Genomic DNA, 144,179 nt, shown 5'->3' on the forward strand with positions numbered 1-144,179 from the left:
TTTTCAACACCCTCAAGGCGGGATGCTCCTTCCCCGACAGGTGGAAAGAAGCTACCTTTATAGGCATCCCCAAGCCAGGGAAACCTAGGAACCTCCCTACTAGCTACCGCCCCATTAGTTTGCTCAACACCCTTGGCAAGGTGTATGAGAAAGTCATCCTTAACCGACTTAGGTCCGTCGTATAGGAGAAAAACCTCCTCAACGACGAGCAATTTGGCTTTCGAACCAGACACTCATGTGTTCATCAAGTGCACCGCCTCACGGAGCACATCCTTCTCGGTTTCAACAGATTCAAAACGAGAGGCATCCCAACGGGAGCCCTCTTCTTCGATGTAGCCAAAGCCTTCGACAAGGTGTGGCACGCCGGCTTGATCTACAAGCTTTACCATCTAGGCGTGCCCGAAAGGCTCGTACGTTTACTACGAGAATTTCTCACCAATCGAACTTTTCGCTACCGTCTGGATGGGACCCTATCCTCCCCAAGATCTCTCCGAGCAGGAGTCCCTCAGGGCTCCCTGCTCTCGCCTCTTTTGTACGCGCTGTACACCAGCGACATTCCCAGATCCCCCCTCATGTTCATATAGCCCAGTTCGCGGCTTCAAAGCCTTCCACAAGCTCTTTTAGTGACATCCATGTCGTTAGTAAGTTAATTTATTACATAACTAGATAATGCTCGCGACTTCATCGATGTGAATTTAGGTTTTTTTCAATCGTATGGGATTACTTTGATTTTTAGGGATAAAAAGTGTAAGTAAGCGTAAGTAGTAAGAAATCTATGACTGCATACAGATTACATGCAACCAAAAAGAAATGTCAAAACAAAAAATTTTTTTAGACCTACCCACAAGAAAATGATTAAATAAGAAAATCGCAATAAATCATCAGTCACTCGCACCGTGTTCCGTGAATCATGGCACAAATCGTGAGCAACGAAGTAATAGTGGATACCTGGAAAGGGGAAAAAGTAGCATACAGTCTGTGACGTTGTAAATTTTGAACTACTAACTAGCGTTTCGCTTTTAATTAAAATCTATTTTGTTCAAAGTATGTTGGTGCCACCTAGCATCAAGGTGCAGAACTACGCGTGGGTCGATGTTCAGAGTTCATTCGAGCCACAATAGATGGCGTTTGCTTCGTTGTCAATTGTCGTAAAAATAAAACAAAATAATTAAATAAAACCATAATATCATTTGTTTATTGTTAAGTCATTAACAAAACGGTTCTTATAATATATCCTTAGGTTCCGCAAATATTCAAAAATGAATTGGCTTCATGAGCAAACTAACTGAGAGCGGCCACACTCGGGTTGCGTCTGGCAACACCGATTGGTGAGATTTAGAATTTTTCTGGAGTCAACATGTGAAGACGAATTTTTTTTCGTTCCAGGAAAATCTCATTCTTTTTCGCCCATGGCTTCGCCTGGGAAAATACAATAGTTATAAATTTAGTCATCCTAACGTATTTCAATGTTTCATCAATTATGGTGAGTGAAAATCAAGTAATGTGGATTCGACAAAATGGCGGTTTGGTTAGAGAAAATCCTAATTTCATGATTTCCTTTCAGTTCCAGTTATTTTACCTTCCCAAATAAATGAGGATAATGGGTTGTGGGTGGACTCCTGAAAACCATTGGTGGCCAGGAGTTCAATAGGTGAGTTGTGTTTGATCGGGAAAATTCCACGTGTCGAAATTTTCACACAGCACAAATTATAATCTTGTTTTTCTTTGTTGCAGGGTTTCCGTTTTAGTTTCCGTTTACGTTTCCGTTTGCGTTTCCGTTTTTCGCTTTCGTTTTCCGTATTTATTTCTTTTGCACATTCACGTTGGCAACTTAATTTCTATGGATAAGACTTGGTGAAAATCTTTGTAATGAAACATTTCGGTTGTGAAGAATCAAATAAATTGAGTTTTGGATCTTGGCCGATGCCGTCCAGCTACATTGCAGTCTTCGCACCTACAAGTAAGCAAATGTTTGTATCCTGGAACAGTTTAGTGAACCTTCTTAGTGTATGTGTACAGTAAGAACCCTGTCTTTACTACTGAGCTTTTATTTTGAAACAATTTTATGAATTTTACTGTGTCATTGTCTATTCCATGCCAATGGCATCTTAAATTTAAAACATAGATTTTATGTACTATCTACCTAAGGCATTCTAATGTATCTAAATTAAGTCTTGGCATTAAGCTAGAATAACTAAGCATTATTAGCCATCATTATGTATTAAGCGACCCCGGTAAAAGTTACATTAAAAACAATTTTGCCTAACATCTAGCAAATTTCATTTATAACACCTCATATACATTACAAGGGAGTCGACGGCTAGCTTCTATTCTTTACTAGGTAGATAGATCAAGTAAGTAAAATTATTTTTTTTTTTTTCCTCTAATCTTTGTAAGGTGGTAGATTATTCCGTATCCGGGTATATTTCCATTCCGCCCAATTTACCACCCTTACAAATGGCGCCCGAACGTTTTTTTTTATATAGTTATTTCTGTATATTTTGAGAAATTTTGTGAATTTTATGAAATGTACTCCGCTGATTGTACAATTTTCTAAGTAGTGACACATTGCAATGAGCACTAAGCTGTTTTTATGGTTAACTAACTAAATAATAACTAATAGTTAGAAATTTTGTTTGATAGTTTAAGTAATTTTCTGAGTATAGTCCAACATTGGTTTTTTTTTTTCTTATTTAATTAACACATTATAAATGGTGCTTATGCCGTTCAATTATGTTATTTGACTTACCTTGGAGGTGTATAAGTGAATGTTTGCCTTCAGTTTAGTAATAAACATTGCTTAACTGAGTTGTTGTTGGGTATTGCTTTCAATAGTAAGTACATCTTATGTTTGAAAATTCCGGTAACTTAGTATAATTAAAGTTTTGAAACGCTATGTGCCGTTAACTAGTTACACACATACATTTATAAATACTAAGAGTTACAACTTGTGAAACTAAATATATAAACTATATTCAGAGATTACATTAAGTTCAAGTATGAAGTTATGAACAATTTTTTTTTCAGTGACTTGATACTTCATTATTTTGTTGAAATTTTGTTTAGAGCTGTGTTAAGGTTATGATAAAAGCTACTTCACACACAAAACATGTTAAGTTTAATTGAATGCTGGTAGCTTAAAGTGACATTTAGAAACAGATTTTGTTGTATTTTAGGTTATGTGTTAAAAGTGTAAAGTAACAGTCATCAAACCATTGCACAATCTCTTTGCTTTTTTTTTAAAAAGATAACATGCTAGTCAGAGTTCATTGCAACTTTGCTGCCTGTTTACTTTTGTAATTGTAAAGGTTGTAACACACTGTGTACTCATAAAGGTGATACTGCACCTTACAATCATTTATTCAATTTTGGGAAGTTTTATTTTGTTATATTTTGTTTACTATAGTAATAATATGTGCTTGTATTATTAACAATATTTTGGAATAGGAACATAATTGATAAATAGTTAGGATAGACTTAAGAATATTGTTTTTGTTGTGTATTTTGCTTGTGTATATTTAATAGTTTAAATAACTTCTTTTGTGTTTGTGTTTAACCAATTTGTATAAGGCTAAACATAGACAGTTACACAAGCTCGATATTTTGTTAAATGTGTTTTGACTTAACACAATGGAACAGACTTTTGCCCAGTTTCATTCACTTTTGAAGGACGAATTGTGTTATGAGGTATCCATTCGTTCCGAAACTCCAGCACCTACAGTGCTAGGTTTAAAGAAACAGTTAAAACAATTAATTCAGGAAATTCCTTCTGAATCAATTTTAGAGACGGATTTCACTTCTGAAAGTGAGTTAGGGGTTATTACTAAAAAACTTCAAGACTTAGAAGATTTATTAAAAAAGTGTTCTGACACTAAAGATAGACATGCCCTCTGTAGGTCTAAAGCTTTAGCTTCACATTTGTACTTTAGAATTTTGAGAATACAGTGTTCCGAACTCAGCTTAATAAGTAGGAAGAGTGAATTACATACAAAGTTGCAGAGTTTGATTTCCAGATTAGATGCTGACAATGAGTCGTCTCACGACGAATCACTGGATTCCGAGAGTACCGCCGTTGACTGCACTGGTGATAAAAATGTTGCCAAGTGGAAGTTACATTTCAACGGACAGGGTGATCCGCGCAGTTTCATCGAACGCGTTGAGGAATATAAAAGATCTTATGGCGTTTCAGATGGAAAATTATTTGTTTCTGCATTTCATCTTTTTACAGGCCGAGCATTGTTATGGTACAGAGGCAACAAATGTCAAGTTTCGTCTTGGTCAGAATTGAAAACTTTATTTTTAGAGGAATTTGATGCAGTAGATTATGACTACAGGTTGCTAGGTGAAATTCGAGCAAGAACACAAGGCTCTGAAGAACCTGTGTCTATCTATTTCGCTGTAATGTTTGGCATGTTTTCAAGGTTGTCAACACCACTTTCCGAAGAACAAAAGTTACAAATTTTATTACATAATATTCGCCCTTTTTACTCAGAACAATTAGCTCTTGTTGACATTAAGTCTGTCGCAATGTTGAAGGAAAAGTGTCGCAAACTAGAGGCTGCGAGGCAGCGTTCCGCCTTATTTTCTGAGCCTACTAACAGTAAGGCAACTTTAAGTTCAGAGTTTGCTTACAAACAAGTGACAAAACAGATAAACACACTTTCAGTCACACCTGCACCTAAGGTTGATACAAGTAAAGGCACTGATTTTTCGAAAACAAATAAACAACTATGTTACAAGTGCGGCAAGGGTAACCATTCCTTTAAATTTTGCAGGACAGTTCCGAAATTTATTAGATGTTTTTCGTGTGGACGTCAGAACTTTACAGTAAAGACATGTCCAAGTTGTAGTAAAAAGGCGATTAGTAAACCCGCTCCGGACAAAAATTCAAAAAAACTAATTAGTAAGAACTGTGCAGAGACACAAGTAAAGAACTTGGTCATTAACAACAAAACATCCCTTTTACCTGACACAGTTCTGTATTCAGTGGATAAACGAGACTTTAGGCCACATTTAAAGGTTTTTGTTGACGGTTTTGAGATTACAGGTTTACTAGATTCCGGTGCTTGCGCGTCAATTTTGGGTAACCAGGCGCACAAGGTTTTTTTGAGATTCGGTTATAAATTGCATAGCAGTATTGATACCACATTTTCAGTGGCAAATGGAGACAAACTTGATTGCATGGGTTATATGTTTATTCCGATTACTTATAATTCCGTAACTCACATAATAAAATTTTTTGTAGTACCCTCTATAATAGCGGATGTTATTTTTGGTTGTGACTTTTGGAAAACATTTCAGTTAGCCCCTGGAATTTTTGATAATTTAGAATTAATTAAGGCACCTTCTCAATTTTACAATATTTGTGCGATTGATAATGAACAAATTCATACCATCACTTCTTTTGAAAACTTATCATCTCAACAGAAAGAATTAGCCCAATCTGTAGTAAATAAATTTTTAGATATTTCTTCAGAGAAAATTGGATTGGGTAGAACAAAATTAATTGAACATGTTATTGACACCGGTGATGCCTTGCCAATAAAAATAAAACAATATCCACTTTCTCCCGAAAAGAAGGAAGCTTTAAGTAAAGAGTTAGATAGGATGCTGGAAATGGACGTAGTTACTCCGAGTGAAAGCCCTTGGAATAACCCAGCAATTTTAGTGAAAAAGGCAAATGGAGACTGGAGATTTTGCCTAGATTGCAGGAAATTAAATTCAGTGACAAAGGGGGATTCATACTCAATACCGTACATTCCACAAATTCTAGATAGCTTGAAAGAGGCAAGGTTTTTATCATCGATTGATTTAAGTTCAAGTTTCTGGCAAATTCCGTTAGCTGACGACTCTCAGGAAAAAACCAGTTTTACAGTTCCTGGTAGAGGGTTATTCAAATTTAAAGTCATGCCGTTTGGCCTATGCGGTGCACCAGCACGACAGCAGAGGTTAATGGACCAGTTATTTAATCAAAATTTTTGTAGTGATATTGAAAATGGAATAGTATTTTGTTATATAGATGATATTGTTATTTGTTCTGCTGATTTTGAAACCCATTTAATTTTATTAAACAGAGTTCTGGATAAACTAAAAATGGCTCAACTATCCATAAATTTTGATAAATGTAATTTTTTTAGAAACTCTTTGAAATATTTAGGGTATATAGTGGATGAATTTGGTTTACGCACAGATCCTGGAAAAGTTGCCGCAGTTTTGAACTTTCCGACCCCAAAAACTGCACAGGAGGTAAAGATTTTCCTAGGCACTTGTTCTTGGTACAGGCGCTTTATTAGGAATTTTTCAACCATCGCTGCACCACTCAATAGACTAACGAGTAAAGGAAAGAACGCACCTAAATTTGAGTGGAGCGAACAGGCAGAGGTAGCATTTAATACATTGAAGAATGCGTTGGTAACCGCACCTGTTCTTGCGGTACCGAATTTTGAAAAACCATTCAAAATACATTGTGATGCTTCTGCATATGGTGTTGGCGGTATGCTAACGCAAGAAACCGATGGTTGCGATCATCCCATTGCGTATGTCAGTAGGAGCCTAAATAAAAACGAAAGGAATTACAGCGCGACGGAACGCGAGGCTCTAGCTGTGATTTTTGCAGTGGAGAAATTTCAGGCTTATTTTGGTTCCAAGCCAGTCACAATTATCACAGACCATGCATCCCTAAAGTGGTTCTTAAATTTAGAAAATCCCTCAGGACGACTCGCCAGATGGGGTTGTAGATTATCACAGTATAATTTTGTTATCGAACATAGGAAGGGTTGTGATAATGTAGTTCCGGATACCTTGTCGAGACTCATACACGTAGATGTAGTTGGTGATCGTAATGATAACTCTAGTCAACAAGTTTTGGTAGATGACTGGTATGACAAAACATTTAATGGCTGTAAAATCAATCCAGCAAATTTTCCGAATTTTTGTATTTTGAACGATAAACTATATCGTTACAGTAAATGTAAATACCAGCTTCTCAGTGAGTTCGACTGGAAAGAGGTAGTCCACAAGAACGACATCCTTAGAATTATGCAACAAAACCATGCAGATGCAACTGCAGGTCATTTAGGTGTGTTCAAAACTCATCGCAGATTATCCCTCAGATATTTTTGGCGTGGTATGTATAAGGACGTGGTTGAGTACGTTAAGAATTGTGATACTTGCTCTGCGTATAAACACACGACATCAGCCACTCCAGGTCTGCTAGGGAAGCCTAAAGTCTGCGAGAGACCTTTTCAGGTCATTTCGGCTGATTTAGTCGGACCTTTGCCTAGGTCTAAATCAGGATTTACATTTCTTTTTGTGGTGACGTGTTGTTTTTCGAAATATACAATGTTGTTTCCGTTACGGCGTGCCACAGGTGCCGCTGTTGTTAAAGCGATAGAGAATTTTGTATTTTTGAACCATAGTGTTCCAGAGACTGTGATTGTGGACAATGGGTCCCAATTTACAGGATCTGAATTCCGTAATCTCATTAAGCGTTATAATATTCCGAAATTACACTACACACCACTGTACACTCCGCAAGTTAACCTTGTTGAGAGGTACAATAAGGTTGTTATGACTGCTGTAGCCGCTTTTGTGAAAGATAACCACAGGTCCTGGGACGAAAACCTGTACAAGGTCCAGTTCGCCATAAACAGTGCGGTTAATGAATCCACTGGATTCTCCCCGTTCTTCCTTGTCCACGCTAGAGAACCGGTTTTAAATGGTTCCTTCTATAAGGACACGGATAAGGAGTACGAGGCCGGAATTCCAAGGGAGGAATACGCAGGAAAGTTTGGAACTTTGGAGGACATATTTGGTCAGGTTAGGAGAAATTTGTTTCAGGCTCATGCAGAGTATGCAACGCATTACAACTTAAGGCGTAGGTCTGCAAGCTATTCTGTTGGGGATATAGTGTGGAAAAAGACCTATCCACAAAGCGACGCTACAAATTTTTTCACAGCTAAGCTGGCACCTAAGTATGAAAAGTGCAGGGTTGTCAAGGTTTTGTCACCTTTGGTTTACGAACTAGTTAGAGTAGCTGACAACCACCCAATAGGCACTTGGCATATTAAGGATATTAAGAAGTAGATATTTGCCATTACTTAGTTTGGTCTAAACTGTTTGAATATTTAAGTTATCAATATTCAATTAGGAATTTGTATGAGTGTAGTGATGTACTGAGTTAACAGTTACATTACCATGGTTCAGTTGAGGATGAATGTAGTGGATGTATGTAGGGATGAATATGTGATGATTGGAATGCTTGTGGTAGACCAACCGGTTGAGAAAGTAAAAATGCAAATATCGTACTTTGGGGATAACGAAAAGGGGGGGTTTTGTGTTTTGTTTTCGTTTTCCTTCTAGATAATGGATCATTTCTGTTATTTTTCCGATTCTGTTCCGAGATCTATTTTCTAGGAGAGTTATTTCGTTTTTTTTTTTCTCATATTCCGATTTTGATTCGGTTTTATTTTTCCGAATGGGATAGAGAACGGTTGCCATATCAGATGGACCCGTTCACAACCAGATTTTCCGTATTTGTTGAGTAACAAATATTACGATGGTAGTTTAAAAGAGTGAACCACCGTAGGCCTAGACGCATTCTATCAGTCAGCTGAAGAATGATGCCAAGATGTTTCCACTCAAGTGTCTTAGACACCATGAAGTTTTTTTGTATATATTCTTTTTAGAAGTTAGGGTTGTGTAGTTAAGTATAATGTATAAAACCTTACACTGTTTTCAGTATATTTATTTTGTTAGACAATTTTCCTTGTTAGTAGTAGATGTGCGTTCACGCGTAACTTCTGTGTTTTTTTTGTTTGTTTGTTTCAGGCAAATTGTTAGTAGTTGTTGGATGACGCTGAGGGCAGCGTGGTTCAACCTGTTGAACCTTTTCGTAGGAGGGGAAGTATTGTGACGTTGTAAATTTTGAACTACTAACTAGCGTTTCGCTTTTAATTAAAATCTATTTTGTTCAAAGTATGTTGGTGCCACCTAGCATCAAGGTGCAGAACTACGCGTGGGTCGATGTTCAGAGTTCATTCGAGCCACAATAGATGGCGTTTGCTTCGTTGTCAATTGTCGTAAAAATAAAACAAAATAATTAAATAAAACCATAATATCATTTGTTTATTGTTAAGTCATTAACAAAACGGTTCTTATAATATATCCTTAGGTTCCGCAAATATTCAAAAATGAATTGGCTTCATGAGCAAACTAACTGAGAGCGGCCACACTCGGGTTGCGTCTGGCAACACCGATTGGTGAGATTTAGAATTTTTCTGGAGTCAACATGTGAAGACGAATTTTTTTTCGTTCCAGGAAAATCTCATTCTTTTTCGCCCATGGCTTCGCCTGGGAAATACAATAGTTATAAATTTAGTCATCCTAACGTATTTCAATGTTTCATCAATTATGGTGAGTGAAAAATCAAGTAATGTGGATTCGACAAAATGGCGGTTTGGTTAGAGAAAATCCTAATTTCATGATTTCCTTTCAGTTCCAGTTATTTTACCTTCCCAAATAAATGAGGATAATGGGTTGTGGGTGGACTCCTGAAAACCATTGGTGGCCAGGAGTTCAATAGGTGAGTTGTGTTTGATCGGGAAAATTCCACGTGTCGAAATTTTCACACAGCACAAATTATAATCTTGTTTTTCTTTGTTGCAGGGTTTCCGTTTTAGTTTCCGTTTACGTTTCCGTTTGCGTTTCCGTTTTTCGCTTTCGTTTTCCGTATTTATTTCTTTTGCACATTCACGTTGGCAACTTAATTTCTATGGATAAGACTTGGTGAAAATCTTTGTAATGAAACATTTCGGTTGTGAAGAATCAAATAAATTGAGTTTTGGATCTTGGCCGATGCCGTCCAGCTACATTGCAGTCTTCGCACCTACAAGTAAGCAAATGTTTGTATCCTGGAACAGTTTAGTGAACCTTCTTAGTGTATGTGTACAGTAAGAACCCTGTCTTTACTACTGAGCTTTTATTTTGAAACAATTTTATGAATTTTACTGTGTCATTGTCTATTCCATGCCAATGGCATCTTAAATTTAAAACATAGATTTTATGTACTATCTACCTAAGGCATTCTAATGTATCTAAATTAAGTCTTGGCATTAAGCTAGAATAACTAAGCATTATTAGCCATCATTATGTATTAAGCGACCCCGGTAAAAGTTACATTAAAAACAATTTTGCCTAACATCTAGCAAATTTCATTTATAACACCTCATATACATTACAAGGGAGTCGACGGCTAGCTTCTATTCTTTACTAGGTAGATAGATCAAGTAAGTAAAATTATTTTTTTTTTTTTCCTCTAATCTTTGTAAGGTGGTAGATTATTCCGTATCCGGGTATATTTCCATTCCGCCCAATTTACCACCCTTACAAGTCCAGGTGCAAAGGTGGAGGGACCTGCCTCCCAAGCCATACGACTACACCCGCGGGGTACGGAGAGGCGAGGCGAGGCCAGCCCCACGCCTGGGCCTGCCAACCGCGAAGACTGCCTGGAAATAGACCCCCACACAGCGAACGGAGAATACCAGGCGTTCGTCGCGGAGGTAGAGCACGTTACGAAAGGCACTCCGAACCAGTGGTAGATGCATCCGACTATTCAAAAGTACTTGTAAAAGTTTATTTGAATAAAAAAGATTTTTATTCTTATTTTTATTTTACCTCTGTGCCAAAGTAGATGCTGCCTGCAATTTTATCCATGTGGATTTAAGCTTTTAAAAATTCCCTGGGAACATATTGATTATAATTTGAAAATTCCGTCCCCAGGAGGCACGCATGGCCGTATCGAACCCCTAAACCAAGTCATAATTGGATAAACGGATGGGTTATGAAAATATAGCAGACCGATAGACCAACAAACACTCTTTCTTTATAATATTATAAATATGGTCGCTTAAAATCAGTCAATATATATTAAAGGCAAAAGGCATAAATATGGAGTCAACTTACGGATACAACTGGCATAACACAGAAAATGCATATGTATTGTGGTTCACTTGACACTGAGCTTCAGGGGAAAGGTCACGCTGAAGTGGTGATGATGCTTATGGAAGATTACCTAAACGCAGGGCATTCTCTATACATGGAAGATTTTTATAATAGTGTCACATTAGCAGAAAAGTTATTCGCTAAAAGCTCATATCTTACAGGTACACTTAAGAGCCAATAGATCTAGGAATCCGATGATTACTAGGGCTAAGACCGCTAAAGGTACATTGCTTACGAGGTACAATAGACGTGACACCAGCACCAATTTTCCAGCATCACTCATTTTATTCATTCTAGAGATAGACACGGTTAAGTGTCACAGAAACCAAAAGTTATTGTAGAATATGATAAATTTATGAAAGGCGTTGATAGAAAATATCAAATGCTATCATATTATCCGTCTTATACTAAGTCAATCAGGCGGTATAGAAACATTTTATAACTTTGGAATAGTGCCGAAAGAATTCCGAAGTTTAGTTAAAGGTGTTATATCAAACTCAGGCGACCATCGCCTACTCACTAAGACTCTAGGCTAGACTAAGAGAATGTAGGGTTTCATCGGTACCCAGGTCCTTCCCGACGAACGCGTTCTACGCGTAGTCATCCGCGTCCTTCCGAAAGAGCTCAGTACTGAGCTCATTAAGACAGACCTTTCCTAGGAGCTGCCAGTCCTTGAGGTTCACAGGATGTACCATCCCAGAACCACCCACGAGATAGTGCTCGTACCCCCGCGGGTAAAAAAATACTACTTCTACGATTAGAAGAAGGTTTCGAGAGAAGAAAACTGCGGCCCGCGTACCTGCTAGGGGTCCGAAATTAACCGCACAGCATCGCAGGGAAAGGTTGCAATTTGCCCGTGAGCAAGTCAACTAGACCCTCGACCAATGGAGGGCTGGACTCTTCTCGGATGAGACAAGAGTATCTTTATTATTTTGTATGTACGAAAGAGAGTGTACAGAAGACGAGGCGAACGATTTGCTTAGGCTTGCATAGTACCCGTCGAATATGAAGGGGAATCGTGCATGTTCTGGGGTGGCATGTCAATCGACGGAAAAACCGAACTTGTGTGTGTTTCCCGGACTGGAGGAGCTCGTGCACAAGGATCGCTGACTTCTTATCGGGTACACAACGGAGGTTCTGGACGAGCATGTGGTCCCATATGCGGGTTTTATTGGGGATGCATAACAACGCTCGCTGCCACACCGCATATATTGTACGCGATCACCTACAAGAGGAAAAAGGCGGCCATTGCATGACTGGAATCCCACGATTCCAGTCATGCAATGGCCGCCCATAAGTCCAGATCTCTATCCGATAGACCTCGGGGACGAGTTAAAACGTCGACTACGGTTACGTGATCCTGCCCCAACGATCCTCCAAGACCTTCAAGATACTGTCATAGCAGAATGGGCTAGAATTCTTCAAGAATGCGTCGTGCGGCTCATTCGATCCATGACAGACCGAATGAAAACTGTAATTAGGGCAAGAGGGGGTAACACTAAGTTTTGGTTTAATTTAAAAAAGGTATTTTTTCTGTATAACTTATTGTGTGTTTCTGTTTATCATGTTTTCCTTAATAAAAGTTCTTTTAATTTAAAGATAAAAGTTTTTTACGATTAATATTTTCAAACCTTTTGAATAATATCATTACAATACAAAAAGTTTTTACGATTAATATTTTCAAACCTTTTGAATAATATCATTACAGTACAATTACCTTGATTAACCAGGCTTAAAAATGATTTAAATTTATTTTTTCAATAGGTGCGATTTTTGTGACGCCGCCGAGTGTATTTAATGACTACCTATCAGACCGATTCCAATGTGTTGAGTGGATTCTTACACGAGTTACCTGCTGGTTACGCTAAGACAGCATATTTGAACCCATTTTTCTTGTTTATGTTGATTTTCTTTACGCTTGCAGCTAAAAAAGGGTCAAATTATTCCATATGCAGATGATACTGTGTTCAGGACGATCGCCTGTGAAAAGCACTCGAGCAATAACGCAAGAAGTTTACAACACAATTTTTATATAAACAGACTATCTCTTCGTTCTTGTTCTGTTTGTGTGACGTGTGTAAAAAGTTCACTCCTGTTTTTAATTAAATTAATTAGTGTTCAGCCGCAAGTTTATCATTTTTCTATGACCTCTACGAATCCATATATACCTACATTGGTCCTTCGAACCGATTTGTACCAGAAATCCATGGAAATAAGGAAATCAAGAACATTTAATTTCGCTTCGGACAAGGTCGTGGCGGTCATGTGTGGAGGTCATATTTTGTGGACAAAGGACATCATTTAGGAGTGAATCCTGGACAAAGTCTGTATAATTTTTGTGCCATAGCCCGTCTGTGTTAATAGGATATTTCTAAGTTTATTATTTCAAAGAAAATCGTTGCTCAGTTAGGTTATATTTTACCTATGACAATGTGTCTACGTTCAACTAGTTTTTGCTGCAGATTCTTGGCAAGAAGTATTTTAGTCAGCGCAATCAGGTTTTAACGCTGTTACCAAATGGCTACATAACAATATTACCCGAACAAATCTCCCCATCGCCCAGCCGGATGATGCGAATCAAAATCCAAACTAGCAAAGATTGAACCTCTCCAACAATCTATTCAAAAAATTTAAAAATCTAAGAGTTGCTAAGCCTAAACAAAATTCAACTTCCACAGCCAGTTTATTTAATACATATTCGAAACAAGTTGGATTTTTTTTCCTAAAGGTATAAATTGGACCTCTCCAACAATCCATTTGATAAAGTTGAAAATCTAAGAGGTGCGAAGCCTACATAAAATTCAACTTCCATAGTCAGTTGTATTTAATACAAGTTCGGAACAAGTTGGAAAAAAATAGACTAAGGCCAAAAGTTACAATTTGCCTCAGGTGCCACAATTTTTTTTTCTCTATTATGTACTAGTGACCCGCCCCAGCTTCGCACGGGTAGCTTATTACAATTTTTGCAGGGATCGCTTATTCTTTTTGAAAATAAAGTTAGCCTCAGGAGTAACGTAGTTTTCTACTGGTGAAAGAATTTTCAAAATCGGTTCAGTAGTTCCAGATATTACCCCCTACAAACAAACTTTACCTCTTTTATAATATTATTAGTGTAGATTAGACCGAGGGACTAAAGGTAGCTGTTAAATCAGTGGAAACATAACAAACTCTCGTCAAAAAAGGAACTTTCTCTACAACGCCAACAATCAATTAAAACTGGGGGTGAGCCAAAACCACCACCAGAAACTTTGGAGGTCATAGAAATAATACCTCAAGAGTTTGAAATAGACTCAATTTTTTATAAAAATAAGAAGGAGTCCGAATAACAAAATAACGAATTACACTGTCATTCTGAAACACAAATCTACAAGTTAGTTTTGCAAAGGGGACAATCATTTAAAGATGTCGTACCTGAACCTATCACGAAAAACAATGTAAAGATATAAAGTAAATCTCAATATTATGTACTGTAACGGATATAATAAACCAACCGTTAACGCGCCCGTCGAATACTTTCTCACTCGCACACCGACTACTAACTGCACCGTTCTACGATACGTCATCGAGTCGCCGCCTACGCAGGAGCGAGGATCCGACAGGCGGTATCTGGGAGGAATTCCGGTAGTAACGTCCAACGCGTGCAGATGTCGCTTGTAGACGCGGATCCTATCTTACGATAACATCAATAAGGCGCGCGTTCGACATATTAGCCTCCATTTGCGTACAGTGGTGTTCGATCCGAGCGGTTCAGAGAGTGTATTCGACCGAGTGACGTAGTGACGGTGCTCCGGTGTTGGGTTTAGGTTTAAGTTTTATTTTTAGTGTGGTAAAGTTCCGGACTGACTCCACTGACCCCGTGACCCGCCTGTAGTTGCAGGCGGCGTTGCTACCACTGAAGGGGGCCATCGCCCCGAACAGTTAAGGTCATAGCACACTTAAACGACTCTGCTCCCACCCGGCAAAAAGAATAAAATTCAAATATGGGCTTTAAATATTGCTCTTTAGATATATTTTACATTGGCATCATAAATTAGCAGACAGCTCGCTGTCAGCGAGCTTACCGCCGTCAGACTGCTCGGTAGTTGACGCCTCGCAGGCCGCACGTTGTAGGCGAGCGGTCGGCGCGGTGCCCGCGCGCTTACTGCTAGCGGTCGGCGCGGTGCCCGCGCGCTTACCGCTAGCGGTCGCCGCGGGGCGCGGGGCCCGCGCGCTTTGCTAGCGTTCGCCGCGCCCGCCGTCGCGTCGCCCGCGCCGCTCAGTCGGTCAGTATCTACACCGAGTAAACCGCACGTTCGATCTCTTTCCAAGTGTTTTCGCAGATATTGAACGCATTCATTATGAACAAAGAAAAACTTATAGAAGAAGTTCGAAGATATCCCTGTCTGTACGATGCCAGTGACGCAAAATACGCAGATTCTGCCAAAAGGGATCAAACATGGAAATCTATTGCTAGAACGTTGTCTGCAACAGGTATGTATCTATCTACGTACAATCACACTAATATTATAAAGGCGAAAGTTTGTATGTGTGTGTGTGTGTGTGTGTGTGTGTGTGTGTGTGTGCGTGCGTGCGTGCGTGCGTGCGTGCGTGCGTGCGTGCGTGCGTGCGTGCGTGCGTGCGTGCGTGCGTGCGTGCGTGCGTGTGTGTGTGTGTTTGTTACTCCTTCACGCAAAAACTACTGGACGGATTTGGCTGAAATTCGGAATGGAGATAGATAATATCCTGGATTAGCACATAGGCTACTTTTTATCCCGGAAAACCAAAGAGTTCCCACGGGATTTCGAAAAACCTAAATCCACGCGGACGAAGTCGCGGGCATCAGCTAGTCTATACTATATTAAAAACGTATAGGAGGAAAATTGTATTTTTTAATAATTTTTTAGGGTTCCGTAGCCAAATGGCAAAAAACGGAACCCTTATAGATTCGTCATGTCTGTCTGTCTGTCTGTCCGTCCGTATGTCCAGCCACTTTTTTCCGAAACTATAAGAACGATACTGTTGTATGGTAAGTAGATGTATTCTGTGAACCGCATTAAGATTTTCACACAAAAATAGAAAAAAAAACAATAAATTTTGGGGGTCCCCATACATAGAACTGAAACTCAAATTTTTTTTTCATCAAACCCATACGTGTGGCCCCTCCACACGTATGGGTGGTATGGTAAAAACCATGCCTCTCTTTCACACTAATCATCCTTCCTATTTGCATTGTTGAAATAAGGAAAGATGATTAGTGTAAAAGAGAGGCATAGTTTCTTTATCCTTTTGTTTCCTAGAAAAGATGAACTACTTTGCAAGACGGGCGTTCTGGGTAGTTCTGGCACGTGGTGCTAGTGAAGAGTTTCTGTTCTTTTCACAAATTATAAGTGTGACAAGCACAGTGATGTTTCTAGCATTCCAACGTACAAAAAACTAGCAGTTTAACTAGCAGCATGATAATCTTCAAAATTATTTTGAATTAAACTAATCTTTTGCACCTTGATATGAAAAAACGATTATAATACCAGAATTACGAAACAAAGAGTACCTCATTTAAATTGGCATTAAATCAGCAAGTTTTTCTTATACAGGGTCATTTTTCCGTAGTACATTTTTTTTCACAGTGCGCTTTTAAAGTGACACTTAATTTTTGGTAACGCTTTAAAAGTTTTGGAAAAAATTAATTGCTCTTGTAATTTGGTAGCCAGAGCTAAAGTACATGTTGAAATAATAATTTTTGTGGTACCTAGTCTATAAGATATTTATTTTTCATAAAACAAAATATATTTTTAAAATGAAGGGTAAAAGTTGCTCTAAGTTTTTTCCTCGTTATTGAATATTTTGATGCAGCCATGAAACTTGACCTTCAGGAGATTGAAAGTAAGATGAAAACAAGTCTCGAATATTAAAAGCATTTTCGGCACTGTTCATTTCGTTTTCTAGTATTGGTTGCAGGAAACCATTCTCGTTGTGATGTATTGGTTGCTGCATCTCATGTTGATCTAGATACTCTATTTCATAGTTTCGCATAATATTATGTAAAATACATGTCGCTAGTATCAATGTGTCAACGTGTATCGGGTTCACATTAATATTTTTGTTATAAATGCTAAATTTCTGGTACAATATTCCAAATGCATCCTCCACAACTTTGCGTGCTCGTGATAAACGTTCATTGAATATAGTTTGTGCCTCAGATAAGCCACGACAACGAGGGTATGGCCTCATTAAATTTTTCATCAGAGGAAACGCCTCATCTCCTATGAAAACATGTGGTATATTTCTGTTACTTCCAGGTAGTGGTTTATCGTTTGGAATATGTAATGAATTACTTTCAAGACGTCTCGCTAATTTCGAAGATGCAAATATTCCACCGTCACTATTTCTACCAAAAGCGCCTATATCAACTATTATAAATCTATATTTATCATCAACCACAGCCATTAGGACAACAGAAAAGTGCTTTTTATAGTTAAAATACAGCGAACCACTATTAGCAGGTGCTATGATGTTGACATGCTTCCCATCTATAGCGCCGATGCAATTTGGAAAATTCCATCTGTCTTGAAATCCTTGAGCTATACTTTTCCACCGCTCTTCAATTGGCGTTGGAATGAAAATTCCCATTAATTTGTTTATGATTGCATTACATACTTCTTGTATAATTGATCGGATTGTTGATTCGCCTAATCTAAAGCTTGAACTCAACGTCCTTGCTGAACTTCCCGTGATCATGTATCTGAAAAAAACTTCCTCTATTAATATTTCTTAGCAAAAATAAACACACCTTAGCACACAGGACACCTCTTCACTTCGATTTTTTTCTTTTTCAGAATCAGAGTGCAAGAAAACATGGACAAACTTAAGAGAAAGCTATAGAAGGGCAGTTGTTAAGACACGCACAAAAAGTGGTCAGGCTGCTATCTCATCCAAAAAATGGCAATTTGAAGAAGAGATGTCTTTTTTGTTGCCGCATATGAAACAAAGAAAAACTATTTCATCGTTAACGGAAGATGATAGTGAAGTGGACGAAAATTTTGATGTTAACGAATTATTGTCAAATCACGATTCTCTCATGTCATCAAATGACTCAGAACTTAATGTCGCCAACCAACCAGAATCTGCTTCAACAAATACCTCAGCAAACTCTTCTTTGTTTCCAAACATCCCTAAAAGAAAGCGATTCAAAGGGACCCAAGAATGTACCTCGGCATCAGCTCAACTTTTACAATATTTACTCAAAGAAAAAGAGACAAATAAGGATGACGAGATTGACAAGTTTTTTTCGAGCATTGCAACAACAGTAAAAAAATTAAATCGTTACAGCCAATCTGTTCTGAAGTCTAGAATATTCAACATGGTGTCTGAATTTGAATTACAAGAAATTCAGGAACAAACTAATTTCTATGCTGGTTCTTCACGACACAATATTGAAAGTCCTTCGACTTCGGGTTATAACACCCACAATACAGGACCTTCGGGCTATAACACCCACCATGTAGGATCTTCGGATTATGACCTCCATAATGCAGGCCCCTCCGAATTTAATACCCGCAATGCAGAGCTTTCAGGCAATAATCCTCCAGTTTTAGAAGAACCGATATTGAACAGTGAATTGCCTAATGCTATACAGAAAAATGATTCCTAAGATTAACATGTGGTAGAATATGTTTCTTTACTAATTTAAAGTTAACATTGTAAGCTATAAGTAATGGAAATTAGAGACTGATTGTTACTATATATTTTTTTCAAATAAATATGTACAAAATTTACAAAAAAGTTTCTCTTTCACTTACCTCAACGTGACGGCAATTTTTTCTATTGGTGTTATTGCTTGTCTAAATTTCGTATTCTTCTTTGTTATGTCTTTTTCAATAAATGATAATATGTAATCAAATAAATACCGATTCATATGAAAGTAAATGTAGAATTTTTCTTCGTCATCTAATATGTGTCTCTGGATCTGCCAAAATTCTCCTTCTGCATGTCTTGCTTTCAGCATTTTATGCACCCAATATCTTCGTCTGTTATTTCTTGCGCTTCTCTCTTCATCCTCAAGTGCAATAGCAATAATTGCTAGTTCGCGCGTTGTGAATCGGGACATAGTAAAAAATACAAGTTGCTTCAATGGAAACCGATCGTGAACTGCGTCTATCGCGAAAGGCGAGAGCGGTCGGCGGGTGGACAGCTGGCTGTCTGCTAGCTGTCGCCGCGTCGACTGCTAGGGGCCAGCTAGCTGTCGCCGCGTGGACTGCGAGCAGTCGTCTTAGTTTAGGGCGGTGTTGGGTGGGAGCGGTGTTGGAGCAGAGTCGTTTAAATGTGCTATGACCTTTACCCCGGGACCCGCTAGGGTCCGCGTGGACGACCCGACTGTGTACATTACGCACTTCCACTCTACGGCTCGAGGCGAGCGGACTTCCGTCCGCCTAACAAGAAAAAGGTGTTTTACTGTCTCTGATCAACCGATCCACCACAAACCTTATATGTGCTTTCGGATCTCAATATTTAAAAACTCACAGAGAAAAACATTTCGTTAACGTAGTGTCTAGAAAAATGAGAGAGCTTGCAAAATTATTACTAGAATTAAAAAAGATTGATCCATCCATTAATGACTTCTTTTCTGCCTTAAGACCAATTCATTATGATATCATTGTACAAGCAACCAAAATACTGGAAAATTATGACATAGAAAAAGATAGATATGAGACACCTACGTTCGCAATGAATCTGTCCACCACCTTGAAACAATGCTGCAATATTGCAATAATGTGTGCATTAAAAAAGCAAGGGCCTTACACGGAAGTAGATACTGGCAAAATAGAAGCCGACTTAAAAACTTTGATTCAACTTATTGAATCAAATTGGAAATATGATGTGTCTACACAAGCTGCAACAGATTTAAACAAGAAAAAGTGGAATAAGATAACTATTGTGCCTTTAGCAAATGCTTTAAAAATTCTTAAAGAATACCTAAATAAAAAATCCTTGGATGCTGCTATAAAAATTAAAGAAGGCTTACAAACTACTGAAACATATACACAACTTTTAGAGACTGTGTATTGTAGGGTTTTATTATTAAATAGGCGCAGGCCTGGAGAACTTCAAAGAATTACAGTGCACGATTATTTAGAAAGCGACAATAATGATAAAAATAAGTATGAAGAGTTTGATCGTGCGCTTACTGCCTCAGAAAGAATTCTGGTAAAGAAATTTAAACGTGCTGTCATTAGAGGTAAACGCGGCCGCGGAGTACTAGTTCTGTTTAATAAAGAAGTTCAAAAAAAAAAAAAAAGATGATATTAAATTATTACTATCGATTAGGCATTTTTTTTTTGCTTCGACACCAAATCAATTTTTGTTTGGTAATCCCGGGTATAACAATACAATTTATGGCTACAAAGTTTTGGAAAAGCATGCCAAATTATCAAGGGCGAAACAGCCTAAAGCAATATCCTCTACAAGGCTAAGAAAACATTTAGCCACCTTATCACAAATTTTTAGCATGTCTGAAAATGATATGGAGCAGCTGGCTACATTTATGGGCCATACTAATGGAGTACTGGCTACATTTATGGGCCATACTAATGGAGTACATAAAAAGTCTAACAGGTTGCCAGATGACGTATACCAAACTGCTAAGATATCAAAGCTTCTCATTCTTATGGAAGATGGAAAAGCAGACGCTTACAACGCTTACCGCAGGGTGGTCGTTTGTAAAGACGCAAGAAGTCCTTCGCGATTTATTATATATTATATATAAATGCCATGGTACTGAGGCTAGCTTTCGAGCTCATCGAAAGAACCTTGCTTCCATACAAGGCAACTGAACGCTTCGTAGCGAAAAAGGATAGTCAGCCGATGCCTCGATAACATGGATTAAGGCTGGACACCAGCGTAGGGATCCCTCCTGCCTTAAGGTTCGTCGGTCGGTATAAAGTGATGGCCAAAACTGGCTAAATACGCATGTCAACTGATCTTCCTCACTACCAGGTCGTGCTAAACTAGCTGATCTTCGTCCTCAAGGGACACTTTGAGAAGTCGAATGAGTCAAAATAGTAAAATCAATTGGAATAAGTTTCATGAGTAAACTCGCGAAAACCTGGTAGAAGGTCGAGACGTCCATGTGTCCACCCAACGGAATGTGCCTCGCAAATTAAATTTGCCATACGTGAAATGACATATGATTCCAAATGCCAACAGTGTCTCCAAGTTCGGCCTAGCTATTTTGTTAAATTTCCTCCCTATATAGCCGATCACCGTACCAGCACAATAGGAACTGGAAGGATGCATTTGAATGTAATTTACTTGAGAAGTTTTGGTAAAAAAAAGCAATTTCGTACACCAAAAATCGTGCAATCGCCTTGCGCTATCTAATGATGTTCTCTACTACCTATTTATACGAGCAAGGGTTTTCTGCTTTGTTATTAATTGCGAGTAGAAACAAAGCAAGGAATCGATTGAAAGTAGGCGATTTGCGCGTGGCTTTGAGTAATGATACTAGTCCTAGGATTACTGAACTTGTGCTGAAGATGCAAGCTCAAAAATCACATTGATTGAAAAAAAATTTAAATTCTAGTTTTTGAGTAAAGTTTATGTTCGGATTGATTCAGTTTAGTTTTCTTGTACATCGTGGTCCCTGCTAACAATAAAGAGATCGAAGTGGTCCCTGGCCAAGAAAAGGTTGGGAACCACTGGTCTAGTGGAAACAGACAATGGCACCGATTCTAAGCACAACCTAATTTTAGAGTATTCGCACCCTCTTCTTACTATTGTGATATGAAAAGGACAGAAGCAGTTTGACATTTATAAATTTAATTTTTAGATGGTAAAACCCGTGATTTTAGCACGCACTCGCGAACCTACTGTTTAAATTTGTATTGTGCACTAAAATTTAGACTCTTTAAATGTGAAAGTCATGTTCCGTTCCTTTTTTAGCATTAGTAAAATGAAAAGGATGCAGATACTCTAAATTTAGTATAGAGAGAGACTAGAGAATCGGGGCCATTATCTTTATAATTTTTTTTTTATGATTGCGAAATAGAATTGCGCTTGATGGCAAGTTAAAGACACTTAGAAAGAATAAGGAAGTCAGAATACCTAATTCTTCCTAATTCTGTAGTATCTGGATCATAAACATGACTTTTATTTACCACCCTTTTCCCTCCCAACTAGCCGTAGGTTTGTCTAGTGGAAACAGACTATATCTTTATATTTCTTTTTTAATGATTGCGAAAGAGGCTTGTGCTTGATGGCAAGTTAAATACACTTAGAAAGAATAAGGAAGTCAGAATGCCTTATCCTTCCTAATTCTGTAGACCTTTATTTACCACCCTTTTCCCTCCAACTAGCCGTAGGTTTGTCTAGTGGAAACAGAGGAAACAGACTATATCTTTATAATTTTATTGTATGATTGCGAAATAGGCTTGCGCTTGATGGCAAGTTAAATACACTTAGAAAGAATAAGGAAGTCAGAATGCCTTATTCTTCCTAATTCTGTAGTATCTGGATCATAAACATGACCTTTATTTACCACCCTTTTCCCTCCAACTAGCCGTAGGTCTGTCTAGTGCAGGGATGGCGAACCAATGGCACGCGTGCCATTGCTGGCACGCGACGAAATAATTTCGGCACGTCACTGATTACGAGTTTAAAGAAAAAAGTATAAATTATGATTATGATGTAGCATAATACCTATGAATCTTTGAAAAGCAAACGCGCGCGAGCGTTCGGGTCCGGTGCGCGGGGTGGAGGCGGGGCGTAGTTGCTATGCTAGCGCGGGGAATGCGGCGGTGGCGCGGGGCGCGGGAACGCAGCGCGGGGGCTTGACTTGAGTAAATAATAACAAACGAGGCGCAGTGCCCGCGCAAATTGTTTGTTTACGCAAAAAATAGTTGAATTTCATTGTGAAAGTGAACTTTAAAGTTTATTTAAGTTATTATTTGCTGTAATTTAATATGGCTAGTTCAGCAAAGAAACTAAAAGTGCAAAATAGCAAGGATACTAGAGAATTTCAGACTTGGTGGACTGATAAATTCGGCGTGATTAATAAAGGTGACAAAGCAGTGTGTGTTTTATGTTCTGGCACCATGGTATGTAGAACATCTTCCGTTAAACGGCATTTTGAAACAAATCACAAATCCATTTGTCAAAAAAGCGAAGCAGAGCAAAAGGAATTAATTGCGAGTGCTTTGAAAGACAGAAACAAACAGTCAACATCAATAAATAAATTTGTTGGCAAAAATTGTCATACAAGTGCGGCAAGTTACACGGCTGCAAATGTCATTGCTCGGCATAGTAAACCCTTTCAAGAAGGCGAGTTTTTAAAGGAAGCCTGGTTAGCATGCGCGCCTTCTCTTTTTGCTGATTTCGAGAATAAAAATAAGATAATTCAGCGCATCAAAGATACTCCTTTGTCCAGAAACACAATAAAGGAAAGAATCTTAAAATTGGCTGAAAATGTTACAGAGCAACAAAAGCTTGACATTCACTCTGCTTCATTTATATCGCTATGCCTCGACGAAAGCACTGACGTCACAAAATCTGCACGTTTAGCTGTTTTTGCTCGATACTGCGTAGGAAACGTCATTAAGGAGGAATTAATTGCGATAAAATCGTTACCAACAACTACAAAGGGCGCAGATATTTGTACGGCAGTTAAAAATTCGATAGTTGAAAAAGAAATTGATATAAAAAAAGTTGTTTCTGTAACAACTGATGGTGCTCCGAGTATGGTGGGTAAAAAAATTGGTTTCATAAGTTTATTTCAAACTGAAGTAGGACATTCGATTCTTGAATTCCACTGCATCATTCACCAACAAGCCTTATGCGCTAAGAGCGGTTTAACATCTCTTGATAATGTTATGGCAGTAGTTACGAAAATAGTCAACCTCATCTCTGCTCAGGCTTTAAACAAGCGAAAGTTCGACGCTTTGTTGGATGAAGTCAACTCCGTGTATAATGGCTTACTCATGTATAATAATGTTCGGTGGCTGAGTCGTGGGTCTGTACTTGAAAGATTTGTTGAATGCTTGGAAGAAATCAGACTGTTTCTGCAAAATGAGGGAAAAATTGAACAATACCCACAGCTTTTGGACGTCATGTGGCTTTCAAAATTGATGTTTTTTACAGACATATGCCAACACTTAAATACGTTAAATGTGAAGCTTCAAGGCACAAACAAAACAATAATCGTCATGATCGATCTCATTCGCGCCTTTGAGGCTAAACTGCAAGTTTTCAGAAACGATATTATCGCAAAAAACTACAAGTATTTTCCATACTTGAAAAAATATATCAATGAATCTGATATACATGAGACAACAAATGCAGAAAATATTACTGAGGAATTTATCTCTGTGATTGATTCTTCAATTAAGGAATTTTCAACAAGATTTTCTCAGTTCAAAGAATTATCAGAAACGGTCAAGTTTATTATGTACCCAGATGTAACGACCTTTCATACACTGAACTTCTCCCAGTTCGATTGGTTGGAAATTGAAGATTTTGAAATGCAGCTGATTGATTTCCAATCTAGTTCAATTTGGATACAAAAATTCATAGACATGAGAAAAGAATTAGAGTTAATTGAAACAGAAAGATTGACCAGTAATATAAGTAAAGATGGCAATAATAAAATTTTAGAAACCTGGAATGCGTTGCCAGAAACATTTAATTGTTTAAAGAAGCTGGCTCACGCTATTCTAACTGTATTTTCATCAACATATGCCTGCGAGTCATTGTTTTCAGAGATGAATAACATCAAAGACTCTGTTAGAAATAGACTGACTGATGAATCAAGTTCAGCATGCATTCTGCTAAAAGTAACATCGTACAACCCTAATATAAGTCAATTATCGTCCAATCTGCAACAACAGAAGTCGCACTAATTTTTAATTGCTCTTGTAATTGTATTTTTGGTAAATATAGAGCTTTGAGTTGATATTGTTTTTTTACATTATTTTTCCACTGATCACAAAGTCAAGAATATTTGATGGCACGGCTGCGACGTCATTAAATATTATTCCAGAAAATTGGCACGTATACGCATAAAGGTTCGCCATCCCTGGTCTAGTGGAAACAGACTATATCTTTATAATTTTTTTTTATGATTGCAAAATAGGCTTGGGCTTGATGGCAAGTTAAATACACTTAGAAAGAATAAGGAAGTCAGAATGCCTTATTCTTCCTAATTCTGTAGTATCTGGATCATAAACATGACCTTTATTTACCACCCTTTTTCCTCCAACTAGCCGTAGGTCTGTCGAGTGGAAACAGACTATATCTTTATAATTTTTTTTATGATTGATTGCGAAAGAGGCTTGCGCTTGATGGCAAGTTAAAGACACTTAGAAAGAATAAGGAAGTCAGAATGCCTTATTCTTCCTAATTCTGTAGACCTTTATTTACCACCCTTTTCCCTCCAACTAGCCGTAGGTCTGTCGAGTGGAAACAGACTATATCTTTATAATTTTTTTTATGAGTGATTGCGAAAGAGGCTTGCGCTTGATGGCAAGTTAAAGACACTTAGAAAGAATAAGGAAGTCAGAATGCCTTATTCTTCCTAATTCTGTAGACCTTTATTTACCACCCTTTTCCCTCCAACTAGCCGTAGGTCTGTCGAGTGGAAACAGACTATATCTTTATAATTTTTTTTATGATTGCGAAATAGGCTTGCGCTTGATGGCAAGTTAAAGACACAAAGAATAAGGAAGTCAGAATGCCTTATTCTTCCTAATTTTTAATTTTTTTTTTAATATTTTGCATGTGAAACATGATTGTTATAATTATTTTCCCTCCCACTAGGGCTACGTGAGTTAAAAGACATATCCATCCAGATTAAAAAACACCATCAAACAAATCACGAAACCGCTGGACACAAGCCTCACAACTATGTGGAGTGAGGAATTTCCCAGCAGACCTAAATGTCCAACTGTGGACATCTTTTGATATGACAACTGGAAATCACATAGCAGTTGGATACAAGCCTTTCAAAGCCAAAGTTTTTATAGCCATATAATGTGGAATCAATACAAGACATCAATGTCCAGCAGTGGACATCATCAGTTGAGATTATGACAGCTGGCAACCAGATGGCAAGAGTACAAGACTTTCTAGGCAGAAATTTTATAGCCATCTAAAGTGGAATCAATACAAGACATTAATGTCCAGCAGTGGAAATCTATCAGTTGATTATGACAGCTGGCAACCAGATGGCAAGAGTACAAGACTTTCTAGGATGAAAATTTTACAGGCATCTAGTGAAATTCCCCATAAGACACCAATCTCCAGCAGTGGACCATCTATCAGTTGAGATTATGACAACTGGCCATGTAAATGGCAGTCCAGAACAAGCTTTCTAGGCCTGATGTCTAGAAGTTTATGACTATGGGTCAAGACAACTGCTGGTTGCTTGTTTTCTAGGCCTGACTATGATGGACGTCTAGAATTATATGACTATGGGTCAAGACAACAGCTGGTTGCTTAAAGTCTAGGACTATTTAGACTGCAATTTGCTTAGCCTCTTCTCTGTTTTATATTCTGTACGGGAGCTGTTGATATGTGCTTAGCCGTTACAATAGGGAGATCTTTCTCCATAATGTTGTTATATCTGGGGTTCAGTAGTATTTCTTGAGTTGATTTTCTCAGGACTTGTTATATCCAGGAGCCCATATGGTTCAATTGTTATATCTTGGAACTTGTAATAGTGCTTCATAAAGAAACTTTGCTAGCCCAATTAAAGATGTATGGTGCATGAAGACCCTGCAGCATGATGATGACTAGTTAGTGCATTGTACATTACTTCATTGTATAATTGATTTTAGTTCAGTCGTATTTCTTGAGTTGTTTTCTCAGGACTTGTTATATCCAGGGGTCCAGCTGGTGTAATTGTTGTATCTTGGATCTTGTAAATACAGTGCTCCATGAAGAAACTTCATTAGAACATTTGAAGATGTATGGAGATTTAGGACCTTTTAGTTAGTCTTTGGGGACATGAAAAGAGCCTTCCCGCGTAGTTTTATACCGATCACAAGCACCCGGCGTCCCTGGAAGCAGCACTATTCAAACAAAATCAGTAGGCTGATTAATCTTTTCACCACAATTGCCACCTTAAAAAGCCCATATTTAAGGCGACCGTCGACTCGAGAAGAAGAAAGTTATTCTTTTGAGCTATGCAGGTTCATGGATGTCCTGTATTTATTTGACCGTCTCCAATCCATAGTCATGTTATCTGCTTATAACCCTTATCATATATATTATTAGATCTTATCTTATTCAGCTGAGATTATTATCTATGTTTTCATTCATATCCAGCAGTACAAATTACTATCAGCTGACACAACCACTGATCTATCAAGATGAAATGACGACTGGATTGCAAAGCAGCAATTTGGTTAATCTGCACATGACCTGCGTGGTAGACTATGGCCAAAACCCTTCTCACTCTGAGAGGAGACCCGTGCTCTGTAGTGAGCCGGTGATGGGTTGATCATGAGGATGAATTTGGTTAATCTCTTCAGTGTTCTCTCAGTAGGTCGATTCCGAAAAACTTGCATCAATCATTATTACAGTCAATACAAAATTGTTGTGATTAGCTGAATTTATGGTATTCTTGTTGCAACAATGCATTGTAGCCAATAGAGAGCGAGCGTCAACTAATTAGAGATGATAGCGATCGTGACATTGTAGCTTTCATTCTACTGCAATCGAGCTGCTGTGAGTCAATTTCGTAAAACCAGCACAATCATTATTACATTATCATTTGTAGTGATTCAATGACTGCTTCAAGTGTTGTTTGCAGCATCAAATATCAGCTTTTTCAACATCACACTGTGTGTATATTTAGTAGATATTACTGTCAGTTTATCAACAAACACCATTTTTATGGACGTAATCAGCATTTACAAAGGTACCTTGGTTTTGAATTCTGAGATGTGTCCAGTCCAGAAGCTTGCGAGTTTAGAGGAGACTGCAATTCCAACAGTTCTGTAAACAAAAATTTTAAGTAATTATAAAATTTGCCTAGAAAACACTAGTAGGTAAATAGTTATCTACCATCAGTACTCTTATTATAAATGCGAAAGTGCGTTTGTTTCTTGGTTTGTCCGTCAATCACGTCACAACTGTGCAACAGATTGACGTGATTTTTTTGCATAAAGACCTGGAGAGTGACATAGACTACTTTTATCCCGGAAAATCAAAGAGTTCCCACGGGATTTTAAAAACCTCCACTTTTTAAAATTCCACGCGGACAAAGTCACGGGCATCAGCTAGTATTTTATATTTTATTGTGTTTTACCTACACTTCAAGAAAATTTCTCAATAATTCTATCACAGGAGACGCGGCCGGGTTTGATTCCTGCCAATCCGCAAATTTGTGATATGTATTTAAAATTATTTAGTTATCTACCATTCTGTTTCAAAGAAAAACAACCGGCAAAGTGCCAGTCAGACTCACGCATAGGGTTGCCAGATGTCCGGTTTTCGACCGGACAGTCCGTTTTTCTTTATGCTTGTCCAGTCAAGAAAATCTTGGTAAACCGGACAAAAGATTGTCCGGTTTTAGTAAAAATTACGAGTAGTTCATTCACCTGGCGCTTAAACCACTCTCGAACGCTTCGTTCGACGCGCCGCCCGCCACCCCCGACCCGCTCCCACGCACTTGTTTCACTTCAGTCGCTTAATAGTTACAAGTGAAAGTAGTCGCGCCCTAAAGTATTTTTAGCGACGCTTGCAGCGTGTTATTATTGTTATTATATTTTGTTTCCTGTGCTGTGTTTCATCGTTATCTTGTTTGTGTGTGGCTTTGTCAATCAAAATGGAAGACGAGGAAGCATCAACAAGTAAAGAAACTCCACCTAAAAAAGTAAGAAGGGTTTGCCACTATAATGTTGACTGGGAATCTCGATTTTCGTGGTTAAATAAATGTTACGAAGACAACACAAAAGGCTACTGCAAATTGTGTAAAAATAAGTTCACGGTGGCTTATGATGGCTTGAAAGCATTAACGCATCATGCTGCGTCAAAGAAGCACAAAGATTCAGAAAGTGCTGCAGCCATGTCTCAGCGAATGAGTTCTTTCTTTACACGAAAAGGCAGCGCACAAAGTGAAAAAGTTAGTATTGCCGAATTGACTGAAGTTTATCATGGTATCAAGCACCATATTTCGTATCTTGCTCAAGATTGCTCATTTAAAGTTTTAAAAAAAATAATTATAGATTCAGATATCGTAAAGCAAATGACAGGAGGACGCACTAAATGTACTGCTATCGCAAACCAAGTTTTATATCCATATTCGATGGAACTTGTGCAGGAGGATTTAAAGAATGAAGTTCCGTTTTCCATTGCTACCGATGCTTCTAATAAAGGAAACAGAAAGTTCTTTCCAGTTGCGATTCAATATTTCTCACCAAGAAACGGTATTTGTCATAAAATTTTGGACTTTTATGAAGACTCATTCGAAGATTCAAGATCTATTAAGGAACAATTATGTCAAGTCATGAATAATTCACAACTGTCGTGGAGTAGAGTAACAGCATATGGAGCAGATAATGCCTCTGTAAATTTTGGAGTTAATAATTCCGTTTTTCAAAAGCTAAAATCTGAAGAAAATAATGAAATTATAGCTGCTCACTGTAATGACCACATATTTCACAACTGCGCAAAAATCGCTTTGAAAGTAATGCCTGTTGATGTCGAAAATATAGTGATGAAAGTATTTGCAGAGTTTTCTTGTTCCGCGAAGAAACGAGAAGAGTTGAAGGCGTGCTTTGATTTCTTTGAGAGCGAATACAGAGAAGTTATACGACATGTTCCTACAAGATGGCTTAGTTTGTTTAAAGCTCTTGATAGGATGCTTTTGTCGTGGGGACCATTGAAAAGGTACTTCTTAGAACAAGGTTCTGATAATTGTCCTAGGGCTCTTTGGGCTATCTTGTCTGATCAAGTAGACGAAATTGCAAGTGAAACCACTCCTACTTACAATGAATTATATTTATATTTCACTCATAATTTTATGGCTTCTTTTCAAGAAATTTTACTTTTGTTAGAAAACGTACCACAGCAGCATTTCATTTGCACAATATAATGGTGAAATTCCGGGACAGTATTGCAAAGAAAATAAGTGACAAACATTTCGGAATGAAAGTTCATATGGCATTAAGACAAGGCTATCTTTCAGAAAATCAATCAAGAGAATTTACTAAAAACGCTCTAATAGTTTACCAAAGAGCACTAGCATATATAGAACAGTGGTATTCTTTTGAAAATAACAATTATAAGGCATTTAGTTGTTTAGATCTCGAATGCGGAAGATTTCCTACGCTGGATCAATTGATTGAGTTATGGTCATTGTCTCCATGGAAGCAGCAAAATCCCCCTGAAAACATTTATGAAGAACTGGCTGCACTTCAAAGTGTTTTCTCTTCACTTGAAGGAAACTCTATTAATATGTGGTGCAAGTTTTTTACCAACGAAGCAGCGCCTAATTTATTGAAAATAGTGCAGTATGTGTGTAGTATTCCCATATCTAATGCTTTTGTGGAACGAATCTTTAGCGTCATGGGAAATGTATGGACAGACGAAAGAAATCGTCTCGCCGTTAATACTGTGAAGAGTGAATTGTGCGTTTTCTTTAATATATCTGCTAGTTGCACTGAATTCAAAGATGCCATCTCAGACAATACATCTTTATTGAAAGCAGTGGCATCTAATACAAAATATATTAAAAAAGTTTAAGTAGATTTACCTACTGTTATTGGAAATAATGATTTTCTCTTCTCTTTTGATCGTTTTTTTTTCTTATTCAATGTAAATTTAGTTAAGATAGAAAGTTACCTTTTTAGGTAAGTTAATTTTATGTTAATAATATTAAAATTAAAAACTGGTCCGGTTTTTTTTTTTCAACACATCTGGCAACCCTACTCACGCACCGAGGGTTCTGTACTCGGGTATTATTGAGACATTTTGCACAATAAATCAAAAACTGTTATGAATAAAAATAAATAAAAATCTGTTTAGTACCTACAGGTAAAGCCTTTTCATATGTTACTTACTTGGTATTGAAAATTGAAAATACTAATTATTACTTCATGAACACATTTTAATTATTTTTTTGTTAACTATGTAACCACAAATTCGCAGTTTTCGGATTTTTTTCCATCTCCAGTATGTAAACTATGGGATAATGGTCGGTTCACATTATTCCAGTAGCATTCCAGTCCAGCATTCCAGTCCAGTGCTGGAATGCTACTGGAACAATGTGAACCTGCACTGGAATGTACCCATTCCAGTGATCAATCCAGTCCAGTGACTGGAATGACGGTCTATTTTTCATTCCAGCTCGCCCATTCCAGCGCCACTGGAATAGTGTGAACGGCCAATCCAGTGCTTGATTACACGTTTTACAGTGAACACGCATTGTTGTTTTTTGTGGAGTTCTATAGCTAATTCCTAACAATGAAATTAACTGAAAACCAAACTCTTCTGTTTGTTTCTTTGTATAGAGAACATGTGTGTCTGTGGGATATCACTTCAGAATTTTATAAACACAAAGGCATGCGCCAATCCGCCCTGCAAAAAATTTGTGAGGGTATGCAAATAGAAGGTTTTACTGTAGAAGATGTAAAAAATAAAATAAAAAGTATGCGATCTACATACTACCTTGAACTGGACAAGATTAAAAAATCCTCCACTTCTGGTGCTAGTGGTGATGTTTACCAGCCGAAGATAAAATGGTTCGCCGAGTTCAATTCATTTATAAGAAATGCAATGGTGAAAAGAAAAGTACAGGTTTGTTTGTTAAGAAATTAAATTATTCAGAATTTATTAATGAAATTATATAATTCTAAGATTATTTAGAATGAATGATAAATTGAAATGAATTTTCGTCTACAACCAGTGACTATAAAATTTACAGTTACCTACTTTTTAAAAAATCATATTATTTTGCCACGGTACTTTCCCTTCGTTCACAAAATAATTAGTATACTGTGTTCTTTTCTCTCTTGCACTTAACGATGAATGGTTACTGCCTTGCTGTGTGATACTGTTTAAACCGCGTACGTCAGTTCTCCACATACCTTCAATCAAACTGTGGGTATCAATATCATCGCGGTCAACAGAACAAGTAGTTAGATAAGCGCTCGACTTTTTTCGTAACCAGTTGTGTAGAGAACAAGCTGCAAATACAATGTGATCCACAGTATCTATCTTTGTCGAAATAGCCTTTTCGAAAACTCGAAATCGGTTTGCTAATATTCCAAAAGCATTTTCGACAATGCGTCTGGCACGTGATAATCTGTAATTAAATATTTTTTCTTCAAAACTTAAATTGGGCCCAGGATATGGTTTCATCATGTATGTTTTTAATGGAAAGGCAGCATCAGCTACAATTACCCCTCCTTCTGGTATAAAGCCGCTAGTTTCCAATTGATTATAGATAGAACAGTTTTTGAAAATACCACCATCAGATGCACTTCCATTTGCTCCTACGTTGATATAGGTAAAGCAATAATCGTGGTCTACAAGTGCCATTAAAACAATGCTATTATCTTTTTTATAATTAAAATTCACACTTCCATACTCCTTGGAGCCCGTAATTTTAATATGTTTTCCATCAATCGCTCCGTAGCAAAGGGGAAAGTTCCACTTATTCCGAAATCCTTTCTCGATTTGTCCCCATTCGAGTGGCGTACTTGGTACCTGTAATAAAATAATAATTTTATTTTCAGGAAAATACAGAATCTCAATCTAGAGTGCGGGCTGATGACGATCCCTCCGCTTTTGCACCAGAAACTCCTACACCAGAAACTCCTACACCGGAAACTCCTACACCGGAAACTTCTGCACCGGAACCACGAAAGAAGAAGTCTAGATTAACAGAGTTATCTGCAATTGTCAAAAACATGAAGGAGATCAAAAATGACTTCTCCAACTCAGAAAGAGAGGAAGATGAATTTGATATCTTTGGAAAATACATTGCAACGCAATTAAGAAAACTTTCCACAGAACAGGCTATCCTAGGCCAAGAAGAAATACAAAAAGTGGTAACAAAATGTAGACTGAACGATTTGAGATTTAGTAATACGAGTTATTCTCACATACTACAAGCGCCTGGTCCAAGTTCTAATACATTTTCAATGAGTCCAGCATCTACTACAGACACCCAAGCCACTGATGATTCACTTAATTTATTGTGTGAAGATACAGAATACGCCAATATTATTATGAATGCTTTCAATCAAGCTTAAATGTGAAATAGTGTTAAGTATGAGGAAATTATAATAAAGAAAATTAGTTACCTTGATGTGATCTTTTAATGCCCTTTTTATTTCTTGACAAACTTCTGATATGATTTGCGATATAGATGATTTTGGCAACCGAAACAGATGACTGAGGCTTCTGTAACTATTTCCAGTAGATAAAAAGGATAGAGTGACTTCTAGTTTTAATTTTGCAGGTATGGCATCTCTTAATAATGTATCGTTACGTTGAATATTGTTTGAAATTAATGATAACAACTCCTCAAAATTTTCTGCTGTCATTCTCATTGCCAATCTATATTCATAGGCATCTTCTGATTTCAGCTGTTGCAAAAGCATTGTTGAGCCTCCTTTTACATTTCTTTCGCTTATCCAGTTTCTCACCCAAATCCGCTTTTTTCTTTTTAGTTCTTCTTCAACTACATCAGTTACTTCTTCTAACAGTAATAATTGAACAGTTTTAAAACAATTTCTAAACTCCTTTCTTGAAAGCATTGTCACTATAGTGTTACCGATCTAACAGCTTTTGAATGACTGGAATAATGTGGACGATATAATCCAGTCCAGCACTGGACTGGATTAACTCGCTGGATTACTGGACTGGAATAATGTGAACTGACCATAAAGACGCGACACTGACAGAGAGAATAGGTACGCGACAGGTCGTGATGGCAATCGGGATGGGAAGTGAACGCCCTGAACACTCTCAGGCCCCGCGCTAACACGATGCGGGCGAGCGCGAGTAACGTGCGGATGTACGGGGCATCCCCTCACCTCATACCCCGATTGCCATCTCGACTTGTCGCGCACTATACTTAAGTACTTTAAATATCTCCCAGAGTTCCCACGTGATTTCTAAAATCCTAAATCCAGGCGGACGAAGTCGCGTGCATCAGCTAGCTATTAATTATGAGAAAATTTGTTTGCCTGTGTAAATTTTCCACGGCCGGACATCTTAAGTCTAAGCCAGCCAGATCAAGAGAAGACATTTTGATTTTGATCTAAATTAACTAGAACATGAGTGACTCGTTAATCAAAGTTCAGACAGCTCAAACCGCAGTGTCTAGAAACTGCAAATATTGTTTACAACATTCCCAAAAGGTTTTCTACATATAGCAGAAGGCAAAAACCAGAAAGAGCTTCATAAAATTTTCAAGAGCATAATAATTTCTTCAAACTTACCATATTGTTTTAATTTCAGCGTCCACGATAAAATACTTAAAACTCCCAATAATTAATATGATTTTTCCATCTAAATTCTACACTTGCGCTACAATATAAAATTACTTGGGCGCCGCAAGATTCCAAATGCAATAACAAAATGAAAATGGCCGATGCACATGTAGGTACCTACGACGCGGGACGCCAGCGTCGCCAGCCGACGCAGCGGCGCCACCAGAAAAACAAGTTAGCCAACATAAACATCTATTTGCACAAGATTTGCACCAGGAATCATGATTTGCATCAGTGTTACCATGCTTACGATTTTGGTTTCACTCTAGTTTCTGTAGGAATTTGTCCTAAATTACCTTAAAAAAAGGTTGGTTTTAGTTTTAGGGGCATAAAAATATTAGGAACAACATCATTTCACGTTTTTAATACCTATGATTTTCCGTGCCTTAGTCTTGATCTTATTATTAAGAAAATCTTTTTGTACTCATGATTTTATTCCATTTACTAAATATTCTCAATCTCATAATATTATGAAAAACGAATGATTATCATAATTACGATGTATTATTCTACCCTTTGTCAGTCCTTTGATAAATTTAAAAAATACAAGTACCTATACTAGATGATGCCCGCGACTTCATCCGCGCGGATTTAGGTTTTTAAAAATCGTATGGGAACTCTTCAGTTTTTCGGGATAAAAAGAAGCCAATGTCCTTCCCCGGGATGCAAGCTATCTTTGTAACTAATTCCGTCAAAGTCGGTTGAACGGTTGAGTCGTGAAAAGCTAGCAGACAGACTGACACACTTTCGCATTTATAATATTAGTATGGAAGAATGGATTAGGTAGGTATAATACTAAGTGGGGTCACATTTGCACATGAAATTCAATTGTTCCATTTACCGCAAATCAATAAAACATAAAAAGCCCTAAGCCGTACCAAATATTAGTCGTTTAACCCTAGAATAAGGCGAATTCTAAAAAAGTGGACTCACTACACTATGGTTGAAACAGGAAACGGCAGTGCACTGTGCAGCGTAGACTAAGTAAAAAATCTAGACAAAGGAACGTTTCCTTTCTCATTCACACTAAAAAGAGTGCACAGATAAAGTTACTAATGTGATAAACAGAGACGCAGCTAACCTATTTTTGTCCCTTATTGTGTAACTGGTTTTTACAAGGACTACAACTTTAGTTGCAAAACAAATTTTGAGAATTCGTGGCGTCATTGTATTTCACATATTGTTGATCGGTTATTCAAATATTGACTACTAAACAATGGTAATTGTCGTATTATATTCATCGTTACGTCATGCTATCGCTATCTCTGACGTGGTTACACAGTACTTTAGTCTAGCTTTTTTACTCAGTCTACGACTGTGCAGTGATGGTCTATGGTGCAGTGCAAGTATAGAGCACAATGTAGGTACTCTGTGGCATAGAATTTGAATTGGTTTCGTGCATAGAGTATAGTACCTACCTTATACAGTGCGACACAGATATGTCCAGATTTGCAACTAGCGTGGCCCCCTCAGTCCCTCTCGCTCAAGCAGATTTTCTAACTTGTGAAATGTAATTCCTTCTACACTTCACGTTGTTTGTCAAATACTCACGTACAAATACATTTTGACAAACAAAAAAAGTGGCCACGGTGATAAGGACAAAGCATAATCATTTTGTCACGTTCTAACAAGAGCTTAAATGCATTCAGCTATCTCGCTCTAACAGTAAGTGTCACAATAGGGCTACTTCTAACAGTCCTTATTCTGAGCAGTGCGACAAGGCTCTCTTGGCACTAGATTCACTAGAATGACATTGACAGGGGGGCGCTGTTGGAGAACAAAGGCTTAGAATCTATACTAATAAATAAAATAAAATAAAAAATCTTTTTTATTCAAAAAAACTTTTACGAGTACTTTCGAATCGTCGGATGCATCTACCACTGGTTCGGAATGCCTTTCCTACCGAGAAGAACCAGCAAGAAACTCGGAATTGAAGTGTCTGTCTGTAATATCGAAATAACTACCTCATATTAAGCTCATGAACTGGTTACTGGTTTTTTGAACTGTACCATAACTGAATCACACTTTTAAAAATTTTTGTCTGTCTGTCTGTCTGTCTATCTGTTTGAACGGGCTAATCTTTGGAATGGATGGACCTATTTCGACTGGACTTTCACAGACAAGTCAGTTAACCATGGAGTAACATAGGCTACTTTTTCAACTGACTTTCAAAGAAGGAGTTGTGTTTTTTTTTTCTACCTATGTGCACCGAAATCGAATATTACTGAACCGATTTGCGTAGTTTCTTTTTTAATCGATAGAAAAACTTTGCAACATTGTTCCATAAAAAATTGGATTCCAACTCCTCAACCTGATGCTGCAGGGGACCAGTGGCCCTACCGCGGTTGTTTGACAGCTACAATGTCACGATCGCAATCATCTCTGATTGGTTAATGCTCGCTCACTATTGGCCACAATGCATTGTTGCAACAAGAATCGCACAAATTCAGCCAATCAGAACAATTGAGATTGTAATAATGATTGATGCAGGTTTTAGACAATCGCCCTACTGATCACCTAAACTGATGGAATTTAGAAACTGTCGGTTATAAATTGATATTGGAGGTACCTACCAAGTGAAGACTATCGTTGAACTCGAGGACCCAACTCCTCATTCCTGATGCTCTAAGGAACCACATTCTTAAAACACGCTGATGCCACTTAAAGAATTATGCGTTTAAATGTTTTTACGAAATTTAGTACTCAGATATCTTGTATCTCGGGAACGAGCTAACACGGATACGCTACTTTTTGTCCTGGAAAATCAAAAATTCCGACGCGATTTTTAAAATCTTAATCCACGCGGGCGAAGCCGCGGGCATCAGCTAGTATTCAAATAATAACAAAGGGGACACTTGACGGCAACGTTAGTTCCGATTTTCGCCACGCGCCAAGATAGCCTTGTCGCACTGTACACTGTGCAAGTGTGCAAGTATTAATATGTAGGTACTCTGTCTGTGGCATATTATTAAATATTATGTATACTCTTTGGTTTGGTCGTAGATAGAATAATAGGTAGATTTAAGTACTGTGTAACCGCGTATGAGATAGCGATAGCACGACGTAACGATGAATAACACGACAATAATTACCATTGTTTAGTAGTCAATATTTGTATTAACCGATCAACAACATTTGTATTAAACGTTTTTTATGTGAAAACAAGTAAATAACTCATGAGAAATACAATTACGCCACGAATTCTCAAAGTTTGTTTTGCAACTTCTTGTATGTATTCTTGAAAAAAACCAGTTATACGATAAGGGACAAAAAATAGGTTAGCTGCGTCTCTGTTTATCACATTAGTTACTTTATCTGTGCTCTTTTAAGTGTGAATGAGAAAGCAAACGTTCCTGCATCTACCTTTATTACTCTAACTACGGGTTTGGTCGAAAAATGCAAATCATGTAGGCTCAAAAAGGCTAGAACCCAGAGCCGTAAAACCAGTTAAAAAAATGCAAATCATACACACGTAAAATCGGTGCGTAAAATACAACCGTGATAGAGCTAATTGTAGTGATTATAATATTATACTTTTTAGATAGAGAATAGAGATCAAAGTACTCTGTGATAGAGATCTACGCGCAATATGCACCGGTGATATGCACGAGCACGACTGACGACTGACTACACATCACAAAAGTGAGAAGCAGAGAAGACAGAAATCATGGAGGAAACTCAGGGAGGAAATCATGTAATTTTTTGACTTTTGTTTTGTCTTTTGTTATGTTTTGCACCACTGCACCGTTGTTTTGTTTGAATATTGTCGGATTTTCAAAATTAGTGGATTTTTGATGGTAAGTTCACGTGCTAGTTTAGTGCTATAGTTTTTCAAAGAATATTGTCTTGTCGGATTATTCTTGTATCGTTTGAATATTGTCGGATTTTCAAAATTAGTGGATTTTTGGTGGTACGGGTTCACGTGCTAGTAGTTTTCCGAAGTCTGAATTTGTTCTACATTACTCATGCATTTTGTGCTTTTGTATTTCTTTGTGGTTATTGGAAAAGGTAGGTACCTCATTGGGGTTGCTATAGAGTACAATACCATCCATTGGGATAGGGGGCAGTAAAGGGGGTGCTCCTGAAACTCTTAAAAAGTTAAAATTTCAGAGCTCGAAAATCATTTTTTTAAATAAAATTAATCACTTTAATCACAATTAGCATTTTTAGAATAAACTAAACAAACACAATACAAAATCGCAAAATACGATAGATACTGTCATAGGTTACCACCGTTAACACCTGTAATACTTTATTTTTAACTGGTTTTACGGCTCTGGGTTCTAATCTATAATACTCTTGCTGCTGCTGTACAGACCAGTTAAAGTAAACTTTTTTTTTCTAAACGGCTTTAAAGCGAGTCTTCTGGCGTAGCCTGTTTTAAAAAACTTAAGGATTGGGTAGGTTAGGGGGGGGGGGGGTTTATCCCCTTCTAACCTAACCATTCCGAGTCGGAGTGCCCCAAGTCCCGAGCTCGCTTCGCTCGCTCTTGATGGTGGGAGCGGGGGGGAGGAAAGAGACCCCCCACCATAGTGGTGGTCTCTTCTCGTCGACCGGGGCCCGTCGACGGAGCCCCGCTTCGCGGGGCTCCTTTTTTCTGGGTGGTAAAAAAAGAAATAACCCACGAAGGGGATGGCGGGGTCTTACAGACCCCGCCATCCCCTTCTAACCTAACCGTTCCGAGTCGGAGTGCCCCAAGTCCCAAGCTCGCTTCGCTCGCTCTTGATGGTGGGAGCGGGGGGGAGGAAAGAGACCCCCCACCATAGTAAGCGGTCTCTTCCGTCGGCCCGGTCGACATATAAAAGATTTAGTGAATTCTTAAAGTATTTATCAAATAGTTCATTTTATCAAACAATTCATTTTATCAAAAAAAAAAGTGCTATATGTTGTTTTACTAATTAACACGATTAAAGAAATCAATTGTTTGTCAAATGATATTTTATGAAATGACAATTTGTCTGGTAATTTGTTTTATCAAGTGAATTATTTGTAGAAACATAAGTTTTATAACGATCATAAAACGATTCATAATTTTGCCAAAATTTGTTTAGGAAATAAAATTGTGTCATTTGTTTTTTGTCAATTGGTTATTGGTCTTTGGTTCCCAGCAAGATTATTATAGATTAGAACCCAGAGCCGTAAAACCAGTTTAAAAAAAAGTATCTTGCTAAGTTTACTTTATTGGTCTTTGGTTCCCAGCAAGATTATTATAGATTAGAACCCAGAGCCGTAAAACCAGTTAAAAAAAAAAGTATCTTGCTAAGTTTACTTTATTGGTCTTTGGTTCCCAGCAAGATTATTATAGATTAGAACCCAGAGCCGTAAAACCAGTTAAAAAAAAAAGTATTATAGGTTTATGTTATGGTAATCTTTATATGTGTTCGTAGTTTATACCACAGAGTACTTTTAACATATGGAAATAGAGTAGGTACTATCTCGCGAGCTAATAGTGGCAACAGCTTAGTAGCGCCATCTGTATCTGACGAATGGAACTAATATTTATAATATGTACATACCTACCTATATATAGACTGCTTTATAGGTTCATACCTATACATATAATACATACATATAGGACTGCTATGGAAGGTAGGATTGTGTTCAGATTAATTATTTATTAATATTTGACTCCCTTACAATTTAACATATCATGTAAATTTAAAAAAAATCTATAATAATTAATCTGAACACATATTTTTAAATAATAGAAATTTTTGATTCTAATCTTTATTTTTACCAAAATTAATCCTAATCACTCTTCCTTATCCTAAAACAGTTTATAAAGTTGCCTGAGGACTGGGGTCTGGTGCCGAGTAGTTTAGTTTCAAGATATCAATATTATGAATCCAGGTCATAAAACGATCCAAATCTTTTGCACGATTTGGAAATTCATGCAGGACATTTTCTAAACCTGAAAAGTAAAAATATGAGTATCTTAGTATGGTCACAAGTTCATAACATGTTCACTAAATCTGACTCAATTAATCTAATCACATCTAATCTGAGGTTGGGGGTTCAATCTAGGGCATGCACCTCTAACTTTTCGGAGTTGTGTGTTTTAACTAATTAAATATCACTTGCTTTAACGGTGAAGGAAAACATCGTGAGGAAACCTGCATGCCTGAAAGTTCTCCATAATGTTATCAAAGGGTGTGAAGTCTACCAATCCGCACATGGCCAGTGTGGTAGACTATGGCTAAACCCCTTCTCACTCTAAGAAGTGACCCGTGCTCTGTAGTGAGCCAGCGATGTGTTGATCATGATAGGAATTTGGTCTAGAAAAACTAAAGAAATACCTAATTCTTTATTCAAATAAACTTGTAAATAGGTGCTTTCGAATCGTCAAGAGAATCTATCACTGGATCGGAACGCCCAATACTTAAAGAAAAACCTATGCGTGAACCATATTGTCATCAAGTTCAAGGAATTTAATAAAAATTGCATTCAAGGATTAAAGTAGATATGACGGTATTACAATGGCATTTACAAACCTGCAGTGAACCTGAACAGCCTGGAATACAGCCCCTCTTGTAAGAAATGTTCACTAAACTTAACTAGTACCTAACTACAACTATACTGGAGTCCTGTCTCGTAAATAAACACTGGAGTTCTGTCTCAAAACACTGGAGTCCTGTTTCAAACATGGGTACGGAAAACTTAAAATTTCTTTGGTCTCAAAACACTAGAATCTCTGACAGCTTACTTAGCGTGGGTTAGGTTCACTGGTTTGCTAAACGTAGCGTGAAATCAATAAAACTGGCTTTAAATAGTTACAAAAGGTATTGAAAATAGCAAAATCAGAAAACATTACGACCGCCAGCACAGACCAGGTTGTTTGCCCAATTTCTACCATATCAATAGCAAAAAATTGTCTGAATTGATTTTATTTTGAAGAATATTTATTAAATCAATGATACATACCAAAGGTAGAACCAAATAAAATATTGGTAAATAGAAATTAATGGTTAGAGAATATTTTTTTCTTTAAAATGCAAATATGTTAATGTAAACTAAACTACCAATTTGGTAGAAAAATTAAACATGGGATGCCTTGACCACAGAATAATATATCGAATTTGTCCAGTCACAGTAGCGCGGTCTGCTATTGCCTTTTGGTACTAAATGAATTGAAGTACCATGCTATTTGTTCTAAGATTGATGACCCTGGTTTATACCATCATACTTTGCGGTTTTGTGTTTCTAAAAATGCTAGGGACCTAATTAATTTCATTTTATTTACATAAATCTGTATAAAATACGCGATTACGTGTCTTGAAATTAAGAAATTACGTAAAGATCAGTGCAAATTAATATAAAATATCTTTCCAGTGAATATTAACGAAATCTATGTAGTAATCGTGTTTTCTATTTATAATGTTAATCATTTTAAAATTGTATAAATGTCTATAAATACGTGTCTCCGAAACTTGAAATTACAGATATGTAAAGTGCAAATGAACCTCTTTATACTGAATATTACCGCTATACCTATATAGTATAATATTCGTGAATAAATAGTGGTGAACCTTTCTATAGTGGAGCCATTTTTTGACTTTTGTTTTGTCTTTTGTTATGTTTTGCACCACTGCACCGTTGTTTTGTTTGAATATTGTCGGATTTTCAAAATTAGTGGATTTTTGATGGTAAGTTCACGTGCTAGTTTAGTGCCACAGATTAATAGGGATACTACGTATCAGATGGCTCACGGGCAAACAAATTTTGACACCCTTGAAATGCAGCCCGTGATTGGTCGATCATCTGTCAAACTCTATTTTGCTATTTCTCTACTAACCAATAGGATCAGATTATTTGAGCCAATAGCTTGGCAAGATATTTTTTTAAATTGCCTCCTTTGCGCGGCTCTGAATTCTAGTTTTGTATTTTAGAGGATTTTTTTCCTGCAGCTTTAGCTTCTTGTATTTTGAAATTGTTTTATTAGGTACCTAAAGGGTTTTTTACTTAAATAACCTAAATTAATTGATTCTAAAAATAAAAAACACATTTTATTTCAAGACATTTATTTATTTTCTTTTAAATCTTTTAAAACCTTTATTAAATATCGATATGATTTTGACCCCTGATTAAGTAAGGATAAGAAATTTTTTTTTTCATCTTCTGTAAACCTTCTTTGTTTCTTCTTCTTTCCGCACAATCTTAATTGCATTGTGAGTATTTTTTTGGCAATTGGGTTCAATTTTTCCAATTTTTGATACACATTTTCACTGTCCAAGCTTTTTTATGTCTACGAATAAGGTTAAGAGTTTTTTGGGAAATCCTATATTTCTTGTAAAGATGTTTGCATTTTGGTGAAAGAACTTCAATTATTCTTTTAATGATTCTAGGATTCCTTCTCTTTTTAAGTGGCATGGTAGTGGAACCTGGAATTGCAAGAGTATTATATATAATTACAATTGATATATTGGGTACCTATTATAAAAATTACATGTTTGATTTGATTTGCTCTAATAAGTATTTGCACTATGTGCATAATATGTTGTGTGCAATAAAGTGTCAATAAATAAATAAATAAATGTTATGTATGTGCATATTAAAAATATAAATAAATCTTGTTTATAAAGTACTAGATGATGCCCGCGACTTCGTACGCATGGATTTAGATTCTTAAAAATCCTGTGGGAACTCTTTAATTTTCCGGGATAAAAAGTAAGCCTGTGTCCTTCCCCGGGTTGCAACCTACCTCTGTACCAAATTTCGTCAAAATCGGTTGAACGGTTGAGCCGTGAGAAGCTAGCAGACAGACAGACAGACGGGACACACTTTCGCATTTATAAGATAAGTATGGATGGGTAACACACCGCGATTAATTTGTTAATTGTTATACACATTTAAATATCTCATTTAAGCTTAAAAACATAGTCTAGTAATAACTTATTTATGAAAATTTTGACCTGTAGTTAACACTGATCAATGAAAAGAGCAGATATCCTTATTCCTGTGGTTACTATATCAAGGCTATTAATAAATAGATGATTACCTGAGGAAATACTTTGTTGACAATCTGTAATCGAATATTCTTCTAATTTTCTTTTAAAAGTAGTGGGCAATCCTTCTAAAAAATAAGTTTAATGAGTACAAATAGGCAAACATCGATAAAAAAGTTTGATATAGTAAGTTATTTAAAACACTCCAAGGTTCTTTTATCTATCTCTTTTAGCTATCTTTCAAAGTTAGCAAAGAAACGACTTATTAGTAATATTATTATGAATATTGTTTCAAATAATAATAAATTATATTTTCTCACCTAAAAGCTCATTTTCACTTGCTGATTGTGATGTTTGCAGCTGTGTACAATAGTTGTGGTCATTATATATATTTTTGGAAGCATAATAATTATGATCAAGGTCAATCTTCTCTGATCCTGAAAGTAAATTAAATATTAATCATTTTAAAATTAAAGGCCAAAATTAGTGCTACACGGTGGTAAGATGATTCAGGCATAGAAATACATTTTCTTCGGTTTGGTTGTAAAATGTATGCTAAAGAAGGTTGTGATACATTGGACAAAACAACTGGACTGTGATTAGAGGAATGATATGAACAATATACAATACAAAAAGCCATCAAAACTTACTAGTACAAATTTCTTCAGAATCATGCAGTGGAATGGATGGAGTACCACTGAGGATCTCAGATTGCAGGAACAAAGTAGGAAATGCTGTTACTGCAAGACGAGATTTTTGTGTCACAAAACGCTTTTCAAAGTGCTTATGACACAATTGAGACTTATTTTTAAGATCTATTGTACTTTTACTTCGCAAAACATCACAATTTATATACTTAAGCCACTTTTTGAGTCTTTTGTCACACTGTGGAAACTTATGTAATATAGCGTCTTTTCGCGTACTGTTACAATCGGGAACACAGCACTTATAATACATTCCAATAAATTATATTGAAATAATGTACTATAATAACAATTGTTGCGAAGGGAACAGAAATGTACGGAAATAAATCGACGCAACCACCCTGCTCAACGCTTAACAACAATAACAAAATGGCGTCAGGCAGGCAGCAGGCAGTGAACGTGTGTTATTGTATCGTTCTGTGGTCGAATCTGTCAACTTCTATTTTGCTATTCGCATTTGTAAGGGAACGGAATTTGTATGGCCGTGAACCGCCCGTGTTTAGTGCTATAGTTTTTCAAAGAATATTGTCTTGTCGGATTATTCTTGTATCGTTTGAATATTGTCGGATTTTCAAAATTAGTGGATTTTTGGTGGTACGGGTTCACGTGCTAGTAGTTTTCCGAAGTCTGAATTTGTTCTACATTACTCATGCATTTTGTGCTTTTGTATTTCTTTGTGGTTATTGGAAAAGGTAGGTACCTCATTAATTGTAGTGTCAAAAAAATGCACCAAAACCGTTTAAAAAACGCATCAAAACCTATTTGCCTATAGGTACTTTGCCAGAGAAAGAAATCTTAGTAAGTAGGTGTACAAATTGTGCACTAAAAAGTCAATATTCTTTCATTACTGCAAACCAAAAATTGATAATTAATATTGTAATTTGATAATTGGACAATTTAATTTAAATTAATCTTCTGAAAAGGAATACTTCCTGGTTGTTTCTGTTCTGGCTGTCTGGACTGGATTTTCTTGGAATGTCGGTTAGGTACTTAAAGCATTTTGTGGGTTGTATAATCCTGGGACATTGGGTATGTGGATAGCAGGATTTATATCATAACTAGCTGATGCTGGCGACTTTGTCCGTGTGGAATTAGTTTTTAAAAATCCAGTGGGAACTCTTTGATTTTCCGGGATAAAAGTAGCCTGCCACTCTCTGGGTCTTTATCAATTAGCCATGCAAAAAATCATGTCAATCTGTTTCACCGTTGCGACGTACTTTCGCATTTATAATAAGGGTGCTGATTTGCCAACTTTGCTGTTTCTGATGTTAGCATTTGTTTCCCCTCTAATTGAAAAACAAGACTTCATTTCTTTGCTCAGAGAACTTGGAATGAGTTCTCTGAACAATGAAATTATAGCGAATAGTGAATGATTCAGGATCAGGTTTGCCAAATCCTGATCCTGAATCATTCGCTCAGGGTGTCAGCTATGGTAGACTTAATGGTTTCAACCAGAAATTGTTGCAATTTTGCATTGACTTATATATTACTTCGTGTGGACAGGGCCATTGAACAAACAAAATGGCACTGACTCATTGGTGCTTTAGCACTAATGCAACCTCAGTGACGTTTAGATTTCAAACGGGTTGTTCATTAGTATCGAACAGGTGGTACTGATTGATTTGGTACCAAAACCATGAAAAATTTTGCTCGCTTGGACATATCTTGTCTTTTATATTGATGCAATTCTGTCACTATTTTATTTTTATTACTCAGGTTTACTTATGGCTACCTACTTATTCAAAAAAATGTTGCTTACTACCAGTGAAATTCATATTCAACGTAGGGGCTACTTTATTTTATTTTTATTTTGTTAGGAGGATCAACAGCTTACATTAATCTATTATAATCTTAAACTCAAGTAACTACAAGCTAATAAAAGGTTTTCACAATTAGATACTAAATTAAAGGGAAAATGAACACAGTGACAGACTATAACTAGATATAATTATTGCATTAGGAGACCATTCACATGCCATATGTATCAAATTCAACCTCTAAGCATTTCATAGACCAAAGCATTCCCAAATTTGACAGCTATTAGAGACAATGCTGAATGACCGAAGTCTGTTAAGCAGTCCTGTTGAGATCCTCTTGTTTTGTAATCGCAGGTTAATAATTGTATTTCTGACTTATATTTCTTGCAAACCAATAACTTGTTACTGTTTTTGTTATTTTGTTGAGAGAGTAATTGTTCTACTGATTGTGGGTTTGATGTATAACTTAAGTACCTTCCTTCAAGGGAAGAGTAAAGAAAGAACAGGGTATTCTGATCTCTGTATTCTAAGTGTCTCGCATAATTTTGTTGAGATGGTTGTTCTATCTACTGTTTTGTGTGTTTGATAACTCAAAGGAACTTCAAGGGCAGACCCTTGAAGGTACTTAAGTTATCAAACACACAAATCTAAACAAATAGACATCTTTATATGTTTCAAATTACAAAATTAGAAAGAAAAAGGCATTCTGGTTTCCTTTTTCTTTCTAAGTGTCTCGCATAATTTTGTTGAGAGAGTTCCCAAGTAACATTTTGGTACTATAATTTAAGAATTCATCACGAAAAGGATGAGTAAACGTCGTGTAGAGGTTGTAACGATAACCACCCGTTATATAAAAGCATTTGCTATGACTTTTTTGCTCTATAAGCTTATATAGCCAAACTATCCTGTTATCAGGGGATGTAAAGGTTTACAAAACCGTTTTGTAGAGCCGTTATAGGCACGTTCTATAAAAACCTCGAATTTAGACAATATAGCGCTATATTACTGTATAACAGCGTTTGAATTCACTATTATATACCCCATTAGTACTATAAAAGTTTCCTGGTAACCGCTATAAGTATGGCGTTTTAGCAGTGATGAAGGACTCAACAATAGAAGAATTTGACGCTTTTGTGGTCCCGCAAAATACTGCTATAGTACATGGTACATAATTACTCATAACAACACTGTTATAGAGCGGTTTTGCTTTATAAACGATTTTCGGGACGAAATAAACTGTTACTGTTAGATAGTTTTGCCCAGTAATGGCTTATTTCTTATATATTGCCTACAACGAAACTAATTAACGTATAAATTTAGTATACCTATATAAAATGGATTTAAAATCGTGGAAAGTATATAAACGCAGCGGAACGTACAGAAGAGCGGTGCAAAAACAATACAAGCAAATAGTATCACGATCTAAATCAGTTATTAACAATGAAAGTGAAGTGCGTGCCAAATCATTACAATGTTGTTCCGTACAAAATGTAGTTTGTTCTAATGAAGCAACTAATAGAGAATCCAGTGATCCTGATATTAGTGATTGTAGTTCACAATCATCAAGCTGTGATATAGCAGAAGAAAAAAACGCGCAACTGCGTCACGAAATAAAAAAATGGGCCATTGATTATAATATATCTCAACAAGCAACTAAAAGCCTAATACAAATAATTAACAATCGATTGCCAAATATATTGCCTACCGATCCACGGACGCTTCTAAACACACAATCGAGTATTACCACATATCCTGTGGTAACTGGGCAGTATTGGCACAATGGATTGATAGATTCATTAAAAGGTTGTCTTCAAAAAGTCGATTGTGATTTATCGCTTATTTCAATAAATGTAAACATAGACGGATTGCCAGCTTTTAAAAGCTCAAAACTTCAACTATGGCCAATTTTGTGCAACATTTATGAGATACCAAAACTGCAACCCATCGTGGTCGGAATTTATGCAGGCCTTGACAAACCATCTGCGGATTTAAATGGTTTTCTAAACATGTTTATACATGAAATGAAAATATTACTCACAGATGGTTTATCAGTCACGTCTAGCGGAAATGAGAAAAAGATTGGCGTCAAACTTCGGGCTTTTATATGCGACTCTCCAGCTCGTGCAATGATCAAAGGTACGCTTTCTAAACACTCTTATGTATTGTACCTCTAGGTACGTACCTAAGAAAAGGGTCAAATGACTAATTACATTTTTTGTTTTAGGTGTGTGCAATTACAACGGGAAAGATGGTTGCTTAAAATGTACAGTAGAAGGAGAATATTCCTATATTTCCCACACAGTCGTGTTTCCAAGAATTGGATGCCCGAAAAGAAATGACGCCGATTTTCGAGCAAAAAAATATGAGCAGCACCATAAAACCGATTCTCCATTATTAGAACTGCCAATAGACATGATCGAAGACTTTGTTGTGGGTGATGCACTACATTTAATAGACTTAGGAATAATGAAACGTCTTCTTAATGGATGGAAGGATGGGAAATTTAACAAATATACAAAATGGAGTGGACAGGATATCACGATTGTTACATCTTTTTTGGTATCTTGTAAAATGCCACGAGAGATTCATAGATCCGTTAGGGGTCTGGACCACATACATTTTTGGAAAGGCTCAGAATATCGTACCTTTTTATACTACCTTAGCTTCATAATTTTGAAACATACGTTAACTTCAGAGGCCTACCAACATTTTCTATACTTGTTTTGTGCTATAACAATCTGCTCAAATGAAAAATATTTCACTTTTTTGAGCGTTGCGGAGTCATTATTGAACCACTACCTGGAATATTTTAGAGATATATACGGTGAATGTTATATGACCAGTAACGTGCACAATTTATCCCATATCATTGACGAAGTGAAAAAACTTGGAATACTGCAAAGTTTTAGCACGTATCCCTTTGAGAACCGTTTATATTATTTGAAAAGAATGATAAGGCATGGTAACAGACCTCTTGAACAGGTTGCTAAACGTATTAGTGAAAAAATTGAAACAGAACTGGACAATTACACAACAGACACTTTTGAAAAACCATTTGTAACATGTAATGGAAATGTGAATAAATCAATTCTTCACTTAGAAGATTTCATTTTGAGCTTACGTAAAGAAGACAGGTGGTTTTTAGATAGACAAAACAATATTGTGGAAGTACAATCGTTGTTAAATGATGCCAATGGTATAATTATACATGGCAACCGTTACGACCCTGTCGAAGACGTATTCATATACCCAATGAAATCTTCATATTTAAACATATATAAGTGTGAAGTTAGTACAATAAAAAAAACTACAGGCTTATATAAAGTCGATGACATTAAGTGTAAATTGGTATCAATCTCTTATCGATCTGAACTTTTTTTTGTACCATTGTTACACACTTTGTAAAGTGCTACATCTAGGTAACTTTAGGTAAGTATGCTTATCTATGTGATTGTTTCATACAGTCATTTCGTCACGAGAAAACGAGGAAAATTTAAAATCGTTGAAAAATTCCAGTAAATCTTAGAATTTGCCCTTATTTTAGTGCTAAAATACAATTATAATTTCATAGTGTTTAGGGTTTAGTGAATTGGATTTAAGAGCATTCTTAAACTAAGATAAATAAAAAGCTTTGTTTAACTTCTTGTTTTTTATTATCATTGATTCACATCGCACATTTACTACTATATTATAATGTAGGTTTATATGTTATTTAACATATTCCTAGTTTTATAAATTAGTAATGTAACAAATATTCAAGATTAAAAATCAGAATTAAATCAGATTAAGGTTTGATAAATATAAACACATGCACCAGTAAGGAAAATGTTACTATAAAACACAATACAGTCAAACAGGGTGAATAGAAACGGAACTTGATATACATAGTAAGTTAATTATGTTATGTTATGTTAATTATGTTCTATTCCTCGAGCCGTTATTGGCTCATGGAATGGAAGAACATAATTCATAGAAAATAACTACTTACATTTATATATGTATGTGAAGTTTCGTTTCTATTCACCCCGTTTGACCAGATACTAATTATGATAAGTATTGACCATGTTATTGACAATGTGGCCAATTCCTTTGTACACAATCTCTAAACTAAACTAAAATATCACGTCTAAATCTATTGCTATCCCTTTCATAATGTTGCTTGCGGAAAAGGAAAGCACTAGATTTAGACCTGTTAATTTAGTTTAGTTTACAAATTGTGTACTAGAGAATCGGCCCCAATGTCACGCTAATATCACAAAAATAATTGCTTAAGGCTTAGTCTTCTTTATAATATATTAACCTTATTTTAAAACTTTACATAGGTACCTACGTATAGTAACAATCACAATCAAAATATTTTTTAAATTATGAGTTTACAAATTAATCAACAGTTTCTATAAAATTAAGTTTTCTAGTGAAAAAGACAAAAAATAAAAAATACCTAATTACGTAATACTGTGTAACCCGGGTAAGAGGTAAGAACTAGCTTAGTCATATTTACAGGCATCAAGATTTGAGTGCGCTAACAAACTAGAAAATTTGGCGCTTAGTCGGTGCAGAGGAGTTTTATACACTTATATAAAAGAAAAAATAGTATTTAGTAGCTTTAGGCAAAATGTAAGAAAATGTATATTTTGACAAAGTATCGAATTGAAAACATTAATTTCTATGTATTGATGAAACGCAATATTGAAGGAGCTAATTGCAACTTTCTGGCAAACCCCACAGAGTAAAGGGTCCATTACGATGTATTATTCTAAAAACCTTTGATTTAGATGAGAACAAAAACAATGAATAAAATATGACTCTGCAAGTATAGTTCCTCTTAGGATTTAGGGTTAGGAGGATTTTGATTAGACTCCATCAACTTTTCTAAAGATGGCTCGTGAGAAGTAGAAGTAGTTGCACAGTCATTATTTTGCGTATTTGACTTTTTGCCTGTGCCTTTGCCTTTGCCTCTAGCCTTTGTAGCTGAGGTTCGCAGCAATTTTGAAGAATTACGTCGCACAGAATTTTTCAAAATATTTTTAAAAAAGGTTTCACACTCTAAAACTGTAAATTTTTTATCAGAGTTGTAAATTAAATCAAAAAAGAATGATATAACACGATTATAAGCTTTAAAACAGGTTTTTTTCTTATCATTTCGAGAACCGCCAGCCCACGAACACTCCGTGAGAAATCTTCGGGTGAACATCACATCCACGAGTGAAAAACAATTATTGGTACCTTTTCCTTTCCCTGTTCCGCACACTACGGCTAGTTTTTCTTTTAATTTATCAGAGGATTCTTTATCCTTCAATAATTCATTAAACTGTTCTAAGTCCTCAACGCTATCGATGGGTTCAAAGCCCACAACAGTACTAAGCTTTTCTTGTTGGGTCTGGTGAAGAAAGCCCTCTATCTGAGCGCCAAGTTCGGAAAGCTTCATCATGATATTCATTTGCCCATTCTCGATAGTTTCCAGACGTTTCAGAACAGTTTCTTGAAAATTATTTTTTTCGGGGGGATTTAGCCACAATAAAGTCTGCTGCTCTTGTACTTGTACATCTGCAATCATAGAGGTCCCCGGCGGGGTCAGTTCATCTAGCTTGGGCAAAACATTTTCTTTATCCTGAAACATAAACAATAACTATAGTGACAACAATTTACTTCGTAGCAAGTTGCATATATGCTCGGGTCCCGCTAGTTATACAGTTAGGTACTAGTTAGTTAGTTAGTTAGTTTACCTGAAAAACACCAGCAACCTCATAAGACTAGGTAGCTCACATCAAAGCAACAACTTTTGTTTGAAATAAACAGCACTATCTATACAAATAAATTAAATTGAAGTGTCTGTTTGTAATATCAAAAGAACAGCATTTTACTAACTGCATACGAAAGTAAATACGGTACTTATAACAAGAAAACAATTTTTAAAATTTTTGTCTGTCTGTCTGTCTGTTTGTCGCCGCTAATCTCGGGAACGGCTGGGCAAATTTTGACGGGACTTTCACTGGTAGATAGCTGATATTATCGGGCATGTTATAGGCTACTTTTTTAACCGACTTTCAAAAAAGGAGGAGAAGGACTTGTGTTTTTCTACCTCTATATATTGATATCTCCGTGATTTCTTAACCGATTTGCGTGAATCTTTTTTTAATTGAAAGAAAAACTTTACAAGATGCTCCCATAAAAATTTCGGGTTCCAACTCTACAATCCTGATGCTGCAGGGGTACTGCCTTCCTAAACTGTGGGGATTTAGGAAATGTCGATTATGAATAGTTATTTAGGTACCAAGTAAAGACTATATCGTTGAATTCTAGGACCCAACTCCTCAATCTTGATGCTGCAGGGTTTCTGCCCACCTAAACTGTGGGGACTTAGGAACGCGGGCGAAGTCGCGGGCGTACGCTAGTTAGGAACTAAAGTAAATAAATATATCTTTTGAGTTACCATGTTACACTCTAGAGAGCAGCATCGCTTCATCAGGGGGACGTAACCTTTACTATGTTAAAAAGTCGATTTCATACGTGGTGACCAGTGTCACTTTCCTGCTACTTGATATAGAGACAATGAACCCGGAACTAAGTAAAAACAACTTACCACTTGTATTCCCGTAGTATTTGTAGGTGAAGGGAATTCTGCTTGGTGATTTTCTTGAGCAACTAAAATCATTGAGTTGAAATCATCAAACACACAACTTTCTTGGATTGTATTTCTAGACTCTTCTTGATCAGTATCTGTTTCTGATTCCATTTTATTTGCTTCATTTGAAGCTTCCTCATATGTTGAGAAATGTCTTTTAACAATGCAAGGTAAATGTTTCCATGTACTTTTAGGTTTTGATTTTTCGTCGCGAATCATACCAAGTTGCGAATTTGGAGGCCACGAAAGCACTCCGTTCCTTTCCCAACCACTTGGGACCGCCGAAATGCATATTTTTCCTCGTTCTGTTGTTTGTACAACCTTAAAAGGCATATTCTGTAAAAATAAAATTGATTGTAAAGCCTGTCAGCGATGAACGTAAAAAAGTGATTAAAACGATAAAAAATACTAGTTATAAAATAGTTATAAAATTCGAGCAATTAAACCATAAAGTTGTGCGTTTTATATAAAAAGCACCACTTTATGGTTTAATTGCTTATATGTCAGTCAAAAAATATTACGTGTACCTACCAAAACTAGTAATTAGCATTAAGTTATATACCTTTTTTTTAACTGAGTAAGTACGTAAAGCACACGTCTGCTCAGTGTTTCCATATGTAAATCGAGAATTACCGTGTTGAAGGGTTAAAATTACGGTGTTTCTAGATTAAATTACTGTTGATTAGCTAAAAGAATACCGTGTAAATTACCGTGTCATTTTTAAAAGAAAAATGTCACGAATTTGCTTTTTAATCAATTATTAATATTATTCTGAATGTATACGGATTTATTCATATTAATATTTTGTTAAATCTCATTAATTTTACATTTCACTCCTTTCTAATTGCTTGAATAATGAAAATAGATTGCTGAGATTTGATGCTTAAACCCAGAGCAAGAGAAATGCTGCCATTACGAAATATGCTAACGTGACTGAGATTCGTACTCGTATTACGCAGTATATTATGAATTTTTTACGTGATTTTTGTATTACGATGACACGGTCAAGGTAATGGCATGTTTACCTTGATAGTAGATTAGGACTGAATTACGGTGCATCTACGGTAATTACCGTGTACATGGAAACACTGCTGTAGGTGAACACAGACTGCCTTAAGAATCATCAAATACTCGCTTTTATACCAATCGATTCAAGATGGTGATGCAACACATCACGTGACGTCTGTCAGAGATAATTAATTATTATAAGTGCGCTTACAATCGGTCGTCCTGATGCTTCCGCTTCCGCTTCTGCCCTTGGACAGCGTCTAATGAAGAGCTGAAAACATTCACACGAATTAGACACACTTAATAAGCTCCACAATATGTCGATACACGAGATCTAGATGATGTTCATAGTTGCAGTTTGGACAACCAATTCTCACACTACGACAGCATTCACAATGAATGCCTGCGGCAGTCTGCAGAATCAATCAATCACTTAATCAGAAATGCGACCTAAACACAAAAGCATAATGAGTCTGTGGGTCAGTGTTTCCATATGTAAATCGAGAATTACCGTGTTGAAGGGTTAAAATTACGGTGTTTCTAGATTAAATTACTGTTGATTAGCTAAAAGAATACCGTGTAAATTACCGTGTCATTTTTAAAAGAAAAATGTCACGAATTTGCTTTTTAATCAATTATTAATATTATTCTGAATGTATACGGATTTATTCATATTAATATTTTGTTAAATCTCATTAATTTTACATTTCACTCCTTTCTAATTGCTTGAATAATGAAAATAGATTGCTGAGATTTGATGCTTAAACCCAGAGCAAGAGAAATGCTGCCATTACGAAATATGCTAACGTGACTGAGATTCGTACTCGTATTACGCAGTATATTATGAATTTTTTACGTGATTTTTGTATTACGATGACACGGTCAAGGTAATGGCATGTTTACCTTGATAGTAGATTAGGACTGAATTACGGTGCATCTACGGTAATTACCGTGTACATGGAAACACTGCTGTAGGTGAACACAGACTGCCTTAAGAATCATCAAATACTCGCTTTTATACCAATCGATTCAAGATGGTGATGCAACACATCACGTGACGTCTGTCAGAGATAATTAATTATTATAAGTGCGCTTACAATCGGTCGTCCTGATGCTTCCGCTTCCGCTTCTGCCCTCGGACAGCGTCTAATGAAGAGCTGAAAACATTCACACGAATTAGACACACTTAATAAGCTCCACAATATGTCGATACACGAGATCTAGATGATGTTCATAGTTGCAGTTTGGACAACCAATTCTCACACTACGACAGCATTCACAATGAATGCCTGCGGCAGTCTGCAGAATCAATCAATCACTCAATCAGAAATGCGACCTAAACACAAAAGCATAATGAGTCTGTGGGTCAGTGTTTCCATATGTAAATCGAGAATTACCGTGTTGAAGGGTTAAAATTACGGTGTTTCTAGATTAAATTACTGTTGATTAGCTAAAAGAATACCGTGTAAATTACCGTGTCATTTTTAAAAGAAAAATGTCACGAATTTGCTTTTTAATCAATTATTAATATTATTCTGAATGTATACGGATTTATTCATATTAATATTTTGTTAAATCTCATTAATTTTACATTTCACTCCTTTCTAATTGCTTGAATAATGAAAATAGATTGCTGAGATTTGATGCTTAAACCCAGAGCAAGAGAAATGCTGCCATTACGAAATATGCTAACGTGACTGAGATTCGTACTCGTATTACGCAGTATATTATGAATTTTTTACGTGATTTTTGTATTACGATGACACGGTCAAGGTAATGGCATGTTTACCTTGATAGTAGATTAGGACTGAATTACGGTGCATCTACGGTAATTACCGTGTACATGGAAACACTGCTGTAGGTGAACACAGACTGCCTTAAGAATCATCAAATACTCGCTTTTATACCAATCGATTCAAGATGGTGATGCAACACATCACGTGACGTCTGTCAGAGATAATTAATTATTATAAGTGCGCTTACAATCGGTCGTCCTGATGCTTCCGCTTCCGCTTCTGCCCTCGGACAGCGTCTAATGAAGAGCTGAAAACATTCACACGAATTAGACACACTTAATAAGCTCCACAATATGTCGATACACGAGATCTAGATGATGTTCATAGTTGCAGTTTGGACAACCAATTCTCACACTACGACAGCATTCACAATGAATGCCTGCGGCAGTCTGCAGAATCAATCAATCACTCAATCAGAAATGCGACCTAAACACAAAAGCATAATGAGTCTGTGGGTCAGTGTTTCCATATGTAAATCGAGAATTACCGTGTTGAAGGGTTAAAATTACGGTGTTTCTAGATTAAATTACTGTTGATTAGCTAAAAGAATACCGTGTAAATTACCGTGTCATTTTTTAAAGAAAAATGTCACGAATTTGCTTTTTAATCAATTATTAATATTATTCTGAATGTATACGGATTTATTCATATTAATATTTTGTTAAATCTCATTAATTTTACATTTCACTCCTTTCTAATTGCTTGAATAATGAAAATAGATTGCTGAGATTTGATGCTTAAACCCAGAGCAAGAGAAATGCTGCCATTACGAAATATGCTAACGTGACTGAGATTCGTACTCGTATTACGCAGTATATTATGAATTTTTTACGTGATTTTTGTATTACGATGACACGGTCAAGGTAATGGCATGTTTACCTTGATAGTAGATTAGGACTGAATTACGGTGCATCTACGGTAATTACCGTGTACATGGAAACACTGCTGTAGGTGAACACAGACTGCCTTAAGAATCATCAAATACTCGCTTTTATACCAATCGATTCAAGATGGTGATGCAACACATCACGTGACGTCTGTCAGAGATAATTAATTATTATAAGTGCGCTTACAATCGGTCGTCCTGATGCTTCCGCTTCCGCTTCTGCCCTCGGACAGCGTCTAATGAAGAGCTGAAAACATTCACACGAATTAGACACACTTAATAAGCTCCACAATATGTCGATACACGAGATCTAGATGATGTTCATAGTTGCAGTTTGGACAACCAATTCTCACACTACGACAGCATTCACAATGAATGCCTGCGGCAGTCTGCAGAATCAATCAATCACTCAATCAGAAATGCGACCTAAACACAAAAGCATAATGAGTCTGTGGGTCAGTGTTTCCATATGTAAATCGAGAATTACCGTGTTGAAGGGTTAAAATTACGGTGTTTCTAGATTAAATTACTGTTGATTAGCTAAAAGAATACCGTGTAAATTACCGTGTCATTTTTTAAAGAAAAATGTCACGAATTTGCTTTTTAATCAATTATTAATATTATTCTGAATGTATACGGATTTATTCATATTAATATTTTGTTAAATCTCATTAATTTTACATTTCACTCCTTTCTAATTGCTTGAATAATGAAAATAGATTGCTGAGATTTGATGCTTAAACCCAGAGCAAGAGAAATGCTGCCATTACGAAATATGCTAACGTGACTGAGATTCGTACTCGTATTACGCAGTATATTATGAATTTTTTACGTGATTTTTGTATTACGATGACACGGTCAAGGTAATGGCATGTTTACCTTGATGGTAGATTAGGACTGAATTACGGTGCATCTACGGTAATTACCGTGTACATGGAAACACTGCGTCTGCTAAATAGCGCGGAATGGCGTACACTAACCTATATTGAATTACTGGCGACGGCGGCGTAGCGGGGAAGAGGCGCGGGTAGCGGTAGCGTGATGTGAGTCGAGTAAAATAGGTAAAACAAAATGGCCCGGTGCGGCGCGGGCGGCGGCATAGATCAAATATTATTAACAAAAGAAAATATATACTTAAAATAATAAATCTTATTACGAGAATAACTATTAGGTATATTAATTATCGTAGGAATAATTGCAGTAATTGCATTCATCTGAAGGATAGTGATCGTAAATAGTCATTATATTGCAGCCCAGGCACCAGAAACATTTTATATATAACAATACAGAAATATTTTTTTTGTGAACGGTGATATGACTTGGTAGAGATGAATCGGTATTGAATCCACAGGCAAAACATTTTTTACGCAGAATAAAATGTGTTATTTCCCAAGGCCATTCCGCTACCGCAAGCAGCATGAAATCGTCCCGTTTTAGAAATTTATCAATATCTATTACCAGGGCCATATTTATTATAAGTACCTGAGAAAGAAAACCAATCATGAGCAACGATTACCTACCTATTTTATTTCTTCCTTGGATACAAAAATTAAGTATGTGGAACAAGACTAGTCATAAGGAACCCTAATTTTACGTCAATGGCGGCAGATTTTTTGTCACTTGTGCTATAGTTAGCCTAAAAGACCACCAAATTAGCTTTTTGGCTGTGTAGCAGAAACTGCGGTTAATTTTATTTATTTTTATTAATATATTAATTAAAAAACTCAATTAATTGAGGGCGCATTGAAAATAATAAGTAAAACTAATGCTATTCTATCAGTAAAACTTTGGTTCCAAGTGGTTTTTATAGTATTGGTCGAATTTATCTATGTCTAAATAAAAGATGACATTAAACTCACCAAGATGCAATCCTTTTATTTTTTTGTTTTTGAATAAACAGACGTTTCACCTTGCCGTGAAAAATTAAAGTGAAAAGCGTGGTTAAAGAATCACGTACTTTTCTATAGAGTATAATAGCACTATAATGGAATCACGAACGCTGCTACAGAATAAAAAAGAACTATAAAAGCTTTATTGTGCCTCGTATATGTCAACAAATTGTCATACAAGGCACCAATATATCAAATTTATAGAACAAAAAAGTCCCAAGCACAACGGCTATAGTTTCGCTATGTCTCTAAATAGAGATATAACTGCGCCAAATCAGCGTTATACGACCTTCTAATTGCTTTTACAGTGCTTAAGTGGTGTTAGAGGAAACGTTCTATGGGCTGCTATAGGACAAGCAATTGTTACTTGGGTTGTCCTATCTACTATGCATTGTGTGTTTGATGTATAACTTAAGTACCTTCAAGGGAAGAGTAAATAGGCATCTTGATATGTTTCAAATTACAGAATTAAAAAAAACAAGGTATTCTGATCTCCTTATTCTATGTTTGATATATAACTTAAGTACCTTCAAGGGAAGAGTAAATAGGCATCTTTATATGTTTCAAATTACAAAATTAGGAATAACAAGGCATTCAGGTTTTCTTTTTCTTTCTAAGTGTCTCGCATAATTGTGTTGAGAGAGTTGTTCTATCTACTATGCATTGTGTGTTTGATGTATAACTAAAGTATCTTCAAGGGAAGAGTAAATAGGCATCACTCATAGGAAACACTCTTAAATAAATAATTTAAATAAATGAATAATTTATTGTTTCACCAGAATTACAACCAAAATTAGGTTAAGCCACCGATGCCTAAAATAAGTTGTACACTCGTGTTATAGGCATCAGTGCTCTCCCCTTACAGACTAGAATATTAAAAACAATAAAGGAATGAAAAATATTATACAAAACAAAAACATTTTTGACATTAGGTTACAATAATATGAAGATTAATATATACCTACATATATACATACTATATGACCTCTCTGGGAAAAAAACTAATATGTACAGTACCTATAGTGTATGTGTGTGTGTGTTATGAGAGAGGGTGTGTAAGATACAAAAAGCGTGAACAGTTTCGAATACAAGTACGTTAGAGGGTATTTGGAGAAAATCTTTAACTTCAGTTTCTATAATTTATTTAAAAGTGGTAAGTAAATTTTCGGTGTCTTCATAAGATAATTTATGTAAGTATGAAATTAGTGTTTTTTTGCAATTAGTTCTATTTATTAGGTAGATATGTGTCAATGCATAAACTTTATTATAAATATGAGGTCCCTGGAAGCAGTAAATTTTTTCAATGAAAGCTGTTTTTTTTTTTTTTTTTTTTTATTTTTTTTTTTTTTTTTTTTTTTTTGAAAGTAATCAACAGCGTAAATACATAATTATTATTTAAATTTAAATCTAGGTATAACAGAAGGCCAAAAGAGATTACTTAAAATTATAATTAAACTATTTTAACAGAATAGAGTTAGAATAAATGTAGGTAGGAATAATAATAATAATAATACAAATAATAATAATTCATTTGTGGTATGCTTGCTACTTTGTGTATTCTACGATTATTTAGATGAGAAGTATCATACGTTAGTTCACTATGCTGTTTTAATAATACACTCAATATGAACAACTTTCTTACTGAAAGAACTTCACAATCTTGATAAAGCAAATCTTGATATATTTGGTTTTATTAATGTTTAGGGAAAGAATATTATCATGAAGCCATTTAGTAACAGTGTCAAAACCCTCTTGCGCTGCCTCAAACACCTCCTGCCAAGAGTCCGCAGCAATGAAAAGTGCAGTGTCATCCGCATACGAAACAATTTGCCCCTTAGTCTTAGTTGTAAGCGGGTAAGATAATCCATGTATATAAGAAAAAGAGTGGGTCGCAATATGCTGCCTTGAGGCACCCCATGCGTGACCAGCAGGTCATCACTAGTGTAGGACTCCACTCTAACACATTGTACTCTGTCTGCTAGGTAATCTTTAAATAGTTTCAGCTGAAGACCTCTGATACCGATGCATTCAAGCTTATCAAGTAAGACTGGGATGGATACGGTATCAAAGGCCTTAGCCAAGTCTAAAAAGATACATATGCATTTTTTGAAGCACTATTATTTATTTCTTCTTAGTAGGTACTGCTACTATTGCCGGAGGAAGAACTGTGTGAAGGGTTTTCATCTGTATTAGTGTATGGACACTATTCTCTCCAAATATAATTAAAGTGGGCAGATTTATTACTATTCTTACATATTTTGCAAATGAACGTTCTTGTGGTTTCTCTTTTTTGTCGGTTATGTTAGCCCTCCCTCTTATTTATTGCTATCTCTATCTATTTATTAAAATGTTATTATAAAATGTTATCAAACCTATTCTAATAATGATTTTTAATAATAATTCATTTATTGCATAATTGTCAGTATAAAAAAGATTTTACATAAATTATTAAGTAGGTGCATGTAGTTCGGGTGTTCAGAAGGAAGTCTTTGAAATAATCAACAAATATGGCGAAGAGAATTGAAGTTTAATTATTAAATTACAACTTACTGTATTGTAGAATTAACACTTTTATATTAAGACTTAGAGGATACTTAAAACGATCGAAACTGTGATGAGATTGATTGAGACTCATTGACAAAGCAGGGCAGAGGACATTTTAAATTAGAATAATACAAATAACAAATAGTAAAGGTAAACAGACATTTTCTGGACTCTGCACTCGTTAGTAATTAACTATAATTTGGTAATTTCCAATGGTTCTTATCTAAGTACATTCGGCTACAAAATATTATATAAAAATACTAGTACAAAGTACAATCAGCTACAAAAATATGCAAATATTACAATCCTCCCCTTTTAAGAAAATAAACACAGTTTATTTTAAAATGATATTGAAATCAAGTTAAAATTATTATTATAATTGTAAAATATTCTTAAAACTATTTTCATTTAAATCATAACATAGATATAACAAATGTTTTTCAATAAAACCTTATCATCTAAAATAAAATTCAAAACATAAAAGTATATAATCGAATATAAAAGTATACAATTGTTTATTACAATTTTTTTTAATTAATCTTTAATTGTGCGATTCTTGCACTACGTGTTAAAGGTGTATCTGAAGTAGTTGATATAGAAGGTATTACTTCTAATTCAATACTATTATCTCTATTTTCATTACTTAATTTTAAAGTTATACAATTTGTGACTCTTGCACAACAAGTTCTGGTATCTTCTAATGCTAGGAAGTCTTTGAAATAATCAACAAATATGGCGAAGAGAATTGAAGTTTAATTATTAAATTACAACTTACTGTATTGTAGAATTAACACTTTTATATTAAGACTTAGAGGATACTTAAAACGATCGAAACTGTGATGAGATTGATTGAGACTCATTGACAAAGCAGGGCAGAGGACCTTTTAACTTAGAATAATACAAATAACAAATAGTAAAGGTAAACAGACATTTTCTGGACTCTGCGCTCGTTAGTAATTAACTATAATTTGGTAATTTCCAATGGTTCTTATCTAAGTACATTCGGCTACAAAATATTATATAAAAATACTAGTACAATCAGCTACAAAAATATGCAAATATTACACATGTCACAATCTGCCATACAATGGCGTGCAATATTAAAATATAGTACCTACATTATAATTTAAGTAGGTAATCAATACAGAAAAAAGAAAATTTACAATTCAATATATAAATTAGCAAGAATCATGTCAATCATAATATATTAATAAGTTATTAAATGCGAAACAAATTATCCAAGCATAAAGTCATTTATAGGCTTTTAAATACTCATTAATCGAATAGTAGCATCTATCTAAGCTATTTACATAATTTTAAATGTAACATAAGGAGATCTATCTTATATGCTAAACATTGTTTATGATAACTATTAACTATGTCTTACTATATATCTATTCACTATTAACACACTAAATTGATATCGTCCCGCACACAAGGGAAGAGTAAATAGGCATCTTTTTATGTTTCAAATTGAAAAATTAGAAAGAGCAAGGTATTCCGATTTACTTATTCTAAGTTTCTGGTTCTGTAGCGAAGACATCGAAAGCATAGGTGCTTGGACTTGGCTATGTCCAATCTTCTATTTGCATCTGCGTTCTTGACCTGTTCACATTAGCTTGTCACAGATAGCGCACCTGGGCGTATACGTCTTGTGAATCTTCTGTGGTCTTCTCGGTTGCGTGGCTGGTGCATGTGGTGTATGCGGTGACACCTGTTCAGGCAGCGCGTACGGCCCGCACAGCTCTGCTTCTTGAGGAACTTCTATATCTTCAGTAGGTCTGGAGGCTGTAACGCTGCGAAGTCGTACTATCTGTAGCGAAGCGTAGGTGTGAGCTTGTCCACGACCGCCTTTGAAACTTCAGGGTTGTACCTACATGTAGTTCACGCAGCTGAGTGTCTTCAAAGTCGCGACCACGTTGGAGACCTTCGTCGAAAATATACAGATGTCGCACGGTGACTCGGTGAGGCGCGGTACAACCCTCAATGGACTCCCCATCCTTTCCTGTACTGATTATGAGAATGTCGTCTGCATAAGCTTGCACAGGCGCCCCAAGGCCTGTCGTCTCTTCCAGCAAGCCGTCCAACAGTATGTTCCAAAATATTGGGCCGGTGGAACCTTGGATGCACCCTTTATTTGTTATTCTGCGCACTTGCGCTCCTGCATACTTGATGATGACTTCCCTTGATGAGAGGCAGCTAGCTATTAGGTGGATAAGGGACTGGTCCACCTACTTAATCATTTGTTTTAAAATCGCTGGCCACCAGGCATTGTCGAATGCGCCCTCTATATCCAGTGACACAAGGGTAGCTATCTGTCTATTATAGTAGGCACTTTCTACAATTTGAACTGCATCATAAAGGGCATCCTCTGTGCTCTTTCCCGGCATAAACCCATACTGCTGTTTATTCAAAGCCTCAAGACCTTCCCCTGTTGCCATAATAGGCGGTTTACCGTCATTTTTTCCAGCACTTTCCCCAAGATTGGGGTAGGTCTATAGGACTGTAGGGGATGTATAATCCTCTTTTTGGGGTTTAAGGATTACCTTGATAATGGCGGACTTCCAGACCTTTGGAAAGCAGCGCAAGTGGAGGCATTTATTAAAAATTGCAAGAAGCACCTCCGGACACACCTGATAGGCTTTAAGACAGAAGTCGGCAGTGAGACCGTCTTCTCCAGGGGCCTTTTTAGGACTCATCCGCCAAAACTCCCTCGTAACTCTTCTTTGGTAAAGTTGACAATGCTTTCCTTTACTTTTTCTTTGTTCACCTCAATCAGTTGTTTTACTTTATTTCTAATTGTTTTTTGCTCGTTCGAGTCTGTATTGGGATCATCTAGTGGATAAAAAGTTTCTGCGAGCAAGGCGGCCGACTGTACAACCCACGTAGCGTTTCTATTTCCATCATGGCGATAAACTCTGGTCTTCCAGATCTTAACTCCAATGTCTTCATAATTTCTGTAGGCTGCGCGCTGGTGATGAGAAGACCTTCCACTGCTTCTTTTGCTAAGACCCTTCAGGTTTCTTCGCAGACGATTCGTATTTTCTACTGTGGTAAACATGTTCTCCGTTTCGTAGTATGCGGCGCGGAACGGTAGCCACTCTTGATGTGATCCTCTGAAGATACGAGTAGGTAGCTCGATGAACTTCGGGCGTCGTGCTGCTTTGACTGCCAGTGTGTCTTTGGCCTTCCATAATATTGGACCACAATATTTTATTTCCCTCTGATTCATGCATCCAATTTCGGCCTTCAAGGAGCGTTTTTATATTGACAAAGTCAGATATATCCATCTCTGGACAGTATATTTCTCGCCACTAATTTTGGCATTCATTGCAACTGCGTGGGTGTGTACAGAAATTTATTTTTTATTATTTAATCTTAACTCACTATCAGGTTCTAACCATGTTTCACATAGTACAGCAACGTGGATTTTTTCTTGGCATAATTTTTTTTCTAATAAAATTAACTTTGGCTTGAGGCTCTGACAATAGGCTACTTGACAATTTTTTTAAGTTGGTCTTAAATGGTTAATATTTGTCCTATTATATCAAAAAAATTAACACTATATTTTTTTGCGCCCTAAAAACCGTAAACTTTAATTTAAAAAAATATTTTTCTTAGACAGGTGAAAACACTGTCGGCCATGTTTGGCCGATAGATTATCTGTGCTCTGACGTCATGCATTTGTAAACAACAGTATAACCACAGGGTTATACTGTTGTTTACAAATGCATGACGTCAGAGCACAGATAATCTATCGGTTATACTGTTGTTTACAAATGCATGACGTCAGAGCACAGATAATCTATCGGCCAAACATGGCCGACAGTGTTTTCACCTGTCTAAGAAAAATATTTTTTTAAATTAAAGTTTTACGGTTTTTAGGGCGCAAAAAAATATAGTGTTAATTTTTTTGATATAATAGGACAAATATTAACCATTTAAGACCAACTTAAAAAAATTGTCAAGTAGCCTATTCCATTGCATCAGGTTAACTTTGATCATTTTATTTCTATCCTTATCCCAGGCCATTTTCGTTTTGTAAGTAATCAAGAAACATTTTTAAAATCGGCCAGTCTGATAAAACGCTAAATGAATGATTTCTTTCCAAAGCTTTTTGTATTCGCCAATTTCTATTTTTAAACTCTTGACATTCTTCTAATTTTTTCACGCTTAGTTCATCAACCCTAACCTTATATGGATTTAAATGTTTAACTGGAATAATGTCAGACCTATTTTTTTCTTTGAAAATACTGGCCAGAGCAAACTGTTTTGGTAATTTTTCAGTACTTGAAATGTACATTTAGATTTTTTCAATTTCCTTGATTTTCTTGTCTTTTTTCTGCCCCACTCTAGTCCACTCTCTATCACTATCCTCCCTTGTTCTCTTCTGTGCTCTGTCTGTCTCCTGTTTTTGTTGTTCCGCTTGGTCTTGACCCTCGTCCATCTCGATGTTTCTGAGCATCGACGTCGAAATAGCGTACCACAATACAAGCCGTTTTGATCGTGGATACGTCTCTGTAGTCTCATCAGTAAGCGCAGAAAACTTAGCTGATTTTAATTTACACGCCAAATCAACTTTGTAAGGCTTCAATAACATTTTTTACAACTGCTGTGATTTTGGTACGCTTCATTTCATATTCTTGTACTAATTTGGAATCAGGAATAATTTCTTTTAATAGATCAGTCAAGTGGTCGGCCACAGCAGTTTGCTGTTTAAATACTGATTTAAGCATAAAAATTGGTCCACACAGATCATTTTACCGGAGACTTCCAAGAATGAATAACCTACTGTGCAACCATCAACCATTTGTTTTATGTATGGAAAAGTTTTTTCGCAGGTATTATATTCACTTCTATCGACACTTTAACAAGAGAATTAATCAATGATCCCACTTTGGTTGTTGATTCTTCTGGGTCATATGACATGATTCCAATCAAACTAGGACTTTTGGATGTAATGTATTCTTTTATCATTATTTTCTTTGACTTGTCTGAATTCAGGCCATGCCAATCCGCGCTTGAGATTTTGGAAGATTTTGTTAATCCTGGTCCAGAATTAGATTTATTGACAGAAATGAGAGATGGAGCCCTAAATGCTTCTGCCATAGGCATTCTTAGACTATTCATTTTCTTTTGGGATATCCTCATTTTCTTGGTCTATAGCTTTCTGCTAACAGGACGTTCTTCCCGGGCTTGGGTATCATAATCACTACTCCCGTTTTCTACGCGCGAGGGAAGTGTCCCGAGCGTAGAACGGCGTTAAACAGTTGTGTCACTGCCGCGATCGTGGGACGCGGCACGTGTTTTAATGCGGCGTTTGTTATGCCGTCTATGCCTATGAGCTTCTTGAGCTTGGTTCTCGTGATCACGCGCTTGACCATGCCCGGGGAAAAGTCACTTGCAGAAGGTGAGGGTGCTTGAGTCACGGCTTCTGTTTTGACGATTGTAGATCGTGCCTCCTCTTACTTACGTTTAAGCTTGCGGCATTGGTCCACATCATGTCCCGACGTTCTGCAGAAACTGCATCGTGGTTTTTTACTTGTTGTCGTTGCAGATGCTTGGTTAACGCTTTGATCCGTCTTGGTGTCAGCGAGCATCTTCTTTTCGGCTAGCCTTCTGTTATACTTTGTGACGTTAGGGATTTTCGTGATGAGAAATAAAACATGCAAGTCGTCACAAGGATTTCTAAGCTCGTAGTAGGCAGTACTTCCCCAATACGCCGTGCAGCGACGTCCCAGATTCAGTGAGATCTCGGCGAGATGTTCTAAGGGGTTGGAATTCGCGCTGGTTAAGATGTGGCACTGGTGGACGCAGGACGCCAGCTGGGTGCAAAGAGGTTCGTGACACCAGGAGCGGGTGCCACAAGTAAGCGTGCCTAGAGGTTCGTGTTTAATTTTGAGTGATTTTAGGAAATTAAGTTTTGCCATGTCGTGCCATCAACATCTTTTCTCCCATATAAAATCTTATTAATTTTTTTTTTTTTTACAATAATTGTATAATTGAAAAAGCGACAAACAGCATTAATCAAGAAATGTATCAACTTGTTTTTATGATTAGGACGCGAGATGTGTTTTAAATCTACTAACGTATAGGTAATTGTTTTTATATATTGTTTTAAATTCGTTTTTCTAAATCTGTAAACTGGATCTTAAATGCCTTGTTTTAAAGCTCAAGTTTGTCTACACATCTACAGCGAGCGCTCCAAGCGGAAACGTTGCAAAATTAAAATCAGTGGCATTGAATTTCTGACTTCAATTCAAGACTCTTTAGGTCCATTTTACTTTGACGGTATTGTGTTTCGACTCTCGAATTCTAGAACGTTTGGTGAGACATAAAATCTTATACTAAGCGTACAGGTCTCGCAACCGTAAGTAATACAAGGAAGATTCAAGTACATATTAAAGGTCTTCCTTTTGATACTGATGTTCAGTTCTTTGCTCTTTATGATCTCTTTTAGGGACTTAGGATTTCATCAAAGATTTCAAGAAAGCAAAATAATTTTGTTTTCCATTTCATACCATTCCCGATGATGAGTCGAAGTTGTGTCCGTATGACCTTTTCAACCATCCTCCATCTACATAGACAGTAGTGATAGGAACACCATCAGGAGACACATTACCTTTTTCGATGGCAATCGCTCTTTCTTGTTCGCCTGTTTTTGCATTTTCATCAGACAAATGTTCCGACCAAACTTCCCCCAACTGTTTTTCAATTATTTTGAATTTTTGGGGTGACATTATAGGTATATCCATAATGCTTATTATTTGTGCAGCTTGTGTGTAACAACTAACAGCTATGTACGGGACGCGCCGGAGTTCCCGTACAGTTTAAGTTGTTGTTGTTGAAGTAGGTTGATAGATATAGTTCATATAGATAGTTTGTTCGATAATTATAGACAAAGAAAAGAAGCTAGTTGGTTTGAGTGATTGTATTGCACTGATCTTAAAGATATATAGCCGACACCGCAACGGCGCAATGCGCAGTGTCAGCGCTTTTGCTAAACAATGGGTTCGATATGGGTTTGCTTTTTTATATTCTAAATTTTTACAGAGGGTTTGTTTATAACCTAAATATGTCACTCTCATAGGAGCAAACATTCTTGATTATGATCTAAGATTTGAGTATGTCTTATATAGCTTGTACAGTGATCTGGCCTCCTTAGACAAAGGGTGGGCCAGAACACTGTTATAAGTACCCACGTCTCTCGAATTAATATTGAACCTATTTCTAAAATTAAACCTTTCTATTTCGTTCCGGACACACTCCACCAAAACGATTACAATCCTCGATTACATCGCATTCAGTGCATTTTGGCGAGTTTGCTTTTCCTATAAGGTAGGCATATCCGATGCATACCTTGTTTGCTTGTAAGATAAAAAATGTACGAGTAGCACGTACAAGCTACCTGAAGTTACAGTTCCCCATACAAATTCTTCTGCGGTGGAAGCACTAAATATTGGCCTGATTGGCTACTGACGAACCCTGAGCGCCGAAACTATGTACATTAACGGTTCGCTCGAACAATGGAATTTGAGCATCATTGACGGGTCCTACTGATTCAACAAATGTTAAATTAACTGAAGTTACTTTACGCTTGATTTTTTCTAGTGTGTTTTAAACCTTGGGGGTTATTTTCCCGCCGCAATTCAACCATCTTCATTTTATCTTTTAACTCAGCTAATACAGTGTAGACGCGTGTTTGTAATAGGGGGGAAAATCTGTACCGTCCCTCTAATGTATCATCATTCGGAAAGTTGATACCTTGAAGACGCGCCCTAGCTCCATGATTATCGACATCTATAGCTTCATATCCAAGTAGATTCCTGTTCGGAATGAGATTTCCCGCTATTAAATCTTGGGGTAGTGGGTCGTAATCATGCTCTTGGTTTTGTGAGGCTAGTACTCTAGCCGAGGTGACGTGTGGGCTAATGTAGCACTCGTAAACGTTATGTGATTGAGCGTTCAATATACCAAATGTACCACTTTCAGCAATTTGGACGTTGTCCGCAAAGATCGGACCCTGAGGGATTGCCACTGCAGGTAGATTTAAACGAAGCTCCTTCCCATCTTGCGTAATAGCGTCAGTGACATGTGATATATAGTCAACAACTGACTGGGGAATAACTTGATAATCCGGTAATATCTCTCGTGCATCGGTTCTTAAATTAAGTACATTTTGGCCGGCATTCCGTGCCACTTCTAAGATTTCTAAATTAAGATGTGTCGTCATAGCGTGTGTCAACATTGATAGAGGTAAGCGGTCGTGTAAGCGGGGATCAACGCCGCGCATCTTCTCATACGTCTGATTGACGACTGGGATAAAACCCGAAAATTCAAAATTTTGACAGAAACAATCTAAATCTGGCGTTAGAGTTGAATGTGGTCCAATGTCATAAAGGGGTTCATCTCGGGCGCCTGAATCTTCCGTAGACGGCTTAACGGTCTGAACCTCCTTTTTCTCTTCTTTCTTGTCCGGTTTAGGCTTTTGTTTCCAGGACTGCGATCGGTTTGTTGGTCGGCGGTTTGTTTGTTCACGCCTAGGATCATAGGGTTCGGGCTCATAGGCCCAATCTTCCTGTTGTCTTCGATCGTTAAAGTGGTTGTAGGCACACATCGCATCGCGGGCTGCTCGTAGGGTTGCCAGATGTGTTGAAAAAAAAAACCGGACCAGTTTTTAATTTTAATATTATTAACATAAAATTAACTTACCTAAAAAGGTAACTTTCTATCTTAACTAAATTTACATTGAATAAGAAAAAAAAACGATCAAAAGAGAAGAGAAAATCATTATTTCCAATAACAGTAGGTAAATCTACTTAAACTTTTTTAATATATTTTGTATTAGATGCCACTGCTTTCAATAAAGATGTATTGTCTGAGATGGCATCTTTGAATTCAGTGCAACTAGCAGATATATTAAAGAAAACGCACAATTCACTCTTCACAGTATTAACGGCGAGACGATTTCTTTCGTCTGTCCATACATTTCCCATGACGCTAAAGATTCGTTCCACAAAAGCATTAGATATGGGAATACTACACACATACTGCACTATTTTCAATAAATTAGGCGCTGCTTCGTTGGTAAAAAACTTGCACCACATATTAATAGAGTTTCCTTCAAGTGAAGAGAAAACACTTTGAAGTGCAGCCAGTTCTTCATAAATGTTTTCAGGGGGATTTTGCTGCTTCCATGGAGACAATGACCATAACTCAATCAATTGATCCAGCGTAGGAAATCTTCCGCATTCGAGATCTAAACAACTAAATGCCTTATAATTGTTATTTTCAAAAGAATACCACTGTTCTATATATGCTAGTGCTCTTTGGTAAACTATTAGAGCGTTTTTAGTAAATTCTCTTGATTGATTTTCTGAAAGATAGCCTTGTCTTAATGCCATATGAACTTTCATTCCGAAATGTTTGTCACTTATTTTCTTTGCAATACTGTCCCGGAATTTCACCATTATATTGTGCAAATGAAATGCTGCTGTGGTACGTTTTTCTAACAAAAGTAAAATTTCTTGAAAAGAAGCCATAAAATTATGAGTGAAATATAAATATAATTCATTGTAAGTAGGAGTGGTTTCACTTGCAATTTCGTCTACTTGATCAGACAAGATAGCCCAAAGAGCCCTAGGACAATTATCAGAACCTTGTTCTAAGAAGTACCTTTTCAATGGTCCCCACGACAAAAGCATCCTATCAAGAGCTTTAAACAAACTAAGCCATCTTGTAGGAACATGTCGTATAACTTCTCTGTATTCGCTCTCAAAGAAATCAAAGCACGCCTTCAACTCTTCTCGTTTCTTCGCGGAACAAGAAAACTCTGCAAATACTTTCATCACTATATTTTCGACATCAACAGGCATTACTTTCAAAGCGATTTTTGCGCAGTTGTGAAATATGTGGTCATTACAGTGAGCAGCTATAATTTCATTATTTTCTTCAGATTTTAGCTTTTGAAAAACGGAATTATTAACTCCAAAATTTACAGAGGCATTATCTGCTCCATATGCTGTTACTCTACTCCACGACAGTTGTGAATTATTCATGACTTGACATAATTGTTCCTTAATAGATCTTGAATCTTCGAATGAGTCTTCATAAAAGTCCAAAATTTTATGACAAATACCGTTTCTTGGTGAGAAATATTGAATCGCAACTGGAAAGAACTTTCTGTTTCCTTTATTAGAAGCATCGGTAGCAATGGAAAACGGAACTTCATTCTTTAAATCCTCCTGCACAAGTTCCATCGAATATGGATATAAAACTTGGTTTGCGATAGCAGTACATTTAGTGCGTCCTCCTGTCATTTGCTTTACGATATCTGAATCTATAATTATTTTTTTTAAAACTTTAAATGAGCAATCTTGAGCAAGATACGAAATATGGTGCTTGATACCATGATAAACTTCAGTCAATTCGGCAATACTAACTTTTTCACTTTGTGCGCTGCCTTTTCGTGTAAAGAAAGAACTCATTCGCTGAGACATGGCTGCAGCACTTTCTGAATCTTTGTGCTTCTTTGACGCAGCATGATGCGTTAATGCTTTCAAGCCATCATAAGCCACCGTGAACTTATTTTTACACAATTTGCAGTAGCCTTTTGTGTTGTCTTCGTAACATTTATTTAACCACGAAAATCGAGATTCCCAGTCAACATTATAGTGGCAAACCCTTCTTACTTTTTTAGGTGGAGTTTCTTTACTTGTTGATGCTTCCTCGTCTTCCATTTTGATTGACAAAGCCACACACAAACAAGATAACGATGAAACACAGCACAGGAAACAAAATATAATAACAATAATAACACGCTGCAAGCGTCGCTAAAAATACTTTAGGGCGCGACTACTTTCACTTGTAACTATTAAGCGACTGAAGTGAAACAAGTGCGTGGGAGCGGGTCGGGGGTGGCGGGCGGCGCGTCGAACGAAGCGTTCGAGAGTGGTTTAAAGCGCCAGGTGAATGAACTACTCGTAATTTTTACTAAAACCGGACAATCTTTTGTCCGGTTTACCAAGATTTTCTTGACTGGACAAGCATAAAGAAAAACGGACTGTCCGGTCGAAAACCGGACATCTGGCAACCCTAAACCCACCGGAAACCGCCGAGCAGCCTGCTCGGCGGTTTCCGCCGGGATGACCTCTGCCACGTGGTGCTCCACGAAATCTATTTTGTTGCTGCATCTCGTTGTGTCGAGGTAGAAAACTTTTGTGTCATAAAACGAGGTATTAAAATGAGGTATTAATATAATATTATATTTTTTTTATTTTCATTATTATTTTCATTATTATATATATTATATTAATAATTAATATAATAATGAGGTATTAATTTGATTACTGTCACTCGTCTTATAATTCCAAGTTTTATTGCACATGCTGCATTTAAATTCCAATTCTCTTACTAGTCCGCATTGTTTTTCATGCACGAATTCAATTTTTGACGAATCGCACGCGCTTCGATGCCTTTCCAAATCAAAGGCCCACTGAATTACATGTTTTATAGAGGTAATAATTTTTTAGCAATCTCAACGAATGTAGAGATGTTTTAATTTCGAAGGATTTTTAATTACAAATCGGCCGAATTCCGCTCGGTTTTTCAGAAAAATACATTAAAATTAATAATAGTGATACCTAGTACCTAGGTACTTACCTATTAGTTGTAAAAAGGAAAGTAATATAAAGTAAGGATGGTTCGTCGGAGTTGAATTATTGTTATTTTGTAAGCAAGTACTTTATTTCGCGGTTAATGTTGTAGATAATAATTTAAAAAAAATATGGCTTGTGCCGTATTGATGGGACATACTGAGGAGCAGCGCCAACAAAATGCGCTACGGGTCCACAGGCGCAAGCTGCGCGATATGTATAACTAACGTGACCAGACGTCCCGTTTTGAACGGGACTGTCCCTTTTTAGAGTTACGAGTCCCGGTGTCCCCGAAATGAACTCTAGGACGCAAAATTGTCCCTTTTTCTGAAACCGCGCGAAAATATGAGTAGTCGAGCCGGCCAGACGGCGCGGCGCGGCTGTCGCGCGGGCTGCCGGGCGCGATCGGTGTGTGAGAGCGAGACCGCGTCGTCGGTCGACGCGACGATAGCCGAGAGTGGCGAAGACGTCATCGCTCGCGCTTTGTTGACTAATTTTATTGTTTGACAGATTTTTCGTTCGCCCACTTCTCGATATTTTGTTTTGTTGTTGTTGGATGCTTGTGTAAATAACTTAAACTTCTTTTGTTTTGTTAGCAGTATACAATAAGTTATAATATATAATAGGAGAGCATAATATATGACTTTAAGGGCCATACCTCACCGAGATGCCATGGCGACGTGGCCAGCGACGTTGCCATGGCTACGTCTGGTGTCCCTGCGTCGCCAGACTGAGTCGCCCAATCGCGTCGCCAATACATCAGTTCTGTCTCGACACAGTCAGGAATGGACGTGGAAATTACTGCACTGTTATTATATTATTACCAGCGTCGCAAAAAGGTGAAACGAAAGAAGAAAAAAATATGGGTACATCCGTTTGTATCAAACCGAAGCCAAAGCGGTGTTTTTCTCAAACTCTATGAAGATTTAAGAAAATACCCTGAAAAAATGTTCAATTATCTGAGGATGTCACTAACATCATTTGATGAATTATTGAGTTTATGTTGGAATGATTTAACTAAACAAGATACAATATTAAGAAAATCTATAAGTCCTGAAGAAAAACTATTTGTGACATTGAGGTAAGCATATATTTATAATTTAATCATACATGTCTAAAATGGTTGATTCGTCGGAGTAATTTGACAAATTCGACAAGGGTAAGGTGTGTGACATTTCAGAACCTCCGGAACGAGTAGAAAATCCAGGATGGTAGCTTGAAGGAGACTGTTGCATTTGTTGGGATTGCGACCATGAGCTTTGGGGGTAATATACAGGCTTAGTTGCGTTGTCGAGTATAGACATTATCTTCATTTTCGTATCCATTTTTCTTTCTGGGGGTACTTTTTTTAATGTACCTACCAAAGACAACATAAATAATCTGTCTTCGTCATCATTTTTTTCGTCAATTTTTTCTCTCGTCTCGATGCTTCTCTGTAGAGTTTCAAGGAATTTATCATCTTCGGGACACGTAGTGGCCTTTATCTTTTTTTTACGTTGTACCATCTGTGTATCTGGTTCAGAGTTCTCCGTAGGTTCTTCATCAGCAACGTGTTCGTGTTCAGGTTCCTTTACAGCTACAACATTTTTTAAGAATTGCAGCTGTTTAAAGAAGATGTATTCACTTTTACGTGATCCACCGCCAGATCCAGACTTAACATTTTTTTGGCGGCCAATTTCCCTTGTGAAGCAGCCGCGGATACTCTTCCACTTTCTTTGTAATGCAACAGCTGAAAGTAAATTTTAAGTTAGATTTTTTTTTGCAGGTATCTTGCAACAGGTTGTACATTTATGGAACTATATTACAACTACAGACTCGGTTATACAACAATATGTACAATAGTTAGAGAAGTGTGTGACGCTATATGCAAACATCAAGGACAATTTATAATATTACCTACAACAGGAGATGATTGGGAAAGCATTGCAAGAGGATTTAAAAAAAACACCAATTTCCCGCATTGCATTGGTGCCATTGACGGAAAACACATCAGAATAATCCAGCCAGTAAATTCCGGATCACTATACTACAACTATAAACATTACTTTTCAATTGTTTTACTCGCAATATGTGATGCTAATTATAATTTCACGTATATAGATGTTGGAGCGTATGGAAAAAGCAGCGATTCGGGAATTTTTAAGGAAAGCTCTTTTTACACTAACCTCATGAGCAATTCTTTAAGTATCCCTGAGGCCAAACCACTGATAGAAAATGGTGAGAATATTCCATATACAATTGTAGGAGATGAAGCTTTCGGACTACATGAAAACCTCATGAGACCTTACGGAGGACTCAATCTCAGTTACAAACAAAGAATTTTTAACTATCGTTTATCTAGAGCACGCCGTTATATCGAGTGCACATTTGGTATATTATCCAATAAGTGGAGGATATTCCACAGGCCACTGAATGTTAATATAGATTTAGCAAAGAAGATTGTTAAGACATGTTGTATTTTGCATAATTTTGTACGTTCTAGAGATGGCTATTCATATGACGATACTTTGGTAGTAACGGGGTTCGAACCTGCTACAGATCAGAATCGTAATAGAGGAGGGAGAACAGCTTTAACAGTTCGAGACAAACTTGCAGACTATTTTGTTAATCATAACCCACTACCATGGCAAGATAGAAATATATAAGTTTACAAATATTAATAAAACATTGCACTTACATAGTTCCTTTTTTTCTGCATTTGTCATGTCTTCTTTTTCTTTAAAAATGTTCACCATTTCATCCCAACATTTAATTTTCAAGTTGCGGTCAGAGTACTCTTTCAATCCGTTGTTCCATAAACACGGCCGATTTTCAATTTCTATGATAAATCTCTCAGTATCGAACGACATTTTGCTCTCAGTACGACGTGCGTTCAACGCGGCGACTGGTTGGCGACTGAGTGAGTGACGGAGCATACAAACACTTGCAAACAACTGGCGGCGTTGCCAGGTAGCCAGCGTCGCCAGTCGCCGCATGCGGAGCGGTCGACTCTGGCTACTCTGGCTACTTGGCAACGCCGCCAGTCGGTCGCCAAGTGAATTAGCCGTCATACATCTCAGTATGAACTAGTTGGCAACGTCGCTGGCCACGTCGCCATGGCATCTCGGTGAGGTATGGCCCTAAAGCATAAAAGAAGGCACCACGCCACATTCCAGTTAAAACAATTTGTACTGTGACCTTAAGTCCCAGGTTCGATTCTCAGAGAAACAAATGCTTTGACAAACAAATGCTGATGGAATTCCCAAATTATAAGTCTATACGCATTAGATCTTTGATTTCTGATACTCCATTAGCTATTTGTTGTACAGCTGCAGTTAGCTGCACTAGATAGTCAGCCATCCTACTAAGAGTTTCTGTATGCCGCTCCTCGTTCTCTAGCCGCCTTGACTCAGCTGCAGTTAGCTGCACTAGATAGTCAGCCATCCTACTAAGAGTTTCTGTATGCCGCTCCTCGTTCTCTAGCCGCCTTGACTCAGCTGCAGTTAGCTGCACTAGATAGTCAGCCATCCTACTAAGAGTTTCTGTATGCCGCTCCTCGTTCTCTAGCCGCCTTGACTCAGCTGCAGTTAGCTGCGCTAGATAGTCAGCCATCCTACTAAGAGTTTCTGTATGCCGCTCCTCGTTCTCTAGCCGCCTTGACTCAGCTGCAGTTAGCTGCGCTACATAGTCAGCCATCCTACTAAGAGTTTCTGTATGCCGCTCCTCGTTCTCTAGCCGCCTTGACTCAGCTGCAGTTAGCTGCGCTACATAGTCAGCCATCCTACTAAGAGTTTCTGTATGCCGCTCCTCGTTCTCTAGCCGCCTTGACTCAGCTGCAGTTAGCTGCGCTACATAGTCAGCCATCCTACTAAGAGTTTCTGTATGCCGCTCCTCGTTCTCTAGCCGCCTTGACTCAGCTGCAGTTAGCTGCGCTACATAGTCAGCCATCCTACTAAGAGTTTCTGTATGCCGCTCCTCGTTCTCTAGCCGCCTTGACTATAGTCTGGCCATAACTGCTGTGCACTCTCTGAGGTATGCGCGGCGAGGTGGGAGCCGGGGAAAAAAGTGCATGAGTACACATGCGATTAGATCGCGATCAGACGCTGCGACCGTGCCCACCCGCTTGCTACGGGCCTCTTTCCTGAATACCGGGCATGAGGTGTAGTTCGCCTCGCCGCAGTTCGCGCAAGTCGCGGGCTCCTCTCGCGGTCGTGGGCATTCGAAGGCGCTGTGTTCCCCGGAGCATCGGACGCAAGCTTGCCTTCTATGGCAGTTGTGGCTGGAGTGGCGGAAGGCCTGGCATCTATGGCATTGGCTGGGGCCCTTCTTGCCCCGCCAGGCCTCAATTTTTACTCCCGGCATACATAGAAGCTCATCGACCTGATATATAGCCGGGGTGAGGTTGATTGCGAAGAAGATGCATCCAGGCCTACCCTTGCGCGCTCTTATGGGCCGTACTACTTCTGGATCGAAGCCGAGCTCTCTCAAGTCCTCGGCGATCTCCTCCGCGTTGGTGTCTACTGGAACGCCCCTTATAGCCACCTTCAGGCTGCGTTGGGGGAGGGAGTAGGAGAACCACGATATTCTTTCTGTCCTCTCCAACTCCGTAAGGTATCGCTGTATGAGTCGATACTCGTGGTCCTCCTTCGGCAGGAACTTTATCCCCTTGCCGAACGGGCGTGCATTCGGTGCTCTTCCCAGCTTATTTTTCAGACTTCTAAAATGCTGTGCCCAGTTCGGCAGAGATTCCACGATTAGTGGTGGGTACTTCGGCTGAGCGGCTTTCTGGGTTCCTCCAGCGGGCGGAGACTGTCTGCCGGAGGGGGCGGAGACTGTCTGATCTACATTCAGAAAATGGAAAAAAGTTGACCGGCGCGAGCGCTAGTCTGGCAAACGTGGCTATTGTAACGAGTGGCTTAAGATCTTGGTTTGATGGCCGTTGCAATCTTCAACAGCGGGCGTAACAGAGTCGTCACAACCTTCAATACTTACAATGACACTTTATCTACGCAACGGTTTTAGTTTCTTAGAAATTGAAATGTCCGCGGCTACCCGCCGTCCGAGGCTACCCGACTCTCCCCTACAACAAATAAAATAATATTTTATTTTGAGATATGCAGTTTTTGTCAATCGTTTAAAAAAAATCTAAAGCCCAATTTGCCGCTTGTAGTCTCTTTCTTTTACAAAATCCCATCTTTTTTGCTTCTGCTCGCTTTTTCTTTCTTCAAAAGTCCATTATTTTCTTTAATTCTCCAGCTCTTCATCCAGGATTAACTTTTGAAGATCTGCAACGTCTAATTTGGATTCTGCTAGTTTCTCAAATGACCTTTTTCTGAAACAACCCCTTTATTCTTTTATTTCATGTGGGACTTAAAATCCCATCTTTTTCGCTTCTGCTCGCTTTCTTTTTCTTCAAAAATCCATTGCTTTCTTTTATTCTCCAGCTCTTCATCCAGGATTAACTTTTGAAGATCTGCAACGTCTATTTTGGATTTTGCTAGTTTCTCAAATCGCCTTTTGGCCTTTGTTTCAACAACGAATAGGATAAGGAATTAGTTTAAAAAAAGTTCACAATAATATGTACTTGCAAACGGACTGTAGAATTTTTGACTTTTATTTGTTGTACTATGGTTACAAAAAATATGTTAGGTACATCGTATGGACTTTACGCGCCAGCAGCGTTCGCGTTTTGCGAATCGAATCTGTCTATATCGCGGTTAGTGATTCACCCGCCGCCCCGCGCCTCCTGCCGCAGGCTGCGTCCTCGACATGCCCCCCGACGTTGAAATCTGGGATTTCTACAGAATCCTTGGTTAGGGGACAAATCCTGTTGAACGCCCTTCCTATTAGTCCCTTGGTAGTCTGGATGTCCGCGACGCGTCCCACTCTGTCTGCGCCCTCATAAATATGTTTGATTCTTCCAAAATGCCATTTCATGGGAGGCAGTGCATCGTCCTTTATAAGGACCAAATCTCCGATGCGTAGAACCCAGGTTACGCCATTTTCATTGCCTAGTTTGCGGTTCAAACGTCTGGCCTTAAGTATTTCCCCACAGCCAGGGGGAAGTTCTAGCGATTCTACAAACTCATTAAGGTGCCAGTCGCTGGGGACGCCTCTCACTAATCCCGTTCGGGTAATATTGAATGTAGGTACATATGTAGGCTTTGTATTTACACATTTCTAGCACAGGGTTGACTAGAAAGTCATTAGCTGCTCTGCTGGTTAAGAATTCAACTGATACCCTATTCCGGTCTGCATTTTAATACCACTATTAACTATGCTACTCACCCGATGTTTATGTAAAAACTGGCCAAATTGTATTGCGCGTATGGTAGTTCCCGCCGACGCGGATCGGACACTTCACGGGATACATAGACAATAAATGGGCCTTTGTCGTCAGTGAGGAATGTCTTGGAAGTTTCCGATAGAGAGGGATGGAGATACAGCATCTGTATAGACGGTGCTTACGAGACAGGGTTATTAATGTGCTTTTTAGGTATAGATTCTTCATTGTCATTATTCCCGACGCGTTTACGGGAGGGAATGGGCTGGAAGCATGGCGAGTGGGGGATCGTTATATTTTCTCCTAGATCAGGAGGCTCAGGAGGTGATTCGCCCTCCATCCTTCTTACCGTCACCAACACTGTCACCCGGCATAAAGAACAGAACGTTCGGGCTAGTCGGACTCCATATGCCGGTGACAAAAGAAAATTTAGAGGATAGCCTGTAGTACAGAACCTAGGAGTCGGATATCTATGCTAACAGGTAAATGAAATACACTCACGATGTAGCCAAATAACTTCCTTTAATACCAACCATGATGAGTCTAATTCTATTATACACACATCTTAAGTCGTACCCTTTTTTACTAGTTGCTCATGTCGTAGAGTTGGGGTTTCACGCGGCGCTGCGTCAACGATGGACATTGTTCGGAAATTGTCCCTGATTTGCGGATAATTTTCAAACCTCATGAATTTATAGATGTCTTAAAAGTTGATTTTACCGCTCACCCATTCTGCGATCTATACGTAGTGGCGGATCGAAAAAGACGAACTGAAACGGTTATTTCAGTGTGTCACAAACCCGCGCCAAAGACGCACGCTGCTCGTTTACCGAACAAACAAGAATGACGGCCTCGCCGTGTGAGCTATAAGCGGGACCAATCATATTTAACGTTACTTATAATACATAAACATTCCTTAGTAGCTGCTAATTGTGCAAGTTGGAGTATAAATATAAAAATTTCAAATACCACAGCTGCTGAGCATGATCGAGGCAAGAATTTCAAATACCACAGCTGCTGAGCATGATGGAGGCAAGAATTTCAAATACCACAGCGGCTGAGCATGATGGAGGCAAGAATTTCAAATACTACAGCTGCTGATCATGATGGAGGCAAGAATTTCAAATACCACAGCTGCTGAGCATGATGGAGGCAAGAATTTCAAATACCACAGCTGCTGAGCATGATGGAGGCAAGAATTTCCTTACAAAAGCAAGAATACTTCAATTGGATGACAACATAATATCGCACATACGGTGCTAAACGTCACTTATGCAATTTTTGTCAAAATTGAACTGAGTATGAGAAAATACACCTAATCTACCTCTGCACTTGGTGCGTTATTGTCACTTGTGTAGCATACTTTCCGCGTGAGGGCATTAGTGTCGTTATGGTTTTGGCGCGAATCTGGACGCCACTGGGAGAAACAACGTTTCATTTGTCAGTTGCGCGCAGCCCCCCGCACAAGAAGCGGTCTCCTGGAGCTACAACGTTACTAAGGTAATTGTGACAATTTTTTTCAATGTTTTTGGAGCAATAACGACACTTATGTAGTTGTCACACTTGTATCTTGAAGCAACAATGTCACTTGTGTAAGTAGTGACATTGTTTCCCCAATCTTTGTATTTTATGGTATAAAAGTTAACGTTAGATTAACAGTTGCGACAATATTGCTCCAGTATAGTAAGGATTAATGTTTTTAGTAATTATATAATTATATTTTTATGATAATTGTTATTTTTGTGATCAATTATCCTTTAACCAATCTAAAAATTAATTATTTTGTGGTATAAAAAAATTACCTACCTATAATATCGATAAATCAGTCGATCGTTTATTTTGTTATTATATTTTTTTGTTTACCTATTTGTTATCATTATGTACCTAGGTATTTTGTTTCTTTCAGACTTGAAATGAACCAACGCAGCAAAAAACTTGTGCTATTTGCACTTTCAAGTGGCAATCAAAACTCGGTTGAAGTGCAAGATTTAGAAAACTCTACTAGGATGCCATATTATAATAGGGAAATAATATTCCGAGCAAAAAATACACTGTCTCATGATACAAATTACGAGAAGCAAGTAGCAGCAGCCAACCTAGATGATCCAACAACAACTTCTCCAGAGCAGGATGATACTCCTTTAGAGAACCCCAGTAACTCTCCGTCTATTTTACTTGCCACTAATGAAACGAATGAACGAGACGGTATTGACTTTCCAACAAGCGATGTCTCTGGTACCGATTCAGGAGATGAATACAGGCCTGACCCTCGTGCAAGGTCGTCTTCATCCAGTAGCAGTTCCAGCAGTAGCTCCAATAGTAGTTCCAAAGGCAAATTCAAGTAGCAGTTTCAGTGATATTCCTGCTGAAAATAATAATTCTAATAATGAGAGTCTTGTTCACGAACATAACCAACCAGCGCAACCTATAACTAAACCAAGAGGCAGAAAGCGTACGCGTAATCCAACAACATGGAAAAAGAGTGTTGCTAAGCGATTAAAAAATTCTGGTCAAACTTATATCTCAGTAAACACCAAAAAACTAAATCAAGGTAAAACAATGGGACCTACATGTACCTCAAAATGTCGGTTGTCCCGTGCTGCAAAATTTACTGAACAAAAAAGGATGGAAATATTTGAGTCTTACTGGAAGTTGGAGAGTATAGAAAGGCAACGGGGTTTTTTAAATGCTTGTACAAGAACACTAAAATGTGCTTACCGCCGCATAAAGACTAACAAAATGTACGACAGAAAAGAAAACACTGCATATTACTTGCTTAATGAGAATAAAGAGATCCGCGTCTGTAAAACTTTTCTCATCAACACTTTGGGTATCACACAACGGATTATACGGACTGTTATCGACGGCAAAGCACGGAATGATGGCTTTATTCCACCTGATCAACGAGGAAAACACGGAAAACAATGTAAATTGGAACCTGAAGTTATACAAGCAGTAAAGGATCATATCGAATCAATTCCAAAGGTTGAAAGTCATTATCTCAGGGCTAATACTAGCAGACAATTCGTTGATGGGGGTTTGACAGTAGCAGAGTTGCACAGAAATTATTCCGAAATTCAGAAGCAGCAAAACAAGCCTATTGTAAACTACGACGCCTACTCACGGATTTTCAACCAAGATTTTAACATTGGATTTTTCAAACCCAAAAAAGATCGTTGCGATGAGTGTGAAGCATACGAAAATGCCTCTGAACAAGAAAAGAATAAATTACGTGACAGCTTCAACTTACATCAGGAAGAAAAAAGCTTAAGTAGACATGAAAAAGACAGGGATATGAAAAGATGTAATGAACCTGACAACAACACAATTGTTTTCACCTATGACTTACAAGCGGTGTTACCCTGCCCTGTTGGCAAATATTAACTCGATTCAACACAACTTTTTGATTCGTGGCCACACGCAAAATGACGCTGCTCATTCTGTAATAGAAAAATCTGTGACTAGAGCCAAAAATGCTGGATGTATTTATGTGCCTGACCAATACATTTCCTTAATTCGTGGGGGCAAAAAGACTGGAAAGCCATTTGTGGTAAATTAAATTAATTATGACGATTTCTTCGATTTAAAATCACTTGAGGAGAACATGAACTTTAATATGGCGAAAAATGTCAGTGGCGATGTTATCAAAACTGGTGATATTAAAAGTATTAAATTCACCAAGATTTGTGAAAATTACCAATATCGAACCACTTTTAAAAATGTAAACTGGGAAGAAGCAAAAGCAATAATTGTTCAACCAAAAAAATTACGCGGCAATAGAGGCAATCGAAGAATAGATGAAATTCCCTTGAAGCAAGCTTACACTTCAAAAATACCAATTACAGAACGCAAAAAGCGTGATTTATTGCAATTATTGGAGGCTAATCTCGTGCCAAGATACTATGAAAGTTTTTACAATGATCTCTTTTAATTTTTATTTTACTTAATAGTCAACAAAGCCACATTTACACTTGCAGGGAAAACAACTATTGCCCCTGATTTTCCTGGTAATGTGGCAGTGATTTTAAGTGAGTGTTTACCAAATTAGTACCTATGAACATAATGATAGTTAGAATAAGTAAAAGAATTTGTATTTGATACTGGATATTAAATATTTTTTTAGAAATGTATGATTACGTGTTTTATTTGTTTTGACATAACTGTCAGGTTAATTGTTTTCTAGTGTCATAACGTCACTTCTGCGAGGGTAGTAATTTTTAAACGTTTATATTTTATTAATCGTAATTAGTGAGATGTTTGCTTTTACTTTGAAATGAAGTTTAAAGTTGTAGTTTAAATATTATCATTTTATTTATTTAGTAGAGAAGAACTATACGTTGTAATAGGATATTGAATTTTCAAATGCTTGTCCTGAAAGGTTACATTATTTGCATAAGTGACTTTATAGCACCGTAGGTGCGATATATTAATCATGGCGTTAAGGGGGCTCAGGACGATGCTTTCTTCATACAAACGTAGGAGGGTAATTACTACATTATTTGATACTGAACGCTCAAAACTAAGTATTATTTCGATTTATCTCGTCATTACCTAGGTTTATTGATATATGAAACATTGAAAAAATATTGATTTTAAAGTTACGAGCCTCAAAATATTCCTATTTAAACACTAAATTTATGACAACTTTGGGCGTAAATAAATAAGATTAGGGGTATGAAAATTCTAAAGAAATTTAACATTAGACATAGTTTATTTATACATTAGTTGAAATAACTATACTTTGCAAACAAACTCAGTAGTTTTTTCTCAAAAATACTTTTCCGATACCCTTGATTTCAGTGAAAAACATCGTGCCTCTCACCCTTCTAATACAATGTCAAGTGAAAAGCAAATAGGTTCGGCCGAGCGTACTGCGTCACCTTAAGTAACGGTTTCTATGACTGTAGTAAGATGTTGTCTATGACATCGATAGATAATGTCTATGGCGCTTACTCTCTGAGCTCCGGATCTTGGGTGTTAATTTAATTAGTCACGTTATTAAAGAAGATCCAAAATAAATTACTTGATGAAAATATATTTGGATCTTATCTAAATAAATTACTTGATATTATAAATAGTTTAATTAAACAAGTGAACACAACAATGACTAAGGAGGGTGGGTGCACTCGCCGCCAAGTGTTCACAGCAGCAGCAATTAACAATTACTTTTATCAATAAAATATTTAAAATAAACAAATGTTTCATTCTGTACTATATCCTCCATATAATATTATAAATGCGAAAGTGTGTCTGTCTGTCTATCTGCTAGCTTTTCACCCTTTAACCGATTTGACAAAATTTGGTACAGAGATAGCTTGCACCCCGAGAAAGGACATAGGCTACTTTATGTCCCGGAAAATCTAAGAGTTCCCATGGGATGTTTACTACATACGGCGTATACTATTACATGTGGAGTAATCACCGTTCACGATGTCGCTGTTTACTGCATACGGCGTATACTATTACATGTGGAGTAATCACCGTTCACGATGTCGCTGTTTACTGCATACGGCGTATACTATTACATGTGGAGTAATCACCGTTCACGATGTCGCTGTTTACTGCATACGGCGTATACTATTACATGTGGAGTAATCACCGTTCACGATGTCGCTGTTTACTGCATACGGCGTATACTGTTACATGTGGAGTAATCACCGTTCACGATGTCGCTGTTTACTGCATACGGCGTATACTGTTACATGTGGAGTAATCACCGTTCACGATGTCGCTGTTTACTGCATACGGCGTATACTGTTACATGTGGAGTAATCACCGTTCACGATGTCGCTGTTTACTGCATACGGCGTATACTATTACATGTGGAGTAATCACCGTTCACGATGTCGCTGTTTACTGCATACGGCGTATACTGTTACATGTGGAGTAATCACCGTTCACGATGTCGCTGTTTACTGCATACGGCGTATACTGTTACATGTGGAGTAATCACCGTTCACGATGTCGCTGTTTACTGCATACGGCGTATACTGTTACATGTGGAGTAATCACCGTTCACGATGTCGCTGTTTACTGCATACGGCGTATACTGTTACATGTGGAGTAATCACCGTTCACGATGTCGCTGTTTACTGCATACGGCGTATACTGTTACATGTGGAGTAATCACCGTTCACGATGTCGCTGTTTACTGCATACGGCGTATACTATTACATGTGGAGTAATCACCGTTCACGATGTCGCTGTTTACTGCATATGGCGTATACTATTACATGTGGAGTAATCACCGTTCACGATGTCGCTGTTTACTGCATACGGCGTATACTATTACATGTGGAGTAATCACCGTTCACGATGTCGCTGTTTACTGCATACGGCGTATACTATTACATGTGGAGTAATCACCGTTCACGATGTCGCTGTTTACTGCATACGGCGTATACTATTACATGTGGAGTAATCACCGTTCACGATGTCGCTGTTTACTGCATACGGCGTATACCAGGGTCATCAATCTTAGAACAAATAGCATGGTACTTCAATTCATTTAGTACCAAAAGGCAATAGCAGACCGCGCTACTGTGACTGGACAAATTCGATATATTATTCTGTGGTCAAGGCATCCCATGTTTAATTTTTCTACCAAATTGGTAGTTTAGTTTACATTAACATATTTGTATTTTAAAGCAAAAAAATATTCTCTAACCATTAATTTCTATTTACCAATATTTTATTTGGTTCTACCTTTGGTATGTATCATTGATTTAATAAATATTCTTCAAAATAAAATTGTCAGACAATTTTTTGCTATTGATATGGTAGAAATTGGGCAAACAACCTGGTCTGTGCTGGCGGTCGTAATGTTTTCTGATTTTGCTGTTTTTAATACCTTTTGTAACTATTTAAAGCCAGTTTTTAGTGATTTCACGCTACGTTTAGCAAACCAGTGAACCTAACCCACGCTAAGAAAGCTGTCAGAGATTCTAGTGTTTTGAGACCAAAGAAATTTTAAGTTTTCCATACCCATGTTTGAAACAGAGACTTCCAGTGTTTTGAGACAGGACTCCAGTGTTTTGAGACAGAACTCCAGTGTTTATTTACGAGACAGGACTCCAGTATAGTTGTAGTTAGGTACTAGTTAAGTTTAGTGAACATGTCTTACCAGAGGGGCTGTATTCCAGGCTGTTCAGGTTCACTGCAGGTTTGTAAATGCCATTGTAATACCGTCATATCTACTTTAATCCTTGAATGCAATTTTTATTAAATTCCTTGAACTTGATGACAATATGGTTCACGCATAGGTTTTTCTTTAAGTATTGGGCGTTCCGATCCAGTGATAGATTCTCTTGACGATTCGAAAGCACCTATTTACAAGTTTATTTGAATAAAGAAGTAGGTATTTCTTTAGTTTTTCTAGCCCAAATTCCTATCATGATCAACCCATCGCTGACTCACTACAGAGGACGGGTCACTTCTTAGAGTGAGAAGGGGTTTAGCCATAGTCTACCACACTGGCCATGTGCGGATTGGTAGACTTCACACCCTTTGATAACTTTATGGAAACTAACTCTCAGGCATGCAGGTTTCCTCACGATGTTTTCCTTCACCGTTAAAGCAAGTGATATTTAATTAATTAAAACACACATAACTCTGAAAATATCTCTCTCTCTCCTATCCCAATTGTTCTTTTCAAGGAGTTTAACGTGGCGGTAACGATGTTTTCTTTATTGGAATATCCAGGAACACTATAAGCGGAGGTATCAATAATTATGTGAGGCCCATACTCATTTAGGCATTTTGATACTTTTTTGCAGTTGAAGCATGATCTTTCCCCTGATATGCAGTCATCAATTGCTTCCTGTATTAAATGCAGACCCCGGCAGAGTAAAATAAAAAAAATAAAAAAAAACAGCTTTATTTTACATTGATACATAGTTGTAAAAAAATTTAAAAACCTAACTTTTATCTTATTTTAATAATAATTAATAATTTATATCTAAAAATAGGGTATTAGAAAGGACCGCTTTTAGCGGTGAAAGCCTCCTCCAACCTTTCTTTTTATCCCATTTGACGGATGATAGAGTCTAGTTCTGTTATTCTTATTTAGTTTGCTAAAGATCATACGTTAAAAGTCGCTAAGTATAATTTGTTTTTACGTTGGATAATTTGTTGGTACGTGGAGGGTTGTGGTCCCCCCCCCCCCCCCCCCCCAATTTTGTGGGCCCCCGTGGTGACCAACCAAATTGGGGGAGGTTGATTTGTGTTATGTTTTGTCCTTTTTAATTTGGTAGAGTATGTATGAGGTGTGGCGCTCGCATGAGTGAATTTCATTGACTGCTATTCTTCAATGCCACTGTTTGAGGTGATCGGGCGCGATTGGGGAGTGTCATCCTTTCGTTGTACAAAGGAACCGCGGCAGAGTGCGACGTCTATATTGACAGAAATAAATGGGTATTCTCTCCGGTTCTTGTACCCACAGGTACAATCAATGTAGCTTGCATAGCTTGGTTCTTTTTCTAACAAGAACTGTGCTGTTGCAGCGTTACACTCCACATCTAATCGCTGGATTTTCTTCGTGTAAGTCGTAAACGAACCTTGGAAATTGAAATTTCAGTTAATATTTTTGCTCGTTGAATATAATGTTCTCGCAATATTTTTTTCTTTTTACTAATACTCTGTGCTAGATTAATTATAGGGCAATCAGAGGCGTTCAAACTTTCGAAGTAGGCTTCATTTGCCAACAGCTTACCAAGGATTGCCTGAAAAATTGCATCAAAAGCATACGTTGAAGTTTCGTTTAAATACAGACCATGCAAACGAACAGATCCTGCTATGTTTTCATTTAAAAGAACCGGTGCATGAGCAGTTTTTGAGTTTTTTTATAAAATCCCACTCGGGACAATCATCATGTTGGTTTTGCCCGTTTTTTTACTGGTGATCCATCTTTTATTACAAAAAGATGCATAAGCGGTACCGCTTATTCAAGAGCAGTTGTGGAAGTCCAAAGATACATATATGATAAAATACTGTCCAAGACTCATTCACCTCTTGAATGGTGGAAGATTAATCAAAAATCTTACCCACGCTTGGCAATACTGGCGCGCAAAAAACTTAATGCTCTGGCAACTAGTGTACCATGCGAAAGGTTGTTTGCGGTATCGAGTACCATTTTGAATGATAGACGAACTCGTTTTTGTATTCGAAAGGTTCAACAGTAGGTGTTCTTACAACAACTACCGTTTGTCGTTTCGGGTCTCATCTGCCTCAAGACGCACGCGTTCCTCGAATTCGATGAGGCATGCACCTTTCCATTGTAACCTCCGCCGTCGACTTAGCGCTCGAGCGGTGGGCGATGGAGATAGCAGTCAGGCTTGTCCCTGGATCCTCTACGGAGGGAGTGCGGGCCGCCGACCATCTTAGGGGCGAAGTCCAGGTGAGGTTGAAGCTCAGACGCTGCAACAGTCCCGATTGGAGGGATTTTTTTTTTATAAAAGAAAGAATATTAGCCATGTTAATGACTAATATTCCTCCTCCAACTAAGTGTCAAGCTTGTGCTAGGAGTAGGTACGACAATAGTGCAACGGGCGGGGTTTGAACCGTCGACCTTTCGGTTTTCAGTCCACTCCTGTACCCGTTGAGCTATTGAGGCTCTAAGGCTTTTCCCTTCGTGTTTTCCCTCAAGTTCATGACTTCCTTCGGGTGGGACCTTCGCGAATAGTCTTGGGCGAAGCCCTGTGGTCGGATTTTCAGCCCTACCACGAGGGTAATATAACATTGCAACGAGTTTAAATAAAGAACATTCAAACCGCCCCGACCTCCAACAGGAGTCCGGGAGCACGGTTAATTTTTCCCCGTCGACGCAGCTCGGCACGACCGGCGAAAGTACTGGGAGTGACGGGCAGGCGTCTGAGCAACTACCTTTTATTTACCTATCAATTTTATTTCAGGCAGTTTGTGATGCAAGACTGAAAATTAGAAATATTGTTGCTCTTTGCCGTGGTAGCACTCATGACTCCAGGATCTTTAATGAAAGCCTAATAAAACAGAAAGCCTAATAATTGAAAGTGGTCAGTTTCATGACAGATTAAACCTTGACCTTGACCAGACCTTGCTCCAACGGACTACCATTTTTTTCGTGATTTGGACAATTTTCTGCGTGATAAAAAGTTTTCTTCTCAGGAGGCAGTGCAAAATGCTTTCACACAGTTTGTCGAATCTAGATCACCAGAGTTCTATCGCAAAGGCATAAATGAGCTTCCTATTAGATGGCAGCAATGTATAGATAATAATGGTAATTATTTTAGTTAAATAAATAGGTATGTTAAATTTAAAAATACGAATTTTTATTTTTCAGTACAAATCGGCAATTTCATACTTTAACCCCTAATATTATGTCATTTTCATAGATGATTTCACACGGTATTGTCACGTCTATTTTATTAAAAAAAAAGTAAAAGTGACTTATTGAATGTCTTCAAAGAATATAAAAATGAAGTAGAAACGTTACATAACAAAAAAATAAAATATCTACAATCCGATAACGGTACAGAATACCGCAATAAGGACTTGATTGATTGATGATTTTCTCAAATCGCATGGCATCCAAAGAAGGTTGACTACGTTTTATACCCCACAACAAGATCACCACTAGTTTAGAAAGCAGAACAAGATATCACCACTAGTTTAGAAAGCAGAACAAGATATCACCACTAGTTTAGCGAAAGCAGAACAAGATATCACCACTAGTTTAGAAAGCAGAATAAGATATCAGCTAGTTTAGAAAGCAGAACTGACAGAAGAAACTAGCAATTTTTTTCCATAAATAACACAAGATTTTTCTGGGCCACTGAGCACAAAGCATCCAAACTTAGGCTGAGATCTATAGAGTGCACTTTGATTTTGCTAACACTTAAGATTGAGTAATTAGACAGATTTATGTGAGGCATATAGGTAGCTGTGTCTCGTTTTAACCAGGTCACAAAATACTTTGATAATCTTGGGCATAAAATCGAATTTAAATTCATTGAACAGCTACAAACCTATCAGCAAAGTGAAGGTATCCATTTTGCAAATAAATTGTCTGCACTGCATATTGATTTTAAAACACAGAAAATGAAAGTTAGACTGGCCACACAGTTAGTTAGTTAGTTTGCAGATGCTCACGTGGATGATTTCTACATGATCATGCGCAAAAGTGCTGCGTCCATGATGAGCAGGCTATTGGGTAGTACCAACACTCTCCTCAGCGCATTGGCCATGCACCTGGACAAACCTCTCTGGAGGTGCTGGGGTGGTACATAGGCGCTAGAAGGCTCCCACGAGCATTGTGAATAGTTTAGAACAGTTTTTTAATTAAATATGATTAGTTGTTAAGTTAAGCTAGTAATAAGTACTAACATAGGTTAAGTAATTCTATTGTTTTTTGTACTAACACATAATTATGGATTGATATCTGAAATAAAAGTTTATTTATTTTATTAAGCTTAAGTCATTAAGAAATGACAACAACAGTCAACTTTATATGTATTGCATTGTACCTGAGTTTAACTATTATCCCAGAAATTCAACTGTTTAAATGATTTAGATGCAAACTACTGGGACACAAGACTCTTCTTTAGGTACCAAAATAAAGTATTGCACTAGTGAGAATGAGTGATATAATCTAGATTCTAGATCCTAGTGGACAAGGTAGAAATAGTTCCTTTTTAGCTTTTACACGATTAATCATCAAGATCATGTGGAATGATGATCTTCATTTATTTAAAATAGGTTGTAGGTATCTAATGTGATACATGTTTGAATTGTTCCATCACTATTTTGTCATCATAAAGCGAGCCGAAATTGTTAAAAATAAATTTTTATTTTCATTATGTAGGGGGAGGGGGGGCACTTTGATACACAAAAATTAAATCTCTTTTCTGAGGACCATAAAGCATTATATTTAAATATTTGTTTTGATGTGTGCATTGGCTGATATGTCAGCTTACATTTTGGCTACGCAAAAACCGCAAAAATTGGCGACGTATAGAGATAATGTGATTTTAAGAAAATAAAATGTTTGTATCATTCTGCCCCACCAGTGGGGCACTTTGATACATGGGGTGGGGCAGTTTGATACGTATTTTAGATCCATATGAAATGCAAATTTAAACTGACTAAAAACCCAATATAAACTGTATTATTACTTAAAATTAAGAAATAAAACAATTTTATTGATTGAGATCGCAAAACACTTTTTATTAAGAGTGCACATTAGCCATAATCAGTCTCTTAAGTTACTTAAGAAATATAATCACAAAAAAAAACAATATTGTCATCATAGAACAAGACTAATTCTCTGTTATTTTCTTAATTATATAATCAGTTATATACTTACTAAGTAATCAGACTTTAACATTGAATATTGTTAATGAAAATATAATATTAGAACCTCCTATCAAAATGAACAATAGTTTTCTTAAAAAATTAAACAAACATCAAAAATTTAACAAAAATAATCATAAAAACTCTCATATAAATTACAAAACAATCTACTGGATATTATATCGAGTTAAACCTACCGAAAATGAATAAAGCGACGATGTTCGAGATGTGCCTTTGGAGAAAGTTGGTTTTGGTAATTGCAAAACTACATCTCTAACATCCACACTTGCTTTGTCTTCCACAATTGGAAATATGAACTTATAAGACCCTGTTTTTTTTCTGAGATATGATACTTCATATTCTGTCACATTATACTTAAATACGACTTTGGCAACGTAGTGAATCACAGTTTTCTTCTTCTCAAACTTAATTAGTAGGAAATCTCCAATATTTATGTGTTCAGGATTAACTGGTTCTTCATTAATTACCTCTTCTTCTGATTCCGATGGCATTTCAATGTCTTCACTATCACTCGTCATCACGACTTCATCTAGACTAGAATCGGAATCTATTTCTGCAGGCAAAGAAGTTACTCTCTTTTTCTTTTTTGGCTCAGTTAACCCCAACAGATTTTTCGCTGTTTTCAATTCTTTTGCATGCTGTTTTGCTTTTTGTAATTCTCTTTTCCTGTCCTTTTCATTACGTAAGCTTTCTAATCTATTTTTTTCTGGTGTGTCAGTGTATATTCTTGATCGTCCCTTTTCTCTTCCTTTTCTTTTTAAGACACTGTCAGTAATCGCCTTTTTTGGATAAGGTCTAACTACGTCAGGAGTAAGCATAGCCTGTGATGAAGAAACATGTAGAGAATCGTCAGCATCAGACACTGAAATTGGGTCGGTATCCAAAGTAGGAGTTTTATTTTGTTCTCTATCAACAACTTCATTATTTTGAGTTGTTTCCGAGTCTACAAAATGTAAATCTTGTGTTTTGTGAGTGTTCTCATCTGTCAAATCGTGATAACCTGTGCTGAAAATGTCTATCGGTGCAAAGTCGTCGTCCCCAAATACCAGTTTATTAATTGGCCAAATTCCAGGTTTGGAAAAACCACCTATGATATTCTTTGGTGTAAATGATTCCAAATATGCTAATTTTGACAGTTCAGCAATGTTGTATATGGTCAAAGTCTTTCCAACATTTTGAATGTGCCAGTCGTTGAAAGCTATCTTCAATTTGCCTTTGAAGGGTCCGAACACACTGACATCAAGCGGTTGCAATTTGTGTGACGTGTGTGGGGGCAGACTCAAATAAACAATACCGTTGTCACGACAGTAGTTAACAGCTTCTATTGAAATGTGCGATTCGTGGTTGTCACAAATGATTAGAATTGGGTTATCTTTATTGCTCGAAGTAAGGCGTTGAATGTGTTTCAAAACTCTTATAAACAATTCTGATGTCATCCAGCCGCTTCTGTTTGCCAACCCTAGACTTCCATCAGGAGCTCCATTTAGGAAGTGATCTTTGTAGTGAACTCTTGGAAAGACATAAACTGGAGGAAGAGAAGAACCAGTAGCAGTAATAATACCACAGAAAGTAACTAACTCTCCGCGTTCTGCAGAAACTATTTGTCCCACCTGTCTTTGTTTTCTTCCAGCAATAACTTTAGGAGTAGAAAGAACTGTGCTTATGCCTGTTTCATCTAAGTTTATTATTCGATCGGGTGTAAAATTGTACTGTCTCATTATGCGTTCGTAATTATCATGAAATTGAGCTACAGCAGCTTTATTAAAAGCAAAGCTTCTTGCTGCGCTTGTGTTTTCTGGTTTTCGTAGACTCAATTCTGGGTTTCTCTTCCTGAAGCCAGCTGCCCAATCTTTTCCAGCGCATTTGTTTTTTTTCCAGGATTTTGGATAATTACACCCTGAGGATTCTGCGAACTCGTATGCCAAAGTCAAAAGCTGTCTCAATGTAAGGCCGTAGTGCATTTTACTACAATTCAATAAATATTGAGTCAATGCCTTTTCTTGTTCGATTGAAAAAACTTGTGCAACGGTATACTTGGAACCATAGATGTTTGATGAAGTAGCTGTAGCAGTGTGTGATGATAAAGCTGCAGTAGTAGTGTGTGCTGAAGATGACGCTATTTGTGCCATCTCCATAGATGGTGCTATTTGTGGTGAAGATGGACCTGCTTGTGATAAAGAAGATTCTGCTTGTAATGAAGAGGATGCTTCATTTGTAGATAATATTCTGGTAGCTTCAAATGATTTTCTGGCTTTTTCTATGCGATGTTGTAGGGTCGCAGTTTTGATGCTATATTTGTCGGCTGCTTTGCGTATAGATAAAGTCTTTGACAATACTTCACGTATTGCGTCTTCAATGTTTTCTTCATTGATATTTTTTCTATCAGTTTTGGGTTTGTACGTGCGCACCATTTTCTGAAAAAAAGAAAATAAACAATAAAATAAACTATTATTTTTGACGGGGCACTTTAATACACTAGAGGGGCAGATTGATACGTATCATTGTACCCCGCACATTACCGTATCAAAGTGCCCCAACGGACTTTTTCCACAAACAATTAATTTTATCTAATATATAATAATAATGCAATCAAAAACATTTTAAAATACAATAATAACTATATTTACTTACCTGTAGTAACAAATAATAACAAAAACAACTAAAAGAATCCTCCTGAGACACAATTACATTTCACGTTTTTTTTTTTGTAGGCAGCGGCGCACGCCACTTTCAACACGTTAGTGACCGTTGAGGTCCAACGGCAAACTGGCGGCGAACGGTGTCACAACTGTCATTCTTGTGAATGCCCTTGAGCATTCTAGTGATGTGCCGGACTGTGTAGCGTTTATCGGTTTTGAGATATAGATACTGTACCAATGTGCCCCGTGAATCAATGTGCCCCCCCTCCCCCTAGGTGGCTGTAGTGGTAGTTATTTGTTAGATTGGTTAACTTAGCCACTCAAAAAAGAGGCGTACCTTGGTCTAAGAAGCCCACAACAAAAAACCTCGAAATGCGAATTCACTTAGGCGCAGCCTATAAACATGGCAACAGGATACAATTTTATTTGCCAGTAAAGCTATCCCTAGTGGGAAATTTGAGTGAAAACTTTAACCAATCTTTTGATATACCGTAAAATGCTGCAACTTTGCCTGGATTTTGCCGTTTTTGGTTTGTGTCTCTGAACCTATTTATTTTTATTGCTATTAATGAGTTTTAGAAGAAAAATAGATCTTATACCTTGCCAAATAAGACCCAAATCTTTTTAAATTATGCAGTTTTTACAAATTACAAGCACTCAAAGTCATAGGCAAAGATGTAGGTTAAAGACTCAACTTTGCCTAGAAGGATATCTCAACAAATAAAATGTTGATCTTTTCAATACTTTTTTCCCGTATGTATGAGATACCGCGCTTGTCCCTGGCAGTCAAATTATTGCTATTAAAGTGATATTTTTTTATTCACAGCGAATAGGCAAAGTTGTAGGTAGTACCATAAGCTTTCCATACAAAAATATGGTTAACACCAGGGCTGGGCCAAAAAAAAATACAGATTAAAACAAATAAACTTTTATTGACTTTTCAAATTATGTTGTGTTCGAAAAATGTTTTAAGTACCTAGGTACTTGTTTCGAAGACAAAATACTATCTTTAAATAAGATTATAAAACAAAAATATCGTTAATTATAAAGGTAATATAATACTAATAATACTAAAGTCTTCTTCTCTCTAAAAGCTAAAATCATGTATGTAATTCAACAACACAACATAGTAACTTAAAAAAACTTTACTTTACTAAAAACTTTAAAAATAATATGATTTGGTAGGTATACCTATTCATCCTGTTAGGTTTCATATAATTATGGCTTTAATCTACTGACTGACTGACTGATCTATCAACGCACAGCTCAAACTACTGGACGGATCGAGCTGAAATTTGACATGCAGATAGCTATTATGACGTAGACATCCGCTAAGAAAGGATTTTTTTAAATTCAACCCCTAAGGGGGTAAAATAGGGGTTCAAAATTTGTGTAGTTCACGCGGACGAAGTCGCGGGCATAAGCTAGTTAAGTATAAGTAAGATCTACAGCAACTTCCTCCTGGTTTTCTCCTGCTTCGTTTTTTAGTGTTTCCCATGTTTTCAAATAGCTGCAATAGAATTAAGATTACTTAAATACATTGACAAAATTACTAAGTTGGCTATGAAAATGCTTATGAACTGTCCTAACGTCTGGAAGGAAAATTAAATAAGAAGAAAACAGGCTCTATTCTATTAAATAATATTTTAAAAACTGGTCAAGTTCGCATTAGACTCGCGTATCAAGGTGCTGAAATGGCGACCTCGCACCAGAAGACGCTGTGTTAGAAGACCCCCACTAGGTGGACGGACGACATCAGACGAGTCGCAGAGAGCCACTGGATTCAGGCAGCGCAATACCGTGGCGTGTGGAAGTCCCTACAAGAGACCTATGTCCAGCAGTGGTCGTCTATTGGTCGATGATGATGATGATGATGATTAAGGGTTTCACCACCAAAGCTGTTAGTTTATCTTCTTGAGTTGTTAAAGTTTATAGTTTATCTTCCTGCTATTATTTGCCATGATAGTAAGTAACACATATTCTGTGAATATTTCAATATAAACTATGTATTATATGGTACACAAGATTCAGCTTGTGACAGACAGACAGGCAGCTAGACAGCATGTTGGAGACGTCTTTATTTAAACCTTTTTTAAATTAATAAAAATGCGACTAGTGACAACCCTAGACCCAGGCAAAGTTGTGTCACTCAAGTTTCCATAACACTGTGCAACATTGCCTACTAATTTATTTTAACAAAGTCGACTCCTTTTCATAAAAATATCAAACCGTGCGGAAAATAAACAGTATTTTCTTACCTTGGGACGTTATCACTGCACGAAAACACCTTTTTTCTGGATAAAAATGTAAAAGTTGTAGGACACTAAAAATTAACGCACGCTCGCGCCGACTCTGTTTGCTCTACTGACCATAGATTAATATGTATACCTGAAATAGATGTACATCTCACGTCAAATTTTATTTCTTAGAAAGCAGCGCCATCTAGTGGTCATAGACAAAACTCGATATATATGTATATACCTACGTACTATATTGAATACTCTTAAAATGTATACTATAGATCTAATGAAAACAGTGAAAATGGTGGGAAATAAAAAAAATAGGTTGTGACATCGGATTAACTAGGAAAACGTATTTGATACTTTATCCCTAGTTAATCTGGGAATACACAACTTATTTTTATATTTCCCACCATTTTCACTGTTTCCATTATATCACTTTATCATTATCTACACTATCTACACTAATATTATAAAGAGGAAAACTTTGTTTGTTTGTTTGTTTGTTTGTTTGTTTGTTTGTTTGTACTGAATAGGCTCAAAAACTACTGGACCGATTTTAAAAATTCTTTCACCATTCGAAAGCTACATTATCCACGAGTAACATAGGCTATATTTTATTTTGGAAAAAAATAGGGTTCCGTAAGATATTTGGGTTTTTCGGACACAAGGTGTAAAAAATCAACCAGAAAAGTTACTTATTTTGCGTACGCTGCCTAAACTATAAAAGATAGAACCATAAAATGTTCTAATTAATTGTAGATCTTATAAATATCTACAAAAAAGTCCGCGACACACTATACCCATCTATGTCGAGTGAGGCACAGCAACCATTTTTTTATTTAAAAATCTTGAATTTTTTTTGGACTACATTTAAACGCGTTTATTTTACTCATGCTATTAATCCTTATCAAAATAAATGATTTCATCACTAAGAACAGTTTATGGAGATAATATTTGGTCTTTGAATGATTAAAATTGGACGTTTGGTTTTGAAGTTATGGCGAAATTAAAATATTACGATTTCAGCTGCACGGCCTGTTGTCTACACTAATATTATAAAGAGGAAAACTTTGTTTGTTTGTTTGTTTGTTTGTACTGAATAGGCTCAAAAACTACTGGACCGATTTTAAAAATTCTTTCACCATTCGAAAGCTACATTATCCACGAGTAACATAGGCTATATTTTATTTTGGAAAAAAAATAGGGTTCCGTAAGATATTTGGGTTTTTCGGACACAAGGTGTAAAAAATCAACCAGAAAAGTTACTTATTTTGCGTACGCTGCCTAAACTATAAAAGATAGAACCATAAAATGTTCTAATTAATTGTAGATCTTATAAATATCTACAAAAAAGTCCGCGACACACTATACCCATCTATGTCGAGTGAGGCACAGCAACCATTTTTTTATTTAAAAATCTTGAATTTTTTTTGGACTACATTTAAACGCGTTTATTTTACTCATGCTATTAATCCTTATCAAAATAAATGATTTCATCACTAAGAACAGTTTATGGAGATAATATTTGGTCTTTGAATGATTAAAATTGGACGTTTGGTTTTGAAGTTATGGCGAAATTAAAATATTACGATTTCAGCTGCACGGCCTGTTGTCTACACTATATAATATTATATAATACTAGCTGATCCCCGCGGCTTCGCCCGCGTAGATTTAGGTTTTTAAAGATCCCGTATAGCCTATGTCACTCAGGAATAATGTAGCTTTCTACTGGTGAAAGAATTTTTAAAATCGGTTCAGTAGTTCTAAAGATTACCCCCTACAAACAAACTTAACGACATTACCTCTTTATATAATACAACGGGCCGTGCAGCAGAAATCGTAATATTTTAATTTCGCCATAACTTCAAAACCAAACGTCCAATTTTAATCATTCAAAGACCAAATATTATCTCCATAAACTGTTCTTAGTGATGAAATCATTTATTTTGATAAGGATTAATAGCATGAGTAAAATAAACGCGTTTAAATGTAGTCCAAAAAAATTCAAGATTTTTAAATAAAAAAATGGTTGCTGTGCCTCACTCGACATAGATGGGTATAGTGTGTCGCGGACTTTTTTGTAGATATTTATAAGATCTACAATTAATTAGAACATTTTATGGTTCTATCTTTTATAGTTTAGGCAGCGTACGCAAAATAAGTAACTTTTCTGGTTGATTTTTTACACCTTGTGTCCGAAAAACCCAAATATCTTACGGAACCCTATTTTTTTCCAAAATAAAATATAGCCTATGTTACTCGTGGATAATGTAGCTTTCGAATGGTGAAAGAATTTTTAAAATCGGTCCAGTAGTTTTTGAGCCTATTCAGTACAAACAAACAAACAAACAAACAAACAAACAAACAAACAAACAAACAAACAAACAAAGTTTTCCTCTTTATAATATTAGTGTAGATTATAAAGAGGAAAACTTTGTTTGTTTGTTTGTTTGTTTGTTTGTTTGTACTGAATAGGCTCAAAAACTACTGGACCGATTTTAAAAATTCTTTCACCATTCGAAAGCTACATTATCCACGAGTAACATAGGCTATATTTTATTTTGGAAAAAAATAGGGTTCCGTAAGATATTTGGGTTTTTCGGACACAAGGTGTAAAAAATCAACCAGAAAAGTTACTTATTTTGCGTACGCTGCCTAAACTATAAAAGATAGAACCATAAAATGTTCTAATTAATTGTAGATCTTATAAATATCTACAAAAAAGTCCGCGACACACTATACCCATCTATGTCGAGTGAGGCACAGCAACCATTTTTTTATTAAAAAATCTTGAATTTTTTTTGGACTACATTTAAACGCGTTTATTTTACTCATGCTATTAATCCTTATCTACACTAATATTATAAAGAGGAAAACTTTGTTTGTTTGTTTGTTTGTTTGTACTGAATAGGCTCAAAAACTACTGGACCGATTTTAAAAATTCTTTCACCATTCGAAAGCTACATTATCCACGAGTAACATAGGCTATATTTTATTTTGGAAAAAAATAGGGTTCCGTAAGATATTTGGGTTTTTCGGACACAAGGTGTAAAAAATCAACCAGAAAAGTTACTTATTTTGCGTACGCTGCCTAAACTATAAAAGATAGTATTATATAAAGAGGTAATGTCGTTAAGTTTGTTTGTAGGGGGTAATCTTTAGAACTACTGAACCGATTTTAAAAATTCTTTCACCAGTAGAAAGCTACATTATTCCTGAGTGACATAGGCTATACGGGATCTTTAAAAACCTAAATCTACGCGGGCGAAGCCGCGGGGATCAGCTAGTTATTAATAAAATGGAGGGATCAAGGAAATTAACAAAAACAATAGATACTTTTTATGATTTATTTAACAATAACACTTATGGCTAGCCTTATTTTTGGCACTACACTGTGGCCTCAGGGTCTCCAGCTCCACAGCAAATGAGACAAAATATAATAATATGTAATTCTCGGAGAGGACACTGCCAATGTTGTGTTCCATATTAAGGGTCCTTCGCTGTTTTCAGGGAATTAGCGTCAATCCATCGAGACTCATGCGATCATCCCGAAAGTGCACGAATAATTTTATGTGGCAAGAAACCTGATTGTATCATTAAGAGACTTGTTTGCTATCTTGTTTTCTGCACACTTGTTTCTTCAACATTGTAATTATTTCCTTCAGCTTCAGTTCATTTCGCGTCAAAACTGTAAAAAAATTAATATTATTTTCAAAATTAAATATCCTGCTAACCAAATTTTACCTATGGCCATCTTTGCGCAACTAGAGGCGAGATCAGGAACAGGACAGACAGCTGTATGTGGTCCTCAGAGGTACAGGGGTGTTACACCTTAATTTCCCAACTTTGCTTAAAAATAAATAAAAACCTATTTATAAGAATGTAAATGAAACCCTTTCATATAATGTTCCACTTTAAAGTCGTACATTTTGCAATTGCATTGCATTATTTAAAACTATAGTCATTTTAAGTTAATAGCATAAGTAGATACTGTAATAAGCAGGTGTGACAGACATACAGACTTAGTCATAATAATAAAATATAAGTATTGCTTTTTTACATTTTTGGTACAAAACCTTAACAATTATATTATTATGTTAGTTTCAACCGATAGACTTCCACTCCACAGCTCGGTGAAGGTGAAGCAAAACATTGTGAGGAACCTACATGTCTGCTAATCCGCACTTAGCACTCTGCATCCAATCCGGAACCGTTCGTACGCGAGTCTGACTCGCACTTGGCCGGTTTTTTTGACTTTGCTAAGTAACTTATCGACAAATTACAGGTAGAGTGATTAGGTATTACTTGAATTCAGCCGTTAATAAAATAAACAATCAAAACATTTACCTTGTCCGTGTATAACAAAGCAATTTGACATCTTGATATTTACATACTTATACTTAAATATGAAAATGAGTCCAAAATCTCTAAAACTGTTTGTGCACTGAACTTAACACTAAATAGGTACTTAAATTTAATACAAGAAGTCCGAAATCTCTAAAACAGTTTGTGTAATGTTTGAGCACTGAATTTAACCCTACGTACTTAATATAAAACGTCGTTCAAAATCTCTAAAACAATTGGTGCGCTGAACACTTTTGAGGATAGTTCAACTCGACGCGAATTAGCAATGAAATCACATGAAATCACACCAAAATTATTAGAACAATAATCACGGATTAAATGACAGCAGATACAAAAACAAATGGCGGCATGGGCGGCAACCATAGAGTCAGAACACTATAAGGCTAAGCGCGCACAGCGAAAATAAATCGTTGCGAAAAAAATCGCAAATTTGTGAACCATCAAAATACATTATCATCCACGCACTGCGAAAAAAAATCGCATGCGATTAATATTCGTTACTGCGGTGCGATGCGAATTTGATAATAATCAAAGAACTTCCTGTTATATGCACGAAGATCATTATAATAATATCGTTCGTAAAAAAGCCTTTTAGAGGCCTTAATGCTGTTAAAGGATGGACCCAGTAACGTTTTGTATTTTTCTTCTTCAAATTCCTTTTATGTAATATTAAGTAGTAAATAATTATGCATATTTTCTTTTTTGAATCCATATTTAAATGTTCACTCTATTTGATATAATTTATTAAATGTTCTTCACGTCTTGTTTCATGGTGGTACAGTAGGTATTCACTGATTTCGGCTCCCTGTCTTTCGTGGTATGCAAATAAATCGTGGTGCGCGTAGGAATAATAATATTGCGATTAAATTTTGCATTGAACATGTGGACAAAAATCGCATCGCAGTGCGCGCTTAGCTTTACTCCTACCGGACAATGGCGGCAGTGGCGATTATGACAATGTGGCCACTAAAAAAATTAATTGAATTTTTAAATGTAGCAACACTTGCAAATAAAAATGTCTATTGGCGCTAGTTATTACCTAGGTACCTAGGTACCTATAGTCCGAAGAGATTTCTTCGAAGACGACATAGCATGCTACTGACGGAGCCACCATAGAGCTACCATTTTAAAAAATAAAAAATATGTTGCTATAATGATGTACAATACTACCAAAGGATAGAAAATAAGACAAAAACTAAACAAATGGGAGATATCGTAATTGAAAAGAAATAGGCAAATTTGAGCTTAGTTTGCAAAGTTGCAGCAGTTTACGGTACATTTGGAGGCGACGGGTTTATCAGCAGCAACGGATGTTAGAAATATAGCCATTTTTCTGAATCTTATCGATGAGGAAGCACTAAACGTTTACAATACTATAGATATAGGACATTGTTAGAACCAAAAATATGAACTGAAAACGAGTCGCAAGCATGGACGTCTACACAGTAACAAATTGCGAAATACGAACAAATAACTCTCCTTTGGGCTACTCCGAAGTCGGGTAAATAAGGTTAAATTCAAGATTGGTAAAACAAAACGATACATCCACAAAAAAGGGCAATCTTTTCAATCAGGGCTTGGCTTAGAAAAATATGTGCCCAAAGGCCAAAAGTTGAGTCACGAAAAACGAGATTACCTCCATTACGTTTCACATTAGAACGGGACCTTGGACAACAAGTAAATTACACTGATTTCCTTTTTCCAATCTATCTATACCACCGTGTTAGTTTTTCTTTTTGTTGAATTTGATTGATTGATGTTGATGATGAAGACGATCACCAAAGAGTATTATAATAAACAGATGATCACCGAAGATGATCCTTTATTTCATGGCACCTCAACGATTTTTTTAAACTGGTTTTACGGCCCTGGGTTCTAGCCCTTTTGAGCCTTTTGCCTGCTTTTCACCGGTCAAATGACTCCATAGAGTAGGATCATAGGGGTGCAACTCTAGAACATTAAAAAATCACAAATTGAAAATCGCTTGTGGTGCCATCTAAGCGCGAGCACGGCTAAACAAATAGAGAACAGTTTACAAAAGACGTCAATAGATGGCGAGCACATTGGTGTAATTTTAATGACGACTTTGCTAGCGTTTGAGGTGTTGAAAACACGTGTTAGTGAGGTTTTAGTTTATTTTAGTGAGTTAGTTGTAAAATAGTTGGTGTTTAGGTGGTAAGTTTTTAGTCTAAGTGTTGGTGGAAGAAGGTGGTGGGAAAATGGGGGAGGAACCTCCTCCGGAACCCCCTGATCCAGGGGCATATGTAACTGTGACAACAGAACCGATGACAACAGAACCGACTGAGAGCCCGCAGGCCATGCCTATGGACTTTGAAACGACCACGCGTGGTACGAAACGGTCGAACCAACAAAGCGAAAGTGATCAAATCGGTTCATCCTCAAAAAAAACAATAACAGACCCAGGTTCAACAACCCCTTCCATACAAAATGTGTACCTCCACCCCTCCCTTTCGGACGCCCCCAAAAAATACCTGAATGATGATAAAGGTCCATTCATTGTATACGTCTCCCGAGAAGTGTCTGACCCATCAGCCGGCGCTTCCATGAGAGCGATTACATTTGGCCAGTTTTTACATCGGAATCGTATAAGGTCGATCCTCAACGATGGCATTAAAAGTGTAGGGAGAAATAAAGTGTCTGTCGAGTTCTCTTGTGTCCAAGCAGCCAATGAGTTTCTAGAAAACCCTATTCTTAAACTCTCTAAATACACTGCTTTTATCCCCACATTTAATATAACCCGTATGGGATTAGTAAGAGGTGTTCCCGTTGACTGGCATCTGGAAGAGTTCATTGAATCATTGGAACTCCCCACAGGCTGTGGAGAGATCCTCAAAGCCCGTCGCCTCAACCGCAAAGATGTGACTGATGGTGTTGTGACCTGGATTCCAACCCAATCCATTGTACTGACATTTAGAGGGCAATCACTCCCGAATAGAATATACTCATACCATACTTCCCTCCCTGTGGAAACTTACCGTCTCCCCACAATCCAGTGTTTAAATTGCTGCCGCTTTGGGCACATCAAAGCTCAATGTAGGTCCAAGCCTAGGTGCTTTAAGTGCTCCCAACCTCATACAGGGGAATCCTGCGGGGTCTCCACCGAAAACTCTACGTGCTTACTTTGCTCTGGCAGACACATGGCCACTAACAAAAACTGCCCAGAACATTCTAGGCAGCACGCAATAAAACTCCTAATGTCAGAAGAAAACCTCTCATACCAAGATGCTTCCTCCCGTTTCCCACCTGTTCAGCGCTCTTACGCTGAAGTTGCAAAAGAGATATTCACACCACCTACTTACTCTCCTAGACCGTCCACTCCCAACCCCAGAGTACGCCCTACATCAACTCCAACGAAATCATACCGACAAACCACTCTCCGTAGCCCCCGCCCCAGACCCCAACCTACAAAGGGGTATGATCGACAAGCACATCAGGATATTATCCGCAATTTCCCCTCCTCCTCACCCAATGGCTGCGCTCTTAACACAGAGCGTGAATACCCTTATGCCTCATCTGCACCGAATAATGATATAAGTCACCTCATCAAATCCCTTACAAACATACTTGAAATGACTCCCCTACCGTCCAACGCTGCCGAAATTATCATCAAAGTCGTTTCCATTCTTAGCAATGGCCTCCATGGAGATACTCCAGTGGAATTGCCAAAGTGCACGTCGTAAGAAACATGAACTTCTCCAGCTAATTAATAATCACAAGCCCGCTGTCCTTGCCATCTCTGAGACATGGCTTCTGCCTGGCTCCCGTTTTCGGGTCCCGGGTTATGCCTGTCTGAGGGATGACAGGGATGACGGCTATGCAGGAAGCGCTATCTTTCTTAAGCGCTCTCTTGCATACTCTTCAATTTCACTCCCACCTCACTCCCAGCAGTTTAATGCTGTTGCAGTGAGATCCCTTGACATATCTTTTCTCTCAATTTATATCCCTCACCCCGATTCCTCTATTATTCCTGAATTAAAATCTGTCATTTCTTCTCTTCCACCCCCAGTCTTTGTGATGGGGGACTTCAACTCCCATCACACATCCTGGGGTTCTTACTACTGTGATGCATTCTCTACTCTTCTGTTGGATATTTTTGATGAGTTAAATGTTTGTACCCTCAACGATGGGTCTCCAACAAGAAGAGTATACCCTCATCAAAATCCTAGATCTGCTGTTGATCTATCCCTTTGTTCTCCTTCTTTAGCGTCTCTTACTTCCTGGACAACCCTTCCTAGTTCCCACGGAAGTGACCACTTTCCTATCCTACTTTCAATTGCCCAAAAATCTATCCCACTTTATAACCCTAATCCTCTCCTTAAATATAAACTAAACAAAGCCAACTGGTCTGCCTTCGCAGAATCGGTTGACGTCCATTTAGATAGCCTACCAAGGATGACAGATGAGGAAAATATAGAACTCTACTACAACAACTTTGTCAAAATTTTGAAAGAATCAGCTGACCTCCACATACCGCTCAAAAAGACTGAACGTGATTTTATAACATCACCCCCCTGGTGGGATGACGAATGTACTAATCTCATAAATAAACGTAAAGAAGCAGAGCTTTCCTACACGATGCTAATGTCCCGTGAAAATTTTTTGGAATACCAACGTACAAATGCCAAAGTCAAAAGGATGGTTGTGAAAAAGAAAAAGTTAGGATGGAGAAACTTTTGTGAATCTTTAGACCCCCGTTCACCATCTACACTGGTTTGGGAACGAATTAAAAGATTCCGTCAATCCGTTTCCTCCACTGACCCCTCCTCTAACAACCCATCTGTTTGGTTAGAGGCTTTTGCGGATAAACTTGCTCCCCCCTTTGTTCCATTTGAAAGCTCATATTATTCCCCATCTTTACTTTCTTCCACAGATAATATGGATGCCCCTTTTAGCCCCTTGGAATTACAATGTGTCCTTTCAGACCTCAAAGACTCCACTCCAGGGGTTGATGGCTTACCGTACTCCTTTATTGCAAAACTAAACACTAATGCGAAACACTCCTTTGTCAGTATGATAAACAGGTTTCTAGAAACAGGAATCGTTCCAGGACCTTGGAAAACTCAATTAATAATCCCTATAAAGAAACCTGGTAAGGACCCCTTGGACCCAAACTCGTATCGCCCGATCGCTCTCTCCTCCACTTTGGCCAAAATTATGGAGCATTTGATTAAAAACCGTCTGCAGGCCTAGCATGGGCCGGGAAATTTTCTCCCCGAGGAAAGGATAAAAATTTTATCCCCTCCGATAGTTATTTCCACTCTCCGAGCATGGGCACAGGGTTGGATATAATTATCCCCGGTGATAAGGCGGGGAAAGACTAGTCCTCGGTTAATGTCAAAGTGTTATTATTTTTTATCTGTGCTTTTGATTTTGCTCGTTTTCGTTACTCGTAACTCGTCTGTGGCTGCTTTTTATTTTAAAAGAGCTAGAAGCCGGAGCCGTAAAATAGTTTAAAAAACATTCACAGAAGATTATGCACGTAAGTATTGTTATTGTTTGTGTTTACCTAACCTAACTCCACTTTTGAATTATCCAAATTAAAAAATAAACGAATAGTTGAAATTCCTAGCTATCACAGTAAGTATCACAAAGACAATTTATGTTAGTCAGTACACAAAATTGAAGTGATAATATATTGATATTGTTAGCGACAAAGAAATGCATAAATTGTTGTTTTATTTGCAGACATGGAAATATGTACTTGAAGAAGGGCACTGGCCACTGACTGACAAGTATGATGAGGCAGCTCGGGATGTAGGACCACCGGGAAATGTCTCAATAGTGCCGTCGGTCACATATATGAGCACATAAGTGTTCAATATTAATTATCACTGTTGGGCATAAATGCTCAACAGGAATTGGACCTGAAGACTCCATAATGGGCAGTCAGAGAGATGCGTGTATTAATTTAGTTCTATTAAATGTGTGTCTTGTATAACAAACTCAAAATAACTTTAGGTACCTACCTATTGGAATAGGTAAGTTAGGTACACATCTTATCAACATAAAATATTTTCATTATTGTTTGAGATGATGATAAAACTAACAGTTCAGCACACTGCACTGAGAAGAGTTCAATATCACTTAAAATTGGTTAAGCTGGTATGGTTTGAGCTATTAAACTAACCTAATTTCTTTATAAGCATGTCAAGCCAATGTTTTTTATCTTATGGCAGGAAATCTTTGAAGTGTCGGTGGTGGACTATGGTGAGACTGTCCTTTTACCCACTTTGTACACAGTGGGTACTTTATAAAACCAATAGCCCCGAGTGGTTTTCCTATAAATGCCAATAAATAAATAAAAAGTAAGTAGAGGATATGTACATTTTTGTAATTTGTAAATAGTTATGAATATAGGAAGTTATTCTATGGCAGTGTGGTTTGATTGAACATTAAACTTGTTACTTCCTTTTCTTAAGGATAATAGCACTACTTTTAGATCTGTTAAGTTAACATCAGAGATTTGTGTACATCCAAATAAGCATTGTTTTAATTGGTATTCCTAATATTATGCCTAAGAGTTTGTGTTTGTTACTCAATCACACAGAAAGAGTACTTAAAGCAAAATTATTTTTTGAAGAAACTTATTTTTTGTTATAGCAGCAATAGAAATAAGTACAAAATTTCAATTTTAACCTGTTACGTTTCAGGAGACAGACAGATGGAGAGCTGAGACTGTAATAGGGTCCCATTGGTACCCTACAGGACCCTAGTAGTAGTAGTAGATATAAGGATGGGTTTGCACAAGGTGGTTTTAGGTAATAGGTAGTTAAAGAAATATATTTTAATGCAAATATGTATTTATTATTCCATCCCTTTTTCCCTTTTATTGTCGGGCAACAGTTAGCAGTCTGGTTTGATCCATAGATATGTGAGATTTCTTTATTTGTTACATTTTCTAGTCTGTCCTTTGGTTGTTCCATTGGAATTCTGAAATATACAATTTATACATTAATGATTTTCAATAATAATAAATTAAGAGTAAGAGGATATACTGAAATGGTCTATAAAGTATAATAGGCTAACATATTTACTCTTACAAAACACTTATGATGAACCATTATAATTTGTAAAGTGTTATTGTGTTTGTGTATCATTATGTATTTAACTATGATATAGGTGTGTATTTTAATTTAAGAATTGTTTTGTTAAATTAGACTCCTGCCTATTTTGTTCAAATAAATGATTTTATTATAATGAGTCATTGTGTTATTTTATATTTCCAAAAATCCATACTAATATTATAAATGCGAAAGTGTGTCTGCCTGTCTGTCTGCTAGCTTTTCACAGCCCAACAGTCTAACCGATTTAGATGAAATTTAGTACCTACAGAGTTAGCTTACATCCCGAGGATGGACACCGGCTACTTTTTATTCTGGAAAATCAAATAGTTCTCACAGGATTTTCAAAACCTAAATCCACACAGATGAAGTCGCGGGCAATAGTCATCCCATGACCTTGACTTGTATCTCACTGGTAACTACCATCTGCCAAGAGTCTTATAGATGTGAGGACGTAGAATAAATAGATAATAGCCGCATGTAGGACCTATTTGTAGGTACCTACTACCTACCTAAGTAGGTACCTATTCGTTTGCACAAGATGGTTTTAGGTAATAGGTAAGTACTTAGGTACTTACTTTTATGAATCCATCCATCGAATTAATCGGCTTTAGTGCTTCATTAAGCTGCTCGCACAAGTACAGCACATAATATTTGTCCATCCGAAACAAGTGTCGGAACTCAGCGTCGGGAAATTCAAAGGGATTACTTCCATCACTAATTACGTGCTCATGTTATTTTCGTTCTAAATTCTCTATTTCAAACTAATAAAAAAAGCGCGAGACATGTTTTTTGATCTTTTAATAATTGAGTTAAAGTTCTATGAGCTTATACCCACCTCTAATCTCGATGATAAAATTATCCCTCTCAAATGTCAAAAGAGGACAGTTTATCTTCTTTTATTTGGCCCCATGCTATAGACGGTGGATAAATAGTCCCCCGAGTCCCCGTGAAATGTCAAACGGGGATAAACTTCTCCTCTCCCCTGTTGCCGTGCTCTGAGGGGTGGAGAAGTTAATGTTATCTCCTGTGCAGTGGATAAAATCGGGGGATATAATTTTTATCTTCGGCCCATGCTAGCCGTGCTGCAGGCCTAGCATGGGCCGGGAAATTTTCTCCCCGAGGAAAGGATAAAAATTTTATCCCCTCCGATAGTTATTTCCACTCTCCGAGCATGGGCACAGGGTTGGATATAATTATCCCCGGTGATAAGGCGGGGAAAGACTAGTCCTCGGTTAATGTCAAAGTGTTATTATTTTTTATCTGTGCTTTTGATTTTGCTCGTTTTCGTTACTCGTAACTCGTCTGTGGCTGCTTTTTATTTTAAAAGAGCTAGAAGCCGGAGCCGTAAAATAGTTTAAAAAACATTCACAGAAGATTATGCACGTAAGTATTGTTATTGTTTGTGTTTACCTAACCTAACTCCACTTTTGAATTATCCAAATTAAAAAATAAACGAATAGTTGAAATTCCTAGCTATCACAGTAAGTATCACAAAGACAATTTATGTTAGTCAGTACACAAAATTGAAGTGATAATATATTGATATTGTTAGCGACAAAGAAATGCATAAATTGTTGTTTTATTTGCAGACATGGAAATATGTACTTGAAGAAGGGCACTGGCCACTGACTGACAAGTATGATGAGGCAGCTCGGGATGTAGGACCACCGGGAAATGTCTCAATAGTGCCGTCGGTCACATATATGAGCACATAAGTGTTCAATATTAATTATCACTGTTGGGCATAAATGCTCAACAGGAATTGGACCTGAAGACTCCATAATGGGCAGTCAGAGAGATGCGTGTATTAATTTAGTTCTATTAAATGTGTGTCTTGTATAACAAACTCAAAATAACTTTAGGTACCTACCTATTGGAATAGGTAAGTTAGGTACACATCTTATCAACATAAAATATTTTCATTATTGTTTGAGATGATGATAAAACTAACAGTTCAGCACACTGCACTGAGAAGAGTTCAATATCACTTAAAATTGGTTAAGCTGGTATGGTTTGAGCTATTAAACTAACCTAATTTCTTTATAAGCATGTCAAGCCAATGTTTTTTATCTTATGGCAGGAAATCTTTGAAGTGTCGGTGGTGGACTATAGTGAGACTGTCCTTTTACCCACTTTGTACACAGTGGGTACTTTATAAAACCAATAGCCCCGAGTGGTTTTCCTATAAATGCCAATAAATAAATAAAAAGTAAGTAGAGGATATGTACATTTTTGTAATTTGTAAATAGTTATGAATATAGGAAGTTATTCTATGGCAGTGTGGTTTGATTGAACATTAAACTTGTTACTTCCTTTTCTTAAGGATAATAGCACTACTTTTAGATCTGTTAAGTTAACATCAGAGATTTGTGTACATCCAAATAAGCATTGTTTTAATTGGTATTCCTAATATTATGCCTAAGAGTTTGTGTTTGTTACTCAATCACACAGAAAGAGTACTTAAAGCAAAATTATTTTTTGAAGAAACTTATTTTTTGTTATAGCAGCAATAGAAATAAGTACAAAATTTCAATTTTAACCTGTTACGTTTCAGGAGACAGACAGATGGAGAGCTGAGACTGTAATAGGGTCCCATTGGTACCCTACAGGACCCTAGTAGTAGTAGTAGATATAAGGATGGGTTTGCACAAGGTGGTTTTAGGTAATAGGTAGTTAAAGAAATATATTTTAATGCAAATATGTATTTATTATTCCATCCCTTTTTCCCTTTTATTGTCGGGCAACAGTTAGCAGTCTGGTTTGATCCATAGATATGTGAGATTTCTTTATTTGTTACATTTTCTAGTCTGTCCTTTGGTTGTTCCATTGGAATTCTGAAATATACAATTTATACATTAATGATTTTCAATAATAATAAATTAAGAGTAAGAGGATATACTGAAATGGTCTATAAAGTATAATAGGCTAACATATTTACTCTTACAAAACACTTATGATGAACCATTATAATTTGTAAAGTGTTATTGTGTTTGTGTATCATTATGTATTTAACTATGATATAGGTGTGTATTTTAATTTAAGAATTGTTTTGTTAAATTAGACTCCTGCCTATTTTGTTCAAATAAATGATTTTATTATAATGAGTCATTGTGTTATTTTATATTTCCAAAAATCCATACTAATATTATAAATGCGAAAGTGTGTCTGCCTGTCTGTCTGCTAGCTTTTCACAGCCCAACAGTCTAACCGATTTAGATGAAATTTAGTACCTACAGAGTTAGCTTACATCCCGAGGATGGACACCGGCTACTTTTTATTCTGGAAAATCAAATAGTTCTCACAGGATTTTCAAAACCTAAATCCACACAGATGAAGTCGCGGGCAATAGTCATCCCATGACCTTGACTTGTATCTCACTGGTAACTACCATCTGCCAAGAGTCTTATAGATGTGAGGACGTAGAATAAATAGATAATAGCCGCATGTAGGACCTATTTGTAGGTACCTACTACCTACCTAAGTAGGTACCTATTCGTTTGCACAAGATGGTTTTAGGTAATAGGTAAGTACTTAGGTACTTACTTTTATGAATCCATCCATCGAATTAATCGGCTTTAGTGCTTCATTAAGCTGCTCGCACAAGTACAGCACATAATATTTGTCCATCCGAAACAAGTGTCGGAACTCAGCGTCGGGAAATTCAAAGGGATTACTTCCATCACTAATTACGTGCTCATGTTATTTTCGTTCTAAATTCTCTATTTCAAACTAATAAAAAAAGCGCGAGACATGTTTTTTGATCTTTTAATAATTGAGTTAAAGTTCTATGAGCTTATACCCACCTCTAATCTCGATGATAAAATTATCCCTCTCAAATGTCAAAAGAGGACAGTTTATCTTCTTTTATTTGGCCCCATGCTATAGACGGTGGATAAATAGTCCCCCGAGTCCCCGTGAAATGTCAAACGGGGATAAACTTCTCCTCTCCCCTGTTGCCGTGCTCTGAGGGGTGGAGAAGTTAATGTTATCTCCTGTGCAGTGGATAAAATCGGGGGATATAATTTTTATCTTCGGCCCATGCTAGCCGTGCTGGAGTGGATAATGGAAAGCAAAGGTTTACTCGCTAAGTCACAATTTGGTTTTAGAAAAGGTCTTGGCACAACTGACAGCCTTGGAGTTCTCTCTACAGACATCCGAATAGCCCTAGCTAAAGGTGAGTACCTTGTGGGAGTATTTCTGGATATTGCAGCAGCGTATGACAATGTTCTGCTCCCGGTGCTCAGGCAGAAACTGCAACAGCTGAGTATCCCACCGAGAATGACACGTATCATATGTAATCTTCTCTCAGACAGAACTATTCTGGTGAGAACAAAATCCCAAAGTCTTCCCCCCAGAATGGTCTGGAAAGGTCTCCCTCAGGGTTCTGTTCTGAGCCCACTGCTCTATAATATCTATACTTATGATCTCGAACTGTCTGTAGAGAGTTTCTGTAACATCCTACAATACGCTGATGACATAGCCCTCTACTCCAGCTCCAACTCCATGGACGAAATTTCTACTCGGTTGAACTTTGCTTTGCAGTATCTAGGACAGTGGCTATCAGATCACGGGCTCACATTATCAGTCGATAAATGCAAGGCTGTCATCTTCACTAGAAGAAGACAAATTCCTCTTCCCAATATTGTCTTCGAGGATCAACACATTACACTTGTAAGCAAAACAAAATTTCTTGGTGTAGTATTAGATTCCAGACTTAACGGCGTAGCTCACTCTGAATATATAAGCCGAAAATGTGAAAGCTCTATCAATATCCTTCGGGCTCTATCAGGGGTATGGTGGGGAGCCCATCCATACACACAAAAAATATTGTACAATGCCATAGTACGCAGTCATTTGGACTACGGATTATTCATATTAGATCCTATCAATAAATCGGCCGTAGAAAAACTAAACAAACTCCAATATAAATGCCTCAGGATAATTCTTGGGGCAATGAAATCTTCCCCCACTAATGCATTGCAAGTAGAGTGTGTTGAACCTCCAATTCTTCTACGTGCTCAATATCTCAGTGATCGCTTTATTTGTAAGGTTTTGCAACTCTCTTCCCACCCTTTATTAAATAGCCTCAATAACCTATCACCCGTCATAAAACCTAATCAGGACCCCCCTTGCCTTTTAAAAAGTTTCCTCAAGTTCACCCGCTTACCACACCCCCTGCTCTCATCACCCAAGCTCCCTTTGTTCTCCACTAGTTTTGCAGGATTGACTCATTACCCAACCATTGCTAGCCTAGGACTTAGCAAAGACACAGTGGAAGCTGATGCTAAATTCAATGAAATATATCAGAAAAATTGGCCAGAACATTTAGCAGTATTTACAGATGCTTCCAAATTATCTACTAATGGGTGTGTCGGTATAGCTTGTTGGATTCCAAAATATAAAATAACTTTACAATATAAATGCCCCCCAGAAACAACGGTATTCACTGGAGAGTCTATCGCCATTTTAGAAGCTATCCTTTTTATAGAATCCCATAACATTCAACAATCATTAGTACTGACAGACTCCTTAAGTTGCCTCCAAGCACTTAAAGGAAACCCCTTTCGTAGTAGAGCACTTATCTCCACCATCTTTAAAATCAAAGAAACCCTATATTCCTGCCACCAAAAAGGTCTATCTGTCACATTGGCTTGGATACCAGGTCACACTGGTATAAAAGGTAATGAGAACGTGGATGCCTATGCAAAGCTTGCCACTGAGACAGGTTCCCTTTCTCACTATATGAACCATACTCAGGATTTGCGAGCTCTTGCCAAAATCGACCTTATCAACTCATGGACTGCATTGTGGATTGAATCAAAATTGGTCAAAGGCAAATATTATGCTTCGATGCAGCCTGAAATTCCTCGAAGGCCCTGGTTCTTTTTTCATCAAAATATGGTTCGATGGGTTGCTTCAACCATCACTCGATTGCGTATCGGGCACGCCTGCACTCCAGTCCATCTGGCCAAATTGCGAATTAGGGATAACTCTATATGTGAATGCGGTTTGGACGAAGGGTCAGCTTCTCACATACTATTCTCCTGCCCCAAACTCCTCCATAAGTTATATGATGTCCTCCCTCCTAAGATCCCCCGTCCTATAAGTGTTGAATGTCTATTAATGTTTGTGTTTAGTCCTTATGTAAAATTCTTATGTAAATATATTAAGTGTAACAAGATAAAAGTGTAAATATCTATTTGTTTAGTCTATAGATTAACAATATTATAGTATAATGTACATAATCTCTCCTCTTGTGTTGTTGTAGGTTAACAAATACTAACAATAATCTAACTATTGTACAGCGTGTTTGGAAAATTCAATAGTAGAATTCTGAAACCGAGCAACCTCCTTCGTGTTTTCTTCAATCTACGCGATATTGGCGAAGTAAATTGTGCCGTGGTGGCACTACCAAAAGCCACTAAGCAAGAAACAACAACAACAACAATTTTAATGACATTAATAAATTATAACCAAGTTTTCATGTTTTCGTGTGCTGTAGTAAATATTTATATTTCTGTTAAATTTATCTGACCCTGCTTTAATAACAGGACTCTGTAGTCTGTATTTCCTTTCACCACCTCGATAACTATATTCTAAGGATTGATTTAGTGACTCGATTCATGCCTGAACGATTGACCACGGCTACGGATTACGGACTTGTTTTTGCTTTGTGAAATGATTTTTCTGTGAATATATTTGTGCAGAAAAATGCCACGGAGATCTCGATGTGTGTCTGGATGTGACTAATTCGGTAAGTATAAAATCAGCTTACTCGTAATCTAACTCAAAATTACTTCAATGAGTCAAACTCTATGCACCATTAAGGCACCATTAGCACATTAGGTATTTTATCATGATACTAGGTATATAGTTCCTGCAATTTCGTCCGCTCGAAAGAACTATTTTAGAAATCCCGTGAGAAGTCCAATTTTCCGGGATAAATTTGGCCTACAAGTTACAACCGTCTGATGCAAGCTATCTCTGTACCAAACAGATGATGACCACTACTTTGTCTACGTGGATTTAGGGTTTTTGGGAATCCCATGGGAACTGTTTGAGTTTTCCGTGACAAAAGAAGCCTATGTCCTTACCTGGATGCAAGTTATCTCTGTACTAACTTTCATCATAAACGGTTACACAAATTTACTGTAAAAAGCTAGCATACAGACAGGTTGACACACTTTTGCATTTATCATATTGCTATGGATTATTAACTACTAATTCTGTAAATTTTTTGTTTTGTAATTAAGTGTACTTACAACATTTGTTTTGAACTTTATTGACTAAGTTATTTTTATATTATAGGTATCAGCTATCAACTAATTAAGTACAATAAGTAAGTATAGACTAATGCATATTTTATGTTATTACTTTTTCAGATGTTTGCATGGCTTTCCAAAACCTGGCTACTCCTCTCTTTGAAACCATTTAAACAATGAAAAGAGATAGTAGGACAACATTTAGAAAGCAAGACTGATAATGAAATAATATATAGTTACGAATTATCAAATTTGCAATCACCAGTTTGAAGATCGTTGAAATACACCAGTTGTGGTAGTAATATGAAAGTTATGAAAAGTAAATAACCAAAAATTTTGGATTTGAGCGTTACCTATTTCACAATCTCGTGGGTCTTGAATTTGGGTATGTATTTTATGTACCTAGTTACGAATTTATGAAAATAAAATATTTTACAAAACCTTAAAACTACTTAACTTTTATTTCTATAGTGTTTTATAATTTACTATCTTAAAGAGTCAGTCTTGTAATATATATTTTTAAACATGTTTTAAACAAACGTTAATGGAATTATTGATATTTTTTTAAAACATGTTCAAAAATATAAAATATTCTAGTAAAGTACATTTAAATAGCATTTAAATTTTCGCGCTCCCGCACGCCTCGCGCGCTTTTAGTGCCCTCTAGATGTGAGCACACGCGTAACTTTGAAAAAGAAATCTAGAGTCGCACATCTATCTCTAGTATATAGTAGATAATCTATGAGTAGGATGTAGGTGTAGGCACAGAAGTCAGAACACTACGTCAGAACACTATTAAGGCTCCCCCACACAGCCGCGTTATTATCGGTCGATAATATCGCATGCGTTATTGCGATATCTGTTTTCAGTACATTTTTTATTAGGATGGTCATGTAGTTACACACTGCTGCGATAATAACGCCGCAATGGAAGTAGGACGTAAATGCAATAACGCATGCGATATTATCGACCGATAATAACGCGGCTGTGTGGGGGAGCCTTTACCCTAGTGTAGGGACCATAGATAATATTCTATACCTGCTACTCGCAGATAGAGTAATAAAGCTAGATACAGGAACGTTTGTTTTCTCATTTACAGCACAGATAAAGTTACTAATGTGATAAACAGAAACGCAGCTAACCTATTTTTTGTCCCTTATCGTGTAACCGATTTTTTCCAAGAATACATACAAGGAATAGGTACAACTTTAGTTGCAAAACAAACTTTGAGAATTCGTGGTGTCATTGTATTTCTCATTAGTTATTTACTTGTTTTCACAAAAAAAAAACGTTTAAAACAAATTGTTGTTACAAGTGTTGATCGGTTAATACAAATATTACTAAACAATAACTAATTGGCCCCGATTCTCTAGTCTCTCTCTAAACTAAATTTAGAGTATCTGCATCCTTTTCTTTTTACTTATGCTAAAAAAGGAACGGAACATGACTTTCACATTTAAAGACTCTAAATTTTAGTGCACAATACAAATTTAAACAGTAGGTTCGCGAGTGCGTGCTAAAATCACGGGTTTTACCATCTAAAAATTAAATTTAGAAATGTCAAACTGCTTCTGTCGTTTTCATATTACAATAGTAAGAAGAGGGTGCGAATACTCTAAAATTAGGTTGTGCTTAGAATCGGTGCCATTGGCCCCGATTCTCTAGTCTCTCTCTAAACTAAATTTAGAGTATCTGCATCCTTTTCTTTTTTTAGCATTAGTAAAAAGAAAGGGATGCAGATACTCTAAATTTAGTTTAGACAGAGACTAGAGAATCGGGGTCGTGTTATTCATCGTTACGTCGTGCTATCGCTATCTCATACGCGGTTACACAGTACTTTAATCTAGCTTTTTTTACTCAATCTACGCTGCTACTGCTGCTATGAGCAAGGAATCGTGAAATAAAAAATCAATTTTTTTAACTGGTTTTACGGCACTGGGTTCTAACTCTTTTGAGCCAGATAAACTGTGGGGCGTGGGCTAATAGTCTGTGGTAGGAACCGCAGTGCTGCCAGGTTTTAATTTCACTTTACTCATGCTTATTGCTTGTAGATTTTGAGATAATAATATGTTATAGGTATTTGTGACAGTAAGTTTTAATTATTTTTAAATTTTAATCTAAAAGAATAACCTGTTGAAATTATTTACACGAATTACTCTAAGGAAAATCAAGCTGCTAGTTTTGTTTTTCCTTAAATTTAAGGTAAAATATATTTCATGGCACCACTGAAAGTGTTTTTTTTTTGGATTTTGTCCACAGATGCAATAGAATGGAACATAGTACACCCTACACCTATACACGAACCAATTTGCAACTTTGATCCAACTTGTAGATCCAATTCCTATCGGGCTCAAGTCGGCCCCCGATCATGCTCACTCACTTGACCTGTGAGGCTGTGACATGGCTGTGACCATGAATATTTGTATTTTGTGATTAGACATAGGTAACGCACCAATAGTCTATTTTATTCGAAATTGCAATTTTCAAACGAAATCAAGCTTTTTTTCTGGTCGGTGAAATCAAGTAAAATGTGTCATGTCATTCGTAATTCTTTACATTTCCGTGCAAATAAGTGATTCTCGTGTGTTTTAGGTTTTTCTTTCTTCTTTCTTGTTGCTTTGTACCTAGCACGTTTCAGTGCTTAAACATAATATGCACTCGTGTTGTTCCGTTAATCTTTATAAAGGTTTGTAATAGGGTTTAGGGAGTAATAACCACAACTGGTGTTTTCTTTTGTCTGGTAGCAGTTGTCGATTCTTCAGCTTGGTTAGCCGCCATCTTGCCGGCTAAACTGTATTGTACTGCCGAATGAAATGAACAGTAAAAAATAGTATTGGGAAAAGAAATGGGTGCAGTATTTTAATAGAAAGCATAAAGGTATGTGGCAGATCAATAAATAATTTTGTCATAACCCTTTTCAGTGTTGTGGTCTTGGTGGTCTTAAGTCCTAAAGAATAAAAAGGATATGTTGGCTGTTGTTTTCTAGATTTAGTTGTGTCCATTGCCAATGTCTGCTAGTTGATTATTAGTTGTTCAGCAGTTGATCTTTCGGTAGAAAGTGCATTATACCTAGATGCACAAAAACAGTATTATAGGACTTTGTCATAAACTTTATCAAGTACTTTGTAGTACCTAGTTGAACTACATGAGTTTTGAATCATCATGAATTTACCTCTGGTTCGGAATACCCTTTCTATTTGAGAATATATTGGTTAAGGTCGAGCCAGACTGTTGTAAATAAGTCCTCCACATCAGTCTCCACCAGCGGTTGATTTTACAATGAAATTTTCTGTTGTAAACCGCCGGTGGAGACCAATCTGGAGGGCTTATGTACAACAGTCTGGCTCTGCCTTTAATGCTGGTTCAGTAAATTCTAATTACTATGTATAACACTAGTGCTGTGTAGGAAAGTTTTGTAGATGCCGAGCTTTGAGTGCAGTGAGACGATTTTAGTTCAGAGCAGAATAGCATAGTGGTGACCATGACTTGGGTGTGAGGCTAAATTGAAATTAAATTAAACATGCATTATTGTATGCAAAAATATTTAAAAAAAATAGGTATAGTTGGCAACCTTATCGCTTTAAAACCTGAATTTTGAGGCTAGTGCTGTAAAACCAAGAAAGAAATCTTATAACAAAAAAAATTGTTATGCTATATTTATCCTTATGATTTGATATGAGTTAGGACTCCATTTAAGTCAAAATGCAATAATTCTGGTAATAAATAAATATTCATACTCATATTCACATGTTATAAACAAAGTACAAAGTTGTTGTCAGTTTGTAATTTGTATTGTCTTGATTCTTGGTAAGTGAGTGCAAAGTTAAATTGGTTCGTACAAGCTCAGTGGTTTTGACTGAATAAAGATTAGACTGTGGGCAGTTCCTTCGTTTTCGATCAAATATGGTTGAAGTCCTGCAAATATCAAAAAAAAATTAAAACTGCAACTGAAGGGTTGTAATTCTAAAGGGTCTAAGTGTCAATTTTATTATTTAGAGATATAACAAAAAAACTTAATAAAATGAACAAATCAATGAAATAGTTATTTATTTTTACTTAAATCAATTAAAAACATATCTTATTACTATAGTAAGTCGTAAAAAATTTAAAAAAGTAGGAATCCAAGGAAGTAATGAAAAATAAACATTCATTATTTTGGAATGTCATAAGTGCCTTATGAAGTAATATTGAAAATGGACTAAGTGCCTTCATAAATAATATTGTTTAATCAAATCTTTATAGAATGCTTTATTTTTGGTGGGTATGTATGGTAACATGTCCGTCAAATCTTTCAATTTTTCTTTTGATTTCGATTTCGAGCTTAAAGTGCTGGTAAAGTGTAGTTTTTTTTCAAAGGGGAATATTCGAAAATGTTGACTAATATTACCCTATCCCCTCCAACTAAGCGTTTAGCTTGTGCTAGAAGTAGGTACGACAATAGTGCAACGGGTGGGATTTGAACCGGCGACCTTTCGGTTTTCAGTCCGCTCCTCTGACCGTTGAGCTATTGAGGCTCAGATTTGATTCCGAGACTTGCCTTTTTAGGGTTCCGTACCTCAAAAGGAAAAACGGAACCCTTATAGGATCACTTTGTTGTCTGTCTGTGTCTGTCAAGAAACCTACAGGGTACTTCCCGTTGACCTAGAATCATGAAATTTGGCAGGTAGGTAGATCTTATAGCTGACATTTGGGGAAAAATCTGAATACCGCGAATTTAGGGTTAGATCACACAAAAAAAATTAAATTGTGGTCATGAACTAATAATTAGTATTTTCAACTTTCGAAGTGAGTGACTATATCAAGTGGGGTATCATATGAAAGGTCTTAACCTGTACATTCTAAAACAGATTTTTATTTATTTTTATGCATCATAGTTTTGAATTATCGTGCAAAATGTCGAAAAAATACGACTAGTACGGAACCCTCATTGTTCGAGCCTGACTCGCACTTGGCCGGTTTTTGAAAATATTTGCACTCTGCCCCGGTACTGAGGTCATTATGCGATTCTATTAAATCACACGAGGTAACTTATTTTATCATTGCGAATCCATGAATTGTTCATATTTGTAACTTTGTAGTATTTAAAAAATCCGTTCAAGTCTTAAAAATCATTTCTGTCCATTTTAACCACTTCATATGAATTTTTGTGGCATGATTCTTGTATCATTTTTTCCACATCCTTTGGTTCAAAACACTTAAATAGGTACTTTCTTCTCTTTTCAATTTCAGCAAAATCTCGATCGTAAGACATAAAGGAGTGACCACTTACCAAGTATTTATGATCAACTTGATGATGCCCGCGACTTAGTCCGCGTGGATTTAGGCTTTTAAAAATCCCGTGGGAACTCTTTGATTTTCCGGGATAAAAAGTAACCTATGTTCTTCTCCGGGATGCAAGCTATCGCTGTACCAAATTTCGTCAACATCGGTTGAACGGATGGGCCGTGAAAGGCTAGCAGACAGACGGACAGACACACTTTCGCATTTATAATATTAGTGATCAATAATATAAAGACCATTGGCTACTAAATAGATCAAGGCGAAAAGAACCATTCTATTTTTATTTTGCCCTATGCAGTTGTCACTCCAAATAACTGCATGTTTTTTTTTTAAAGTTTTCGTTTTCTCTGAATATTTTGATCATTCGATGAAGTAGCGTCCATTTTAAACGCGTAATTTAGTCAACTGAGCGCACATAAACTATAACACCATACTAACAGCCGTCCGCCACCCGCAACCGTGGCCCGCACGCCATAACTTTGTGTGTGCGTAAAATTTTCAAACGAAACAGGTACTTGGATCCATTTGGGATATTGTTAGGTTTGGCACTTAGATTGTATTTTCGTAAAAATATTGATTTTTGATTTTTGGCACTTAGAACCCTTTAGAATTAAAACCCTTCAATTCAAATCAAAATCATGTTTATTTTAATGATCAAAATCATAAAATAAACTATTGATAATCGCTCAACATACATGGGGGTGGTTTGGATTTGGGACCCCTTAATATAAGGTATTCGACGTCACATCCCCGGCTACCCTGTATACAGCATCATCTAATTCGTGTTCCGAGGCAAGTTTCATCGTTTTGTCCGACTCGTGGATCCGTCAGAGGAATCGAGCTGGGATATAAAGTTGCTTATTGGTCGTCTTTTGTTTTTTTATGTCTGTAATGGTAACTTACAACTTTGTATTCACTAGTTAGCTTAGGCCGGGTTCCCACTACGCGGACCGGCAGATCTGCCGAAAAACCGGACACCGGACAGAGTGTTCACATTACATCGGATCCCGGAAAGAAATTCAGACAGTCCTCAGTTGAATTTGGACCTGCGCGCACAATGGACGACGAAATTGTTGTGTTGTGGTGGTATCTTAATAGAAGGCAAAATAAAAGAAACATTGGGTACACCCTATTTTACGGGAAAGATTTCACTTGGAACATTTGAAACATTAATGGGTGAACTTAGAAGAGACGAATCAAAGTTCTTCAATTATTTCGAATGACAGCAACCACTTTTGACGATTTACTGGGACGACTAGACATAAGAGTACGAGATACAAGTTTCAGAGAATGTATTTGCCCAGAACAAAGATTAGCCATATGTCTAAGGTAAGATATTTTATGCACTAGATTGCGTAATAATAGTTTTGACGTAGGTACCTACTTAAGACTGTATGAATGAATGAATGTTTGCTATGTATGTTTGTTTCATGAATGTGAATATATATAAGTGTGTGTGTGTGAGGGTGTATGTATTTGATAATCATTATGAATTAAAAATGCAAACAATTATTTAAGTATTTATTTGTACTCAAACTTAAATCCTTCAAAATCTAAGTAATCTGAGTCTTGGGAATGTATGGAACGATTACTAATGCTGATGGCGAAGCTGGAATCGGATTCGATGTCTGAGATGAAGTTGATGGTATAGATGTTGTTGCCTGTTGATTGCTACTATTATATTGCGGTAGAGTATCCAGGGTAGTGTTGATCTTGCGTAGGTATTGGCTGTTGATTGACGCTATTATGTGTGTAGTATCCAGAATACTGATCTGGTCCGGTTATCTGATTATATGAATCACGCCAATGTCCGTAATTTGGTCTTCTCATAATTCCTACTTTTAATTTTTTGCAACATTGTCATGACGCTAGCTTGAAATTCTAAAGTCTCTTCGATAGTTAAAGTGTTTCAAGATTGGTATAATGCCTTTGAAGAAAGATAGATGATGGTTTTCCTTTTCTGGGTTTATTCTGGAGTCCAAAAACTTTACCATCCTGTCATTTACCTCTTTATTATCAATTTTTTTTTTATCTTTAATTAAAGGTGAACGAAAATCTGATTCCATGCCTACTTCAGTCTCGGGTTCTTGCTTTTTTTGAACTGACTCATGTGGTGGTCGAGGTTCGGAGACTTTTTTTCAAAAACATTAATTGCTCGTGATATAATAATTTCGTGTCTTTTTGGTCGAAGATCCAGATTTAGACTCATCTTTTTGTTTCTTACTGTCTTAAGCCACGAATCTCGGATATTATTCCATTTAGTTGAAACCTGTTTTCCTGAAATCATAAAAAAATATCATAAAACAATACAATTTGTTTCTTGGTGACGTATAAAGTAATAATGTATTAACAAAAAATACTTTTTTTTCAGATATTTAGCTTCAGGATGTTCATTCAAAGAAATACATTACTCATACAGAGTAGGCGTTTCGACAATAAGTAAACTAATAAAAGAAATGACCCCACGTCATTTGGGAAAACCTAAAGACAGATTCCTTAAGCTGCCTGATACTGAGAGAGAATGGAATGGAGGACATCGCTTCAGGATTCGAAAGAAAAGCCAACTTTCCTCACTGTCTTGGAGCAGTAGATGCAAACATATCAGAATTTTGAAACCAGCCAAGAGTGGTTCTATGTTCTTTAATTACAAGGAGTATTATTCTTTTGTATTAATGGCAGTTGTCGATTCAGAGTACCGATTTATTTTTATTAGTGTGGGCTCATTTGGCAAGGAATGCGATTCCAGTATATTAAAGGATAGTACATTTTGGCAAAAGATCAATGATGGTACTTTAAATGTACCAAAGCCTAGACCGCTTCATGAAAACTTGCACGAAGAATTACCGTTTATACTTGTTGGCGATGAAGGCTTTGCTTTAACACCTAATCTCCTACGTCCATATGGAGGTACACATTTGAATACTGATAAAAAGATTTTTAACTATAGACTAAGTCGAGCAAGAAGGTATGTTGAGTGCGCTTTTGGTATTCTGGCAAATAAGTGGCGAATAATCCATCGAGCTATAGATCTCAACGTAGACACAGCAATTCAAGTAATTAAAGCTTGTGCAGTCTTACATAATTTTGTAAGAGAAAAAGATGGTATAAATTTTGAAAGTTACCAAAATATAGAACATAGACAAGAAACTACACTCATGAATCGAAATGTGTCGAGTCGAGGTGGCCCTAATGCCAACGCTATACGGACATCATTTACTAATTATTTTGTTTCAGATATTGGTTCCGTTCCGTGGCAGGCAGCAGCTATAAAATAAAATTATCAATGCATTTACATTCTATCAATAAAACATTAAAAACTCACCGTACTGTTTTCTTTCTTTTTCATCCAGTTCATCGAAGTTTGGTTTCAGTATTAAACATACTTCACGCCATGCTGCTAACTTTAAGTTTTTGTCTTTATAAACGTCTTCGGTCTTATCCCACAGAACAGGTCTCTCTTGGACAAGCGTAATTAAAGTTTCTGCTTGAATATCCATGCTAAACGTCTACTTTTACCAGAACATGCGAGCCGAATGACGTGAGTGGAACACGGGCGGGGCGAGGGGAGCACGAGCAGGGCGAGCGGGGGACAGATACCGGCACAAACTCGTTCACATTACTCCGGGCCCGGTCGTTCTACCGGCAATTCGTAGTGACAAAACGTTCGGTAGAAATGCCGGGCTCGGCAAAAATGCCGGACCCGGGATAATGTGAATAGCTTCATATAAATTGTACAGCCACTAGCTCTTCCGGCAGATTTACCGGCGCGGCAGATCTGCCGGTCCGGCGTAGTGGGAACCCGGCCTTAGTTGCTGATTCGCCTTCCTCTAACCGTTTAGTAATTTCACATTTATCTTTCATAGAAAGCACAACACGTTTTCGTTTAGGCATTTTAAATATTTTAAATCAAGAGTTTACTTTCACAAATTTAGTTAATAGCGGCTGCTTGGGAGTGTCATAGAGTACAACGAAGCAGTGAGCACTGTAGCGCGGGAGTAGTTCGGATAAGCGGTCGTTCGGTCGAACGTCTGTTTGAATTATTGCTTTCTACAAACTCTGCGAGCTTGTTTTGTAAGTTTATTCTTTGGTGAATATTTGAGGATCATTGTCACAGTTTTTAGCCTGACACCGAACTGATTCAATAATGCCGCAGCTATTTGGAAATCTTGCATCGTGTGGGGTAACGATTTGTTGCAATATTCTTGACGTTATAATTCAAAATTACGCTTTAAATGGCCATTACCCATTTCCACTACCCATCTGCAAAGAGTAACATATCTTGTCCTGTTTCCTTGTGGTGTAGGATAGTTTTCTTCTTTACCCCAGACTTTTTAGCGTGTCTCTGTAATTTTTTGCGAACGCGGTTTCGGTCTACATATTTTTTTTGTATTTTACCAGGATTGTGACCTATATTTTTTTTGGATGTGTGAATGAATAGCCATTATATCTTCCTCTTTAATTTTATTATATAATGGACTGTAAGGTTTTTTTCGCTTACTGGGCAAATTATGCGACTCCATTGGTGAATAATAAAAGACTTTTTTGGGTTTCTTAAATGTCATTAGTTCTTCTGTGCAAACTTTGTGTATAATAATAGTTTTTGTCCTTACCATGTCTTCTATGCCATGAAGAACTGTAAAAACATGTTTGCAGTGCGCTTCTAATCCACTTCCTCCATAAACGTGACACTGGCGAAACACTCTGTGCCCAGCTGGCACACCTAAAAGCCAATAATTGGGAATTGAATTGAACTAATCCACTTCCAGCTGTACATTCACAGTGGCTCTCCTCTATCATTCCATAATTATCCATTTTTAGTAAAACTATGTACAGGAGTTTCTTCATTTGGCATTTGCTTTGCATTGTGCATGAAAGTAGGCATAGTTTCCCTCAAAGGCAACACGAAGGGTTACCAAACCTCTACCTTCATACAGAATTCTTCCTTTGGTGTTCACTTGAAACCTAAAATAATAAACAGGTATGTAAGTATGTGTTATTTATTCTGGATCATAATCAATAACAAAAGAAGAGGAATAGATCATGATATTTGTTCAGTAAAGCCAGTTGTTTTTCGCGTTCCTTCTCAGTCTGTGCCATTTTGGAAATCTGCAGTGCTTTGACTAGGTTTTGGTTTTTTACCAGAAGATCCTCCAGAGGATCCTCTGCTGCCGCCATTATGTGGCAACAGAAATGTTGGAGAGCTAAATCGAAGGACCGTAAGAATTATCAAAATTTATGAAAAGGTTCTACATATTTTTTTGTATTTTACCAGGATTGTGACCTATATTTTTTTTTTGGATGTGTGAATGAATAGCCGCTTCACTATTCCATGAAGTTACTGCTCCATAACATCTTTCTGTAAAGTTCTCTTTTTTGCGGCATTTTTAATATCATTTTTTTTAACGTTGTCCATACATAACATACCCTTGTATGTTAACCACCTAGCACTTTTGTTGTATTCCCTCATTTTTATGCCCTCCGTGTCATTTGATGTATACAAGTCATTTTTACAACTTTTAAAAACTTTTCTTGCTTTGCGCAAAACAACCTGTAACATATTCTAAAGCTGAATTTATTGTTGGATTATTTTAAAAAAAATCAAATCTACAATTACATTGGTGTCTATGTGATCATAATTAATTTCTGCCGAATTATTCGTTTCGTTTTTCGCCTCTTCCAAGGTTGTTAAATACTTCACATGTATCTTCTTCACAATTTGACCCAGGAGAATAGCTACTATTCATTAAAAGTGAGGTAAAAGAGAAATTCATTCGGATTAATCAATTAATTACTTAAGTGTTGTTTGAGGATTTCACAAAGAAGAGTCGTATTCCAGCCGTGTTAATCAGTAATCATGAAATGAAAAAACAAAGTAAAGCCAGAAACAAAAAAAAAATTAAAAAAAAGTTTTTGTTCAGTATTCAGTATTCCCTTTCCTTGCTCGGATAATATTATGTAACGACGGCCGTTTAGTTTTCTCCGCGAATTTGTCATTTGACTTTGTAGAAGCACACCAAAAGCTGGATTTAGGTATTGATTAAATTTTTCAAAGTATTCCCTTTCTGACAGAGCCTCTAAAAAACATTTTCTACTTGGTGGGGCATTTTACTTTGTTTTAAGAACCTTTTCAGTCTGTATATTTCATTAAGGTATTTTTTGCATTTCCGGTTCCGGCCGTCAAGCGATAAAGTTGTGTTGTAAAGTGTCTCCACGAAATAAATCAAATTTGCTGTGAAAGTTCGATATCCGCCTTCTTTTCTTGTCTGCAAAGCTCTTTTTCTGTTAAATGCCTATTGAAACTGTCACACAACTTCACTTTGTCATCACCAACAGTATTATTGAAAGACAAACATAGTGAACATTGGTCTTTTTTTCGGCTTGTGAAAAGCGATATTAAATTCTGTCTGGAAAATGTGATCATAAGCCCATTGTTTTACAATAGATTTGTTGTTCAGATCACACCATTCTTTGTACTGGCGGTACATCATACACAAATTCAAATCACCATCTAGGTAAGTCTTGGTTGAACTTGCGCGACAATAATGTGATTCTTTTCGAGGGTATGAATTTGTGTTCACGCACTGCATCTTTATCAACTTCAGCTATACATTTATTTAAATTGCCGTGTTTTCCTCTATTATCTTCTTCTATCACTCCCGTAGGGCCAGCTTTTTTGACATTTCTGTAATGTCACAGTTGACTATATTACTAAAATCGAGAGCTGCAGTTAGTACTTGTTCACGTTGGAAAGCGCGGGCGCGGCGGCGGGTGCGGGCCCGGAGAAGTGGCGAGTTCGTGTTCACATTAGCCGCCAGGCGTTTGCGCGAGTGTGACGTGTTGTCAGAGATTGTAAACATGGACGACGATCTTTTATTTTTAACCGAAAATTCATATCTAAAGTGGGAGATGTTAAAAATTAGAATTGGTGTGCACGAAATTAATAAAGAAAGAGAACAGTATGGTGAATTTCACACTTTATATAGTAATTTGAGAGAACATCCTTCAAGATTTTTTGGATATACCAGGATGACAGTCAACTGTTTTGATTACATATTGGATTCAATAAGGAGTGAGATTTCAAAAGTAGACACAAATTTTCATAAAAGCATAAAACCCGAAGAAAGACTATTTGTAACTATAAGGTGAGTTTAAAAAAAAAAAGAATTTTCGTAGTTAATTATATTTAAAGTTTAATTTCCATAATTTGATGTGTTATATTCGTAACTATTGTAACTATGGTAAGCCTGGGACGTGAAACTATTCATTTCATTCATAACAACTTCTGTAATTTTGTTTCTCGTACGTAATTTTTGCATAGGAGTAAACTCCTTCATGTACGGCAACAGACTTTTAAAAAATAACAGGTCTTCGCAATCTTGTTCTTGCCTTTCGCTGCTTTGCGACAGTTTAATTTGTAATAATTCCAACTTTTTCTTCTCTAATTCCATGAATTCCTGTCTTACATCTTGTGCACATTTACGTTTGGTGCTCGTATATTGTGTACTTGTAGATGAACCAGCTATTGACTGGGGAGTTGGGGACCGTTCATTATTATCACTACAGTTTCCATCAGCAGTTTCATCTAAATTGCCTTCATTTAATTCTGGGGTAACGTCATCTTTTATAAACGGCATCATTTGAAAATATGGCCACATTGAAGTGTTTTGATCAGTTCCAGCATCTCCAGAACGAGAAACCGGAATTTTTTTAAACTCTTTCATAAATTGGTCCCGAATATTCTTCCATTTTTTTCTTAAAGCCTTTTCTATAAAAATTAAATATTGTTTAGTGTTGATGCCTTATATAATTTTAGTAGGTATATAAAGTAATTAGTATAGATATATTTAAATTTTACGTAATAATTGTATTTTTTTTATATGTTTCAGATATCTTTCCACTGGGTTGGCATTTCGATCTTTGGCTTATAGCTTTCGTTTGGGTGTTAGTACAGTGTCTGAGATTGTTTATAGTACCTGTGAAGCTATTTGGAAAAAAAATTTGAATTTCCACATGCCACTGCCATCTGAAGACCAGCTTAAGCATATTTCTTCAGATTTTGAGAAAATGTGGAACTTTCCTAACTGCATTGGCAGCTTAGATGGTAAACATTGTAGAATTAAACGACCTAAACGATCAGGATCGGCATTTTTTAACTACAAGCATTATTTCTCTATTGTTTTGCAAGCTGTGGCTGATGCGAACAAAAGATTTTTAACTATTGAAGTGGGAGGTAGAGGAAAGCAAAGCGACGGCGGTACATTCAACGCCTCGTCCCTGAACTGGTTACTCGAAAGAGGCGCATTCAATATTCCAGAACCAAGAACATTACCCAATTCTAATATTACAGCTCCATATGTTATAGTAGCCGATGAAGCTTATCCTCTTAAAGAGTATCTTATGCGTCCATATCCACAAAGAACATTGAATCAAGAGAGAGAACATTTTAATAATAGATTGTCAAGAGCGAGAAAAACCGTGGAGTGTGCATTTGGAATTTTATGCAATAAATGGCGAGTTTTGTTAAAACCTATTGAAACTGATGTTAAACATGCACGCCTGATTATCAAAACCGCTTGCTTATTGCATAATATTGTAATTGATATAGATGGTTACAATTTCAATGATGAGTTAACAACTGAAACTCAGCACCAAAGGCGACAAACTAGAAGAAACAACAATCCATCAAATCGAGCTAAACAAATTCGGAGTTTATTCACGAAATATTTTTGGGAGAACAATCGTTTAATATATACGTCGCCATCTTTGTAATATATTTTTGTATCTTTTGTAGTCTGTCATAATATTCCTTTAGAAAAATAAAAAGTTAAAAATAGGTACCCACAATATTTCATTTACTCACCCTCCATTTCAGGAAACAATTCCGCAATTTCCTTCCATAGCTTATTGAGAATATTTCTGTTCATATGATGCCTGTGTTTGCTTTGCCAAATCGGAGTTCTAGCCTGAACAGCACTAATAAACTCTTCTGTATTGAAAGACATGATGGAGACGTGCTACCGTTTCTAGCGACAAGTTCATACTGGTTGAACTTACCTGACGTCGCGAGTGAATCGCGCGCTCCGCCGCTAGTTCGACGTAAACACACACAAACATCTCACGCGTTTGATATTGCCGCGAGCGGCGCGCGCGCGCCAGTCGCTAGCTTGCCCGCTACTTAGACCGCACGTGCGTTTCGTATGTGAACACTTGGATATTACGCCATATGTTTGATATTTCGTGACCGCGCCCGCCACCGCGCCCGCGAGTCAACGTGAATGACTACTTATCCAGCCTTAGATGAATATGCGCAACATGCCTGTGACGCAGGAGGAAATGATAAAAAGCTGTCATTATGTCCTCTTGTTTTCTTCCCGCTACGCTATCATTCCAGAGTACAGTGAGAGGTTTGAACTCATTGGTTATTTTGCCTATTGGTGCAAACGCTTGATTGAATGCCACAAGGCGTTTACAGAAAGCTCTCGCAGGGGTACTAGTCAAATTTAGAAGCTTTTGAATTGTGGGTATTGATTCTTTAAAAAAAACACATTTTTATTTTAAGACATTTATTTTCTTTTAAACCTTTTTTTAAACTTGATATATGCATTTCGCAAAACTTCAGGTAGGGCTTTGCCCTCAAGTCTAGTGACATCTGTGCCCTTCAAAATTTTATTTATGCTATTACACCAATTAGAATAGAATAGAATAGAATGTTTTTTTATTCATGTAAACTTTTTACAAGTACTTATGAACAGGTAGTTTTAATTTACCACTGGTTCAGAATGCTGATCCTACCGAGAAGAACCAGCAAGAAACTCGGCGAATTAAATAATATACATATTTTAATAGTGTACCTAAACAAGGCGGAAATTATTTGTTCTTATGAATGGTTATATGGCATAGTGTGATTTCGTTATCATCAACCAATTCTTTGATATCCGTGCTTATAGTTTTTAGCAAAATTTTTTTATGACCTTTTTCGTTTAAATAATTGTTTGTGTGGTCAAAAACTTCACCAAAGTATTTTGCAATGGTTTCTGCAGGGTAAGTTATTTTTTTTTTATATTCTTTATATTCTTTTGTGTTGATCCAGCTGTGCAATTCACTAGCATTTTCTGTTGTTAGGCTTTTCTTGCACCTCTCAGTCCTCTCACAGTGGATCTTTAATGCATTCATGACTTTCCTAACAACTCACCCTGCAGTATAAGCACAAAACGTTTTTCAAAGTGACACACTTGCGACTTTTTTTAAGGTGTACTTTTACTTCGCAAAACATCACAATTTATAAACTTAAGTCACTTTTTGAGTCTTTTCTCACACTGTGGAAACTTATGTAATATAGCGTCCTCTCGCGTACTATTACAACCGGGAACACAGCACTTGTCAGCACATTTCAATAAATCCTGAAAAGGGCCTTTGGAAGTGGATGGACGCTTGTCCATCCTCGCGCGGCTCTAACGGCGCGTGGGAGCAGTCGTCGCGCCACCCAATCGACCACCGGCTGGTGAGATCGGGCATCTCCAGGTGATAGTTTCGCGAAACTGGCTGAGGTTTTAGACACTAAAACCCTTCTTCGCAGGTGGGGCACGTGCACTGTGGACGACTGTAGCAAATCGGAACTTCCATCAAATGTTTAGTGAAGTTCCTCAATTATTAGAAATACCAAGTGAGAGAACTTCTCAGTGAATATTTGGTGCCGAGACACCTAGGATTATACCATATAAATAGACAGCAATAGTATGTACTGATGGACATTTAATTGATGTTCTGGGCCCCTATCCAGCCACCACTTCTGATGCTGATATTATGAAAAGGGATTTTTTAAATGGAAGACCGTTACAAAAATACTTCCTTTAAGGTGATGCTTTTATACTAGACAGGAGCTTTCGTGATTCATAACCCTTGCTGCATCAATGTGGATATAGGACTCATTGGAAGAGGGTGAAACACAGCTTTCAACAAGTGAAGCAAATAAATCAAGAGCAGTCACCATATGTCGTTGGGTTGTGGAGGTTGTGAATGGAAGATTCAAAAGAGATTTTAAACTATTGCTATATACACTCGGCGTCAAAAAAATCGCACCTTTCAAAAACCTTTGTGCTGTTCCAATAAAAGAAAAATAATTAATTGAATTGTTTTTGTGCTCTCCATTTCATCCCCTTTCAAATGATACCCAACATGACCCTCATTATTGATGTCAAATAAGGTTTAAAATTGTTTGAAGTAGATTTTTTGAAAGGTGCGATTTTTTTGACGCCGAGTGTATAACTACTAAAAGTTTTATGAAAGATTTTGAGGTGGCTGCTGCTCTTTTAAACAATTTTCACCCTCCTATAATCACTATTATAAATGTGAAAGTGTGTTTGTTTGTTGGTTTATTGGTTTGTCCTTCAATCACGTCGCCACGGTGCAACGGATTGACGTGATTTTTTGCGTGGGTATAGATAAAGACCTGGAGAGTGACATAGGCTACTTATTATCCCGGAAAACCAAAGAGATCCCACGGGATTTTTAAAAATCTAATTCCACGCGGACTAAGTCGCGGGCATAAGCTAGTAAATATTATAAACAGAAAATGAAAAAGGCGTAGATCTAATTTTGAAATAATAACTGTACAAAATGATAATTTAAATGATTATCCCCAGCTTACCGATAATTAACTTGTTCTAGTCGCATGTCAAATAAAGCAGGCACGTTCCTACTATGGTGAGAATGTAAGGGGTAATGATGGCTAGAAGTGCGCAGGGAGGTCAGGAGCAGGCTATTTCGAAAGCTGTGAGCTTCAATTACCTCATGGTTAAGGGGACGGATTCATTCAAGATTAAGTTCATTTTTTATTTGAAGTAATAATTGGTTTAGACTTAATTAATGTCTTTGATCGTTAACACCTTGGCAATTTAAAATAAAAAATAAATAAAAATAAAAATCTTTTTTATTCGAATAAACTTTTACAAGTTTATTCGTTTTCATTAATGGCTACGAAACTTTGATTCTGTGTATCCCATTTTAAATTTTCATTTAACACACAAACGTTTGGTGATTGTGTGTCAGTATCGCATTTGAATGAACTTAAATACATGTTTATATAGTGCAAACAAAGTAAAGGGTCTTCCAATAGGCACGTCCTAACTTTGACAGTTGGTAGCAGCCATCTTGTTGAAGCTACATCTGTCAAATTGGTTGTCATTTATTCATTCTGTTTTGCCAAATCATCATGGATAGCTATAGCATTCAACAACAAAACACAAATGATAGAAATGTTTTATCAAAATGAGTGTTCTGTTCGGGCAACGCACCGCGCGCTTCGCCCACTGTCACTTCACGTCACTGTCAACGGCGAGCCCTATAGGTCGATGATTACCAACTTTTTTTGGCATGAACTGGATCATCTGATTAAGCTGCGTAATCAAAGTCATTCTCGATATAAAGCAAAATGAGTCACATAAAGAGTACTACAAGAATGTTAAAAAGATTGTATGTGAGGCAATGGAAGCAGAAAAAGTGCCTATTTTAAATTTTATATAAATCAATGTATTAATAAGCCTATGTTGTTATGGAAGAATTTAAAGAAGAATGTAGGGATGAATAAAAAACAAGAGTATGAAATACCAACAGGCTTATGTGACCCGGAGAAAATAAATAATCATTTTTTGAACATACCATATAGAGAGAGGCCTTCACTTTCTTATCTTACATACTATGAATTCAACAGGTTTGGTCCTAATACTTTTAACCTGAAACCAGTAACTGAAGCAGAAGTTATAAAAATAATCAAATGATTAAAATTAAACGCACTAGGCCTAGACGAAATCTCGTTACAGATGTTGCATTGGACACTTCCACAGAGTTTAAGTACTATAACAGCTATTATAAATAAATCGATAACAACCAGCACATTCCCAAATGCATGGAAAACTGCAATAGTCAAACCCCTTCCAAAAGTAAATAATCCAACCAGTATGAAAGATCTTAGGCCTATCAGTATCTTGCCATGCATATCTAAGATCTTAGAAAAACTTGTATGTGCCCAAATGACAGCGTTTGTAGAGGAAAACAAAATATTACCAGCTCACCAATCAGAGGTGCGATTGCCTAAGTTTTAACCATTATGGCTAATCTAAGTCATTGGTCATAAATGGTAAAACCGAATTCGAATTGCGTAAATTGTATCATCATATGAAGACCTAATGGTGACCGGTGACTTAAAAATTTTTCATTAGAATCGCGTTTTATTATACAAATAGCATTAGTGAAAGTTTTTTTTTTTTTGTTTTTAAGAATTATGTCGGACACAAAAACAATGCCACTTAAAAGTTAACTTATTAATTTCATCATAAAAATTACCTTTCATACTTAAAACATTGAATTCTAACGTTATTATTATATAATGCATTTGCAATAACTAAACGCTTTGAACGAATTAATAGTCGAGTTTACTGCTATTCGACAATAGGTGGCGTTAGTGGACTTATTTTTTCCTCTTAGATTATGCTTTTTCCTGTAAGTCTACGTTTCAAGTGTCAATTAAGTGACAAGTGACAGTGGTGTCAATGTCAGTAATGACAAATTACGAATTTTACGAGAACAAATTAGACAAAATTCTCAGTTCGATATCTATTCCATAATTTCCATACGTTAATAAAATTAAGAAGTCTCCGGCAGAGAAATGCCTATAAGCACTCTGGCCTCCTAGAAGCCAACGAGGGGAACGTGAGGGCACAAAGTTATGAGAAGCAACGCCTTGAAATTGCTTGGATATCAAATGGAGATTGCAGAACAGGCACTGAAGAAGTTGTAAAGGCATTATCCTTAACCCTAGAACCCTACTTGGTGTACTATGAACAGCCCAGAGTGTTATCGGAGCCTCAATAGCTCAACGGTTAGAGGAGCGGACTGAAATCCGAAAGGTCGCCGGTTCAAACCCCACCCATTGCACTATTGTCGTACCTACTCCTAGCACAAGCTTTACGCTTAGTTGGAAAGAAAAGGGGATTATTAGTCACCATAATAAACTTGCTAACATTCTTTATAAAAATAAATCAAAAATCAAATGTTAAGTTTTCTCACATTAAGGGCCTATTCAGTGCGACGCGGATGACCTACGCGGACGTCCGCGACGGACGGTAAAATGTATGAAACCTTAACAGCGCGTTCAGAGCGACGCGGAGCTGTCCGCGTCGCGGAGAGCTATCCGCGCGCGGTCGTAATCGCTCCGCGCTGCTCCTCCGCGGGCGGACGGTGCTTGGTTCTAATGTATTTGTTCAGTGCTCGGCGGACAGTCGCGCGGAGCGGACGTAAGGTACTGTCGATGTCATGGCGGCTGTGTCAAATGTGCAAACCGAGAGGGTCATACAAGAAGTACGACTTCGACCATGCCTTTGGAATCTCCGCGATAGTTTATATAAAAATAAAGACGCGAAATTAAAGGCATGGATAGATGTTTGCGAAGCTGTTTGTCCGAATTTCGGAGATAGTTCAGGTGAAGAAAAAAAACAAATCGGTAAGTAATGTTTATTGAAACATCTGTGTTATCTAATAAATATAACTATTTTGCCAAGGTACAGATCCTTCATTTGAGACAAAGTAATTTGCAAAATTATCTCTTATTGTATTGCCCGATCGTGTACTGTCATTAATGCGAGCATTGTAATCTGTAAATCCAGCTACAATCATAGCGTCTTCTTCCGTATAACCATCGCGTACTCTAATGAAATTGTGTAAAATGCAGCACGCTTTGATTAAAATTTGTGCAAATGATGTTGATACATTGATAGATCTTTGGAATATTGCAAATTTGTTTGTCAATATACCAAAACTCGATTCTATGTATCGGCGCGCACGACTTAACCTGTAATTAAATATTTTTTTTTTGTGTGTCAAATTTGTACGCGCGTATGGACGAAGTATAGTATTGGAAATGCCAAAAGCTGCGTCTGCTACAATGACATGTGGCTGTGGGTTGATAGATGTGCCTGGTAATAATTTTGGAGGTGGCAAATTTAGATCATCTCGTTCAAGTCTATGAAATAACGAACTTTTCTTGAACACATTAGCGTCTGCTTCGCTGCCACAAGCCCCTACATTTACATAGGTAAAACAGTAATTGGCATCACACATTGCAAGTAAAATAATAGAATAAAATTGCTTATGGTTGAAAAATACGGACCCACTTTCTTTTGGGCACGTGATTCTGGTATGCTTTCCGTCAAGGGCACCTACGCAATTGGGAAAATTGGCGTCCCTTTCAAAGCCAAGTGCTATTTTATTCCAAAAATTTGGATCAGGTTCAGGCAGACATTCGTTTTTCAAAATTTCCCATATTAATGAGCATACTTCTTCAATAATGTATTTAATTGTGGATAGCCCCAATCGATAACTTAAATGCAAATCAGACATTCTTGACCCAGTAGTCAGGTACCTGCAACAAAAAAAAGTGTGTATTAAATAAGTAAAGTTAGTAGCATGTGTTGTTTTATTATTTATATTATTTAATTTACAGAAAAAGCTGTTCAGTTAAGATGGAAGACAGCCCGTGATGCATACATGAAGTGTAGAACAAATCTTAAGACATCAAAGTCCGGTTCTGCAGGGGGTGTCAAAAAGAAGTATATTTTTTTCGATATAATGACGTTTTTGGAAGACACAAAGGACTTTGAACCCACACATGAAAGTATGGCTTCGTCGCAGAGCTCCCAAAATGTTGCTTCAACGTCATCGCAAAGCTCGCAAAGTATTTTACCTATTACCACGACCCCGGACTTGCCATCAACAGAAGAAACATTTCAGACACCTGTGCTGTCTTCTCCAAAACCGTGGCAGAGAAGAAGAAAGAGATGTATGACAGACTTTGAGTTACAATTATTGAAAATAATAGAAAAAAAGAATGACACTTCCACCACAAACTCTGCGTCGTCTACGGCTCTTACAGACGATGACTTCAGTTTTTTTAATTCCCTAGCACCTATTATAAACGATTTCGATAATTATAAAAAATTGTTATTTCGAACTAAAATACTGGAGCTAGCTATGGAAATTAGAGGTCCAGCTATGAACTCGCCCAGCACATCTGCATCAACCGCTACCAACGATTTACCTCACTTATCAGGGAGTGATGTGGACGAGTCTTTAGAAAGCTGGCAACACGGTCATTACACTGCATTGTAATTAATTACATAATTACATTTTAAATTGATTATAAAATTTTAATTAATTTTTTTTTTCATTTATTTAACCTTTAAATTTAAGTACCTACTTACCTAATTGTTACAGCCAATCTCTCCCGCGAACATATGGGTTTCTTGTATATATCGCAACGCATTAAAGATGGCTCTAGTTTCGCATGCAACTCTTCAAATGTCCTAATGGACATCTTGAAATATTTGAAGAATTTCATTTCGTCATCCCGCAAGTCCGAAAACAAGGATACAAATTCTCCTTTAAGAAGTCTTTTTTCAACCAGTGGATGCACATTAAATCTTCTACCATGGCGTCTTCTTCTTCTTTTGTTTAATAAATAGGCCGCAATCACCAAACTCAAAGTTTTATCCATGACACTGTACCACTCTCGATCACGATCCGCATCGCACTGAACGACGAATTCATCCGCGACGGACGCAAAACCTCATCCGCGTGCGGACGGTCCGCGTCGCACTGAATAGGGCCTAAGACTTTTTGAGTTATTTATAGCATATAAGTAGGCAAATAATTTATTATTTACTATGTGTTCATAATTAGTAATCTTTGATCGAGAGCGGTGATAGTGTAGTGGTTAAGATGTCTGCCTCCAATGTGATAAACCAGTGATGAGTTGATGATGATGATGAGTTGTGTGCTGTGTTAAAATTGACTGTGATTCACATTCAACATTTTAGCATATTATAAGTAGGTAAAATTTTCCTACTACTACTTTACGCTGAGGAAATTCCCTTTTTTGGGACAGTTATGCGCCACAGACACGCATTCGGGTTTATGTCAGACATTTATTTTATTTTATTTTAGATTAATTTTACTGTAATTCCATGCAATTCGGCTGGGAAGATCGCCGCCTCTATACACGTACAGTCGATCACTATCTATAGGAGCTAAGTACGTGCGGTGGTTTTCTCGGTTGAAATGCATGGAAAGCCGTACGTATTAGTTAAGTATTTGTGATCTTTTTGTCTTCATGCTTTGTTTTTTGTTGTGTTTTTTTTTGTTTTGTTTATGTACGTTTGTCTGGTGTTGTTCTGTTTTGTACTGTGCGCTATGGTCCCAAATAAAAGATTATTTATTTATTTATTTATTTATCTGAACACCAACGACATGTGGTTCCAACACGACTGCGCTACGTGCCACACAGCTCATGCCACATTGAGTATTCTGCACGAGAGATTTGAGGGCATGGTCCTCCCACGTGGAGCTGATGTGAACTGGCCACCGAGATCTGTGATGACTTAACCCCGCTAGACTTTTTCTTGTGGGGTTTTCTTAAGTCGCAGGTCTATGCGAATAAACCACAAACCACAGCGGCTCTCAAAGCCAACATAACCTATGCCATAGGTCAAATTCAGCCTGATTTATGCGCAAAAGTCATGGAAAATTGGATATCTCGCATGCGCTCCACCCAGAGAAGCCGTGGGGGACATTTGAATGATGTCATATTCCACACATTCACATCCATCTTTCAAATAAATAAATAATTTCGATAATGTCTCACACACACTTTGTTTTACTTAAATTTAAAAATAGGACACGCTTAATGAAAGACCTTTTATATCAAGTCTGTCTGCATTATAAATTAACGTTGCACTATGTGGTTTCAGTGTTAGGTTTACACAGCTGATGTTTTCAATTGCTGGTCCATCCTGTAGTAACTTCACCTGTAATTTCATTCAATACGTACGTTTCATTTTCTGTATCTAACGTCATATTCTCTTCTGTCTCTTTTTCTTGGTTCATGTCTGTTGTTTCCCCACTATAATCGCTATCTGCCAGTCTACTAGTATTTCTTGCAGATACCTTTTTTCGTGCTGTTCGTGGACTCTTTGTTTTAGCTGAGATATCGTTAACACATACTGATTTTCCAGGTTCTGTGCATAACTTCTTGCTTCTTTTCACTTGCATGAGATTAGGGGCTCTAGTCTCTTTGAGATATTCTAATAATGTTGTATCTATGGTATATTCCGTAGCATCACAATCTCAGGGATTCTCTTGAACACATTTCTTGGATTTAAAGGCCATATTAATAATATTTAAAAAAAAAAAACCGGTAGCTCTGAAGCCGCTAAAATATTATTTTTCTCGCTATGTTTCATATTACCTAGTAATTGTGTTAGTAGCTTTTAGTGTTATTTATTCAAGGTAGTTTGTACTGGATTCTTGAATTTGTAGTCCAGCAGTATTTTTTTCCATTCTCTTTTTAATGGTCCAAAAAATGCTACATCACGTTGACATTGCCCACCAACATATTTCTTTATGTAATTTAGAGAGCTTCTGTGCTGGTTATTCGTTAATTATTGTTTATACAGGGTGTCCCAAGAAGTAGTGTCAAGCGGTTGTCCAGAGGTAGAACAACACTAGGGCTACCTGAATCACCCCCATGTATGTTCCGCGATTTTTAGTAGTTTAGGAGATATTAATTTTTTAATGATTTTTTTATAATTATCATCCATCAGTGGTTTTTATTTTTTTTCTCTTTCTGCAAAACGTTTTTGGACATTTTTTTTCGTGGTAATTAGTAACCATAAACTCAACTATTGTTTAAAAAATTACGGTTAACCTAGGCATTATGGAACATGACAAATTTTTTATCGAAAGTTCAAAATTATTGTTCGAGTGCAGTAGTTACAAACCTTCAAGACTTTAAAAAAAATTAAAAAATGCCGCTAATGGCATCTAAGTATTTTCAAAAACTTTTATGGACTTACCACTTCAGAAATAAATAAAAAATACCTAACTTTAATAGGGATTGTAACGCTTGTTACGTAGGGGTAGGGCTGCTGCGGCCAAAGAAACGCTGCAAGTATAGTAATAGCGTATATTCAATAATCACTATAGACTATTACATGATCCACGAAACCAGCACTAGGATATCGAGGGCAGTGCCGACTCGGCGGCTGCAACTTGTTACTTGCGGACGAAGGATGGCTACATAGTCCCCAAGAGTGCCGACTCGGCGGCTGCAACTTGGGTACTGATGACCCTTCCGAGGAGGATACAAAACCGAGTCTGGTCGTCCACGCGGACCCTTGCGGGTCCCGGGGTAACTGTTCGGGGCGATGGCCCCCTTCAGTGGTAGCAACGCCGCCTGCAACTACAAGCGGGTCGCTGGGTGTGACCACTGGTCAGTGGAGTCAGTCCGGTGGGCGCGCTGCGGTTCGATCGAGCCCGCGTGTGATCGCGGGCGATCGGCCACTGCAGCGCGACGTGGTGTGTCTGTGGGCTTTCCACCCGCCGCTCAGCGAGGTCGAGCCCGCCAGATGAAGCCCGGCGGGCGCCCGTCAGTCAGCGGTGAGGAAGCGATGGGTCAATCAGGTAGCAAGGTCACGTGGCAGGCCTCTCATGTCCGGTGGGCGCCGATGGTATGGCGCGATGCCCTGCAAGTGCTGGGCTCGCGCTCCATCCGCGCGCGCGAACATAGAGGAGCTCAGGCGGCGAATGTGGTCGTCGAGGCTCTCCATGCGCAGGTCCCTGGAGATGACCGCGTTCCGTACGTAGCGTGGAGCTCCGGCGATGGTGCGAAGCGCGAGCGACTGTTGCGCCCGCAGCGACTGGCGGTCCGTTTCGCTCGTTAGCGCGTACCAGGATACAAAACATTGCACAGCTTTGAGATATATACGTTTCAAAGGCGATGGGTGCTTGCGCGACATATCCACCTAGTGGTGCCATCTGTTATCGTTGGTGGGAACTAACGATATGTTACAGGATTTATTTGATGTAAATGGTCTCCAATGAGTGACTTTTTTGAGTGACAATTGAAAATTAATCATAAAATTTGCTTTAAATTACGAAAAATTCACAACAAATTAAAATGTACTTAATTAATTTAACTGTTTTTAGGGTTCCGTACCAGAAGGGTGCCAATGGAACCCTATTACTAAGCCTCCGCTGTCCGTCCGTCCATCGGGCTGTATCTCTTGAACCTTAATAGGTAGAGAGTTGAAATGTTCACAGAATGTGTATTTCTATTGCTGCTATAACAACAAATAATCAAAATTTCAAAATGGACTCGCACACAGAGGGTTCCGTACAAGATTATGTACTTCCTATTTTTTTTTTATTTACATGGCGGCCATTTTGAAATTTTTATTATTTATTATTAAAACTATTTGACTCATTTCTTAAGAGATCCAGTATTTCAAGATATTTGACAGTGTTTAAATGTCGATGGATCTTTGAGTTAAAGAGCTTTAACTTGTCTCATTGAATTTATAAGTCCAGATTTCATGGTTTTCCTTTAATTTAATTTATCAAGTATCTTACAGAGATTTCATCCTTATAATTGATCCTAACGATCGATGCTATAAAAGTACAGGTGCGATTCCCGGGTGTGGCAAGCAAACTTTTGAAAATCTTTGAATGCAGTTTTCTGTCTATTCAAAAATAAAGGAATGTTTTCTTCGAGTAAAATTTCTATCTACCGTATTAAGAGTACTTTCCCTTCAGGTGGCATTACAAAATTCCACCCTATATAGCAAGTAGAGTTTTTGGGCTTTCAGATTGCATTTCTTTGTTCAAATTATTGAAGTATGGCAACACAAAATTTAAAAATTCTGAATATAATTCCATTCCATTTAATTAATTGGTTGGTTCCAAACATTTATCAAGGATTGATTGAGCTGCAAGCAATCTGTCAGTAAGCACAGCACTTTGAAAATACAGTTTTAATGCTGGTAGTTGTTCTAAACAACCAATTAGGCGTCGCATTGCTCAACGAAACATCATTTTGCATGTGATGGGTAACAAAGGTGCAGCCAAAGATATTGCGAAGCCTATACAGGGTCGGTCTCTTTATTTTATTGATGAAGTGTTGGCTAGAATCATAGAATACACAAATGCGGAGATCAAAATACAGCAAAAGAACTATAAAGGGTTTCAAGAAGAGGATAATGAAGACGTTATCGGATCATCTTCAAGCACGCCTTCATTTGTGAAATTGGTATCACTGACTGAATTAAAAGCCTTATTCGGCCTTTATTATTTAGCAGGCGTTTTCAAGATGAATGATATGAACACCAAGGAAGTTTTTGACAAGCATTCTGGAATGGCACTTTTTAGAGCTACAATGAGCCGTTGCAGATTTGAGTTTTTGACCAACTGTCTTCGGTTTGACGACAAACACACTCGTGAAGAAAGGCGTGCAAATGATCGCTTGGCTCCAATCCGAGAAATTTTTGATCAAATTATTGTAAAGTGTGAAGAATTGTACTTGCCATCTGATTGTTGCACCATTGACGAACAACTACTGTCTTATCGTGGGCGATGTCTCTTTAAAATGTATATACCTTCCAAACCGGATAAGTATGGGATTAAAATATTGATGATTTGTGATGCAAAAACCGCTTATATGTTGAAAGCTATTGTGTATGTAGGTCAGACAAATGCACCGCTGAGGTTTCCTTGTTTGGTGATGAAGTGCTGGAACCAATTTCTGATCTAATCATTTATAATGAAAACAATACTAAATGTACATATAAAAATAATATAACCCAGAACAATATGCAGCAATCCAGAGCCTCTACTACTTCATCGTGGTCTTCAGAAGTGGTCATACTCAGTAATCGTCCATATCACGGTGATTTAATAAGTAATAAAAGACGACAGAACAAGGACGTGGATACAAGATGGAGCGTGAATTGCAATTACAGTGTGATATCTACAAACATATACAGAAATTAGGAGATTCTTTTTTTTTAAATTTAATTTATTTTGTAGAGACAAACAGTTACAATGAGAAATATAGATAGTACATATATAAAAACACTTAAACCAAAGCAGTCTCCAATGAGAGATTAATACTAATAATAATAATTATGTCCACAACACACGGGCATAGTACGCATATGAAAAATTAGGCACAGAGTATAAAATCACTAACTAGGTAGGTAACAAACTAAAATCGACTAAAGAATAAACTATAACTAGGCAGAATTTGATAATACATTCTTATTTATACCTATGGAGAGAGAGACGAAAAATATATTTTTTCGTGAATATGTAGATGATTAGCTTGGTTGCAACTTCGTCTTATGAATGTGTTATCAGCATGTTTTGTCTTACTTGGTGCAATATGAAACAGTCTTACGGTAAGCTATAGTGCCCACATGAACGGTTTAAGCGAATCTGAGGTGAAATCGTCAAAGTTTCACTTGAATTGTGTGTTAAGCGATACAAAATTAACTTACTGAGGAATATTCTACTCTTTTGTGTCAAATAGGGTCGTGCTTCAACTGTCGTCCAATAGTGCTGTTAAATGAAGATAGTGAAGGGATATCTGCACTCACTCCTGGGCATTTTTTAATTGGTGAAATTCCTATTGTTGTCCCAGATTTAGAAACAGTTAAAGTACCTTATGTACAAAGATGGGTGTATTTACAACAAAAATTACAGTCTTTTTGAAGAAAATGGAGTCAAGAGTATTTAATAAATATAAAATAATAAAACGTCACAAATGGACTAGTATTTAAGATAATATTGTTGTCTTAATAAGGGATGAAAGATTGCCACCCTCAAAATGGCTCATGGGTTTAGTAATTTCTATCTACCCAGGATCTGATGGTTTAGTACGGGTGGTTAGTATAAAATGTAAGGATACTGTCATTAAAGGCCCTATTCATAAACATTGCTTATTGCCCACACAAGATAACGGATTAAAGTCATAAATAAGTTTCTTATAAACTAAGAAGAAAGAAAATTTATATGAAGTTTGTTGTTTGAACAATGTTTAATGATAAGTAATTCATGTTGTAAATTAAGTCAAGGCTTATTTTCTGATACTGTGTCTGAGGATGCGATACCCTCGATTTCAGCAGTAATTGAGTTTTGAGTTATCAATCAAGCAAAAAATTATGTTGTACCTGAATTTATCAACCAGCACGGCTAGCATGGGCCGAAGATAAAAATTATATCCCCCGATTTTATCCACTGGACAGGAGATAACATTAACTTCTCCACCCCTCAGAGCACGGCGGCAGGGGAGAGGAGAAGTTTATCCCCGTTTGACATTTCACGGGGACTCAGGGGACTATTTATCCACCGTCTATAGCATGGAGCCAAATAAAAGAAGATAAACTGTCCTTTTTTGACATTTGAGAGGGATAATTTTATCATCGAGATTAGAGGTGGGTATAATGCTCATAGAACTTTAACTCAATTATTAAAAGATCAAAAACATGTCTCGCGCTTTCTTTATTCGTCTGAAATGCGGAATTTAGAACGAAAATAACATGAGCACGTAATTAGTGATGGTAGTAATCCCTTTGAATTTCCCGACGCTGAGTTCCGACACTTGTTTCGGATGGACAAATATTGTGTGCTGTACTTGTGCGAGCAGCTTAATGAAGCACTAAAGCCGATTAATTCGGTGGATGGATTCATAAAAGTAAGTAAGTACTTACCTATTACCTAAAACCATCTTGTGCAAACGAATAGGTACCTAATTTAGGTTACCTACTTAGGTAGGTAGTAGGTACCTACAACTAGGTCCTATATGCGGCTATTCTCTATTTATTCTACGTCCTCACATCTATAAGACTCTTGGCAGATGGTAGTTACCGGTGAGATACAAGTCAAGGTCATGGGAGTACTATTGCCCGCGACTTCATCTGTGTGGATTTAGGTTTTGAAAATCCTGTGAGAACTATTTGATTTTTCAGAGTAAAAAGTAGCCTGTGTCCATCCTCGGAATGTAAGCTAACTCTGTAGGTACTAAATTTCATCTAAATCGGTTAGACTGTTGGGCTGTGAAAAGCTAGCAGACAGACAGGCAGACACACTTTCGCATTTATAATATTAGTATTGTACAGAAACTTATCCTCCGAATTCCACTGGCATGAAAAAATTAATAATAAAAACTTATGGTAAAAATGTATGGCAAATAAAGTCAGTAGTCAACTATAATTACGTAATTCTAGACGAAATACATAATATTGAGGATGCAGATGTTGTAATAACTGATTGTTATTGTAATAAGGCCGTAAATAAACAGAGGTTAATCAAAATGTCTGCTACACCTGTTAATAGAAGAACAGCTTTTGTCTTAGGTGGAGATGGAAAAATCTATACCTATTCAGATATCCTGTTGATGAATCTAGCTTCTTTAAACGATATGTTGCAAAGAAAAAGGAAGAAATTGATCCAGAAAATTATATAATCTCACAAAAAGATATAAAGTGTATTACAGGCCATTATAAGATACCTAGAAATAAAGTAAATGAAGGAGTAGTTG

At 37.1% G+C, this 144,179-nt stretch overlaps 10 protein-coding genes and 5 long non-coding RNA genes across 18 annotated transcripts; 6 read left to right on the plus strand and 9 right to left on the minus strand.

The window, feature by feature from the left end:
- The first annotated feature begins 14,947 nt into the window (after positions 1-14,947).
- Positions 14,948-18,780, plus strand: LOC117994150 (uncharacterized). Its single transcript, XM_034982034.2, has 2 exons — positions 14,948-15,471; positions 17,814-18,780. Exons 1-2 carry the CDS (start codon positions 15,339-15,341, stop codon positions 18,626-18,628), a joined length of 948 nt encoding a protein of 315 aa, XP_034837925.1. The 5' UTR covers positions 14,948-15,338; the 3' UTR covers positions 18,629-18,780.
- Positions 15,489-18,916, minus strand: LOC117994149 (uncharacterized). The gene is made up of 2 exons (XR_011238265.1): positions 18,777-18,916; positions 15,489-17,719 (listed from the first exon to the last, which is right to left on the minus strand). It is a non-coding gene; the product is annotated as an uncharacterized lncRNA (long non-coding RNA).
- A 4,018-nt stretch (positions 18,917-22,934) lies between these two features.
- Positions 22,935-24,866, plus strand: LOC117994115 (general transcription factor II-I repeat domain-containing protein 2A-like). Its single transcript, XM_034981996.1, has 2 exons — positions 22,935-23,031; positions 23,446-24,866. The coding sequence occupies exons 1-2, from the start codon at positions 22,935-22,937 to the stop codon at positions 24,864-24,866; spliced, it is 1,518 nt and encodes a 505-aa protein (XP_034837887.1).
- A 415-nt stretch (positions 24,867-25,281) lies between these two features.
- LOC138404219 (uncharacterized) lies at positions 25,282-34,625 on the minus strand. Its single transcript, XR_011238243.1, has 2 exons — positions 34,422-34,625; positions 25,282-27,963 (listed from the first exon to the last, which is right to left on the minus strand). It is a non-coding gene; the product is annotated as an uncharacterized lncRNA (long non-coding RNA).
- LOC117994148 (uncharacterized) lies at positions 31,167-33,856 on the minus strand. 2 transcript variants are annotated; one of them, XM_069507624.1, is made up of 3 exons: positions 33,279-33,856; positions 31,903-32,679; positions 31,167-31,548 (listed from the first exon to the last, which is right to left on the minus strand). In XM_069507624.1, exons 1-2 carry the CDS (start codon positions 33,732-33,734, stop codon positions 31,906-31,908), a joined length of 1,230 nt encoding a protein of 409 aa, XP_069363725.1. In that variant the 5' UTR covers positions 33,735-33,856; the 3' UTR covers positions 31,167-31,548; positions 31,903-31,905. The 2 variants fall into 2 exon arrangements, with proteins under 2 accessions (XP_069363725.1, XP_034837923.1); XM_034982032.2 differs by lacking the exon at positions 31,167-31,548 and having other exon boundaries at positions 31,769-32,679.
- A 6,901-nt stretch (positions 34,626-41,526) lies between the features above and the next one.
- LOC138404247 (uncharacterized) lies at positions 41,527-75,221 on the plus strand. Its single transcript, XM_069507780.1, has 3 exons — positions 41,527-42,115; positions 72,928-73,358; positions 74,043-75,221. Exons 2-3 carry the CDS (start codon positions 73,063-73,065, stop codon positions 74,920-74,922), a joined length of 1,176 nt encoding a protein of 391 aa, XP_069363881.1. The 5' UTR covers positions 41,527-42,115; positions 72,928-73,062; the 3' UTR covers positions 74,923-75,221.
- On the minus strand, positions 42,474-44,589 carry LOC138404257 (uncharacterized). The gene is made up of 4 exons (XR_011238261.1): positions 44,065-44,589; positions 43,735-43,851; positions 43,468-43,542; positions 42,474-42,850 (listed from the first exon to the last, which is right to left on the minus strand). It is a non-coding gene; the product is annotated as an uncharacterized lncRNA (long non-coding RNA).
- Positions 50,172-66,553, minus strand: LOC138404139 (uncharacterized). The gene is made up of 9 exons (XM_069507380.1): positions 66,097-66,553; positions 62,501-62,742; positions 62,261-62,436; positions 56,561-56,579; positions 56,378-56,437; positions 55,492-55,551; positions 54,606-54,665; positions 52,459-52,836; positions 50,172-51,486 (listed from the first exon to the last, which is right to left on the minus strand). The coding sequence occupies exons 1-9, from the start codon at positions 66,551-66,553 to the stop codon at positions 50,701-50,703; spliced, it is 2,238 nt and encodes a 745-aa protein (XP_069363481.1). The 3' UTR covers positions 50,172-50,700.
- Positions 75,222-75,523: 302 nt separating the features above from the next.
- Positions 75,524-76,204, minus strand: LOC138404140 (trichohyalin-like). Its single transcript, XM_069507382.1, has one exon. It carries the CDS (start codon positions 76,202-76,204, stop codon positions 75,524-75,526), a length of 681 nt encoding a protein of 226 aa, XP_069363483.1.
- Positions 76,205-76,830: 626 nt separating this feature from the next.
- LOC138404230 (uncharacterized) lies at positions 76,831-81,826 on the plus strand. The gene is made up of 2 exons (XR_011238247.1): positions 76,831-79,021; positions 79,514-81,826. It is a non-coding gene; the product is annotated as an uncharacterized lncRNA (long non-coding RNA).
- An 8,548-nt stretch (positions 81,827-90,374) lies between these two features.
- LOC117994227 (uncharacterized) lies at positions 90,375-93,784 on the minus strand. Its single transcript, XM_034982119.2, has 2 exons — positions 93,516-93,784; positions 90,375-93,298 (listed from the first exon to the last, which is right to left on the minus strand). Exon 2 carries the CDS (start codon positions 93,293-93,295, stop codon positions 91,031-91,033), a length of 2,265 nt encoding a protein of 754 aa, XP_034838010.1. The 5' UTR covers positions 93,296-93,298; positions 93,516-93,784; the 3' UTR covers positions 90,375-91,030.
- Positions 93,785-102,231: 8,447 nt separating this feature from the next.
- LOC138404243 (uncharacterized) lies at positions 102,232-114,913 on the plus strand. 3 transcript variants are annotated; one of them, XR_011238259.1, is made up of 4 exons: positions 102,232-105,729; positions 105,838-108,697; positions 108,806-113,970; positions 114,525-114,913. XR_011238259.1 is itself a non-coding variant. In XM_069507771.1 (2 exons), exon 1 carries the CDS (start codon positions 102,351-102,353, stop codon positions 103,830-103,832), a length of 1,482 nt encoding a protein of 493 aa, XP_069363872.1. In that variant the 5' UTR covers positions 102,232-102,350; the 3' UTR covers positions 103,833-105,729; positions 105,838-107,352. The 3 variants fall into 3 exon arrangements, 1 of the variants encoding a protein (XP_069363872.1); XR_011238258.1 differs by having other exon boundaries at positions 114,599-114,913; XM_069507771.1 differs by lacking the exons at positions 108,806-113,970; positions 114,525-114,913 and having other exon boundaries at positions 105,838-107,352.
- A 1,882-nt stretch (positions 114,914-116,795) lies between these two features.
- LOC138404253 (uncharacterized) lies at positions 116,796-131,681 on the plus strand. The gene is given in 12 exon segments (XM_069507798.1): positions 116,796-120,867; positions 120,870-120,905; positions 120,908-120,973; positions 120,976-121,087; positions 122,130-122,220; positions 122,222-122,246; positions 122,249-122,283; positions 122,285-122,348; positions 122,351-122,665; positions 122,993-126,900; positions 127,645-130,259; positions 130,335-131,681. Coding segments are annotated over 10 exon segments (837 nt in total). The 5' UTR covers positions 116,796-120,815; the 3' UTR covers positions 123,034-126,900; positions 127,645-130,259; positions 130,335-131,681.
- On the minus strand, positions 126,932-128,760 carry LOC138404254 (uncharacterized). The gene is made up of 2 exons (XM_069507802.1): positions 128,619-128,760; positions 126,932-127,523 (listed from the first exon to the last, which is right to left on the minus strand). Exons 1-2 carry the CDS (start codon positions 128,758-128,760, stop codon positions 126,949-126,951), a joined length of 717 nt encoding a protein of 238 aa, XP_069363903.1. The 3' UTR covers positions 126,932-126,948.
- Positions 131,682-134,252: 2,571 nt separating the features above from the next.
- LOC138404269 (uncharacterized) lies at positions 134,253-136,521 on the minus strand. Its single transcript, XR_011238275.1, has 2 exons — positions 136,012-136,521; positions 134,253-135,173 (listed from the first exon to the last, which is right to left on the minus strand). It is a non-coding gene; the product is annotated as an uncharacterized lncRNA (long non-coding RNA).
- Positions 136,522-144,179: the final 7,658 nt, after the last annotated feature.

This window comes from Maniola hyperantus, chromosome 26 (genome assembly GCF_902806685.2).
Source record: "Maniola hyperantus chromosome 26, iAphHyp1.2, whole genome shotgun sequence".
Taxonomy (NCBI): domain Eukaryota; kingdom Metazoa; phylum Arthropoda; class Insecta; order Lepidoptera; family Nymphalidae; genus Maniola; species Maniola hyperantus.

Coding starts and splice junctions, on each gene's coding strand:
- LOC117994150 (XM_034982034.2), top strand. CDS start 15,339: ATGAACAAAGAAAAACTTATAGAAGAAGTTCGAAGATATCCCTGTCTG. Junction 15,472..17,813: donor TAGAACGTTGTCTGCAACAG/GTATGTATCTAT, acceptor TTTCTTTTTCAG/AATCAGAGTGCAAGAAAACA.
- LOC117994115 (XM_034981996.1), top strand. CDS start 22,935: ATGGCTAGTTCAGCAAAGAAACTAAAAGTGCAAAATAGCAAGGATACT. Junction 23,032..23,445: donor ATTCGGCGTGATTAATAAAG/GTGACAAAGCAG, acceptor AAAATGTTACAG/AGCAACAAAAGCTTGACATT.
- LOC117994148 (XM_069507624.1), bottom strand. CDS start 33,734: ATGCTTTCAAGAAAGGAGTTTAGAAATTGTTTTAAAACTGTTCAATTA. Junction 32,680..33,278: donor CATTAAAAGATCACATCAAG/GTAACTAATTTT, acceptor ATTTTATTACAG/GTACCAAGTACGCCACTCGA.
- LOC138404139 (XM_069507380.1), bottom strand. CDS start 66,553: ATGGCAAAACTTAATTTCCTAAAATCACTCAAAATTAAACACGAACCT. Junction 54,666..55,491: donor AAGCATCAGGACGACCGATT/GTAAGCGCACTT, acceptor GAATGTTTTCAG/CTCTTCATTAGACGCTGTCC. Junction 52,837..54,605: donor AAGCATCAGGACGACCGATT/GTAAGCGCACTT, acceptor TTATTTTTACAG/AATATGCCTTTTAAGGTTGT.
- LOC138404247 (XM_069507780.1), top strand. CDS start 73,063: ATGGACGTGGAAATTACTGCACTGTTATTATATTATTACCAGCGTCGC. Junction 73,359..74,042: donor AAACTATTTGTGACATTGAG/GTAAGCATATAT, acceptor TTTTTTTTGCAG/GTATCTTGCAACAGGTTGTA.
- LOC138404140 (XM_069507382.1), bottom strand. CDS start 76,204: ATGGCTGACTATGTAGCGCAGCTAACTGCAGCTGAGTCAAGGCGGCTA.
- LOC117994227 (XM_034982119.2), bottom strand. CDS start 93,295: ATGGTGCGCACGTACAAACCCAAAACTGATAGAAAAAATATCAATGAA.
- LOC138404243 (XM_069507771.1), top strand. CDS start 102,351: ATGGGGGAGGAACCTCCTCCGGAACCCCCTGATCCAGGGGCATATGTA.
- LOC138404254 (XM_069507802.1), bottom strand. CDS start 128,760: ATGTCTTTCAATACAGAAGAGTTTATTAGTGCTGTTCAGGCTAGAACT. Junction 127,524..128,618: donor ATTGTTTCCTGAAATGGAGG/GTGAGTAAATGA, acceptor TAATTTTTATAG/AAAAGGCTTTAAGAAAAAAA.